Source organism: Sycon ciliatum, chromosome 3 (genome assembly GCF_964019385.1).
Source record: "Sycon ciliatum chromosome 3, ocSycCili1.1, whole genome shotgun sequence".
Taxonomy (NCBI): Eukaryota; Metazoa; Porifera; class Calcarea; order Leucosolenida; family Sycettidae; genus Sycon; species Sycon ciliatum.
In genome coordinates this window covers 36,206,760-36,350,938 of record NC_088645.1, presented here as the reverse complement: position 1 = coordinate 36,350,938, position 144,179 = coordinate 36,206,760, and the positions used below count along the sequence as shown (strand labels likewise).

Sequence of the window (144,179 nt, the reverse complement as noted above, 5' to 3'; positions counted from 1 at the left end):
CTCCCAGCGGAGGTCCGCTCAAGTTCTTCCTTGCATACCTTCCGTAATTCTATTCTTCATTTTTTAGGGTACCCTGTCAAAAGGCCTTAGGCCTGTGGGGATTGCCCTATCAAAACTTTATCAATAATAATAATAATAATAATAATTGGGGCTGGGGCTTGGGGCTCCCCACGTGCTAGTTTGTACCTTTTAAAAGTTATCGAAGTTGACCATCCAAAATCCTTGATATTTGAAATGGATGCTTGTTTCAACTGTACAGCAAGCGCAGTGCATGCATCCAGAACTCGCAAAGGACGTAATACGCCCAACCAAACCGGCTTCTGGATATCTTTAGAATCTGGTTGAAATGATTGTTTTAGCCTCTCGGGAATGCCGTCCATTTCTGATACAGTCAGATCTCTCTTATCCGGATCCCTCGCTATCCGGAAGAAAATAGCTGGTTACTGTAAAAGCCATGTATATAGCGAAGGCAGAACCTGAACCACAGAGCGCGTCGTCTTTTCTATCTATCTATTATTCAATCCTCCCTTGAGTATGCTAGCTCTGCCTACATTAACTGTCTATCTCACCGTTCATACAACCAGCTGATCACAGCCAGCCGTACTAGTCTTAAAAGAATATTTGCCCTTGACCGCAGAACTCCCACTGAGACACTGTACGCTTACACCAAGATCTACACACTAGAGCAACGCTTAAATTTCAAGCAATACGTCTTTGTCTTTCGCTGTCTGCATGGTTTATCTAGCCCACTTCTCAGCCTCCTATTCACTCCCCGCTGCACTGGCCCACATTCTGCTGCCACAACCCGGGGCCAAGCTACAGCTGCTCTTGTCTTGCCTGCCTGCCACTCCCGGTATGGTTTCCATTCAATTGCGTATCTTGGTGCCGACAGGTGGAATGCGCTGCCTCCATCTTGTCGCCTGGCCGAGTCGCCTGCTTTGTTTCGCGCTCACACAAAGTCTCATTTAGGGTTCCCAGTAAAAAGGCAACATTGCCTGTTGGGAAATCCCTAACAAAATAAGAAAAAATAATAATAATAATAATAATAATAATAATAATAATAATAATAATAATAATAATAATAATAATAATAATAATAATAATAATAATAATAATAACGAAGTGCGAGTTAGCGAGGAGAAATTTGTCGTTAAAATAGAAATCGTTAAACAGAAATTTATCCGGATCCCCCGCTATCCCGTAGAAAATAGCTGGTTACTGTAAAAAATATAAAAGGTAAAAGCCATGCATATAGCGAAATGCGAGTTAACGAGGAGAAATCTGTCGTTAAAATATAAATCGTTATACCGAAATCGATACATATACTGTCCTATTGAGCGTTGAGAATAAGTGAGAATCGTTACCTTTGGTACACGTAAACCAGTCAATTTTCGGAAATCGTTATATACTGTATGTGCCTCGTTAGAATAATGGCTTTTACAGTACATATTTACAGCATACGTGATGCATACAACATAAACGGTGTTCGGTTATCCGGTTCCCTCGCCTATCTGGATATTTTTGTGAAAAACGGATGTCTGCAGTTAAGTGAGGTCTGCCCTTATCAGGAAAGTGTACTCTGCTTATAGTGGGACAAGGGGAAATACCCTCGGAATATGCAGCACTCGAGTTTGGTACTTTGAAGTTCTTTAACGAGATGTATACATGGCGTTGTGGCACTCCTCAAGAATTTGCGAATGTGGCTGGACATACACATGTACAAGTATAGTGGTGTTGTCGGGACTGGTACAGGGCACCAGTGTTACACTTTGGGTTGGATTTCAGTGAGCGCAACTGTAACCGCTGGTTTCATTCCTTCCAGAGTTTCTGTGACATAGTAACGGATGTTATGGCTGATTTCTACAGGACGCATTTGTTATACCCCTTCCTCTTCTCAATCTATATGTTATAATTTTGCAGATGTATTCCCAGTAAGCCATGAACGGAGACCCCCTCGAATTAGGCCTCGGCCTTTGGGGAATCCATAAATTAAAAAAAAAACTGTTTTCCAGTCTGTTAATCCAAGCTCGTCTTGTGTTATGCATCCAGGCCATGCGGTTGGTCCTGGCATGGATCGCCTTCTGTGCTATCACTCCTCTGTGCATGGGGCAATCACCGCCAGCAACAGGTAAGCAAATTCATTATCTATTTTCCTTTTAGACCTTCACCTGTTCGTGGCTTTTTGATCGGTTCCAAATCCGCAGGGTCCATTAGATTTGCAATGACTGATCGGTCAAAACCGAATCTAAATGCATTCAGTTCATTATCTCTGGTATCTGCCTAGACCCAAGGGAACACTAAACCAAATATTTCGCAGCTGCATTCTACATTTGAGAAGTATTGATACTTGACCAGTTCACATAGTAGAATATTGGTGAACGTTTATACGAAAAAAATCGATTTGCTTTGTTTCTGATTTCAGGTCCTCTGACTCAGCAACTCTGTTCAAAAACAAAACAAAAGAGATCTGTTTGCTTTGCTCAAACAGGGCAGCCTTATACAACAGAACACAAGCGGCTTGGGGCACCTTGAATTTCTGCACTAAACGAGCATAACAAAAAGCATAGAAAAAAATAAAAACCAATTTGCTCCGCCAAAACACTCAACGCAAAAGAAGGGTTTCGCACCATTTCACGCCACTTCCTGAAAACGATCTCTCAGCTTCATTGTTTTGGGCTGAGGATGGGCCCAGCCCATAAATTTGGACAGAATCTATATTTTATTTTTGGAATTTGTAATCGAGAGGGCAATTTCGAGCATTGGTGTGCAATTTTCTGAAACATGAAGTGGCTACAGTGGAGTCTTCACACATACACACAGGCAAGAGTACAGAACCCCCCAGAGTGTGCAACGCCTGATCCAGCTGTGCATAGGGTCTTGGTCGAGCGGAATCGGATCTTTGCGTCATAATACCGTAAACATCTGAGGGGAACCCGGGGAGTCGCGGGTACTCTTGGATCAAAAACAATGGTGCCCTGCCTCGAGACCGGCCTTGCGCTGGTGGGAAGTGTGCGCATGACATCAGAAGATCCGATTCCGCTCGACCAAGACCCTATGCAGAGCTGGATCTGCGTTGCACACTCTGGGGGGTTATGTACTCTTGATACAGGTCAGCCCCCCCCCCCCCCAAAATGAGGGAAATCAAAAATACTCCCGTGACCCCGGAGATTTCAAGCAAACTCCCAGAAAATTCACATTTTTGTCTGATCTAGGTTGTTCGTGAAAACTCCAGGAACCCCTCCTCCAATGTCCCAGTGTTTTTCACAAATTAATAATACAGCGTGCACTCGCACTTCAAACTGTGTATGGCACTTTCAAGACCTGGCCAGCCTAGCTTGCATAATCTGACCGACAGGCGTGCAGACTGATCAAACTGCACTGTAGGGTCGAACTGTGGTCTATCCAGAGTCTAGAATTGCTGTGCCGTCGAACATTTTTCGGAGGAAAAAGCTCTTTTTCACTTATTTTGTGCAATCCCGTTATTAACGTATGTCCGCACCTTTAAAGCCATGGATGTATATTCGATGATAAAGCCCATCTAAATTATAACGCCATGGGCTCCATAAATGAAATGACATTTGAAGTAGGTTTTTTAAAAATGAAGAAATAAGTACTATACAGGTCCTCCCTCGTTAGTAGATAATCTCTGGGATATCGAAAAAGTTATCTTATAACGAGACTTATCTTGTAGCAGGACTTGCAGCTAAAGGTAAAATAGGCACTACTTTGTACTTACCGGGGCTACCCTCGATACAACATAAATTATCGATGCTTCAACTCGTTATAAGATAATTGAAAATCTCCAAATTACTCCAACATAACTCTTCCTTGAATACAAAGGATCGTCCATATTCACGAATACATAGACATAATACGTTTCCTCTTTCTGCTTTATCCTACACGTTTTGGCCTGCGTCCTGCATGGTCAATATTATCTTATACTGAGGGTTTGGCACTGCAGAAACCTGGGCAAAGGGTCGTTATAACAGATTTTATGTAGTAACGGATTATGTTGTAACCGGACCTGTGAACAGTTGTCTAGACCACGTTTCGCCAGGGGATTTCAGATTTCTATTTACTAACGAGGTTTATGTACTAACCGGACTCGTTATAATGAGGGAGGACCTGTACTTACAAACTTACAGCCCAACAGGAAGGGCGAACAAGTAGATTTAGAACTGGGATGTTGAGCCAATAATAAATGAGCCTGGATCAGCAAAAACCATCACATGTGCAAAATTTTCCAAAAATATTTGGTGCTCCAAATTGATCTACAACCACTGATAACCAGTCTCAAGAAATTTTAGATCAATCACAGCACCGTAAGTGACCAAAAAATGCGGTACTCCTCATCTCTGTACAAATGTTGGAAGTGGCATTTCTGTGTAGGATGCAAGTATGAGCGTTGGTATGTGTCTGATCCTGTTAGGCATTGCCATCACTCAGCCGGCTAACAAGGAGGAATTTTATAGTCCTTGGGGGTGTACTCAGACACTGGCTTGTCGAAGTAAAACACTGGCTTCACTGACTATCGCGCAGCTAACGGCATATGGCCAAGTTCCAGGGGCTGATATCGCATCCACACCATGCTCTGTACTGATGCTCTCCAAGCCCTTCACATCCATGAAAACATATCTGCACGCACGGAGTGCAGTCACAGTAGCTGTGACTACTTAGCACACAGGCTCATGAGCATGAGGTACGTACTAGGTGCAGATACATTCAGATACATTCAACGGTTACCTGACCCTACAGGAACATATTTTTTGGGAGCTGCTGCATGGACCAACAAAATGTTTCAAATTGCTCAGCGTCAAAGCCAACGAAGCAGATCTTGTCTGGCGCTAGCTCTTGTTGCTCTTCCAGTCGTGAATCGAGACGCCTTTGCACTGCATCGTCACTGTCGATATCCGACAAACTTACTAGTGAAGAAGTCGTTCATCGCTCAACAATATCCACTCGCTACATCGTCATTCTCATCAGCGCTGCTTTCTTCTACACGAAGTCTGCAGCCTCGCCGAGTCGCTTTGCGGCAGGAGAGAGTCGTCCTCTGGAGCTCCGCGGCTTTCACCTGACTCCCTTGATGAGCAATCGCCATCCCAGTCATCACCAGAAAATGTCGTGTCGTGATTGGCGTCAATGACGATCGATGCGCGTGCGATGCTCGCGCCCCGCGATCGTACCTTTTCGCCAGCCAAGCTCAGATACGTGGGGTTTCCCAGACGTGTCTCCTCACTTGCCTGGGGCTTGCGTAGCTATCTAGTCACTGACAAACAAACAAACACGGGCTTGTCAGGCAGAAAGAAAGACTAATGACAAGAAAGACAGAAAGGTGATGGGTAGTTGTTAGGTCCGTGACTTTTCGCTCGACTTCAACGTCACTTTTTGATCAACTTTATATCAAACACAAGTGATGGTTTTCGCTGATTCGGGCTCAAGTGTTATTGCACTTTCTGACTGTATAATATCTGGTGACAGTGATGGAGAGTTACTCTTAACTCATATCCATATGTCCTCTTCCTTTCTACTTGGTCCGGCTCATCGCAATTGTCGCTTATCTATCGCCACTAAGAACAGGAGTTTTCTTGCCGCTCTGTGAAATTTTCAATAGGCATAGTGAGGAAGCATGATACATGAATACTCTCCGCCACAAGAAACAAAATTCAGCCATGGAATCAGGTGAAGCGAGTCATAGAAGGGAAGCAAGGTAAGCAAAATGCACGAAATAAATCCGCGAAGAAGCGCGTTCTTGCATTCACCCTCCTACAGGTCCAGACGGTTCCTTCAGCTCTCCGTCACTCGAGCTGCCGCCGTTACATGAGCTTATTAAATTGCTGGTGTCTAGCTGCTGGCGTAGACTGGTAGAGTACATGACTGTATCTCTTGCTTTGTCAGCCTGTCGTATGGCAGCAATGGAAAAGGCACAGTTGTGTCTGTCACTTCGGTGCTTGAAGGAATTGTGGGCAGTGTGACCTATCTGTCCCCACAGTGTGTTTCAACAGAGCCTTCGAATGAGGCATGCAGGCCTCTCCAGACAGCTGTCATACGCTCCACTGGATACGCTGACGACGACTCTTGTAGTGCTGCTGCCAGGTCCACGAAGGAACAAAAGGAACAACCAAAACGTCCCTTGCATGCGCGCATCGCATCGAAAACACCTTTCTTCTTCAGCATGATGCTCATACTCCTCTGCCGTGCACACGTGCCTGTCACGCTCTCCAGGATGTCAGTTGCCCCTGCTACAGTTCCGGTCTTCGGGTCGCTGCGCTTGGCTTCTGGCAACACAGACAATGAATGGCCAGATTTCCACTTCCCAAAAAAAGTCGAACACATCGCGATTCAAAGCGCTAGTCGCGATCATTTTTTCTTTGGTGCCTCATTTGATCTTGCCATCACAACCTCCCAAGCAAAAGTAAGTTACATATCGTGATTGGACTGGGTTTTACCTGTCAAAAAGTGCGTGGGAGATAAGCGACAATTGCAATGAGCCGGACCAAGTACAAGTAGATTTAGATTGAAATTTCTGTGTGGACTTTGACTTTAATGGTATGGCGTAGTGGGTGGGTCGTTTGACATCTAAAATAGCTAAGAAAGCAGTGGTGTTTCGAATATAAGGCCATGGCTTTTAAAGGCGCTGACATACGGTATGAGAGAAACCCAGGGATTCTGCATGTCTTGTCAAGGGATTGAGATTTTGATGGTTGGTCAGTATGTGCGCACCCTGAGAAAAATAATGTGTACTTGATTTACCTGTTTTCTTTCCGCCTCTTGTTCTTCCGTTCTCTTACAGATATTGATGAATGTGTCACTGAAAGCCATGTTTGCCATGCTAACAGTACATGTCAGAATACAATTGGCTCATACAATTGCTCTTGTCATTCTGGATTCACTGGCGATGGAAAAACCTGTACAGGTAGAGTAGTTTTCTCTAACGTTTGTTCCTAATCGACCAGACGCCACAACTGCCGCAAATTCCGTTCCTAGATTTTTGAGACTGCCGTAAAAGTCCGTAAAAAAGCACCTTCCCTAAATGAATACTCTTTTCACCCTTTTGACTCTGTCTCTCGAAGACAAGATCAGCCCCATCAGCATTCAACCCACAAAGATGTACCGGTATGGTTTGAACCTGCAGCGCATAGCATGTACATCGACACACAAATGACTTCTCCATGTTACAAAAGTCAGGTCCAAAAGTTAGTTCGTGCCCGAAAGTTAGTATGTGTGTGGCCACTAAATTCGAAAGTAAGTACTTGGTTCGCGTCAGCAATATTGTCAATATTGTCAAATCTTTCAGCTTTGCTTTTATGTCACCAATGCTCACTTCGCAGCCCATTTTATCCCAGTTTTGGTTAATAACTTAGTTTGCTAGTACAGATTGAATCCTGATAATTTGAACACCAAAATGCCGGGGAAAACCTCTAATTATCCGGACATTCTAATTATCCAAACATGTACCCACAACACCTTATGTATATCAAAATGCTCACATTCACACGCCGAATTGCACTACGCATCATAGACACACATTTACACTGTTTAGTGGACACTAAACTGCCTGCGCATGCAAACCAAACTGATTTGCAGAAAATAAAGTGAACTTCGAATTATGGTTTGTTAACTTCGAGTTATCAGCATAAATCCCACACATTTTCTATGTAGGTGGATACCGTGGGACTTCTAATTAAGGTGGCTCGTACCTAAATTGAAAACTAGTCCTTTGACCATCCTTCTGCGCAGGTTTGGAGTAGAATTATTATGGAATATTATTACTTTTTGCCCCTCGCGGGTTCGAACCTCCCCGGAAAAAAACTTTTTTCTTCTTTTTCGCCAGTGGTTTGATAAAAATAGCTTCTATAATCGACTCAAAAGGTATGTTCAGGTAGCTACAGAAACATGAAACGTGGCAGGCACTTTTTCATCAATCAAAGGAACACCTTTACCTAATTTAAAGGAAATCCATTTAGCATGTTCGATGTACAGTAATATGTCAATTTACCCCCAAATTGATAGCACTTGACAAAGTATGCTTCCGGTAGCTTCAGGGGGCTATACTTTGCAGACTCTTTCCATAACTATCTAAGTATAGCAAAAAATATAAAATTTGAATGAAATCTATCGTGCCATTATGATTGACTATAATGTTTTGGTCAATTGCACACGTCACTCAAAATTGGATTCAGTAAACTGTGCTCCCAGGTACTTCACATTGATTCAATTACAAAAATATAATATAATTAAATGTTAAGCATATGAACCATATAAGCTGGCTGTACGTCTCGAAGAAATGAAGAAAATCTAATGGGCCAATTTCGGGAAGCAGTCCGCGGAGTACCGATATCCACGTTCCAAAACGAATGATATTGTTAGTATGGGCAGACTAGAACCCTGAAAAGAAAGCCCAGCCACCCTATTTGGCTTGGCTTGACTGCCGAAATCACCACTCAGATTCCTGAAAAGAAAATTACAACATTTTGTCTGAACAATACAACAGTAGAGGCAAATCCTGGGATGTGTTTTTGTGCAAAAAGCTCCAAAATACCAGATATTTTAAATCGGGTTTAAACTATGAAGACATGTTTCAATCCTTCCCATTTTTTCGGGTCCGGCAATATTCTGGTAGTATTAAAGTGCTGTGCAATTGTGAACAAAATCGATCGGGCCATTTTTATTTCCGATTTGGGTATGAGCCACCTTAACCAGACATACCCAGTTCGAGGTTCAAATTATCAGAAATTGTTATGTGGAAATCATATTGACAAAAATCGGTCCCGGAAGAAACTTCTAATTAAGCAGTATGTTCTAATTAAGCCACATTCGAATTATCAGGATTTCACCTGTACTTGACAGGTCTGGCTAGATTTTGAGTGCATTTCGAGAGCGACGGATGGGTGATTCTGATTGATACAGCGCCGCATCAAAATAATATATCTTGTCACACTGTGCAGGCAAGAGCAGCGCGACCCACAAGAAAGTAATCGGCTACTCGGAATCCGTTCCATTTTGCAACTGCTGAGATCGCTCACCTCAGGGATCGTTCACAAAGCTAAGATCACAGTTCCCTCACCTCCAGCTCAACGCTTGGAGTATCCAGCGCATCGTGGAGATTTGCAAGTATGCGTACTGTACGCATCGTCGTCTTTCAAAATCAAATCTTACTGGTTTGAACCACACAGGCAGGCGTGCTGCCCACACGGCTAAGTCCTACAGAGTCCTATAGAGAAGGCGACCGTCACAATCGACTTCCCTTTAGAAAATAGCCAGGCAGCGGAGAGGAAGAGAGATGAGCTTGCGACAGCGAGAGAGTTGATCCCGAGCAAAAGTGTTTGTCACCAGCGCCGAGAGCAGCGATGAGGAGGACCAGAAAAATTATGATCCCTTCCTTGGACAATAAATTCCTTATGGCTAGTTGTCATTCTATGCCTTGCCTTCCATCGTACCAAGTTTTATCACCTCAAGTGCACCTTTTGATGTCCAAAGTCAAGGTCAAATAGTCGAAAGATAGCGACAATATTGCTGACGCGGACCAAGTATGTACATTGAATGTGCTACTTAGTAACAGACTTTTATGCCCAAATACCAGTAAGACATACCAACAGGAAAGAGCCGACATGCTGACGCATTCGATAACTACACATGTTGTACAACACTTTCTTTCATCTTCTCATTATTGTTTTTACATGTAGGACAGTTCTGTGCCAATACGTCGGGTGAGAAGACAGATATTGCCCGAGCGTGCCTGCAGTGAACTAAATAAAACAAAACAAAGTTCTTTGCGGTTGTGACTGGTGTTCCGGCGAGTATGTGGACAAATGCAAAGAATAAAACGTATTTGGGCCTTTTTGTAGCTAGCAAGGTCCTGCAGAATGGTATTATATTCATGGAAAAAGGAAAAGTCTGAAGAAAAGGAATGTCTTGTGTTAAAAACATATATTTTTGCCTCCGTCCCCTAGACTGTCCACAGATTTATTTATTTATTTTCCTTTTATTTCACCGTCCAATGGCAGAAGCCAATGCAAAGGAGGGGGCATTAGCCAGCCATGGCAAGAGAAGCAAAAGAAAGAAAGAAGGAAAGAATATGAAAATCGGAAGAAAAGAATGCATCAGCGGGGTGAAATTTATCACTATGTTGACCATGGTGGAAAATGCCTGTGTTAGGATGAAGCCTGTGCAGTTCACAAGAGAGGCAGCACCCATTCCAACTGCAAGGCAGTGGGTCAGGCTAGAGCTAATCAGGCTGGTAGTTGGCTCCTTCTCACATTTTCGTTTGTGTTTGTGCGTGTGTGTGTGTGTGTGTGTGTGTGTGTGTGTGTGTGTGTGTGTGCGTGTGTACGAGCATGTATGTGTGTTATTTTGTGGCAGACATCAATGAGTGTCTTCTGCCCTCACCACCCTGTGACTATAAAAGGTGCATCAATGAGATGGGAAACTATACATGCTGCCAACTCGGGTATAAAGCCAGTAGGACAATTCCAGGGATCGAAGAATGTACAAGTTAGTACTGCTGATCTTCATGTAGCTTTATAGTACTGTCGGGCGCCGATGAACGACCAGGCTAGATTTTCACAAATTTTTAAGACAGGTCTAGGCTGGATGTTTTGCAGATAAGGCCAAGTAAAACGAGAGAGCTTGGAAGCTCAGGGCCCTACGCTATGCTTTGTTACTTAGCTCACCGTGCATGTTGTGGGAACTGATGGAAATGTTTCCTGGGAAGGCGCTGACTCTGCCGAGCACGCGCGTTCTGGAGTCGACGGGATCACTCTGCCGGCGTTTCCTGTGACCGGCGCTGACTCGCCCGTTCACGCCTATTTTGGCGACGACGGGATCTCTCTTCCAAAGTATGTTTTTGCTGACGCATCCTATCACCTATTCGGCAACTAACATCCATTCTATTTTCATTTCCTCCTCGTCTCCCTATTTCTTTCCAGAAAGTCTCTCTATACATCAGGGAGTCGTACTGTATTGGCAGCTACCCTAACGGGTCACGCCGCCCACCACCCAAGCATGGGTATGATGAGAGACAGTGGCAACAGAAACAAAAAAAAACAGCAAGCAGGGAGAGAAAGCAAGAGAAAGACGGCGATAGTAGTACATCCGGTGTGCGACGTATAGAAAAGAGAGATGACAAGAGATGCGCACAAAATAGGAAACAATAATTACGTTTGCAGTTACGAAACAATCAACCAGGTGATGGAGTGTGGGCACCCGAAGTCCCACCTGGACTCCACTGGAAGAACATCCCACGCAGGGATATCAGCGATAGGCCAAGCGTTGAAAAACAGCCATGAGGACACATCGTCTAGAAGTCCACCGCGCTCGAACTGAAATTGCAGGTTCAAACAATTTCCCACGCGGCTTCAGGCAGCGTAACTCTTCTCCCTGCATCACCATCCATCTCCAGCAACCGTCTCCACTCACAGCTCATGCCTATGCATCTGCTGCCTATGCCCCTTTCTTATCGTCTTAACAGGATAAGCGCCTAAATAGTTTGTTCAAACGTGCGGCTCGCTCGGTGTGCAGGGCAGCCCCTCGCACTCACACGGCTCCCTTACTTGAACGCATGAATACCCATACCCTCAGCATATACACCCACATGCACATTCTTGTATTCATTTGGCGTTGCCTGAACAAATCTTCAAGTACTCTGTTTGCAAGCTTTTTCACCCGTAGTCCCTCTCTCCGAACATGAGGAGGGAGCAGCAAGTTACTCATCATTCCTGTCTCACCCACTGCATCCTCAGCTAAGCGCATTAGCCATGCTGGAGCTATCCTGTGGAACCAGCTCCCAGACACAGCACGCCTCGAAATAAAGCACTCCACTGTCAAATCGCTAAGCCTGGCCTTTCTGTTAGGCAGTACCGTCAACTAGGATGAACTCATCTGCTTCACTACCTCTTTCTCTCTCCCTTTCTCTCTCTCTCTCTCTCTCTCTCTCTCTCTCTCTCTCTCTCTCTCTCTCTCTCTCTCTCTCTCTCTCTCTCACTCACTCCTTTCTTCCCGGTTGTCGTGCTTGTGACTTTTTTTCCCCTGCTGCCGTGCTCATATTAGTTATCTAACTACAGCTGTATCCTCTTCTTGGTTCTGTTTGTCCGCTTATTATTACATATTTTTCTTTTCTCTTATTATCAGTGGGACCATTGTCATTAGGTTAAGGCCTGTTTTGGACCTCCACTTTAAATAAAGCCAAACAACAACAACAACAACAACAACAACAACATTCCTCTGCCACAACTGTACACCTCCGAGCTTCGCAGTTTGAAACCATTCGGGGGTCAGCTACACCACCACGAATGGAGTGACGAGGACGACAACGGTCGTGACTGAAAAGACACTGCCTTGGCGACCGCGTCGCGGAACCCTCGCCCCAGCAAATTCAGAAATACGCCAGGGGCAACTCTGGTGGACCCAGAGCCACCCCCTTGGCAAGACTAGTAAGAGGAAAGACTGAAAACTCAGATAAAACGGAGCTACAAAAAGTGCAACCGTCCCCTTCAAGCACAGTTGCAACACACAGGGAGTCGTATACATGTAAATAATATTGTGGCCAGCTGTTTGTAGCCAGCTGTGTTTGATGGTACGGTACGGTAAGGGACAGACACGGGAGCCAGCAAATGGCCAGCTGTGCGATACGGTACGGGACAGATACGGGATAGCACCAGGCGTGACACAAACAAACAAACAAACAAACACCAAGCGCTAGCGCCAGACGTTACTGAAGTAACGTCTTCTGCATAGCTACGGGAATAAAATCCCAGTTTATCGTCCTTTTTTTCACAAAAATCGGGGAGGGAGGGCGGATTTTATTTTTATTTTTTATTTTTTGATGTGCTACAGACTAGTATAGTTCTTGGTAAACAATGACACATCATGTGCAACAATCTGCAACAGAATAGTGGTAGTGTATGGAATACACAATGCTATAACAGTTATATGTACATAAACAATTACATGCAAAATCTTTGGATCGACAGATTGTCACTCCACTCATAAGACACAAACCCCAATACTGTTTGGTTCACACAGACCACCAGATAAATGATAGAAAGCTGCAGAAGGGAAAGAACCAGTCAGGACAGTAACCAATAGTCAGTCATAAAGGGAACATGTTGACGAAGCTGTGTTTTCAAGCCTTAGCCGACGTAAAAAATCAAGCTTTTTGGCAAAATTCTAGATTTAAAAAATAAAAATAAATTCCGGGCGGCCTCGAAAAATAGGGCGCGCGGGGACGATAAACTAGGATTTTTTTTACTTGGCCTAAGAACGGAAACCGTAATGTACACTATTCTGTACACTCAGACGTATAACTCTGCATAATGGACCCATTGCGCAAAGACGTATAAACACCCTTCACAGCCAAATATGGAATGCATGCGTACTGCTTGTGAGCAGGGAGTAGTATATATGGTATTGTACTACTCCCTGCTTGTGAGTATGCATGCTGGGATCAGGAGTGCACTGTTCAACACCCCAGACGAACCCCCCCCCCCTCAGGTGGCTGTGAAGGGGGGTTATGGTACAAATTACGTCATTGCGCAATGGGTCAAGTGTACATGGTGATTTCTTCCCTCGTCGATTTCTTTCCTGCTTTTATACCTCGATATTTAGGTACTTGTTTCCCTTCTTCCCATGCTTCATCTTCCACTCTCCTCTCCCCATTTCCCCATTTTTCTTGCGATATTTATGTGGGAGACTTCCGTGATAAGCATCCATTTGCTTTTGAAGAATCCTTTTAAATAAATACAATACAATACAATACAATGCAATACATGTAAGTCGGTACCATCAAATAAAAACGAAACTGCTGTATTCGCTAAAAGTAAGAATGGGCTAGGCTAGAACCAAGAGTACATAATCCCCAAGAGTGTGCAACTCCACTATGGGCGCTGTCCCGACAGAATTTCGAGCTGACGTCATTTTGATGATGCAATGCGCACTGTACACGGATTATCAGATGAATCCGGAACCTGTGGTTGACCGAAGCCGATCCATCCTGTATTAATTATTGCAAAGAAAAATGTGTGATGCGTTGACACCCGTACACATGTTGTAAATCACTGGTGCAAGGAGCATTGCGTCATAAATAATGACGTCAACTTTCTGTCGGGACAGCAGGGTATGTGGGAGTTGCACACTCTGGGGGGTTATGTACTCTTGCTAGAACTCTGACCAACTAGTTCTTTGGCAATCAATGTATCAAATAGAGAATGAAGTACTGTATGCGTTTGTGGGGGGGGGGGGGTGCTTGCCCCCCCCCCCCCTCGGCGCTGGGTGACAGACCGAATAAAGGGAAATACTACAGCGGATTACAAAGATCAAACAACAAGTCCAGTAGGTCATATCATGCGATTGCACTCAGTCTGTCATAGTCAGAACTAGAGGTGAAACGACTGAGTCGATGTGTCGATAGGCCAGTTGATAAGGTTGAGTCGATAGAAGGAAAACCCCTTATCAACTCGCACATATGTGATGATCACAAGGCAGCGCTACAGTCTCGCTGGCCAGATCTTTCGTTTGGCCCTAACTGCTCCTCCACAATTGGCCCCAACTGCTCCTCCACAATTGGCAGTGGATATGTATCTTCGCTTGGCCAACAACGAGGGCACTGACCGTTTCAGGGGTCGACCTCGGACGACTTTGGAAACGGTCTTGCAGACCAAACTGTCATCATGGCGTGGACTTACCCTCCACCAGCCGCTAGATGCTGCCACAGTCCGCACAATGGCAGCGGACCAACAGGCATGACGTGGAGCCCGCCCCACCTAGCAGGACTGATTCTCGTGATCCACGGGATTCCGCCAGACATATTCTATGCATATTCTATTTTATTCCCGTAGCTATGCCAAAGACATTACTTCAGTAACGTCTGGCGCTAGCCAGGGTCCACACAGCTTTAATTCGGTGTTTGTGTGTTTGTGTGTTTGTGTCACACCTGTCCCGTACCGTACCATCAAACACAGCTGGCCACATACAGCTGGCCGAACTATTCAAATAGGGCTTTCAAACTCAAGATCATAACGTGAACCAACTTGGACGAATGAGTATGAATGCGAAGTGTATGGGGGAATGCATGTAGGGCGATAGTGCGGGTTCGAATCCCAGGTATTAAATTTCTGAAAAAAGTAGGAAAATTGAAAATTTTATAACATCCCTTTTCTTTTTTTGCCGTCATCAAGGCGGTAGATGGTGTCGTATTACCCTGTCCCGTACCGTACCGTGCAATCAAAGACGGCTGTCCACAGTGCGTCTTTGTGGTCCACTTCACAACAATAACACACACAGAAGTCTCTGCTGTGAGCACGGTGGCAATAATATGGGTGCCCAGCAACATACTGCATTGTGAACAATGTAATACAAACTGCACCAACGAAAAGCCACTGCGAAGTGACAGGAATGCGGTCCAGCACAACATTTTTGTGGACGCAAAAAGTTTTGGGGAAATCCCAAAATCGGTGCGATTTTGCATGAGCCCAAATGTTCAGGTTACCTACAAAGACACAAGCTTTCCAACTCTCTTTGGCCGTTGGAAAGCGTACCATATTCAAATAGGGCTTTCAAAAACAAGATTATAACATGAAGCAACTTGGAAGAATTAGTATGTATGCGAAGGGCATCGGGGGGCGATAGTGCGGGTTTGAATCCCAGTAATGTCTAAAAACAAAAGGTAGAAATTTATATCTTTCCCTCAAAACCAGAAGAAATTTATAAGAATTTATAACATCCCTATGCTTTTTTGTCTAGGTCATCAAGGCAAAAAACCATAGCGTAGGGCCCTGAGCTTCCAAGCTCTCTCGTTTTATACTTTGGATGAAGTTTTCCAGAAGGCCTATTTGTATTGTTGCTAACGGCTTTTTTTGACGTCACTTCTGTCATTTCATTGTATCGTATTACTCTTCAGACATCACTCCGGAATGGCATAAGCAAAAGTGGCATCCCGTCACCTACGCGGACATACTTTTTAATAATAATAAATAATATGTGAAAAAGATACCGTGTTTTTAGGAGTATAGCGCGCACCTTTGTATAACGCGCACCCCCAATCTTCATTGGGGGTGCGCACTTCAATCTTCATTGAAGTACATGCATTTCATATTCGGAGCATAGTGCACACCTGCAATTTAGGGCCTAAAATAGCACATCTAAAGTGTGCACTACACTCCGAAAGATACGGTACATAACATGGCCATAAGTACAATGTGGTGCATGCACTTGCCCTGCAAGTGTCCTACTGCACAGTAGACTGGTCACATGAATCCGAGTGCAAGAACCGTTCATAACCGGCACGCTGCATGGGTCTGTTGAACGTTTAAATCTACAATTTGCTCATATTGTGCTTGGGTTCGCTTGTGGACGTGTGTGTGTGTGTGTGTGTGTGTGTGTGTGTGTGTGTGTGTGTGTGTGTGTGTGTGTGTGTGTCCATGCATGTGCATGTATGTATGTATGCGTAATTATGCTATGCTTGCGTTCTTGTGTGAGAGCAATGTCAATCGACAACCAGTCTATTGTCGGTAGATAGCATTGGTTCTAGTCTCAAATAATTTTAATGAAGTGGGGCCTGAGATGCCCCTGGTAGAAGCGCAGCCAGATGAGGGCCAGGAGATTGGAGCAGACAACTTCACTGGTCCGAGTACGAGGATCCCGAAATTCTCTATACGCCGTGAGGCATATGGTCAGAACAGTTTTGTCTAGACAAGCTGACACGAAGTCGGGGTGATGTGTAACGCATGTCAAAGGGCTGCCAATGCTAACAGCTGCAGCGCTCTCTCGACAGCAAAGGTAATCGACTGCCCTCTGCATCACCCCACTTGGCCCTCCCTGGCTTCATATATAGACTTTTGGGGTCTAGTTTTCGCGATTCCCCATTCCTTGGGGGCCATGCAAGTCCCCCATGAAGAGAACACACCGCCGAAATTTATCATGACAATAATAATATTATTGTTTGAAGAAGGGCTGAGGCTTCCTGCAGCTTCATCTGTGAAAAGAATTCGGGTGGACACACCCATTCCCATAGCGCTGCATATCACATCCGAACCAGTTCCGTTATTTCTACAACGTTTCGACACTTGGCCATCGTCAGGTAATAACAATGAATACCGTGGAAGCCACGCAAGAGCAGTATATACGCAGAGTGTAGCGCCAAAAAAGATGCGAATTATGTCACCTAGTATGCAGAAGGGGGGGGGAGGGACGATTATTGTATTTGAACAGGCATCGGGTGACACAAATTTTTAGGATGGCAACAAGAGAGCTTGGAAGCTCCGGGACCTACACTAGGCTTTTTGGCGTAGCGAGAGTTAACTTTTTCTTTGCATTCGAGGGTAATATGATACCGTCTACCACCTTCATGACCTAGGCGAAAAAGCATAGGGATGTTATAAATTTTTCATTTCTACCATTTTTTTTTTTACATAACCTGGGATTCGAACCCGCACTATCGCCTTGCATGCATTCCACCGATACATTTCGCATACATACCGGTACTCATTCTTCCAAGTTACTTCACGTTATGATCTTGAAATGACTACTGATCTTCAGCAACTTGGGTCTCCTATAATACGCATCCTGTCTATGCTTTTGTAATACTAATACAATGCTCGGGATAGCACTCGCTACTGATCATCAGAAACTTGACCTGACTCTCACTCACAATTAGACTGTTGTAATGTTCATCGTTCCCAAACAGTCTCTGGTTTCTCGCACAATTTCATCGTGCTGTTGTACGATATGCTATACGACATCTTTATACCGTGCAACACCGTATTGACGTCTTTGATGGTACGGTACGGAACAGGTGCGGGATAGTGCCAAGCATGCCGATGGCACAAACCCAGAACGAGAGAGCTTGGAAGCTCAGGCCCCAAGCTATGCGTTCTTGCCTTGATGACCTAGACAAAAAAAAGCATACTGATGTTTTTTCTGACATAACCTAGGATTCGAACCCGCACTATCGCCCTGCAAGCATCTCCCGATACACTTCGCATACATACTAATTCTTCCAAGTTGCTTCACGTTATGATCTTGCATTTCAAAGCCCTATTTGAATATTGTGGCCAGCCGTCTTTGATGGTACGGTACGGGACAGGTACGGGCGAAGGTAATACGGCACCGTCTACCGCCTTGATGACCTAGGCAAAAAAAGCATGACGATGTTATAAATTTATCAATTCTCCTATTTTTTTTTAAGGTATCACCTGGGATTCGAACCCGCACTATCACCCTACATGCATTCCCCGTTACACTTCGCATTCATACTCATTCTTCCAAGTTGCTTCACGTTATGATCTTGCGTTTGAACGCCCTATTTGAATGTTGTGGCCAGCTGTCTTTGATGGTACGGTACGGTACGGGACAGATACGGGATATCGCCAGGCGTGACACAAACAAACAAACAAACGAGAGAGCTTGGAAGCTCAGGGCCCTACGCTATGCTTTTATGCTTTTTTGCCTAGCTCATCGTACATGTTATAAGAACCGATGGAAATGTCTTTTTCCGTTGATTGGCCACATCACTGTATTGCAAAAACGTTTCAATCGGTTTGAATATTATGAGTTAGGCAAAAGTATTTGCAGAATTTATCGCGGGTTGTTATTTCTCTAATAATCATCTACTTTTGGTTTGCTCCTTCTTTTCTTTTTATCTCCTTATACTGTAAATCAACAAATTTTGTCCGATGAGAAATAGAAACCTCTCTATTAGAGGGGTTTTAAAAGATGCACGTTTTTTCCGACGTGACGCGCAATTTCACGTCCAATTTGAAATCGATCGGTATTTTTGCTCTCACATGCATCCATTGCTCAATCATGCATCATTTGCCTATATGACAAACTTTGGCCTGCGATTTACTTTGGCCGGTTGGTACCAAGCGGCGAAATCAGAGTAATTAAATCGCCAGCGAAAATTAGTTGATTTTAATACAGTAATCGGATTTTCTGGCCTTTTTGTAGTACAGTCAGACCTCGCTTATCCGGTCCTCGTTTATCCGGATCCATCGCCATCCGGAAGAAAATAGTTGGTTACAAATGTACAGCATACGCCATGCTTACATACAGTATGTGCGTTCGATTATCCGGTTCCCTCGCCTATCCGGATAATTTTGTGGAAAACGGATGTGTGCGGTTATGCGAGGTCTGACTGTAATACATGTACATTGACCTGTTGAGCCAATGACGACGCCGAATGCATGGTTGCCTGTGGAGCACATTACATAACTTTACAGTCTCCTAAAATACGTATCCTGTCCGACGGCAAAAGAGGCTGCAGATTTAGTTTTTCTGCGCGTCGACGGGATGTCTGCGACGCGAAAGTTCAGCTCGCATTATTTGGCTCTCACGTCGAAAAATCAACGCGAGTGACCTGCTGCTCACGTCGAAATTTGGACATTAGATAACTTTACAGTCTCCTAAAATACGTATCCTGTCCGACGGCAAAATAGGCTGCAGATTTAGTTTTTCTGCGCGTCGACGGGATGTCTGTCCTGACGTTTACTGGGACCGGCGCTGACTCTGCCGATCACGGGCGTTCTGGACTCGACGGGATGTCTGTCCTGACGTTTCCTGGGACCGGCTTAGACTCTGCCGATCACGGCCGTTCTGGACTCAACGGGATGTCTGTCCTGACGTTGCCTGGGACCGGCGGACTCTGCCGATCACGGGGGTTCTGGAGTCGATGGGATCTCTCTTCCGACGTTTCCTGTGACCGGCGCTGAATCGCTCGTTCACGCTTGGTTTGGAGACGACGGGATCTCTCTTCCAAAGTATGTTTATGCTGACGCATCCTATCACCTATTCGGCGTCTATTCTAATTTAATTTCCTCCTCGTCTCCCTATTTCTTTCCAAATTTCCCTCTACATCAGGGAGTCGTATACATAATACGACGAATATTGGTACGGTACGGGACAGATACAGGGGCCCGCAAATATTGTGGACAGCTGTTATGTACAATCCTGTAGAGCCTTTGTAGTCACAGATACGGGACAGATACGGGACAGATACGGGATAGCTCCAGCCGTGACACAAACAAACAAACAAACAAACAAACACCAAATTAAAGCTGTGTGGACCCTGGCTAGCGCCAGACGTTACTACTTAGTGGGACCATTGTTATTAGGCTAGGGCCTGTTTTGGACTTCCCACTCTAAATAAAGTTTACATACATACATACATACTGAAGTAACGTCTTCTGCATAGCTACGGGAAAAAAGCACCAAATTAAAGCTGTGTGGACCCTGGCTAGCGCCAGATGTAACTGAAGTAACATCTTCTGCATAGTTTTGGGAATTAAAGCTGTGTGGACCCTGGCTAGCGCCAGACGTTACTGAAGTAACGTCTTTTGCATAGCAACGGGAATAAACAAAATCAGCTGAAGCGTTTTGTTACGAAGGTTTTATTGAGATGTCGCGAAAAAATTCTAGAGAAAGTGGTGATGGAGAAAGAAATAACTTGATGGATATCTAATGTCAAGAACAATATTAGGAACGACAAAGTATAAAAATGCATAGAACTAACTTTCGCACAACGCTCATCAGGAAGCAGCGTTGTACGAAGTGATTTGGCTTTTTTTAAAACATTTGGCATTTTTAACAAATGTGTAAAATTTGCTTTTCTTCTGGCTGTTTCTCTGCTTCGGATGGCTGTATCGAAACATGGGTGGTGACAAAAGAGAGCCAGTTTATCGTAGATCAATATTGACCAGGAAATTTGGTGCATATAATTTAATTCTCCCTGCCACGTCGGTATAACTAGTGGTGGGTGCGTTGCCATTTTGTGTAAAATGTGTAAAATAAGCCCTTGAATGGACGAGGAGGGCAGTGAATTGCTTCCGCAGGGCCTTTGGACGACGCCAGGCCGCCTTGCCATCACTAAACACAACAATGAAGAACAGTAGGTCACGGAATACACTCTGTGAGAACGAAAACCGTAAATTACTTCGATTAGTATTTCGCATGCCCCCTCTGACCTCCTCTCAGACGCTATACATTTTGGCTTCCTCTTCCCCTCTCTCAGAACGCTTTCCCCACTCGGCATGCAAATTCATTCACCGTATTAAGCTTCAACTTGCTCCTCCTCATGCACTTGCGCATTTAAGCTGGTTTAATAATAGCTCGCGTACTAGATGTTCTCTCCATTTCCCACTTGCCAGGTCATCGATCCTTTTAAAATCCCCTCTGTTCAAGTCCTATTCTCATTGGTCTCGGCTTCCGCAGGAGGTAAAGTCTCGTGACACCTTCGCTGCATTTTGTTCCATTCTGCCCGCGCCTGAAGTTGAATTGAATTGAATTCGTTGTTTTCCATTGCTAGCCTAATCTTCATACTGCTCTCTCCAGGTTCCTATAGTACTCCTTTTGTTTTGTTTTGTTTTCTCTTTTTCTCCTCCTTCTTCTTCTCAGTTATCCCCACCATGGCTGGTTAAAATCGCCCGCATCACATGCTTATTGGCACTATGTCATCGTGATTGTGAAATAATAATAAAATAATAATAAAACATGGCTGCGATGCTATGCTACCTATCCGATTCTACCGTATGACACAGCCACTAGTTACAAATACAAAAACACGGCTTTCCGGCAGCATTCAATGCAGTTGACAGATAAATTTTCATCCACTAGCATTCCTCGAAGTGATATCTATCAACTTCAGAACATTGATAACCAAATATCCCAGTTTGTGATGCCATTAATTTTTACAAATTTGTTGAAAAATGACAAACCCAATTATTTGAACCCTGAGAATACTATGAAAGTAGGACATGATTCAAGACACTTTCCAAAGTGGGATCATTCCCATTTTTTGAGACATCGGGCATGAAGGATAGCACTGCCACTTGCAACAATTCATTTGGACGTACCTTGCCTAGAAGTGGCTGAAAAAACGTCATTTTACAACCATGTAAGAAAAAGCCAAATCACCTCGTACTACCTAGCAAATTTCAACACAGACTGTTAGAAAGGATCAACAGTGATACATAACACCAAAACAATGCCAAAAAGTATCACAAGATATTCTGGCAAGATACCATGTGCGCCAAAGATAACAATCAAACACTCCAAGGGGACAAAATTCAAGTTTTAAACAACACTGGTCAAGTATATTGCAATTGTATTGCAAGTACTTTTTGATCTAGGCAATAAGCCAGTACCGCAAGCAGTCCAGAGTTGCAGGTCGCTCATCCGCTCCCTTTGCTGCCTTCATATATCGTTGAATGCTCTCTTTGTTTCTTCTCCTTCAGTACAAGCATGCCCGAATACGAATTTTGAGGGCACCGTCACTGACATAACCAATATTTTGAAGAATTTGACCTGCGGACCAGGATTGGTCTGGCCAGGATTGAAGCCGGGCGTACCTGCACTCCACTACTGCGACGGTCAACGCCACTGGCCTTTATGCGCTGGTAAGAGTTTGATACATGTATCGATCAATGATGTCATACTTTGATCATGTGTACGTAGTTGTGCATTAAGGTAAACCACTTTGGAGGTGAAAAAAACTTTTACAGAAGAAGTGCTATTTTCTTTGTTCTAAGTTGTTCTCTAGCATGCATTGACTGCGGAAATGATATTCCTATGGGGTGCTTATGTACTTTGTGGTACTTATGGGGCCTCGAAGTAACGAAAATTGCGTTTTTCGCATTTTCAAGTGGCCATAAGTACAACAAAATACATAAGTATGCCCCATAGGAATATCATTTCCGCAGTCCATGCATGCTAGAGAACAACTTAGAACAGAGAAAGCAGCACTTCTTCTGTTAAAAGGTTTTTCATGGCGAAAGTGGTTCGAGCTACCTTAACCTAACTGAACAAAAGTGAGATAGGGGGGGGGGGGAGCATCAGACCGCCATTTTGGCAGCTACTTTCACCCACACCAGTAAGCAACCGACCAAACCCAGCTATTATGCACCTCCATACAGCATTGCCGCGTGGTAGTTCCATTCCATGTAGTAATCCATTGAACGCTGAAAATGCCCCCCCCCCCCCACCCCCTTTGCGCGGGATGATGTTTATAGACGTCATTGGATATAATGGGATACCGTATTATCTAGGGGTGAAACGGGTGATCCGGGTACCTGGGTACCCGTTCGTTTAGCTGCTGATCCGTTAGCAAACGAGTACCCGTTAGTCCTGTACGACAGTACGGTACGGTGCTGACTTGCACAGTCGTACAACGCACAGTCGATGTACAGTTTGAGCGTTTAGTTCTTGATCGATTTCGCTCCATGTGACCGTTTTGCATGTAGCGCAGTGCATGCATGCAGTGCTTGTCACTCGTACCTGCATGTCATCCTGGCACGAAATCCGGAAGGTACTAGTAACTGTCGTCTCTAAAAATAGTTTCCAACCGCTGCGTGAACCGTACCGTCGACACTCAACCGGATAAGATTCGTTGTTGTGGGAAATACTCTTCAGTGTTGCCTGTTGGAGCAAGTTTTGAACAAGTCGAGTCATCTCCTTGTTTGTTTGTTTGAACTGAAGTGTTTAGGTTGTCTTTGCAAGTTTGCGATGTCGAACTCTTTGACTCTGTCCCAAGCTCCTTCGAGCGCATCGACTCCGTTCAGTCGCCAGGCACGTTCCGCAGTGTGGAAATTCTTCACTCGCAATGTCGAGGGCCATCAAGCGAAGTGTTTATTGTGTGAGGATGTGCTGAAGTACGATGGCTCCTCGACATCGAACTTGCAGAGGCACCTGAAAAATCCCCACCCCTCTGACTTCGTGGAGCAGACCAGCACTGCCAAGAAAGTGGACTCTCAGCCGACCATCGCGAAGTTCGCTCAGGCGAAAGCGGCCAAAGTGCGGGTTGTGTCGGCTCCTCGTGCAATGGCCATCACCAAGATCCTGGCACGGTGGACCTGGCTAGATGGGCGGCCGCTCAGCCTAGTCACGGACTCTGGCCTAAAGGAGCTGATGGATTTTGTTGAGCCCGGATATGTGCTTCCTTCGAGAACCCATATTGCTAAACTTGTCCGCAAGGATCACGCCGACGGTGTGACTCTTTTGAAGGGGAAGCTGGCCGACGTAAGCTATGTTGCATTGACCACCGACATTTGGACGTCCAAGGCAACGCATGCATTCGCCACGACTACAGCGCATTTCGTGGACGCGAGCTGGAAAATGGCATCATGCACGTTGGAGACAACTGAGTTCCCTGGTTCCCACACAGGTGTTCGCATCAGTGAGCAGATAGAGTCCGCTGTGCGCAAATATGACGTCGATCCAGCCAAAATCTGTGGCATTGTGCATGACCAGGCGGCGAACGTGAAATATGCAGGTAAGCATGGAACTACAACCATTATACTAATTAATTTTATAGAATTGCATTTTGGAGATGAGTGCCAGGTAACTAGAATGATAATTGTGCATTTGACTTGGTGGACAGAGTGTGCAGTTTGAATAAGTCACGCTGCTAAACAGATGGATCCTTTGCACATACATACATACATACATACCAGACACACACACACACACACACACACACACACACACACACACACACACACACACACACACACACACATACCATGCATGCATGCATGTGGCAAGGGAACCAACGAATAAAGTGTTGAAATATGAAAATTCATTCACTTACCGTAGCAAAAATTGAGCTCTTTGTCCTTTGTTTTTGTGCAACTCCAGGCCGTATCTTGTGGGAAGAGTTGAAATGGCCATCCCTTGTCTGTGCTGCTCACCGAATTCAAAATGCATTACTCCCTGGATAAGAAGACCTTAGCAAACCTGTTTGCAAAGTGCCGCCACTTAGTTGGACATTTCAAGCATTCCGCCTTGAAAACTGGCCAGCTTGAAGATAAGCAACGTCTTGTTGGTGCGAAGGAAGTGAAGCACCTGGTTCAGGATTGTGCAACAAGATGGAACAGTGTGTACCTGATGTTACATCGTCTTGTCCAGCTGAAAGTGCCTGTGCAGTTGGTCCTTGCGGATATGCCAGACAAAGATCGCCGCTCCATGGACTTGTCCGCAGACCAGTGGGCCACTGCTGAACATCTCCTCGATTTCCTGAGGTCGGTGGACCAGGTGACGACATCTTTGGGCGGTGAGCAGTACTCAACCCTGTCCAGGCTTCTTCCCCTACTGACGGCACTGAAGTCCCATTGCCAGACCGGAGATGATGACGATCTGCTGGTAGTGGCATGCGTGAAGCAGGCATTTGCGGATAGTATAACTAGGCGCTTTCATTTGGATGGCTTAGATGTCAACAGAGAGGCAGTGCTTGCTGCTGCATTGGACCCTCGGTTTCGGGCTCTAAAGTTCCTCGACTTGGAGCAGCAACATGAAGTGCAGCAAACGCTCATCAGCTACGCAAGTGTCGGCTGCTCGCCCTGCACGGAATCTTCAAGCTATAGCTCCGAGCCACCAGCAAAATGCCGCTGCCTCCTGGATCAGCTGCTTTGCGAGGACGGTGAGGATGAGGATAGCGAGGGATCCATCGAAGCAGAGGTAGCAGCTTATCTGGCTGAAAAGCCAGTCAAGCGCTCTGTTGACCCTCTGTTGTGGTGGAGCACAAATGCTGCCCGATTTCCACGCTTGGCTCCACTAGCACGGAAGTACTTGTGCATTCCAGCAACTTCTGTTGCAGCTGAGCGCGTGTTTTCCTTTGCTGGGCAGATCGTCCACAAGCGCCGGAGCATGTTGTCTGCAGAAATGATCGATGCACAAGTCTTTCTGCACAAGAACGCCCACATCATCGATGTACGAGTTCCTGCGCCACCGAAGCCGGCCATGCCACTTGTCTTGGCTGCAGTCGAAGACGATGATGAACCTTCACTGCGAGATCTTCCTTCACAGCCAATTGAAGTGTAGATAGTTCATGCTCTCTCTCCCTGTGTGTGCGTGTATGTGTGTGTGCCTGCCTCTCTCTCTCTCTCTCTCTCTCTCTCTCTCTCTCTCTCTCTCTCTCTCTCTCTCTCTCTCTCTCTCTCTCTCTCTCTTCCTTTCTTTCTGAAGAAGAAGATTCATTCTGGTGAGAAATATTTCCGGAACGCCCATAAAAGAGGCTTTGTGCTTACGATCATAACCAGTGGCAATGCAGTGGCAATGCAGTTGCAATACAGTGACAATGCAGTGACAATGCAGTGACAGCCGGAGGACCTAACCAACAACAAATGGTCCACCCCCTCCAGGCCGCCACTGATGGCGTTCTGCAGTGGGCTGATTCAGTCGGAGGGTGCTTCAACCCTTCGAAGTCTTGCACCATGCAGTTCTCTCCTAGAAGTCGTACAGAACGTGCCCACCCTACTCATCCGACTCCGCACCTGTGAATGCAGGGAGATGACGTGTCTGATGTAACGACTCACCGACACCTTGGGGTCATCTTGGACTCTAGCCTCGACTTCACCAACCACGTCGCCACCATCACGACAAAGTTTCGCCAGCGAGCAGTCCTGCTGATCCACATGACCAAGCGTATCACCCCAGCCATAGCCAGCCGCTTGTACACTAGATATGTTCGACATGTGGTTGAATACGCCTCATCCCTCTGGCAATTTCAACTCTCCAGTGCTCAGGCTACTACCCTTGAACGGCTACAGGCAAGAGTGGCACGTGTGATCCTGCGGAAGTATGGCGTGTACCCTCCTCAAACGGAGCCCAAAGCCTCACTTTTCGCGCACCTTCAGTGGCCCAGCCTCCCATGGCGAAGACACATTCAGTGCCTTCTTGAGCTCCACCACCTTATCAATAGCCAGATGACGACCCTGGAGGACCTAGGCTACTCAGTGTCAAACAGCGCCAGGCGCCCCCAACATCTACTCCCACCTGCTAGAGCCAACACACACACCCGTGCCACCTTTCTCTTTGTCACCACTGCCACATGGAACTCCCTCCCGGCTGCCATTTGTACTGTATCCAGCCCAAAATGTTTTACCGCTCTTGTCCGCACACACTTTGCTATCACCCGTTATGAGCCCTCTGGTTTCATTCCACGTAGAGTAGCGATGTCATAGAGCACTGTGTTATATTACTACCACCCCGCATCATTCTATTTCCTATTTTTATTTTCTCCTCAGCTTCTTCTTCATAAGCTGTTGACGGAGACTCCCTCGATTTAGGCTAAGGCCTGTGGAGAATCCATAAATTCAAATACAAGTACAAATACAATGCAGTGACAATGCAGTGACAATGCAGTGACAATGCAGTGACAATGCAGTGACAATGCAGTGACAATGCAGTGACAATGCAGTGACAATGCAGTGACAATGCAGTGACAATGCAGTGGCAATGCAGTGACAAAGCAGTGACAATGCAGTGGCAATGCAGTGGCATTCCCGCACCAGGCAATGTTCTTGTAAAACGTGTATGGCTTGCTAAAGGGTACCGGATAACCCGCCCGTTAAGCCAGGTACACGTGTGTTAGCTTAAAGGGTTACCGTTTCACCACTAGACTATCATCTCTAATACAAGCACAGTCTCCAATAAAATCACGTCTCCAATAATAGAACACCTTGGAGCGGCATTCAAAAAAATAGAGGGCTCAGTTTCCATTATAAGCACACTGTGTAAATTCATTATCTGTACCGGCGAAAAAACCCTGAAATGTGTGTGTTTAACATGAATTTGACATGGCAACATGCCTCTGAAATGAGGTTGAAATAATAATGGAACAGTCTCCAATAAAGGAACGTCTCCATTAATAGCACGGGGAGGAGGTACATTTAAAAAATAATGGGCAGTGCTTATATTAGAGATAATACGGCATAGTGATTTCTGGCACTGTCTGGGGTGTAAAAACACTGTTAGTCGGTTGGATCATGATCCTGCCTCTTGTATGATAGGTCGCGAGTACGGATCCTGCTTGGAAACACTATGCGTCTTTTTTCTTCTCTTTTCAGCGATCTTTCAGCTGCAATTGCACGCATATCGCGTATTTCACAGAATTTGAGCAAACTTGCATCCCCTATTGTGGTGCGCTATTCGTTTTGGGGACTGTATCGATTCTGTCACCCTGTGGTTGATAGTCTTGGCAATCACTTCCAAAATATTTGAGGACTCCAGTTGCCAGAACCCTGGAGTTTTAGAACTTGCCATTGGCCCTGTTTTTAGCATCTATATGCAGAGTACCATATGCAAGGCCCAGTAGCGCTGAATGGGTTAACTCACTAGCCACAGCAACCCGCCATTGACATAGTTTTGAGAGTTTTTGTCAGCTGCACCCCGCTTTTTGGGCTCAAATGTCGTATCTTATTTTAACATTCGGAGTATAAGATTTGGACTATGTAGCCATTCAAACTTGATGGGTACTAGTCAATACATAAAACACAGTCATAGGACAACATACATGCATATTGTGCATGGCACGCTGCATCAGGAATTGCGCACTCTTGGGAGCTTATCATTATACTCTTGATAACGAGACGCATCCATTGTTTTGCTTTTCTTGATGTAATAATTTTAAAAGTGCTGTGACTGTAGGGACCATAAGCAAGCCGTGAAACGGCAACGTGAAGGGGGAGCTGGGTTAGAGTCCCGTCCGGACCAAGTGAAACATGCTCGTGTTTGACGAGTTCAGAACGAGTGAGTTTTACTCAAGCACCGTATTCACGCCTCTTTTTGTCTTTGCGATTTTTCTCAAATTTCTAGAATATCTCACCCATTCTTGTTAGAATAAATATGATGGCGAAATCTACCAAACAACCAGTAGGACCATTGATTTTTGCAAACCATTACTAACATGACACAGAGCAGGATCGAGGGTAACCAAAGTGCCAAGAATTAGGCTTGTTCAAGACAACCTTCAGCTTGCTTGCTTATTTTTGTCTGCTGCTCCGAAACGTAATATTAACTGACTGGCTCCGTTGTAAAGTCTTTCGGAGACTGTTTTGGCATGGACCTCGTGAACACAATCCTTTGCTGCACCCATCCATCGGTGATGTGGCTGTCATGGAGTTCCTTTCACTTTCCTTCGGGTAAAAGTCAGGCAGGCTGAAAATTGTTCTCAAGGAAAAGTTCGCAAAAATTATATCAGAAAACTGTTCGAAACTGGAAAGCAGCCGACTCATGTAGACCGGTTGTTAACGCGCGCAGCTAATCCTAAATCACGCCGTGTTTCATGTGCGTTCCGATGAACTCGTTCCCGGTGACGTTTCACGGCATGCTAATGGTCCTTTGTGAAGTTGTGCTGTGCCGCAGTTTCCTGTACCAAATCTGTGATATGTCCTATTCAATGTCTGAACGTACTAGTAAGGTTGACAAGGTCTCTGCTGGTACACTATTGCAGGAAGGTCTGTACTGGGATGACAGGTACACTATTGCAGGAAGGTCTCTACTGGGATGACATGTACACCATTGCTGGAAGGTCTCTAATGGGATGACAGGTACACCATTGCTGGAAGGTCTCTGGTTTTAGTCATGGTGGTGACCAGCAGTTGTTGTTTTTCTTCTTCTTCAGACTCCCCCCCCCCCCCCACCCCTTTTCAACACCCACAGCTGTTGAACATCCAAGGCTTGAACTTGTATTTTGAACAGATGCTGATGAATGTAACTTGAACATTCATAAATGCAATGGAATGGCCATGTGTGTAAACACATACCGATCATACCAGTGCACATGCCCATCAGCGTTTCTCAGTAATGGAACTGACTGTGAAGGTAAACACTATAGATTCATATTTCTCTCTAGACTCGTCAGCCGCGGTTGGCTTTCACCCCCTCCCTTTGGATTCACAACTACACGCCATATAGGATGTGGAATAAGTAAATAATAAATATATGAGGCATCGGCAGCAAGAACCGGGGTCCTGGCGATTTTTCAATGGGCGAAAAACCGAATCGATGTCGTTTTATAATCACCGCGATCAAAGCGGAAAGACTTCTTGCGCTATCGCTTTGAAAGTGCTTTCCTCTTGGTGGCTTCACTATAAGTTGTTGTCATAACCTTTGCAGTTTATCTGCCAGGCACTTGGGGCGTCCAGGGAAATGTTTTCGCCTCCATGGAGGCGCTTGCGCTCTGGGTAGCGCCTGCAAAATCATGCGCTCGAAAGAGAGCGAAACAAAATTTAATAAATTCTTGACGAAAGATTCCGTTACAAATTCTTGATGGGGCACGAGCGACTAGAATATTTGGCAGCTGGATCTCCAGAAGTACTCCGCTGCCTGCAATAGTCCATAGCAAGAAGAATCAGGTGAACGGGACGAAGTTTCGCTCAGATGACAAGCCATCAGCGGATCAGCGGAGGCAGCGCAGATGATGAGTTGGAGACCTCGAGAACACGAAATGGTGACGCGGACAGCATGTGCTAAGAGTGCAGAATGAGACACGAGCTGCTGTGCGTAGAAGAGGAACACATGTTTGGTGGATGTATCTGGTTTGGACCAGCATGCATGTCTAGTCTTGTAGGTTCTTCCCAGTCATGAGAAACGTCAGTTGCTTGGCTTCTTTTTGTCTGACAAGTCTGCCTATAACACCGTACCTGCACATGACAGGGATCGAGTTTTCAAGTTCATAGCAGCAAGTGCATGCAACAATGTTACTATATTATCAACTAGATTACTCTGTGTTTCCCTGAATACCTATACATATGCTAAAATATCCTCAACCACTCAATCACAGCCAACTGTAACTGTCACCTAACCCTGTTTGTGCTGCCCATGTCTCATTAGAGAGTTGTGATGGTGGTCCCTGGTGTAAATTTCTCCCTGCTGCTGTCGGGCGCATTGAACAGGAAGCAGTAGTTACACTTTGCCTGAAGGGAAATCCCCAACACACTTTTCCTGAAGGGAAAGTAATGCTCTTCAGGCACAATCTTCCTAGACCTACTCAGGTTCAACTGATGAGGGGAAATCCACAACACACTTTGCCTCAAGGGAAAGTAATGCTCTTCAGGGACAATCTTCCTAGACCTACTCAGGTTCAACTGATGAGGGGAAATCCCAACACACTTTGCCTTAAGGGAAAGTAATGCTCTTCAGGGACAATCTTTCTAGACCCACTAAGGTTCAACTGATGAGGGGAAATCCCCAACACACTTTGCCTGAAGGGAAATTAATGCTCTTCCGGCACAATCTTCCTAGACCTACTCAGGTTCAACTGATGAGGGGAAATCCCCAAAACACGTTAAGTAGCACAATTATTTCAAGGAATGCACTGCATATGCGAGCCCAGTTACTTATCTGCTCATAACTTTGGTGTCCTTTGACCGTGTTCGGTGATCTTCGGCGGTCTCGAGAGCTTCTGGCCAGAGGAACACAGCAACAGCCAGCAACCCATCCATCAGTGGATCCAGATGATTAGCGCCACAGCGCAATGTGGCGCTCCAAAGCCAGAGTTATGAGCGTCTAACTCAAATTAAAATGGCAATAAATAAGATAAATTGTGCACTCATAACAACAGCAAAAATGAAGAAAGTCAAGTTCCATAACGTTTTCTTGTGACTGTCATCAGTGGAACGCCGTCACATAAAAATGTAATAACTAAAACACACACTTATATACATGTAGCTAATATGGTTTCAGGTAGAAATATAGCAGCTAACAAGTACAAAAAGCGAAGTTTGCACCTTTGCAATGTGTGAATATAGTGTATGTGAGAAAGGCAGTGGCAGATGAATGTGATACTGTGTGAATGAATGTAATGGTGCGTGTGTATCACTTGAAGAGTGTGAGTGATACAACGTTTTCTTTCTGTTTACATAGCATAGGGTCACGAGTACGAATAATCCGTCGAATATACACAGCTTCCAACACCTGCAATTGCTTGAAGAAACGTGCGCAACGAATAACACTAAACCAGGAATCGTCAAACACCTTATGACATTCTGGACTGGACACTAAATGCTTGTACACTGCGGACTTCCTCTTGTCAACATCAAACTCCTCCTCATCACTACTCTCATCCTCCACCTCCATTCCAATGCCGCCGTCCATCCCGTCCTACTCGTATCCGTCGTCATCAGTCTCCATCTCCTTACTTGTTAGCTGCTGTATTTCTACCTGAAACCATATTAGCTACATGTATATAAGTGTGTGTTTTAGTTATTACATTTTTATCTGACGGCGTTTCACTGATGACAGTCACAAGAAAACGTTATGGAACTTGACTTTCTTCATTTTTGCTGTTGTTATGAGTGCACAATAATATTTATTAGTGCAATTAGGAGTATAATCGATGCAGACATGGCCAGACAACAACGAGTTCATGGAATTTTTAAGGATTTTTATGTTATTCAAAATCGATTCTCGTGTTCCGCTAATCAGTGAATAGTATCGGAACTGAGGGTACTGTGTACAACAATAGAACATTTTATAACAGCATAATTAATTAAAAGTGTGAACAACAAAGGAAGTGCTACAGCATTACATAATAGGTGTCAAACATAGTGCTAACGTATATAACTGAGTGCAGCCACAAAGCAAGAAGTGATACAGTGCAACATGACACAACATTTACATCTGATAACCAGCTACGAGAACAACTTTAGCGCGACTACATGCTTCTTTTGTTTACAAAGAACAGGATTATGCACACGAATACATACAGCTTCCTTTGTTGTTCACACTTTTAATTAATTATGCTGTTATAAAATGTTCTATTGTTGTACACAGTACCCTCAGTTCCGATACTATTCACTGATGAGCGGAACACGAAAATCGATTTTGAATAACATAAAAATCCTTAAAAATTCCATGAACTCGTTGTTGTCTGGCCATGTCTGCATCGATTATACTCCTAATTGCACTAATAAAATTGCTTTCTCCACGCCGACTCTTTAAATAATATTTATCTTATTTATTGCCATTTTACGACTATTGTCTCCTCGTCGATTGTTTAACTCAAATTATCTTGTATTTTTTTTTAAATCATCCCAGATCGCTCAAAGCTTTTGGACATAAGAAATTTTCTGGCCCGAGGAACACAGTAAAAGCCAGTAGATCCACATGACCAGCGCCACAGTGTAATTTGGCGCTCCAAATCAACCGTTACGAGCGTCCAACTCATATTATCTGCTATTTCCAAAAAATCTTGACAGATCGCTCAAAGCTTTTTGATATTTTAATACCTATATTTTACCTTTCAATCGTCCGGTCTTGCAAAGGGACAGGCGACTTGTGCGAGGACAAAGCAAGCACTGTACACTGGTACACATATATCTGTACCATGGCTGTCAAAGGGTTAATTAAGCAGCAATTGGTGTTTCCGTCAGGTGCTCAGTCAAAGATCCGGTGGACTTCTCGTGAGCTCATCTTTATTAATTTTATTTTTAAAGAAGAGAAGAAACATGAGAACGAGCAACTATTCACGACCATAACAAGATGATAACAGTCAGAAAGTGCGATAATAGAGACCAAAACTGAGACATTCAGTGACCCGAGACCCAGCTCCAACACATCTCCAGTGCACAAAACCAAGAGCCTTCCAATTTGGAAGGTTCATGGTTACGTAGGACCGAAGAGGGGTCAGTTTTGTGCCCTATTATCGCACTTTCTTAACGGTTATCATTTTTTCGTGGATAGTTGCTGCACAACTCGTTCTCATGTGTTCCATTCACGTGTTTCTTCTTTTTTTTTTAATTCGATTTTATTACTGGCTCAGTATCCGAGTTAATCTTTATTTTGTTAATAGTTCGTGTCTTTTTAGACCTGTTCAAAACCTGATACTGATATGATGATTTCACCATAGTTTAATGCACATCTCCACTTTAGTAATAATTACACGTGTGTGAGCCTTGCTAAGGAAAACCGGAATGTCTCATTACTCCTAATCCAGGATGTCTCATTACTCCTAATATGGGATGTCTCATTACTCCTAATCCGGGATGTCTCATTACTCCTAGTCCGGGATGTCTCATTACTCCTAATTCGTTTTGTGCTGAATCATGCCGGTCCAAAATCTGGTTTATTCCCGTGGCTATGCAGAAGACGTTACTTCAGTAACGTCTGGCGCTAGCCTGGGTCCACACAGCTTTAATTTGGTATTTGTGTGTTTGTTTGTTTGTTTGTTTGTGTGTTTGTGTCTTGCCTGGCGCTATCCCGTATCTGTCACGTACCGTACCGTACCATCAAACACAGCTGACCACAATGCATATTCAAATTGGGTCCGCACAGCTTAATGTGGTGTTTGTTTGTTTGTGTGTTTGTGTCACGCCTGGCGCTATCCCGTATCTGTCCAGTACCGTACCGTACCATCAAACATACCTGGCCACAAACAGCTGGCCACAATATTTGCTGGCTCCCGTATCTGTCCCGTACCGTACCATCAAACACAGGTGGCCACAATATTCGTCGTATTATGTATACGACTCCCCGATGTATAGGGAGACGAGGAGGAAATGCAATTAGAATGGACGTTAATTGCCGAATACTTGATAAGATGAGTCAGCAAAAACATACTTTGGAAGAGAGATCCCGTCGTCTCCAAAACAAGCATAACGGGCGAGTCAGCGCCGGTCACAGGAAACGTCGGAAGAGAGATCCCGTCGACTCCAGAACGCCCGTGATCGTCAGAGTCAGCGCCGGTCCCAGGAAATATTTCCATCAGTTCTAACAACATGCACGATGAGCATAGCAACAAAGCATAGCGTAGGGCCCTGAGCTTCCAAGCTCTCTCGTTTGTAGAGGAGACGGTTTCAAATAGAAAATAGGTTGCAAACCGGAACGGACTCAATATTCACTTTCTCTCTTGTTATTTTGATTAGAAAACATTTGTCACAGTGCGACTACGATGTGATTTACTCTGAGCCAACATTTCATGGCTCTGCGATGACCAGAAGCGCCATACTTAGCAAGCGAGTTTTTGACGTGTTGCTTCGCTATGCAACTTGAGTTTTGACGTCGTTCGAAAATAAACTTCTTTTCGCAGGTAAACAGCAGCTCACCTCTCGCCAATAAAGCACCATGTACCAATGAAAACTAATGGAAGCACACCCAAGGCTTATAGTTTCTCTGAACAGGCCATCGTGGAGCCACCTCTGATTTGAAACGAACAATAGGGCAACTTGGCGGCAATAGGCCAACACAAAGGAGTGGCTCAGTTCGATCGACTCTGGCCTCAGAGCAAACTTCAACATGCCATATTTCGAGTGAACAATCCATGCTGATGATCGGTTTGGGTCAACACAATTTTGCTGTCAAACCGTTCCTATTCAAACCGTCACCTCTGCCCACCCCCCCCCCCCCCCCACTCTTTTTCTGTTGAGCAAGGTTGACTTGTTTCAACGCCAAGTTTCATGTAACCCTCAAGCATGTGCTTAATGTAACAAATCAAGGATTGTATTCGCATTTGTATTCATATTTGTATTGGAACAGATGTTAATGAATGTAGCTTGAAGCTTCATCGTTGCACTGGTCTGGCAACATGTGAAAACATGGTTGGTTCTTTCCTCTGCAAATGCCCACCGGGGCTAAGGCGCAATGACACTGGCTGTCGAGGTAAATATTCAATCCATCTTTCTATCTCTCTATATCTGTCTCTCTCTTACTCTCTTTCCAGCTCTCTTTATCTATCTCTATCTAATTCCTCCGTTAACAAAAACTTCGTGATGGATTTTTGAGGGGCTGGTTTGCGCACAAACTGCCATGAAATGAGTCACAATCACTTCCTTGGCCTTGCCTAGCGGGCCATGAAAGAGGTACGATTCAAGGAAAGCGACCTTTCACAGCAAGCCGAGCGGAATCGTTGGTTGTGCTTTGGAAACATAGGTGATGACAGTCATGGCGAGCGAAACTAAAATACCACTTCTCCAAGGGAATATTGCGCTGCTAAGCCTCTCTACTACTCTAGCACTGAGTAAGTTGGAGAGTGATAAGCGAGTGCACACAATGAGCGAGTGAACAAGGAGCTGCTCCGATCGCACGGCTCAATGAAAATAATTCTGAACTCAAGTTCTTGTTCAACCTGCGCAAAGCCAAGATTCGAATGCTGATGACCATGTATTCTTTCAGAAGTCTGCAGTCCGATGCAAGTCGACTGGACTTGCTAGCCGCTGCCGTTCAGTGCTGGCAGGGGCATCCATCAGAGAAAATAGAATCAGTTTGGCTGTGCCTTTACTCCTCGTTTTGCTGAGTTCTGGAGAGCGAAGATGAAACCAGGGAGTCGTAAAATATTTTTACGACTCCCTGGTGGAGACTAGGAATCGCCATCGCGGCGGATCACGCAGCTTGAAAGCCAACTTACTTGAACGACAGCGACATCAAAGTCAGCCGAGTGTGATCAAAGAAGCCGAGGCAAGGCTGAAAGGAGCTGATCAACGACTCGAGAGAGATGACGAGTCGCGTGCAGCAGATGACGACAGTGACGTGGGGGCAAATATGAGTCGAGCGAAAGCGACGCAAACTGAACTCTCTGCTCATTCCGCCAACAGTTTCTCTTGTAAAGGTGCTGTACATAGGCTAAATCACCTTCATCCAGTGATTTGCAGTCGATTATGGATACAAACATTTATTGACCTGTTCTAAGCGTTTTCATATCCATCAAAAAGATTCAAAATCTATCACGAAGTGTTTGTTAATGGAGGAAGTACCTCTCTCTCTCTCTATCTATCTCTATATCTGTCTATCTATCTATCTACCTATCTCTATATCTATCTATCTATCTATCTATCTCTATATCTGTCTATATATCTATCTATCTATCTACCTATCTCTATATCTGTCTATCTGTCTATCACTCTATCTCTCTCTCTCTCTGTACAGTAAGACATTGCTGTTCATTCCTTCGTGTTTACCCCTGTACAGAACTGAACGAATGCGAAAAACGGAATTTTACATGTAGCAGTGATGCTCACTGTACTAATGAGAGTGGGACATTCTCATGTGTTTGCAAGCCTGGATTTACTGGAGATGGATTTTCCTGTACAGGTACGTTCTTTCCACACATGCCCTGGCCACGTCTTCAGTCCCAACTAGGCACCTGCGGATAATGCTAGTTATATGAGGAAATTGTGCTACTAGCACTGCTAGTTATTTGGAGCGATTATGCTAGTTATAATGCTAGCAGTCCCGATAGTGCTACGAAAATGTCAATCCATGCGGTGGGAAATATTGACTTCCCTATGCAGTCACTCGGAATATGGCAGTATCACAGGACAACTCCAGACCACCCAGACTCTTTGTAAGTACATGGAAGCGAACAAATCTCTGATGAATCTTGAAGTCCGCATCCACATACCGCAGAACCACTGCAAGTGCCTCTCCCAGGCGGGAAGTTCCATCAAATATGACAGCCACATACGGTGCACCTGATATCTCCTTCTTTAATTTATCTTCCTCCTTGCAGTGCAGGAATGGAATCAGCTGAGCCATGTGAGTGCTATATGTTAAACGTCCGTAACCACTCTCCAGGAGAGGGCGCAGGTGATCCACCTTACTGAGCGGAATTCCAGCCTTTAGGAAAGCCTCAACAACGTCGGCCCGCCGAACAACAACATCTTCGGACACAGCTTGTGACAGACCGCTTCCCGCCACGTCAGACGTGCTTTCACTTGAAAACTTTTTCCACGAAATAGTTATTGCCTGTTGGTGAAGTTTCGCCCGTTTCTTACTCTCCTTTCCTTGCACATGTCGTTGGCTATTCACATGCGCTTTCACAATGCTGTGCTTGATACTGATCGTCAAGTTACAAGCTGTGCAGTAGAGTTTCCCCGCAGAAACTGAGAGGTACTCGCCTGGGAATTCTGCTATCCGATCGTGGGTGCTGCGTCGAGGAGCTGCGGTGGATTTCCCAGCTGACACTCTCACGCGCTTTGCTTCCGAATTCTGGCTCAAGTCGCTTGACTTTCCACTTCTTGCAAACGACCTTTTGCGGGCAATAGCAGCTGGTTGTGCTGCTGGAAGACTGTCGGCTGCCGCGTTCTTTTCCAAGTCAGAGCTTCCCTCTTCGCAAACAAAGCCATCACTCTCACTGCTCTCATCTTCTGTTTCAAAACCAGAGCCTCCGTCACCCGTAGCTGCCATCGGGCCAACAAATTACGACAAGCTACGACAGTACAACTAGTTTGCTCACTTATAGCGAAGGACTCACCACTTTTATAATTAATTTCACTGTCAACAACGACTCAACATGCTAAATTTGAAGGCCAAAATAATTACAAACTACCGTTCGTACTTGGAAAAGACTCGCCGTATCATTGACATTGAACTTCAAGACAAGCATTGCAAATTTGGAAATCAAATTTGCGAAAAGTGTGCACAATGCTATATTTAGCTCCAAGTACAAGTCAGTGCAGTTTGAACAACTCCGTAAACGCAGTAAACAGTGCCAAACACGCTTCTGGCAACGGTGGCATCCAGCATACACTTTCATCTGGACGTAGTGCTAGTTTCACACATCGATTGTGCTAGACAAGGTCACATTTGGAGGTTTTATGCTAGGGCAGTGCCGGTCTTCCCCACATGGGTCATTATGCTAGTTATTATGCTAGCATTATCCGCCGGTGCCTAGTCCCAACTTTTGTCTTTTCTATATTGAATTTGACAGTGGACTCATGAAACTAGGAAGGTGCCGGAAATGACTAACTGCCAAAAAATGTGAATTCCATCAGGAATGTTTATAGAAAGGAGAAACAAATTGTTTACAAAATTCCAAACTCTAAACCAAAACTCTATTAAAACACAGTTGTCCCAGAAAGGCAACACCATCATTCTTAAAGGGGAAGTTAAGGCAAAAATTAAAATTTCACCAGTTGTAGGCTTCGGGGTGCTGAGTCGAATGGTCTTGGTCCGAGAAAGCTGAGACGCTCCCTTCCTACTTGAATCCCAATCGAACTTGCACACTTCCACCGAAACCGGGTGACTGCACCCTACTAGATGGGGATTTGTATGCAAAATGTTACTAAAAGCGCCATTTCGTTCTTATAAAAGCACGGATGACCGCGATTGGCCCACATCTTGTAGTCTTTTGGGCGCTGAGTCGACTGGTTTTGGTCCGAAAAGGCTGCGATACAGTGTTCCTTCTTTATTCCCAATCGAACATGGTTGCACAAGCGGTTACGTGCTCCTGCGTACACCAGTCACCTGGTCACCATGCCTGCTGGGTACAACATACTAGCCTGTTTGACCTTTTTTGGGTGCAGTCCTCTCACTCGAGTTGAGCTCGAGTTGAACCTTGGTGTGAAAGTTGTCGCCTGCTGGCGTGGTGACCAGGTGATTTGGGCAACCAGGAGCACGTGACAGGATATTGTAAACCTGTGCTCTAGGGAGCGCACGGCGGTCGCTTACGAAACGCACCGAGCACTTAGAGCTCCTACTCCTGCTGCCAGCAAGGCTACGAATGTCCCCCATTTGCAACGACACAGTGTCTTGGTAAGTTGGTGGAGAATCTCTGTGACTCGAAATAATTGTGAGCTGTTGCATCTCTGCCGCCAGTGCGAACGTGTTGTCGTCTCCGTAATCCCGATCATCGCGCTCGCTGTCGTCGTAACCAAACACATAGCTCTTTGGTGAACTGTTCGTGCTGTGGTCTGCAAGCGTCGTGTGGTCTCGTCGGGTTAAGTGAAAAACCTATTACAAACACATAGCAGTGGAACGAAAAATTCAAGATCGACTTTGTCTTTGACTTCATTGCCTTCACGATCGATCGCGATCGTGTTTTCTTTGAGTACCGTTGACGTTACATCTTGATGAAAGTTGAAATTAGGTCCTAAGGTACATATGCGCCTCATATCTTTTCTCTTCTTTTTGAACTCAATCTCGTAGCACGAGCACGCATTGCTTATGTGGGGAGTAACTCAACTGAAGAGATGAGGGCGATTCACAGCCATGGCAAACGAGAAAAGCTCAGTGCCCTGTGCTCTTATTGTGCCACCCCCCCCCCCTCCCCCCCTCCCACACACACACATAGCACACACATAGCCCCTTGAGGACTATGTGTGTGCTATGTGGAGAGAGTAGAGTACAGTAAAACTTGGTGTAAGCGACCTCTGTGTTTAGCGACCACCTGCTCTTAACGACCGTTTTTCCATGCACTGACAGTTATACACAGACACTGTGGGACCTGGTTCTAAAGACCATCTGGCTTTAACGACCGCTTTTACTTGCACCGTGGGGTGGGCGCTTAAATTAAACCAGGTTTTTTCTGTACCTGTTTTTAGGGTAATCTGAAGCATAATAGAGAGGTTCATAAGGGCGAAGGCACCCATTCCAACTGCATTCTTGGTATACTATCGCCGAAGTCGCACCAACCTCTTCTTCACATTGTTGGTATAATCAAGTATCGTATTACTGTTCAGACATCAATCCTGATTGGCATAAGCGAAAGTGGCACCCCCGCCACCTACGCGGACATGCTTTCAATAATAATAATAATAATAATCCCCCAAAGAGTGAGCAACTCCTGAAACCCTTTCCATGGGGTGTGCCGACGGTGAAAGTTCACATCACGTGGTGTGGTGTCGCAGTTGTACGTTTCCAGCCCGTTTTTAGCGAGCAGCGGAGTAATAAAAAAGCACTCTCTGACAGAAACTACAGCTGACCTCCGTCATGGATGCTGCAGGAGGGCCTGAGTTGTTTAAAGAGCTGTAGGCCGATGATGCCCCTGTAGAAGAAGAATCAGAAGACGACGATGGTGAATAATCTGACACGCTTTTCTTTGACGAAAACCTGCCGTCATCAGATGAGGAAGACCGACTCAACGATGATTTGGTTTTCGGTGAATTTCTTGAGAATGGCAGCTCTTCAGATGAGGACAAAATTTCCGACGATGAGCTTCAAGAAGCTGTAGGGCGAGGGCAAGCGCAGCCAGTTCGTGGACGTGCTCCACTCGCGCTGCGCGGAGGAATTGCTCGCGGCACTGGTCGAGCTCAGCCAGCTGATGGAACAGCTGATCGTGGCGTGCGTGGCGCGTGTGGTGGAGGCTGTGTCGGAGGCCATGGACGAGGTAGTGGATTCGGCGTGCTGAGTGGTGTTGGCGACCAAGATGTTCTTGGACCAGCGCAGTACCCTGACCCTATTGTAGATTTTTCTGACTTGAAAATTCAAAAATCGAATTTTGCTGTGTGTTGCCATTCAGAATACATACTTTTGTTGCTACATCATCTAAACGGTTGCGGAGATATAGGCTTTCCAAAAAATTGAGCCAAAACTACGAAAAATCTAAAATTCAGTCAGGCACCAAAGGGTTAAATAATGATAATATGAATAGGTCGCATATTGCCCGCATAAACAAATCATACGGGGTCATGCATCTGTCAAAGGTCGTTAACCAGAATTGCTTGTTGGTGGGGAGGTTGACCCATCTTTTGTGGGGTCGTCCAAGGGGTCGCTTGATGTCCGAAGTATTGACTGCTCGCTGCAGTGTCTTGTAACAGGTCACGTTTGGTCCTTCCCGCATGCAACGCGCCCCAGCCACAGGAGGCGGCGCTTTTTACATGTTTGCGAGATCGGGGCTTGGTTGGTCTTTCCGTAAATCTTCTTGTTGGATATGTGGTGGTGGTGGTGGGGGGGGGGGGTTGATACTCTTGGTAAAAAGTGTAGGTCACTGAAACACTCTCGCAGGAACGTATTGATTGCGTACCGTATTTTCCGAAGTATAGTGCGCACTTTAGATGTGCTATTTTTGGCCCTAAATCGCAGGTGCGCACTATGCTCCGAATATGAAATGGATGTACTTCAATGAGGATAGAAGTGCGCACCCCCAATGAAGATTTGGGGTGCGCGTTATACTAAAGGTTTGTTTGTTTGTTCCTTTTATTTGAATTCGTTTAGAGCACAGGCAAGTCTGCCTTCTCACCAGAGGAAAAACTTCCGGTTCCTGCTAAGAACGAATATAATATTATGAGAGAAGGAAATATTTAAAAGAATCATAACATGATAATTCCAAAGCACAAAGTTTGTATATAATTCAAATGGGTGTGTGTATGTGTAAGCATGCAGTGAAGAAAACACCGAGAAAACATGCAGTAATGTTTAGGGATGCCGAGCAAGGTGGTAACAAATTACAATTAATTCTGTTCAGATCCAGTTTAAAGGCAACCGCCGCATTGTGGAGGCGAATATCGCTGGGAAGGGCATTCCAAAGAGTGCTTCCCACAAATGTCAATGACTGACGACCGGAAGGTCCAGGAAGGAAAGGCACTTGCAGTAGCCGCTGCTCCTGTCCTCGAGTAATTCGGCGATCATCCCGGGATGCTTGACCTGTGTTAGCCATCAACTGAAAGTAGGTGCAGAAAAGAGGACTTGCAAGATCATGTAGGCAACGGAAAACAAAAAACAAAAACCTTGTAGTTAAAAATGTGAGTTAGGGATCGAATAGATAAGCGCACGAGGAGGGGGGCTGTGGTTGCACGGCTGGAGAGTCGGAAAATTGCACGAATTCCGGATTTGCTGGATTTGATTAAACGACTCTGCAGCTGCTGTGTCAGCGACGGGAAGAATGCATTGGATGCGTACGTTAGTCGTGCTTGCACAATGCCAATGTACCAAAGTCTGCGGGCTCTTATGGGCAGAGATCGCCCATGGCGCCATAGCTGGCTGATGGCGACTGACGCCTTCTGCACAACACTGGAGACATGTGGCTGCCAGGATAGCTGGTCATCAATGGTTACGCAAAGGTATTTGGCAGTGGAGGTATGATCCTTACATTTCACGACTGGTATGTCGCCAGTGAGTCCCCGAGGTTGAATTACCATGACTTGGGTTTTGCGGGTGTTCAGCAGAAGCCCAATTTCGGAGAGCCAGTCAGACAGACGTGTCACAGCTGTTGTCAACGTCTTGCAAACAGTGTCCAGATCTGAATCAGAATAATCTAGGATGATGTCGTCCGCGAACTCCTGATGAACAACAGTGCAAGGTGTGACGTCGGAAATGTCACTCGTGTAAAGGACAAAGAGAAGCGGCCCCAGAACACTGCCTTGGGGCACACCTCTTGAGCATGGGACTGCATCAGAGAGAGCCTCACACACCTTGACACGCTGAGTACGACCAGACAGATAGCTAGCCAACCACAACAATACTCTGCCATTGACTCCCAGGGTGAATAGTTTATCAATCAGACGTTGATGTTGGACACGGTCAAACGCTTTTGACATGTCAACCACCACTATACCTGTGTATTTTCGCTCTTGTTTGGCCAACAGCCAACGGTTGGCGGCTAGAACTAATGCATCTTCGGTAGAGTGCATTTTCCTGTAGGCAAACTGACTGCTAGGTAATATGCTATGTTGCGTGAGGTATGCTGTGAGTTGCTTCTTTACAAAGAACTCCAAAATCCGGGACAGAATAGGGAGCAATGACACTGGTCTATAGTTAGTAGGGGATGTTGCATCGCCACTCTTGAACAGTGGACTAATGTGTGATGTTTTAAAACACACTGGCACAGTACCTGTTGTCAAGGATGCATTGAGTAGGGTGGTAAATGGAGGTGCCAGGACATCTGAACACTGCTGCAGTACAATTCCAGGAATGTTGTCACTCCCAGATGCTTTGTGAGGACTCACAGTTTGCAAGCATTGTGCAACATCAGACACGCTTACCGGCTGAAATGTTGAGAAGCTAGATGCAGAGGCTGGACCATGTGGTATATGCAGCTCAGGTGGCCGCATAGGGTCATGCACAATGTCTCCAAACAATTTATTGAGTGACTCAAGCGGCGCTTCAGGTTCTTTCCGTGTCTTCTGTCAGCCTGTGACATCGTTCATGACAGCCCAAAAAAAAGGTGCGCACTATACTCCGAAAAATACGGTATGTTACGAAATTCCGCTCGAGTATTATTTGCGCCCTTCTTGTCTTGTAGAGTCCGATGTCTGATGTGGTAATTATATGGTCTAAGTGTATATGCGAGTATGGTGTGATGTGTGACGCTTATGGTATGTAGTGCATGTAAGAGTACGTGCTGTCAGAGTGTGAGAATCTGCTTTCGTCTGTGTGAGGGGGACTGTCAAGTGAATGTCATGCATGCGCAGCGCTAGTTTTGGTCTGGGAGTGAGAGTCATGTGTGATTCGTCCGTGGTCTGGTTGTCTTGGTCTTAGTCATGTACTCTGTATGCATTGGTCGCTGAATGGTCATCCTGATTTGGCGTAACTTTATCACTGCTTGTTCTTTGTTGTTTCTTCGTGTCTTCTCCCTTCGCCTTTTTGTTTGGGTCTTGCATTTCCTTTCTCCTCCTGCGCCCTCGTCGTTTATTGTCAATAAGAAATGATATGGAATGAGACACACAATCAAGAGTTTGCGTTGCTGTACGGTGGGGGCCTGGGGGAGAAGGTAACAACACACCAGTAGTGGTTCACCTATGCTTATACTGCAGATATTAATGAATGCGCTAGGCCCACGAGCGGCAACTGCAGCCTGGCATCAACGTCATGCTTCAACACTCCCGGCTCCTTCGCGTGCTGTAGTCCTGGCTACCAACCATTCCAATCAGCTTGTGCCAGTAAGTAGCTACAGTCCATTCATTGGAAACTGGCACCCTAACTTTTTGGTGTCTCTCTCACGTAGTTGTAGACATCGTGAAAACAACAGTACATCCTGCATTGTGTGACCCGTGCAATTACTCCTTGCCACATTTGAGGCCAGAAAAGTCCAAGAACAGGGAAATAGAAATTCAGCCAGGTTTTACAAAATTAGGACAGGTATGCCATGGCAAAATGTATGGTGAGCATCCCCCCACCTCACAACAGTGCAACCGAGTTTTTGCATTAAGCTGGGAGTGCCGATTCGAACAACTGGTATAATGGCTCTGCTTGGAGCCGCTAGATGGCTGGCAGCTGAGCCAGCAAATGACTCCGCTTGAAGCAGGCGAATGACTCCGCATGGAGCCGGCGAATGTCCCCGCATGGAGCCGGCAAATGACTCCGCATGGAGCAGGCGAATGACTCCGCATGGAGCCGACAAATGACTCCGCATGGAGCCGGCGAATGACTCCGTATGGAGCCGGCGAATGACTCCGCATGGAGCAGGCGAATGACTCCGCTTGGAGCCGGCAAATGTTGAAGCAGATAAACGTGCAAAAATATTCAGCACGCAATTTCGAGCATTTTGACATACATGTCAGTACATGGGACTGCATTTGGATAATTAAAAGTTCCGGATAATTCGAATTTAGGGCCTGGCAATTTCAGGTTCGAATTAGAGGGAGTCTACCTGCACATGTACGCTAAAATTGATGTTCCTAATCGATTTTCTTGAGACTATTATCAGCATCCAAGTATTCTCATTGATCATTTCGTAATGTTCGCTTCGCTTATACTGTTTATCTTATAACGAGTAGTATCTACTGCCCAGACGTGAATGTGCATGTCTCAGGTGTCAGTGGATTTTGACCATTGTCTGCCAGTGAGTTTGGTCTTGTAACCAATGTCGTACTAACAAGGGTAGAGCTGTAGCAACAAATGTTGCTACTCGCTCCATTGCTCACTCTTGCGGTCTTGTTCTTACACACTAGCACGCCGTAGATAGAATCCTGTAGAGTTTGTATATTTTTAGTACATTGCCAATGTTCTTCTCTATATCATAACATCCTATCTACTTGCTCTAGAAACGAAGTCTGGCGCCCGTGGAGAGCTTTCGCTACAGTCCATTCATAGGAAAGTGGTACCCTATTCTTTTGGTGGGACTCCAGTTACACCACATAATTCTGTCAAGTGAGAAACATTCGCTAGAGATAAAATTTCACTATTTTCGCGACCATCACACATTGGTGAATATAAATCGCCGTAAACTGCTCTGTACATTGATTGTAGACTGTAACAGATCCAAATGAAGAGATAAAATCGAAAAGGTTTCTCATCATGAACCAGCCCAATTCATGAAAACGGAAACTTTGCGCCCCGCGAAAGTTAATCGCTTTACAGTGCATGCACTTATAGCTATCATGAAAACAACAGTTCATCCTGCATTGCGTGGAACGTGCAATTATTCCTAACCGAATCTGATACCAGAAAAGTCAAAGGACACAGGGAATTAGAAAATCAGCCTGGTTTTACCAAAATTTGGACAGGTACTCCATAGCAAAATGTGTGGAGAAGCGGATTCAAAACTCGGATTTTGTGCCTCAATTCTGTCAAAATTGGGCTTTCAAGAGCCAACGAGACTGGCTCAGGTGAATGGACTGTTGCGTCGTTGATCCCGAGAGCAGATCTGATGTACATTTCACCTAATACTTGTCCAAGTGAATGTGTGGTACTCTTTAACCTAAGCATCAACCATCTTCAAGTTTACTCATGGCTTTACCAAAGATGTCATGGCTTAACCAACGATGTGCACATTCTACTGTTTGTGTGCTGTCGTTCTGCAGAAGAGTACGGAGGCAATCTTCTGATACTTGATCCAGTCAATTATCCGGCAATGAATTTTTCCAGGGCCGCTTCATTATGTTATCAGCTAGGGTTAGCGATACCAAGTAGAACCGAGGAAAAATATTGGATTGGCCAGGCAGCAAGAGATTTGATAATCAGTGACTTTGTGTGGTTCCGGATGTTTGCCGAGCCATTCGGGCTGGGAAAGGTATTCGTTGCCCAGTCTACTGCGTCCCACGAAGATTTGCATAATGTTGCCTGTGCAAGTAAGTATGGCGTGCTGTGCTCCAACGCTATGTGTTATATGCTACATGTGTGCCGGCAGGCGATGTAACCATGTTCGGATAGAGCTCAGGCGTATAGCTCCTGCAGAGCCAGCACAATCCGGTCAAAGCACCAGCAAATGGCCGTCATCCAGTGCTGCTCAATGAAATGCAGTCTGGTAACTCAAATTTGCGCCTTCTTTTGCAGCCCAGTGTTGTCAGGTGTAGGGCTGGGCAACGCGCCGGCGCGTACCTGAGTACCGCGGCTGGATTTCATTCAGCAGTGCCGTAGCACAGCAGTCAGACCTCGCTTATCCGGTCCTCTTTTATCCGCACCCCTCGCCATCCGGAAGAAAATCGTTGGTTACCGATTTACAGCATATACCATGCATGTATACATACAGCATGTGTGTTCGAATATCCGCTTCCGTCGCCTATCCAGATATTTTTTTGTGGAAACGGATACCGTATTTCCTCGATTATTAGACCCGGTCTTCTGTTTTTTTGAAGAGGGTTGGACCCCCGGTCTCTTATTTGGGCATGGTCCATTATTTGAGCACGGTCTACTATATTTTCATCGGCACATCGCTGGAAATGGTGGATTTTTAACACGTCATAAATTGACATAATATAGAAGTTCTATATTAAGACGGTATAAAAAGTCCACCATTTCCAGCAATGTGCCGATGAAAATATAGTGGACTGTGCTCAAATAATGAAAGAAAGCACTAGCCACTAAAAAATTGTAGTTACGCACCCTAAAACCGAGTCCTTTAACCGAGTCCTTTTTTGATCCACCACGTGCTTTCTTAGTGCGCATGCGCAAAGTGATGAACTCAAATAAGAGACCGGGTCTCTTATTCGGGTATGGTCTACTATTTTTCCGTGAGGCCTCTAGGAGGGTCTACTATTTGAGCATGGTCTATTATTTGAGCATGGTCCATTAATCGAGGAAATACGGTACATGTGCGTTTATGCGAGGTCTGACTATATTATAGTCAAAATAGGTGAAATGGCAGGTATGGGGTTGCCGATGGCACAAAGTTCTCAAACTGCAGATCTATGAGTAGGCAAACATTTGGTAGCCATGTGTTAGGAAAAGATGAAACCGCAGACTTCTATGGTAATGCATATACCATGTATGAGCGAGTACTCTGATATATTCCGAGCACGATTATATTTGAAAAATCCAGACGAGTATTCGAATATTCTGTATAATTGTTTCACCCCTACTAGAAACACTCCACAATTGCAAGTAGTTCCTGTCATCCTTTGGAACAAAGCGAGACTTGACAGGAGTAAAACAAGATTTATGGAGCCCGGTCGGTGAACTGTCTTTGTCTTCTGCAAGCGTCATTTGGTGGTTTTGGGTGAAATGAAAACGCTATTACTCCTACTGTATACTATAGTGTAAATATACACAGACCGTACAAAGATGTCAGCAACGATTTAACAAATACAATATCAACACCATTCTCACGTTGACAGTCATAGGAGAACAGACACTTAGCATCATAATTATGTGTGTTGGATTCTGTTCCGCTGGGATGCTATGACTTTCCCCTGGGCGTTCGTGAAAAACAGTGAGCAGCTGCAACTTACCCCCCCCCCCCCTCCTCCCATGAGTCTGTTTGCCACCCAGGTCTAGTGTGAAACACAGGTACACAGATGTGCTGCGTGCCGTGCGTTTCAAGTCAATAAATAATGACCTCCAAAGTACAAATACCACACAGAGAGTAGTAGGAATATGAACCTTGCCCTGCATGGTATCAAGAGTACATAACCCCCAAGAGTGTGCAACTCCCACTTACCCTGCTGTCCCGACAGAATTTCAAGTTAACGTCATTATTTACATGTATGACGCAATGCTCCTTGCATCAGTGATTTACAACAAGTGTACGGGTGTCAACGCATCACACGTTGTTCTTAGTAATAATTTGTACAGGATCGATCGGCTTCGGTCAACCATAGGTTCCGGATTCGTCTGATAATCCGTGTACAGTGCGCATTGCATCGGACAGCACCCATCTGTCGGGACAGCACCCATAGTCGAGTTGCACACTCTTGGGGGGTTATGTACTCTTGATGGTATCATCCGGGACATTTGCATTGAAACAAGCTAATCACAGCCATAAACGGTCCACTCTTGCCTGCACAGCTGTAGAACTGCACCAATACAGTTGTCCTTCTTTAATCCATCACTTTACAAACCAGCACCCTCTATGAACCAGCACATTTTTCAGTAGCCAAAAAATGGCAAAATAAATTCGCCCAAAATGGCTTCTTCATGCAAATTGCAGCAGTAAATCAGATTTGTTTATCCTGCACACTCGCTAATCCAGCACAATTTCTGAAGCACAAATGGTGCCGGATTATAAGGGACCAGTATCGTTCAAACACATAATAAAGTACGTCGCCGACAGTGTTCCGTCTGGCTAGAGTCTCCCACCTTGGTTTTACACTCAGGGGATGGAAAGCGGTATGGCTGAGCTCAACTAACTGTGTTTTGTGCAATGTGAGAACCCTTGTATTTTAAGGTCACACCGTGTGTGTGTGTGTGTGTGTGTGTGTGTGTGTGTGTGTGAGTTTGCGTGTGTGTGTGCGTGTGTGGGGGGGGGGGGTGTGCGCGCACGCGCGTGTATGTGTGTGTGTGTGGGGGGGGGGGGGGGTGGGGGGTGTGTGTGCGCGCGCGTGTGTGTGTATGTGTGTGCATGTGTGCGCGTGCGTGTGTTCGCAAGGTATGTGTTCTTTGACCAATAGACGGTATGCAATTGCACCATCAGTTAACATGCTGTGCTGTGGCAAAGTCACGGACTCGCTGCACATCACTGCACCCCCCCCCCCCTCTCCCCCCCCCCTTCCCCTGGCACTACCTATTCACATTGTATATTTTGCACCCAGTAGACATTCACTTGGCCCCCAATAAAAAATCCGCCGTGAAATCATCAGAATTTAACCGCTATAGGGAGGACACCACCTCCGGTAAACGGACACAAAACGACGACGTGGTGGGACGCTCTCGCGGCACTTCAAGGCGCGGGTCGAACTAAACTCTGCTGCCCTCTCTCTCTCTGCTCTCCTGTTGCAGGATATACTGGATGCGCATTTGGTTGTGGCCAGAATGAACACTGCTCCAAGGACGGGTCGTGTGAATGTACTTTGCCCTACTATAGAGCTGGCGACGGGTTGTGCCAACGTAAGGTTTAGTCCTTCCCTGCCTCGATGACATTTTGCCAGAGCATATTAAAATTTAATATCTTATCATCGCTTGTGTTATCATACTGGTGTTGTTACATGCTCTTGTTCTTTCCGACATACAGTAAAACCTGTAACTAAAGACCACCGTGACTAGCGACCAGCCTGGTACTACAGGCCACTTCGCCAGGCACGGACGGCCTCACATTCATAATTATACAGCAACATTATGGTTGCGTGGTGCAAACCTCTAACTAAGGACCACCTGCCACTAAAGACCGCTTTCTCTGGCCCCAAGGTTTTATTGTACATTGAAAAGCCGGAAAATTTTGGTGGAGATTTATTATCGGTATTAAACTTCGGTAAAGGTAATGTTTACCTAAAATACACCGCGACCTAAGAATTCAACAACGCCATACCACACAGTGTGCAAATACATTTTTGTACAGTAAAACCTGGTGTAAGCGGCCTCTGTGTTTAGCGACCACCTTCTGTTAACGACCGTTTCTCCATGCACCCACAGTTCTTCACTGACACTGTGGGACCTGGTTCTAAAGACCACCTGCCTTTAACAACCTCTTTTGCTTGCACCGTGGGGTGGTCGCTTAAACCAGGTTTTACTTTATCTGGAAAACTGATTTGCTGAAAATGTCACGCCACCCAACCGTTGATTTTGGGAAATGCCAATAATATTACACCACCGAAAACTTCGGGTTTCACAGTACCGTTATTTTCTCTGAATATTAGTCTACCTTTTCACACTAGCTGCCAAGTGCAAGGAACTTACAGTTGAGCATGACTTTCTACTTGTGTGCATATCATTGGAACATAATTAGCTCTAACAATATTGAGATGCCTTTTGTTGGTTCTTCTGCCTGGATTTCATTGACAGATGCGATCCTTCCATGAGTGACATGCGAACTGTAACCATTATTAATAATCTACATGGAACTCGGGTATAAAGCCAATAATAAAAGTAGAAAGGAAAAGGACATATGGAAACGAGTTAAGAGTAACTCTCCACCACCGTAACTAGATACTATAATATACAGTCAGAAAGTGCAACAATTAGGCACAAAACTGACAGAGTACTGAGACATTCGATGTTCTGACACTTAGCTTCAACACATCTCCGTAGCGCTAACCGACAGCCTTCCAACTTGGAAAGTTCTAGGTTATGGAAAGACCAAAGAGGGGAAGGCAAGCGCAACGAAAACGAGCACAAGCTACAGTCCCAACGGAACAAAGAATGTCCATTGTTACTGGACGGTGACGAGACGAGTAGGCGATTTGACAAAGCGGTCTAACTACAATTCGATGCAGCAAAGCAGCACATCACGCCACCTTGGGTGGGTTAATATCAAAGATAAGTAAAGAAGGGGAAAGCTTTGCGAGAACGAATTGTTCAAGACGAAAGCCAAACTCCTACAGTACTCTTGTTGTTGTTGTTGTTGTTTGGCTTTATCTCTTCATGCATGACATAGTGATTGACTAGTTGACTACAAAACAAATTGTTTCACACGACGCACGTTTCGCCGTATGGTTCATGACGGCTCATCAGGTGTGCAATTTGAAACTCGGGTATTGAGCCAATAATAAAAGTAGAAAGGAAAAGGACATAATTATGGAAACGAGTTAAGAGTAACTCTCCACCACCGTAACTAGATACTATAATGTACAGTCAGAAAGTACAACAACTAGGCATAAAACTGACCGAGTACTGGGACATTCGACGTCCTGACACCTAGCTTCAACACATCTCCGTAGCGCTAACCGACAGCCTTCGAACATGGAAGGTTCAAGGTTATGGAAAGACCAAACAGAGGAAGGCAAGCACAACGAAAACGAGCAATAAATAAATAAATCAGGAAAATACGACATGCGTATACCTGTACTACTTGTTTTATCCGGAAATATAAAAAATATGAAAAGGCGACGAGGTGACAAGAGGTTAGGGATTGCAGTAAGCAGATTACAGCTGAAGCGTCATTGCACGAAGAATTTTGTCAGTGGCCACTTTCTCTAGAATTTCTTCGTGCCACCTCAATGTAACGTTCGTGAAATGACGCTTCAGCTAGTTCTGTTTATTGCAATGTCTTACTCTACTCGCGTGATACCCCTGGGGTACTATTTTGTAATGTTCACCACAGATGGGGCACTATTTGAGAGAGTACGGTGTATTGTTGACATCATGTGTAGGATACAGTGCTGAGTGGGATAGAGAGAAAAACCTGGATAAGAATCGAGGCGCAGCCTATTAAAACCAGGCTGAGGCATTTACGGTAATGCATTAGATCAACTGTGCACTCCTTACAACAATAATAGCAATAATGGCGTTCAGAATGTTTTCTCATGACATCTTCAGTCGAAACTCGTTACTTAGTGTGCAGTGTCTAAAACAAACAATTAGCCCCTGAGACCTGCTGCATTCTTTGCTCTACTACACTCATCCAGTGCACAGTAGACCAGCAGTCTACAGTCACACATTATCATTCTGGTCTGCCACTGTAACAATAGGTCCTGATAGGACCCACACTTTCCACATGGGCACCTGTATTTTAAAAGCCCGATATATTCATCATAGCCTAGGAGCAGTGGCATCATTATTTTATATTCTACAGCAAGAAGGCAGCAATGCCTCTACCTATGCGAAGTAAAATAAAGGTAACATAACATATGCTGTGCTGTAGGCCCGCTGTAGAATTCTGCCTGATGATTGCGTAAGGCATGAAACTCCGAGCTGCAAATGAGATCTTGGTAGTTTTGTGTTGGAACTGATTTGGTAGTAATAGCTCTATCGATAGAGCATTTTTATGCAGTGGATCGCCACCTGCTTTTGTTAAAACAAGCAATTATGCAGTCAGAATAGTTGTACCCCAACACAGCTGGAAATATGGCAGCATGCAAGTGTGAATAGTGTCTTGACAACATTGGCGTGTGTTTCGGAAGTGACTGTGAGGAAGCTAGTGGCAAATGAATGGATAATGCGAAAGCGTGTAAGGGGACTGCGTGTGTGAAAATCATGATGCGTGCAGTGTATTATTTGAAGAATGTGAGTGCTACATTTTCTTTCATCTTCTTTCTGTTTGCATAAAAGATGGCCACGTGCATCCACGTAGACAGCTCCCAAACTTGCAAATGCTTTTTTAAGCAAAAAGGAATGTGCGCAACGGATAACACTAAACCAGGAATCATCAAATACCGTACGACACTCGGGAACATATACGATCACAGTACCATTGAGAACCATGGCACAATCTGGTGTCTCTGGTACCTTAGATTCATTCATTGCCACTAATGATTGGAATAGGAAAATCGATCAATGGAATACACACACCTTTTAACTCCAAACATAGACATGTTGCATGATCATGCACGCAGCCCATATACAGTCTGTTGCTGCAGACAAACGTCATCTCCATGTAGAAACACTTCAGCCTTAAAGACCCTTAACACTTTACCGACTGAGCTAAATGTCCGTGGAGAATTGTGCCCTCAAATTCTTTACCTTAAATCAGACGTGACTGTGGTTTTCCTTGGGACAGCTTTCCGAATGATCACCTTGGGCATCTTGGAAAGCCCCTGACGAGAGGAACATTATCAACTCAACCTCTCAGCTGAGATCATTTTAAAGAGAAATCCTTAGAAAGATTGGCAGCTGTGGCGCTTGTGTGCCCTGACCTGTGTGCCTTGCTTCTCCTGTTACGCTACAGGTTCATTCCACGATGCAGAGCACTGTGTGAACACCACGCTACGCATTCCACCGGGCTATTTCTTTGAGCCGGTGACGTTATCGGACGCCCAGAACATGTGCCGGGCGTCCGGAATGGAATTGCCCACGACAAGAATGCTATTTGGAAACCATGTTGTGGCTGTTTGCCTCTACCACATGGTGCAGAAATACAACTTTGCACTTTCCAGCGAGCCCTCCGCCACATCGACCGGTGTTTTCATACACACCACGCACGCCTTCTCCGTTGACATTTTTACTAGTTACTACTTGTCCGGCCAATGGAACTTGCTTAACACACGATCTTCACACCACCGTGTTATCTGCGCAGGTGAGATTAAGCCTTGCATATCTTTTTACCACTTCTGATGCTATGTCAATAAAGCTGGCAGAGGAATATTACCAGTAACAATACTTGACATACCCGTAACCCCTTCGTTGTTTCAAATTGTTGGTGTGCGCAACGGCTACTGTGGGTAGCCACGTGTCAACTCAGAGCGCATGGGAGAGAAGAGGAGCAGAGATTGCTGAACTACTGATGGATACCGTGTCACATGTGCTTTTGAAGCGCTCGCAACCTCAACTTCAGCATCACCCTTCTTCTGTCTTCCTGTCATTTATTTCCTTTCCTCCTTTTCTTTCATTCCATATTCGCCATATGTGTCCGGGTCCCGTTTAATGTGCGAAGTAAAATGAAGTCGAACACTCGTTGTATTATTATGTATGCTATCCTATATGCACCCACCCGCGTGCATCTGTCTTATTGTACGCAGCTTACATCAGCTTACGTCATGCACTGGTATTTGGCATGCACGCATGACTACACATTGAGCATGCTGATTCCGTTGTGCTGTTCTTTGTTTTGTTGTTCTTTTCCACTCGCTCCTCGGTGGAGACTACTAGTATTTTGTAAGAATAAACCAATATGTTTATCACAAACACAAACAAACAAACCCTTGGGCTCCAAAAGAGACCTCCACTCGACAAACAGCCTCTCCGGTGCACTGCACAAGTAAACACGCGCCCAGTATACTGCAGCACAGCTCTCTGCTCTCTACACAGTGCTTTTGTGGAGCTTAATGCTGTTGGTAGATCACTAACTCTCTATTGGTCTGAAGGCCCCGGATCCAAATGTACAGAGATGATCCACAAGCAACACTGACCTAGAAGAGAATTGCGCACTTGGGCCTGCAGGCACCTCCGGGCAAAGCTTCACATTCAATATCCGACCAGAACATTTTCAAACCTGCTACCCAAATTCGTATTTGGATTCCAACCGCACAGAATTATAATGAATCCTTTTTTGGCCGTCATCCAAAAAGTGATGAAAATTATTTAGCAGGTTTTGCATTCCGGCTCTTCACCCGTAGACTGTGCAGAGTGTGGGTGCTATGTGCTGTGTGTAGAGTGCTGTGTGCAGTGTGCAGTGTGTAGAGTGTGCAGTGTGCCGCGTGCAGTGTGCTGGTTGCAGTGTGCTGTGTGCAGTGTGCTGTGTGCAGTGTGCGGTGTGCAGAGTGGCAAATCATGAGCATCCACTGGGGCGTTTGTACTGAACCGGCATACTCGCTTGATCTGATCTGTGTGCGCTGTTGTTCCCGTTTTCTTTTTTCTTCCTTTGCAGAGTATACGTATTGTGACCCGCCGGCTCCAGAGTCAAACAAGCGAAATTTCGCGTACGTCAATGGTAGTTACTCTCGCGGCACAGCAGAATGCATCAGTGGTTACAGTTTACAAGGCGACTTGCCAATGAAGTGTCAGGGTGGCAACCGATGGAGTACAGCGTGTGAAGGTAAGACAGTGCAGAATGAACGATGGGCTAAACTTGGTCTTTTCACATGTGGACATTAAAGCTGTGTTGACCGAGGCTAGTGCTATTGCGTCCCTGAAGGTAACGTCTTTTGCATACGGCTGCGGGAATAAAATCATTTGTGACTCTACTCAATCTGTCAGTGATGGGGAATTCAGCTGTTTTGGGGAATTAAGCGAAGGTGAGTCTTGGCAATTCTGAGTTTGACTCAAGCCGTGTCCGTTCTATTTTATACGGACGCAGAACAGGTCAAGAACAGTAAATACTGTTTGTATCAACTGCGAATCACTGGACGAAGGTAGTTCAGCCTATGTACAGCGTCTTCACAAGAGAAACTGCTGGCGGAATGAGCAGAGAGTTCAGTTTGCGTCGCTTTCGCTCGACTTACTTTTGACCCTGCGTCGCTGTCGTCATCTGCTGCACGCGAGTCGTCATCTCTCTCGAGTCGTTTTTCTGCTTGTTTCGGCCTTGCCTCGGCTTCTTTGATCACACTCCGCTGAACTTGATGTCGCCGTCGTTCAAGTAAGTTGTTTTTTCAAGTTGCGTGATCAGCCGCGGTGGCGACTACTGGTGAACACCAGGGAGACGTAACAATATTGTACGACTCCCTAGTTTCATCTTCGCTCTCCAGAGCTCCGCGAAACCAGGAGTACAGGCACAGCCAAACTGTCTGAGATGGGTCAAGCTCCCCGCCCGTCGAGGCGGAGGCGCGCATGCGTACATCTACACTGGACGCAGGCAAAGGCGTTCCAGTATCGGACTGCACAGCACATTTTGGAGGACGGCCACGACGAGGACGAGTACCACGAGCGTCAACAGGGACAAGAGCTAACGGCACATGTTTTATTGCATATGTTATCGCCTATGTTGAAGTGTTGACTTTTTCTCTACTTTCTATATAGTTATGTGTTTTTTCCAAATTTCCAACATTCCCTGTACTATCCTGAAGAGAAGGGAAAGAAAACGTTTGATAGAAAAGAAGTGTCTACTGAATTGTGTGGATTTGCGTCGTTGCATGCGAATACTTATTACGAAATAATAATAATAATAATATATTCCCGTAGCTATGCAGAAGACGTTACTTCAGTAACGTCTGGCACTAGCCAGGGTCCACACAGCTTTAATTTGGTGTTTGTTTCTTTGTTTGTTTGTGTCACGCCTGGAGCTATCCCGTATCTATCCCCTATCTGTCCGTATCTGTGACTACAAAGGCTCTACAGGATTGTACATAATAGCTGGCCACAATATTTTGCTGGCTCCGGTATCTGTCCCGTACCATCCCGTACAAACAGCTGGCCACAATATTCGTCGTATTATGTATACGACTCCCTGATGTAGAGGGAGATTTGGAAAGAAATAGGGAGACGAGGAGGAAATGAATTTAGAATGGGCGTCAGTTGCCGAATAGATGATAGGATGCGTCAGCAAAAACATACTTTGGAAGAGAGATCCCGTCGTCTCCAAAATAAGCTTGAACGAGCGATTCAGCGCCGGTCACAGGACATGTCGGAAGAGAAATCCCATCGACTCAAGAACGCCCGTGATCGTCAGAGTCCGCGCCGGTCCCAGGAAACGTCAGGACAGACACCCCGTCGAGTCCAGAACGCCCGTGATCGGCAGAGTCAGCGTCCGTCTCAGGAAACGTCAAGACAGATATCCCGCCTAGTACAGAACGCCCGTGATCGGCAGAGTCAACGCCGGTCCAAGGAAACGTGAGGACAGACATCCCGTCGACGCGCAGAAAAACTAAATATGCAGCATCTTTGCAGGGCGATGCGACACAGCCAGCGCATGTAGCCCTGTCAGGGCCCAAAAGGTCGAGAAATGTAGAAAACTGTTTCTCCCCTGCCCCCCCCCCCCTCACACACATACATACTGTACACGCACATACATACTGTGCACACACATACATACACACACATACATTTAATTGAGCAACACTGTACCAGGCCACCAAGCCGCTGCATTTAACACTACAATAATACTAGCAAGAGTATATAACCCCCCAAGAGTGTGCAACACATGATACCCTTTCTATGGGGTTCGCCGACTCCAAAAACTCACATGACGTGGTGTAGTGTCGCAGTTGTACGTTTCCAGCCCGTTTAAGCGAGCAGCGGAGTAATAAAAAAAAGCACTCTCTGACAGAACCTCACTGCGCGTATGCAAATCCCCAGCATGATCCTGGTAGATATTCGGATTGCGCGCACGCCATCCTTCCTTTGTACGTAGAACGAACACGTCATGTGAGTTTTCGCCGTCGAAGACCCCATATGCAGAGTTGCACACTCTTGGGGGTTATATACTCTTGATAATAGGATGCAGCAGCTTCAACTTTGTTCCAACTCGATTGTGTGGCACTTCAACTTTGCGATGCCTCGACTGTGTCGTGCTTCAAGCTATGTCCGATGATTTTCATGCTTTATTCTTCTCCCGTTCAGAGAACTCGTGCCCCCCTCCGGCCCCGATTCCCAATGCCGTTACCACCGGCAACAGCACTGTGGAGAAGAATGTTTCCTGCCTACCTGGCTACACCCTGGCCCCTGGTTCACCACCAGTGATTTACTGCCAACCTAACCAGAAATGGACATTTTCTGTCTGCGAGCGTAAGTCCCACCGTTTGAACCAGGGTACAGTATTGCACACCTGGTTAAAAAAAGAGCCCGCTATGAAGAGTGTGTTGTGGGTTTTGTTATGATGGACTGATAAGGTACAATAAGTACATGTATGTGAAGTAGAATTCAGAAACGTTTTTCTTCGATGATCATCAGTGAACCTACATATTTTATTCCCGTAGCTATGCAGAAGACGCTTCGTCAGTAACGTCTGGCGCTAGCCAGGATCCACACAGCTTTAATTTGGTGTTTGTTTGTTTGTTTGTTTGTGTCACGCCTGGAGCTATCCCGTATCTGTCCCGTATCTGTGACTACAAAGGCTCTACAGGATTGTACATAACAGCTGGCCACAATATTTTGCTGGCTCTGGTATCTGTCCCGTACCGTCCCGTACAAACAGCTGGCCACAATATTCGTCGTATTGTGTCTAACGATTCCCTGATGTTGTTGTATACTTTATTTATAGTGGAAATCAAAACAGGCAAAACGCCTAATAACATTGGACCCACTGTGAATAACATGTTAAAGGATATTGTGGAAAAAAAAAAAAAAAAAAAAGTAGATACAAGAGAAAAAGAGAAAGGAAAAATGACGGAAGGTTGGTTGCAACGAACAGATATCAATCCAGTAAGCATTGGAAAACCTATGTCGCTGATAATATATACTGCAAGGCTTGAGATTTAAAATCCAAATACCTATTTGAACATTTTGCTGCTGGTGGCAATCTATTCCACATAATGGCTCCAGCGTGCGTTAGGCGCTTAGCAGAACGAGCAGTGCTAGCAGGTGGGACCACAAGCAAGTTGCTTTGGCCTCCCCGAGTGCGAGTTGAGGGCACGACAGCAAAAAAGGACTCAAACAGGGTGCTACATGCATCATGCAAACATCGCCAGATGAAACAAAACATATTCAAGTGCACAGAAACCTGTAGATCACATACATGCATTCGATTTAGCAGGGGAGCAGTACTGGTCCACGGTGGCGACTTGCAGACTGCCCGAGCGGCACGTTTGAACAGCCTATGTAGCCGTTGTTCCTGGGCAACTGTCAAATACGGGTAGTAACTAATAGAAGCATACAAAAATTCAGGCAAAACGATAGATCTGAAGTAGGTGAGTCGGCATGGATACGGCAGCGAGGAAGCATGTCGCAGCAGGACAGCAATTTTGCCGGCAACACGACGAGCAACATGGCCCACCATTGTGGTCCAACTCATGTCCGAGTCAAAATGCAGGCCAAGGTATTTGGCAGATGTGACTACTGGTAGGACTTGTGAATTGCATACAACATTGATGTCGAGGGCTGCAGCTCTATGGTGTGGTATGGCGAGTATCTGCGTCTTGGTCTCGTTAAGGATCAGTCCACGTTTCTTCAACCAAGTGGCCAGGTACTGAACTGCTGCAGTGAGGCGCTGGGAGACAACTTCTGGCTGTGGACTGCTCGCACGCAGCGAGATGTCATCAGCAAACTGAATAGTGGTGACGTCATGAGGGGCAAGGTCGCCGGCAATATCCCTCACATACAGAACGAAGAGCAAAGGTCCGAGAACTGACCCTTGAGGAACCCCTGACTGGCTGTCATAAGTTGTACTTCTGGTTTTTCCTGTCTCCACGTATTGCCGGCGATACATCAAGTAGTCTGAAAACCATTGCAAAGCAGTGCTAGTGAGACCCAGTTCAAAGAGGTCCTCAACCAGAATGCTATGCTTTACCTTGTCGAAGGCTTTAGACATGTCGACAAATGCTACTCCTGTGTGCTGCCCAGCGGCTTGTGCTTCATTGATGTTCTCTACAGCTAGCGCTAAGGCATCTGCTGTGGAATGCTGGTGTCTGTAACCAAACTGACTAGTAGGCAAGAAATTGTTCGTGTTGAGGTACTGCAGAAGCTGCTTATGAACAATACGCTCAAGCACTTTCGACACTATCGGCAATAGGGAGACTGGTCGGTAATTCTTGGGTTGGCTGGGGTCTCCAGCCTTGAACAGAGGCCGTATCTTACCCACCTTCATTGCCGCAGGAAACTGTCCTTCTCTCAATGACTTATTAAATAGTAGCGTGAGTGACGGTGCCAGGATGTCAGCATGCATCTGGAGGAGACTTGCTGGAATATCATCACTCCCAGTGGCTTTTCTGGTGTCCAACTGTTCCAACATTTTCCGAGTAGTTGCAATGGAGACTGGCAAGAATTCCGAGAAGTGCACCGCAGGTGGAGGCCCAAGGGGTAGGCGTAGCTGTGCAGGGCGAGCTGGATCTTCCACAACTTTCGAAAAAGTGTCTCGAATCGCATCCACCGTGCACTGTGGATCCCTGTACGTCGACTGTTTGCCTGTCAACTCCTTGATTATTTTCCAAGTCTCTCTGGCATTTCCAGTACATTGCTGAAATTTGGAGTTGTAGAATTCCTGTTTCCGGGTCCTGTTGTAGCTAGTTGCCGCACGTCTGGCTGTACTAAATTCATCATAAGTCTCCTGTGTCTTAGCAGAGAGCCACTTTCGGTGCAACCTATTCCGCTTGTGTAGTAAGTACAACAATTGCCGGTCAATCCATGGCACTGAAGGCTTCTTCGTTCTGTGATTACTTTGAAGTGGGGCATGGACATCCAAAACCTCAATAAACCGGCTAGACCACTCGGTCCACATGGCGCTTGGGTTGCCGGTAATACTACACAAGTTCTTCTGGGTTAAGTCACGCCGGAAGTGATCGTGGTTTATCCGGTGATAGTTGCGGTATAAACGTGTGGTGTCAGATCCACGAGGCACAATGAGGTGAAAGTCACTGGCCACGGCAGCATGGTCACTGAAAGCGACCGGGATGATCTTCGCTGTAGTGGAAGGATCAAAATTGTTCAGTATCAAATCGAGGGTGCTGTCTTGTCCTGTTGAGCTAAATCGCGTAGACTTGTTGACACCGTGATGCAGAGCATAGCTGTTCAGCAAGTCAGATAAGTAGTGATACTGAGGGTCCCTGGCACTTAGGTCAATATTCACATTAAAGTCACCACAAACGATAGCATTTGGCTGTGGCCTTAGAGCAGCGCAAAGATGTTCGTCTAGCTTGTCCCAGTAACCCACAGGTTCAGATGGAGGGCGGTAGATCGTTCCAACAAGACAACTGCGGGGTTTGCAAGCGACTTCACACCAGCAACTTTCCACACCATCAGTTGTTATGTCGTCTCTTGGTTTTACCGGAAGACATGACTTCCAGTATATGCAAACTCCTCCTCCTACTCGACCACTACGGTCTCTGCGTGTTACACTATATCCAGTCAGGGCTATTTCTTGGTCCGAAACAGTGGCGTCGAGCCAGGTTTCGTTGACACAGACTATATCCGGGGCGTTGAGTTGTTGTGTGAGCAGTAGGATGTCATTGAGTTTGTTACGCAGGCTCCTGATGTTGAGAAATAGAACGCGAAGTGCACTTGGGTGGGTAGGAGAAGGTAGTGGAACTGACGGACTAAATGAGTCAGCAAGGGGGTTAAGTGAAGACATGGCTGTTCTTGTAAAAGTGGGTTGGAGTCTGGCAGTTGGGTTTGACTCTGTCATAGATTATGTAAAAGAAGATCAAATCAGTACTCAAAGGTTATCCCACCGATTGTAACATTCGCCAGGCTGCTGTCTGCATCCTCTTGTGAATCTGCATTTCCAACTGGCAGTTCATTACTTTCAGAAAATCCTTCAGTGCTGTGCAGTGCAGTCCTGGACTTTGCTGGGAAGGTGTGTTTCCCAGAAGCCAGGGTGAAGCCCTCAGCGTCAGGTGACTGGTGAGCTGTCTTTCCTCTGCAGAATTTGTTCATATCCTGCATTGGGGTTCTGCTCGGACTGGTGGTCTCATTGCGAGCCTGCTGCAACAGTTCCGATATTTAGAAAAGCGATCCTGTCAGCTTTTCTATTATTGTGTTCACATGGCAAGAAAAACGACACCGCTATGCTACGTAAGTTTCTACGTAAGGTGCTCGGTATTTCACTTAGGCTACGTAAGTCTCTACGTAAGGTGCTCGGTATAGATCTACCAACGGTTGGTAGCCGCGTGCTGTGCACGTGCACGGCAGACATTGTGTTGCATGCAGTGCATGCAGTCCGTGTTCGGATGTGCATGCGCGAGAAACTTCCTCCTTTGGAACTGCTTCTTGTATGAGCTGTTTCGGATATTTCGTCTCCTAGATCCTGGCCTGGCTTATTTCGTTTCGGCGCTGCTGAGACCTCCTTTCGCGGAATATTACTCAATATCGACAGGTGAGTTGACCAGTTACCTTTGATTCTTTTGCTTGTGTTGACTCTTTCATTTACTAAAAGTGTGCTCATTTTGGGCGGAATGCAATAAATAATGGAAAAGCTGGCAGGATCTCTTTTCTAAATTTAGCTTTTCCGCTGCCGAGGCCCCCTTTTACGGAATACTCGATGACAGGTGATCTCTGAGTTGACCGGTTTCCTTCGATTCATTTGTTATGCTCACCCTTTCATTTACGGAAACGTGTGCTGATTTTATTCGGATTTAGATCCATTTTTATCTCTTTGCCCTTGTCTACAGTGTGCGAAGAACGCGAGTTCACCTTCTTGACGGTAAGGCTTATGTTAGATGTGTTGTCGAAATACTCATATTCATTGTACATTGGTACGTTACAAGTAAGGCACTGGTCAGTGGCATACTATCGTTGGCAGTTCCCAATCTGGAGGGAAAGGTTCAAGGACCCATTGACCGAGTTTGCAAAATAAATTCGCATATCAGGGAAAATCTCCATTGTGGAGAGGTTCAGTAAACTTGTATGATTAGATTTGTTTACTCGAGTCTGGGCTGTTTGATTTATTATTTGTGAGTTCCGCCGAGATTGCACTGCCCTAAATGATGTTTCGTGCCGCCAAGGCAAGAATTACGATCTGCAATCTGCAGTACCTGCAAGAATGTGCTGTACATGTATCGTACTTTCTCTGTTGCTGTTTCAGTTGCCGTCATGTTGCTAAAGAAACGTTCAGTAGAGAGGTTCTGCAAAACGAAAATTCGAACGAAGTTTCGCGACAGTCATTGCGAAAGTGTGTACGAATTTTTGCACAAACTTTGCGTTCTGCACGTTTTCGTAGTTTGCGCGGGCCAAGTGCACGTACGCCATGACCCGATCTCACGAAAGTGTGTACGACTGTTCATTTCGCGTTCCCTGCAAGTTTCGCGTCCAAAGTTGCGAAAGTTCGTGCGAAGTTTCGCACTTCAGGACGTGGAACGACTGTTTGTACTCATTTTCGTTTTGCAGAACCTCTCTAGTGACTCATTTGTTTCATACGAGACGAGTCAATAGACACCCTTAGCAAAAAACGTTATGTTGTAACGGTATTATCGTAAGGGGGAGAATACCGTGATTTGGGTTCGACCTTTAGCAAGATGCACGCTATTTTTAGTACGCTGTTGCCACGAGAATAGAGAGGTTAAGTTTCACGTAAAAGTCTTACGTCCGTGAACTTTTACGTCAAAAAGTGAAAAAAACTCACGTAAAATTTGACGTGTTTTACGTGAGTTGACTGTCCCGCACGTAAGTTCATGACGTGAGTTTTTGGAAGTTTCGCTTGGTTATCCCGAACGAATTTGTGTGAGTTTCCGGAATTTTATCGAAATTTATCGAGTTTGTTGGAAGATTTGATATTTGTGGGAACTAAACCCGAATCCTGCCAGGCAAAATTTCACGTCACGTCGCACGTGTAACTTAACCTCTAAAAATTACACGTAACGTGAGATTTGCACCGCGTTTTGAAAAAGGGCAAAAAACGTGTAACTTAACCTCTCTAATAGCTTTGATTTCGCGCGGTACAACCATTTTTGTCACCATATACGCGATACAAGGTGAAATGCGTACGGACTATGCAATATTTGGCCAAAACACGTACCGTTGGTCACAACGATAAATCAGCCTCCATAACGTTTATACGCTGCAGCTTCAACGCTATTTGGGTGATCAAGGTACGAGTACCGTAAAAAATAGCGTTACCGTTGTTTGCTAAGGGTGTCTAGTGAGTTGGTGTGGCTTAGAATCTTTCGCTGTAGAAGAAATCTATTCGTATGTCTATTGGAGAAATAATTGTGTTCACTGGTTATAAAATAGGTTAAGACAAACTCACAGAATAAATACCATCGGTCCCTTGGTGTTCGTCCTAAAGAGGTTCGACTGGATATCATTCATACTCACCAAAAATGTGTACGATTCTATTATTATGGAGTGCCTTGTTTATCTCTCAGTACCTCCAACCATAGCCTTGCCCCTTTTATCCTCAGGATCAGTGTAGTTGTTGGAACGAGGTGTCGGACTCAGCAATGTATTTGTTTACATTTTAATACATGTTTATTGTTCCTCCTTTGCTGTGTTGTTTTAGAAAATCGTGGACTAACAGTTCGAAGTCATTGAACTACTTCCAAAAGTTGTATCGACATCAACAGGGTTACGATTTCAGTGCAATATGGTGCAGGATGACCTTATCACGATAACCCATGATTATAAACCATTATAAACACAGAATCAACAAAAACATCTGCGACACGCACCTGGTTACATTTCTCAAATAAATCTGATCGAGGGTGGGGAAATCTGAAATATCTGAAAGGCAAGACAATTTTATGACAGAGTCGTGAAATTCTGCTACAGCAACATGCACAGAATGACCTCCGTATAAAAAAGGTATCACCACGGTCCACCACTACTCACATGTATCCCCGCAGAAGAACATGCTAGTCCCATTTTCTGCAAGAAAAGGCTTGCACATCAATGCGTATAATACGGTATTGATATGATGTGAAGGCCATCATTTACATATTGATAGGGCATTTCATTGATTGGTGACAGAAAAAACAGAAGAAATTATAGCAATAAAAACTGCTTTATGGCAGTTTTCTAAAAAAAGTTATTGTGTTCTAGTCCATGGACCCCGTCTAAAAAGTAAGAAATTAACGAAATGTGATAGCTGAAAATTAAAATTTCACACAAAACCTCACAATAATCACACACAGAATGAAAAGCAACATGTACTCGTAGAAGACCTTTTCTCCTCGTGATCCTCTTTCCTATGCATGCATGTTGCCAATTGTTGGTGGAGTACAAGTTTAGTGTTGAAAGCAGCATTTCAAGTGTTGTGATTATTGTGAGGTTTTGTGTGAAATTTTAATTTTCAGCTATCACATTTCGTTAATTTCTTACTTTTTAGACGGGGTCCATGGACTAGAACACAATAACTTTTTTTAGAAAACTGCCATAAAGCAGTTTTTATTGCTATAATATTCCTAGTGCTCTGCTTGTCCTTTGGATCCGCGTGGGGTTGTGCTGGGTCCGTACAAGGTTCACGAGGTCGAGATGAGATCTCTGACTCTGCATCCGTAGATGAACTCGAGGCGCCAAGTACTGGAGGTGGTGGCTGGGGTTCAGAGCTGTGGTGCACAGAGTTGTTGGCTTGACCTGCGCTTGACCCTACCATACTGGAGTACAGCGTACCAGATGCAGAGTTCTTGCCCCATTGCATCTGCTGAGTGCAATTTCTGGACACGTGGCCGCTTGACCCACACTTATAGCATGTTGGGGTCTGACCCTTGTGCCATACACGGATTCTCTGGTGTGTGCCAGGCAAGACAATCACAGAGGGGACAGCTACGGTCGGTACTATACTGACGTACACCGTTCCAGTGGTGAAGGTACAGGCTTCAATGGTTTTCACCTCCCGCTTTGGTTTGCCGATCACAGTGCCGAATTTCTCGATTGCAGAGACAATGGAGGGGAGGGAAACGTCTTCAGCCACGCCAAAAGCATGGACTGACACTACAGCACCATCTCCAACCACCAAGGTCAAAGGCGTTCCGTTAGCCTGCAGGCCTTTCGTCACAACATCGTCCCTTACTTCAGTGCTACAAAATGTAATTCTGCAGAATCCACGTCGGCCATTTAGATCTACTTGCTTCACATCTCCTGGTTTTACTCCAGCAGACAGCAACAGCTTTACGTAGAACGCATGATCGTTCCTTGGATGGTCCTCCCCTAACTGTATCGAACACACTCTCGACATTTTAGAAACAAACCCAAAAATCCCACGGATTCTCGGAGGTCAAAAACTTGCTGCCTACTCTACCAGGTCAAATTTCAAAGATGTAGAGGAAGATTTGGAAAGAAATAGGGAGACGAGGAGGAATAGAATTTAGAATGGGCGTTAGTTGCCGAATAGATGATAGAGGATGCGTCAGCAAAAGCATACTTTGGAAGAGAGATCCCGTCGTCTCCAAAATAAGAGTGAACGAGCAATTCAGCGCCGGTCACAGGAAACGTCGGAAGAGAAATCCCGTCGACTCCAGAACGCCCGTGATCGCCAGAGTCCGCGCCGGTCCCAGGAAACGTCAGGACAGACATCCCGTCGAGTCCAGAACGCCCTTGATCAGGAGAGTCAGCGCCATTCTCAGGAAACGTCAAGACAGACATCCCGCCGAGTACAGAACGCCCGTGAAGGGCAGAGTCAGCGCCGGTCCCAGGAAACGTAAGGACAGACATCCCGTCGACGCGCAGAAAAACTAAATAATGCAGCCTCTCTGGAGGGCGATGCGACACAGCTAGCGCATGTAGCCCTGTCCGGGCCCAAAAGGTCGAGAAATATAGAAAACTGTTTCTCGCCTGCCCCCCCCCCCCCCCCACACACACATACATACTGTACACACACACATACATACACACACATACATTTAATTGAGCAACACTGTACCAGGCCACCAAGCCGCTGCATTTACCACAACAATAATAGCAAGAGTACATAACCCCCCAAGAGTGTGCAACACATGATACACTTTCTATGGGGTTTAGCCGACGACAAAACTCACATCACGAGGTGTAGTGTCGCAGTTGTACGTTTCCAGCCCGTTTTAGCGAGCAACGGAGTAATAAAAAAAGCACTCTCTGACAGAAACTCACTGCGCGTATGCAAATCCCCAGCATGATCCTGGTAGATATTCGGATTGCGCGCACGATATCCTTCCTTTGTACGTAGCACGAAACACGTCATGTGAGTTTTGGCCGTCGAAGACCCCATATGCAGAGCTGCACACTCTTGGGGGTTATATATGTTGGACTCAGTAGAGCGTCCAGCCCCTCTATGATGTCCAACCCCTATATAGAGTCCATTGGTCCAAAATCCACTGTACAGAGTCCAAACTTGGAATCAACTGTGAGCTCAAAGTTTAGATGAACATCACTCCCTGTATAGAGTCCAGCCAATTGGCTTCACCCCTTTATAATGTCCATTGGTCCAAAATCAACTGTACGGAGTCCAAACTTTGAAATCAACTATAAAGAGTCTTTATGTGGACAACACTTCCTGTATAAAGTCCAGCGAATTAGACATTCCCTATCCAGAGTTAGAAATTAGACATAGGATCTGCTGTAAGCAGTGAATATTAACCAGAAAACGGCCTCTCCCTTTAATCCTTTACATCATTCACTTCTCAAGATAAAAAATAAGTATTGAGGCGCCACTGCAGCCACTTCATTACATGAAAAACCCTACAAACACAATCCTCAAATCAAGTGGTCTCTTCGCAGACGCTGCAAATTACAATATCTCAATCATGTAGTGTTGCCAAATTATTGTTCACGCACACACACACATGCACACACTCACACAACGCCAAGAAAATACCTAGAAAAAACCAAGAATCGAAAGATAATAATGGAGAGCCAAGGATTAATTAGTTGTTTTCAAATTATTGTGCGGGAGCGCGCGCACACACACACACACACACACACACACACACACACACACACAAACTTTTACAACGCCAAGAAAACACCAAGAAAAGAGTAGAGACACAATACACACGCAACTCCAACAGCCATGCAAACATCCACCCAGTTACACGTAAAGTCAAGAGAGATAACAAATGATTATACGAAACGAATGCATACGTGTACGTGGGCGGATGCACGCACGTTTACATACATGTACATGTAGTAGTGTAAGAGAGTAACATAGTGCAGTAGTCAGCATAAGACTAGCACGTGCTGAGACTGAAATAGCAAGCTTCACCATTGCTCATGGCCATGCAGATGTTCAGCAGATGTTCAGCAGCACTCAGTTCCGCAAGCTTCTGAAGATCAGCACACCTGCAACAAATAGATAGCACAAGGATACGCTTATTACCGTAATGATGCATGGGAGCACACAACTACCAAGTCCTCAACGAATGTGATGCTCAATGAAAATCCATCCACTCAAAGACATGTGAACAGGTGACGGTGGGGACAATAATCTATTTGTAATACGAGGAAAAAGATCGTTTGTGCACACTCAAGACGCACAGACACACCACCATACATGTAGTGTACACAGTGTTTCACTTCACTGCAACTAAATTGAAATGAGATGATTTGAACAATCTGTACAGCGTTGCCGTCAGTCAGTCTTCCCTGAGATGGAAATGCAATGATTTGTTGTCACGAGGCAGTTTCACTGACACAGTGTCATGTTTGTCACATCAAAACGGTTACTTCATGGAATACGAGTACATGTATTAGCTCGAGAAGCTTTTTCTTGTCATCGGCATACAAGAAATCCTCCTCCTACTACTACTAGTACACTGGCACTGCGTTTGTAGATCCCATTGTATTTGACATCATACTAGAGCCTAGTAGAGGAAGAGCGTCGTGGAGTTCACATAATTATCATAGGGATAAAAATACATTTCTCATGAAATATAATAATAATTGATGATAGCTAGACGATCGTATACGATTGATGCAAAGTCCTTGCAATCCTTGAGGACTATTACGACGTGGTTGGTTACTTTAAGGGCATTCATTCAAGCAACATCAAACAAACGCGATACGCTCCTTGAAAAATGGAAAAAAATTCAAGCATATAACGACAGAACAGCAGACCAATCGAAACGAGTAAAAGTTTCCTTACCTCAGTCATCGTCCTGCCATGTAGTTGGACAGCCTTTTGACACGGTGGAACGGGCAGCTCTTGTCCAGACAAACAGGATATCCTTGTGGCGTCGAACGAAAGAGAGTGTCAGTGTATCTGACTCGTCAGATTGGTACTGTGCTGAACTTTTCTCGTTCTCCACTTTCTGCTTTCATCCCTCGCTCTGATGAAACCGTTCAAACGTCTTACTGGCAGCAATGGCCAGCCAAACAGGGGATCCTTGTGGCGTCGAACGAAAGAGAGTGTCGGTGTACCTGACTCGTCAGATTTGAACTGTGCTGAACTTTTCTCGTTCTGCAATTTCTGCTTTCATCCCGCGCACTGATGAAACGTCTTCCGAGAACCACAAGACGCTTTCCAGATTTGATTTTGAACGTCTCCTTATCCTCCTTGGTTACCTCGAGACAGATTACTGTCAGCAACTGCACAGCAGACCTGGCAGACATAGCTGAAGTGAAGAAAGGAATGCGCTGCCACGAGGCAAGCAAAACTGAAAAGGTGTTTGTTCTCTTTTGGGCACAACTCACAGGACGGCGTGACTGGATAAACTGGACTCCTGGACCGTGAATAGTGGACTTGTAGAAAAAGTGTACTCCTTATAGGGGATTGCGCGGCAGGATGAAGCTGATCAAAACTGAGTGGACTCCTGGACTCTGTATAGTGGATTTTGGACCAATGGACTATATATAGGGTGCTGGACATCATATAGTGCATGGACTCTATACTGAGTCCTACATATATTATGCTCTTGATAATAGGATGCAGCAGCTTCAACTTTGTGGCAACTCAATTGTGTGGCACTTCAACTTTGCGATGCCTCGACTGTGTCGTGCTTCAAGCTATGTCCGATGATTTTCATGCTTTATTCTTCTCCCGTTCAGAGAACTCGTGCCCCCCTCCGGCCCCGCTTCCCAATGCCGTTACCACCGGCAACAGCACTGTGGAGAAGAATGTTTCCTGCTTGCCTGGCTACACCCTGGCCCCTGGTTCACCACCAGTGATTTACTGCCAAACTAACCAGAAATGGACATTCTCTGCCTGCGAGGGTAAGTCCCACCGTTTGAACCAGAGTACAGTATTGCACAACTGGTTAAAAAAAAGAGCCCCGGCTATGAAGAGTGTGTTGTGGGTTTTGTTATGATAGACTGATAAGGTACAATAAGTACATGTATGTGAAGTAGAATTCAGAAACGTTTTTCTTCGATGATTTGCCCTTCTCCGTGCCGGCGTGGCTTGCCTGCGTGGTGCACAACGGCTGTATTCGCACCGGGAGGTGGCTGAGTCATCCGCTCGACTCGCTGTCTCTGAAGCTGCCATGCAGCACTAGACACTTGTTTATGCCTCGTCATCATTGCTTTTTCTCGTATGGTCCATGTATGTAACTACTGGTACTTGTTTTTATTGTATCATTGTGTTACTTAATTCTGCCCGTACAAGAGGCCGGTTTACCAAGTTAAAAAAATTTTCTTCGATGATCATCAGTGAACCTACATATTTTATTCCCCTAGCTATGCAGAAAACGTTACTTCAGTAACGTCTGGCGCTAGCCAGGGTCCACACAGCTTTTATTCCCGTAGCTATGCAGAAGACGTTACTTCAGTAACGTCTGGCGCTAGCCAGGGTCCACACAGCTTTAATTCCCGTAGCTATGCAGAAGACGTTACTTCAGTAACGTCTGGCGCTAGCCAGGGTCCACACAGCTTTAATTTGGTATTTGTTTGTTTGTGTGTTTGTTTGTTTGTTTGTGTCACGCCTGGCGCTATCCCGTATCTGTCCCTATCTGTCCCGTATCTGTGACTACAAAGGCTCTACAAGATTGTACATAACAGCTGTCCACAACATTTGCGGGCTCCTGTATCTGCCCCGTACCGTACCAATATTCGTGGTATTATGTATACGACTCCCGTTGTAGAGGGAGATTTGGAAAGAAATAGGGAGACGAGGAGGAAATAATTAAATTAGAATAGACGCCGAATAGGTGATAGGATGCGTCAGCATAAACATACATGTACTTTGGAAGAGAGATCCCGTCGTCTCCAAAATAAGCGTGAACGAGCGATTCAGCGCCGGTCACAGGAAACGTCGGAAGAGAGATCCCGTCGACTCCAGAACCCCCGTGATCGACAGAGTCCGTCGGTCCCAGGCAACGTCAGGACAGACATCCCGTTGAGTCCAGAACGCCCGTGATCGGCAGAGTCTAAGCCGGTCCCAGGAAACGTCAGGACAGACATCCCGTCGAGTCCAGAACGCCCGTGATCGGCAGAGTTAGCGCCGGTCCCAGTGAACGTCAGGACAGACATCCCGTCGACGCGCAGAAAAACTAAATCTGCAGCCTCTTTTGCCGTCGGACAGGATACGTATTATAGGAGACTGTAAAGTTATGTAATGTCCAAATTTCCACGTGAGCAGCAGGTCACTCGCGTTGATTTTTCGACGTGCGAGCCAAATAACGCGAGCTGAACTTTCGCGTCGCAGACATCCGGTCGACGCGCAGAAAAATTAAATCTGCAGACTCTTTTGCCGTCGGACAGGATACGTATTTTAGGAGACTGCTAATTTATGTAATGTGCTCCACAGGCAACCATGCATTCGGCGTCGTCATTGGCTCAACAGGTCAATGTACATGTATTACTACAAAAAGGCCAGAAAATCCGATTACTGTATTAAAATCAACAAATTTTCGCTGGCGATTTAATTTCGCTAATTTCGCCGCTTGGTACCAACCGGCCAAAGTAAATCGCAGGCCAAAGTTCGTCATAATTATAGGCAAATGATGCATGATTGAGCAATGGATGCATGTGAGAGCAAAAATACCTATCGATTTCAAATTTGACGTGAAATTGCGCGTCACGTCGGAAATAACGTGCATCTTAACATCTCTAATAGGGAGGTTTCTATTTCTCATCGGCCAAAATTTGTTGATTTACAGTATAAGGAGATAAAAAGAAAAGAAGGAGCAAACCAAAAGTAGATGATTATTAGAGAAATAACAATGCGCAATAAATTCTGCAAATATTTTTGCCTCAGTTCTTATAACATGTACGATGAGCTAGGCAAAAAAGCATAAAAGCATAGCGTAGGGCCCTGAGCTTCCAAGCTCTCTCGTTTGGTATTTGTTTGTTTGTGTGTTTGTTTATTTGTTTGTGTCACGCCTGGCGCTATCCGTATCTGACGGCAAAAAAGCATAGGATGTTATAAATTTTTCAATTCTCCTATTTTTTAAGGCATATCCTGGGATTCGAACCCGCACTATCGCCCTACATGCATTCCCCCATACACTTCGCATTCATACCCATTCTTCCAAGTTGCTTCACGTTATTATCTTGCGTTTGAAAGCCCTATTTGAATATTGCGGGCAGCTGTATGTGGCCAGCTGTGTTTGATGGTACGGTACGGTGCGGGAGACGGTATCGTATTACCCTCGATCGTACCTGTCCCGTACCTATCCCCTACCGTACCGTGCCATCAAAGACGGCTGGCCACAATGCATATTCAAATAGGGCTTTCAAATGCAAGATCACAATGTGAAACAACTTGGAAGAATTAGCATGTGTGCGAAGTTTATCGGGGGATGCATGCAGGGCGCGCAATAGTGCGGGTTCGAATCCCAGGTTATGTCTTAAAAAAAAAGGATTTTTTTAAAGAATTGATAACATCCCTATGATTGTTTCGTCAAGGTCATCAAGGCAAAAAAGCATAGCGTAGGGCCCTGAGCTTTCAAGCTCTCTCGTTTGGTGTTTGTGTGTTTGTGTGTTTGTGTCACGCCTGGAACTATCCCGTATCTGTCCCGTATCTGTGACTACAAAGGCTCTACAGGATTGTACATAACAGCTGGCCACAATATTTTGCTGGCTCCGGTATCTGTCCCGTACCATCCCGTACAAACAGCTGGCCACAATATTCGTCGTATTATGTATACGACTCCCTGATGTAGAGGGGGATTTGGAAAGAAATAGCGAGGCGAGGAGGAATAGAATTTAGAATGGGCGTTAGTTGCCGAATAGATGATAGGATGCATCAGCAAAAACATACTTTGGAAGAGAGATCCCGCCGCCTCCCAAATAAGCGTGAACGAGCGATTCAGCGCCTGTCACAGGAAACGTCGGAAGAGACATCAGGACAGACATCCCGTCGACTCGCAGAAAAACTAAATCTGCAGACTCTTTTGCCGTCGGACAGGATACGTATTTTAGGAGTCTGTAAAGCTATGTAATGTGCTCCACAGGCAACCATGCATTTGGCCGTCCTCATTGGCTCAACAGGTCAATGTATTACTACAAAAAGGCCAGAAAATCCGATTACTGTATTAAAATCAACTAAATTTCGCTGGCGATTTGATTTCGCTGATTTCACCACTTGGTACCAACCGGCCAAAGTAAATCGCAAGCCAAAGTTTGTCATAAAGGCAAATGATGCATGATTGAGCAATAGATGCATGTGAGAGCAAAAATACCGATCGATTTCTTTTTGAAAACTCCAATCGGCCAAAAGTTTAATGACGGCGAAAAGTTTTGTTTCGAGATCGTCCAAAGTTTCGAGATCAGCCAAAATTTGTTGATTTACAGTATAAGGAGATAACAAGAAAAGAAGGAGCAAACCAAAAGTGGATGAAATTAGAGAAATAACAATCCGCAATAAATTCTGCAAATACTTTTGCCTAACTCATAATATTCAAACTGATTGAAACGTTTTTGCAATACCATGATGTTGCCAATCAACGGAAAAAACATTTCCATCAGTTCTAATAACATGTACGATGAGCTAGGCAAGAAAGCATAAAAGCATAGCGTAGGGCCCTGAGCTTCCAAGCTCTCTCGTTTATTTTTTTCATTTTGTCCTCTCACCATCCTTTCAAATACATTCTAAGCTATGTGTGCATTTGAGCTGGGATGTTAAGCCAACGTCATCATGGCTAAATACAGGAAGGACAAAATGTTACGAGTTATGACCAATGCGGTTGCCAATGTAACCGAAATGCATGCAGGTAAGTATGCCCTTATTTGATAATCGTCTCTGGGGTGGTCTGTTAATCGTCTCTGGGGTGGTCTGTTTATGACCTGGGACAATCTATACCAGAGAAAACCACATCTCCTTTGCAAACGTGTTCATGTCCCGACTTGGTCTGTACGCCCTACACTCTGCCCTTGCCTTCATGCTATGTACGGAATTCTGAATTCTGTTTTCCTGCAGACAATTGCAACTACTTTAACGTCACGTGTCCTCAGGCTGAGCAATGCTTAAGCACCTCAGGGTCCTACACATGCTGCAAGCTCGGCTATGGACTCGATGCACAGGGGAAATGCGCTCGTAAGTTCCTCTGTGTGACTCTGTTACTCAATCGAATGCACCATGACATGTGCAGTGGCTACAACTGATATCCGACACATGATTAGCGTGGTCAATATTTTCGAGTGTCTGCTCTGAACGTCGGAGCTCGCGCTTCCTGCCGACTGGCTTGACACTTGACTGACTTACGACTGCGTCTGGAGAACACAAGGAGCACGTCGAACCTTCCATTCTGCAAATCTGCAAGAAAGCACCACTCCCTGCTCGAATACACAGTTTTCATATTATTGCAAAAGGAACAGTAGGGGAAGCAAACTGGCTGAAAAGAGAAAAAATACCATACTCGCCAAGACTCGAACCCGGGACCTTGCTTGTCATGAGCAATACTCTAACCATCTGAGCCACGGGGCTAGGCCGAACCTAGAAGGCACAGACAATGCGTTCACTCCAAAGGCTGCTCAGAAAACGTGCCGCGCATAATGATGGCACCTGGGTCTCTGCATCAGCGCTGAGATTTGTATTTATGAATTCTCCACAGGCCTTAGCCTAAATCGAGGGAGTCTACGTCAAAAGCTTATGAAGAAGAAGAAGCTGAGGAGAGAAATAAAAATAAAAGATAGAAAAACGCGGGGTGTTAGTAATTTAACACAGTGCTCTATAGCCTAGTTCACATTCGACGGAACGCTGACGATACGGGACGTAAGTGCTGGGGTGACACGACATACTGCAGTCGTTGCGTCATTTAACAGCAAACGCCGACAGTCATAAGGCACGGTCCGTGACAGGGTGACTTTAGGACCTAATTTCTTGTTTTTCGGGACTTCTTTTCAATTATTTCTCCATGAATGAAGCGGAATCAAGTTCACAATACCAGTTTTTCATGACCACCAAAAAAGTAGCTTCGAAAGGTGTGCCTTTCAAATAATAGCTACAGGAAATGATAAAACAGTTCGTCTGTCACGCTCCTGAACTATCCCTAAATACCATAAGTGACATCAGACCTAATCTTGCTAAAATTCAACTCAAGTCATGTTATCCATTCTACGAGTTATCATGGGAAGCGCAGTGTTCGAAATGCTAAAAATTTCAAAGTACGAATCGGGAGTAGTCGGCGCACGACGCCGTCTCCTGTTCACACTCAAAATGCAGCTTTTTTGTACGCTTGCGTCCCCGTCTATGCCCGTCTACGGTATGAAAATTTCGATCGATCCAACTCTTCCCGTCGCTTCCCGATCCGTGTGGCAGTACGGTTGCTTTCTCGTTCCTGGTGTTCACATTAGACGCCGTCAGACTGTCCAGTCGCTTCCCGTCGATCCTTGCGTCGTGTACCGTCGTGCCCCGGGCTGTCGAATGTGAACTAGGCTTACAATATCGCTAGTCTATGTGGAGTGAAACCAGAGGGCTCATAACAGGTGATAGCAAAGTGGGTGCAGACAAGAGCGGTAAAACATTTTGGGCTGGATACAGCACGAATGGCAACCGAGAGAGAGTTCCATGTGGCAGTGGTGACAAAGAGAAAGGTGGTACGGATGTGTGTGCTTGCTCTAGCAGGCGAATCGCGTGTCGTGTCGCAGAAAGTTGTATTGTGAATCGGCCTTTATTCATACCTCGTAACATTTTATCTTTCTTTTTTACCATAATTAAATTGGCCCACCATCCGAGTTCAACTTCGGTACAGGTAATGTTTTACCTGAAATAAAACGTGACTTAAAATTCAACCATGCCAAGCCACACAGTGTGCAGAATGCATTTTTGGATCTGGAAAAACCACTGCCGTTTCCGTGCTGCCTTCTCGATACATACGTATGCACACTGTATATCATGTGCACATTCACATGTCTGAAGGTTTGTGGTTTTTCACTAAAAATCAATAAAAAAACTGGTTTCGCGAAATTTTCGCGCTACCGAACCGTTGATTTCGGAAAATATCGAAAATACTAAACCAGCGAAAATTCCCAGTTTTACAGTTTATAACATACCGTAAAGTCTTGTACAAAAGTCGCGGCTTCTATGACTTTTTTACTGAAATTTTGCGGGCTTCTATATGAGACAGGCTTCTATACAAGACAGGTATTTCTATGTATGTCAACACTAAAACCAGGCTTATGTGTGATTTGATTGTCCCAAAATTGCGGCTTCTATTCAAGTGCGGCTTTTATACAAGACTTTATGGTAGTCTACTGGCAAGGCGGTGATGCTGTGCCAAGCGTTATCTGACCGAGCAGTTCGCAAAATCCACGCCTTTCCATCGACGACTTTTAACAAGCTGCAATAAGGCAGCAGCGGCGCCAGCAGTACAAGCAGGGAGACACGACCCGTGAGCGGAAAGCAGCGCTAAGGCCGCTGTGGCCCTTGCGCGCCTCGGATGGGTTTTGGACCGTGCTAGATGTCATTGAAACTGAAACGTGGCACAAATCTCTGGCTCGCGGGTCGAGTATCTTTGGCCACGACTGCAGTATTGGTGGCACCACAAGGGCAGAAAGGGTGTGGGGAGAATCAGCCACGGCGATCTTAACCAGTCCTTGTTACGTTTGAATGCGTTGGGTTCTTCTGCCATTGCTGTTTCTACATTCTGCGGATTGCAATAGTTATATTTTGTGTTGAGTAGCTGTACATTTGGTTGAGCTTGAATTATTCTTTTGTGGCCATTAGCGAGAGTAAATAAGCTCCAAAGAGTGTGCGACTGTCAATATGGTGTCTCCGACAGCGAAAACTCGCACCAAACGTTTCAGGTTCCCTTTGTACTACGTACAATGAAGGAAAATGAAAACGTCACATAAATTTCTACATCAGATTGCTAAGTTGAAGGGCTGTAGGCCGTGTAGACAAACGGATAGTGCTACCACATTCACGCCTCGTGTGTCCCTCTTGTTGCTGGTCTGTAATGTCCTGCATCTGATTGTCAGCTTCTAGTATGCTGCAGTACTGTCAAGTCTTATAACGAAGTGCTAAATCTAACGAGTTAACGAGGAACACACGCTTCCTACCGACCTTGACACTCGCCTGCTCCGTCAAGTGTCAAGTTCGGCAGGAAGCGTGTGTTCCTCGTTGCAAGAATCAACTTCATGACTTATACCGCCGAAGTCGCAACTTCTAAGAGGAGACCTTTGCTGTTAAAAAAATATATATGTTGGACTCAGTAGAGCGTCCAGCCCCTATATGATGTCCAACCCCTATATAGAGTCCATTGGTCCAAAATCCACTGTACAGAGTCCAAACTTGGAATCAACTGTGAGCTCAAAGTTTCGATGGACATCACTCCCTGTATAGAGTCCAGCCAATTGGCTTCACCCCTATATAGAGTCCATTGGTCCAAAATCAACTGTACGGAGTCCAATCTTTGAAATCAACTATAAAGAGTCTTTATGTGGACAACACCCCCTGTATAAAGTCCAGCCAATTAGGCATCCCCTATCGAGCTCGAAAATAGACATAGGATCTGCTGTAAGCAGTGAATATTAACCAGAAAACGGCCTCTCCCTTTAATCCTTTACATCATTCACTTCTCAAGATAAAAAATATATATTGAGGCGCCACTGCAGCCACGTCATTACATGAAAAACCCTACAAACACCATCCTCAAATCAAGTGGTCTCTTCGCAGACGCTGCAAATTACAATATCTCAATCATGTAGTGTTGCCAACTTATTGTGCACGCACACACACATGCACACACCCACACAACGCCAAGAAAATAACTAGAAAAAAACCAAGAATCGAAAGAGAATAATGGAGAGCCCAGGATTAATTATTTGTTTTCAAATTATTGTGTGCGCGCGCGCGCACACACACACACACACTTATACAACGCCAAGAAAACACCAAGAAAAGAGTAGAACGTCCACCCATTTACATGTAAAGTCAAGAGGGATAACAAATAATTATACGAAACGAATGCGTACGGGGAAGGGTACACGCACGTTTACATACACGTAGTAGTGTAAGAGAGTAACATAGTGCAGTGGTCAGCATAATACTAGCACATGCTGAGAGTGCAATAGCAAGCTTCACCATTGCTCATGGCCATGCAAATGTTCAGCAGCACTCAGTTCCGCAAGCTTCTGAAGATCAGCACACCTGCAACAAATAGATAGCACAAGGATACGCTTATTACCGTAATGATGCATGGGAGCACACAAATACCAAGTTCTCAACGAATGTGATGCTCAATGAAAATCAATCCACTCAAAGAAATGTGAACAGGTGATGGTGGGTACAATAATCTATTAGTAATACGAGGAATAAGATGGTTTGTGCACACTCAAAACGCACAGACACACCAACATACATGTGGTGTACACAGTGTTTCACTTCACTGCAACTAAATTGAAATGAGATGATTTGAACAATCTGTACAGCGTTGCTGTCAGTCAGTCTTCCCCAAGATGGAAATGCAATGATTTGTTGTCACGAGGCAGTTTCACTGACACAATGTCATGTTCGTGACATCAAAACGGTTACTTCAGGGAATACGAGTATTAGCTTGAGAAGCTTTTTCTTGTCATTGGCATACAAGCAATCCTCCTAGTCCTACTACTACTAGTACACTGGCACTGCGTTTGTGGATCCCATTGTATTCGACATCATACTACAGGAAGAGTGTCGTGGAGTTCACATAATTATCACAGGGATAAAAATACATTTCTCATGAAATAAAAATTGATGATAGCTAGACGATCATATACGATTGATGCAAAGTCCTAGCAGTCCTTGAGGACTATTACGAAGTGGTTGATTACTTTTAGGGCATTCATTCAAGCAACATCAAACAAACGCGATACGCTCCTTGAAAATGGAAAAAAATTCAAGCATAACGACAGAACAGCAGACCAATCGAAACGAGTAAAAGCTTCCTTACCTAAGTCATCGTCCTGCCATGTAGTTGGACAGCCTTTTGACACGGTGGTACAGGCAGCTCTTGTCCAGTCAAACAGGGGTATCCTTGTGGCGTCGAACGAAAGAGAGTGTCAGTGTATCTGACTCGTCAGATTGCAACTGTGCTGAACTTTTCTCTTTCTCCGCTTTCTGCTTTCATCCCTCGCTCTGATGAAACCGTTCAAACGTCTTACTGGCAGCCATGGCCAGCCAAACAGGGGATCCTTGTGGCGTCGAACGAAAGAGAGCGTCAGTGTACCTGACTCGTCAGATTTGAACTATGCTGAACTTTTCTCGTTCTGCAATTTCTGCTTTCATCCCGCGCACTGATGAAACGTCTTAAGAGAACCACAAGACGCTTTCCAGATTTGATTTTGAACGTCTCCTTATCCTCCTTGGTTAGCTCGAGACAGATTACTGTCAGCAACTGCACAGCAGAATTGGCAGCCATGGCTGAAGTGAAGAAAGGAATGCGCTGCCACTGCGCTGCCACGAGGCAAGCAAAAGTGAATTTTTTTTAAAAATGTGTTCACTTTCGGGGCACAACACACAGGACGGCGTGACTGGATAAACTGGACTCCTGGACCGTGAATAGGGGACTTGTAGAAAAAGTGTACTCCTTATAGCGGATTGCGCGGCAGGATGAAGCTGATCAAAACTGAGTGGACTCCTGGACTATGTATAGTGGATTTTGGACCAATGGACTCTATATAGGGTGCTGGACATCATATAGTGCATGGACTCTATACTGAGTCCTACATATATCTATTCTACAGAAATCGATGCTTATACTGTTGTTATTGAGCGTTGAGAATGAGTGAGAATCGTTACCTTTGAAAGTACACGTAAACCGGTCAATTTTAGGAAAGTGTTATAATTCTGCCTCGTGTAATAGAATAATGGCTTTTTACAGCATTTTTTAATCACACTTGTTAGTGCCTCACTTGCAAATTTTGTTGTTGCCACCTTTTCCATCGCTACTGTTGTGCTCCCGATTTGTATTACTTACATAGTTCTTGTGCATACCTCTAGGCATTATTCTAAGCTGTTTTCCTTTCTCAAGGTGGGGAAGCTCCACTGCAGCCGCTTCGTTGCACTGAACACACTACGTATGCCATCCTTAAAGCTGCAAATCGCTATGGTCACAATCAGGTTTTCGACCAGGAACCTCCAGCAGGATATCCTTTCTATCTGTTTGAGTTGTTCATGGAATCGCCTAGGGAAGAAGAGCAGTGGTTAACACAGAGAAGGGCTGCAGCTCTCTTTTGGCCGCTGCTTTCATGCACTGAGCAACGTTCTTTCCTTGCGTTTCAGAAAACGTTTGCGGTGCATTCAAAGGACAACCTAATACCGTCTACACCAGGGTCAGCAACGTGGCCAAGAATGTGTCTTGCCCCCCGGGCTTTCGTCTTGCGCCTCACAGCCCATCAACCATCTACTGTGATGGCACTAACTGGACATACTCTTACTGCACAGGTTAGTCCAACTCGGGTATACTAGTAGTTATTATTTCCATTAATGTAGTGTCTTGTATTAAAGCCTATCTCGAATAGAAAAAGCCTGCTTTGAATGCAAGCCTGACTTTCACAGGGGCGTCGGAAGGAGGTATAAAGTGGTACGGCTCGACAGTCAGAGGGGGTCCGGGGCAACTTCCCCCGGGAATGTTTTTTTCAAAAAACACTGTTATCTAAACCTTCCCAGGCACTCAGTCATGCACCCCGTGCACACCGTCACACAAAAGATCACAGCCTTTTCAGATAAGGAACAAATTGTGCATGGTTGAAAGGAGAGAGAAAATGAGAGAGGAGCAAGAGAGAACTGGCTGCGCCAAGAAGAGCGAATGCAAAACCGCTGTCCCTGGCAAAACGTGCGCGTACAAGTGCAGCACAAACGAGACCAGCGTACTACACGCAACAAATAAGGGTAGCGGGACGCAACCTAAAACGATACCAGTCTCCCCAGAAAGGTGCGCTGCTGCGCACAGCCCGCGTATCCATGGAAAACATGGTGCGAAACAAATGCAGAGATGCAGAAGCAAAATAAATCAGAAATTCGAACGACAAACAGTAGTGAGCAAGACGAAGACAGAAAGATCAAAGATAAGGAAAGAAAAGTGTTTGATCTGTCAGTGGGTGCTTGCACCCAATACGGGGTGACAGTAAACCCTGTCAGATAGTGACACATCGTAGAGTTACTCTGCAGAGGGACTTCACTGAGCAAGAATATAACAAACCACGTAAGTAACTCTAGCAAATCGTGAATAATAATAATGCATACACAATGTTATCTTAAAAGTATTCGAACACCATAGTTCCCTTTCAACACTCAAAATACCCCTCTAAGAGGGTCTCCAAAGGTACAAAGTCATTAAGGATAACAAAGAGACCGACTAGATCTACGAGTCACGACGCATACATGCCATGCAGTTCCGTAGTCGACAGTCTAGTCACGCGTTACACGGTGCAGTGACCTGACTGGTGCACCAGTGACGGATCGCGGCTCACGATCACGCTTGGTGATGTACAAACTTGATACCCCCATTTTTTACACCGGATTTGGACGTTCCGCGTGGACCAGCTGGAGCCAAAAGTGGTACGGCTCGAGCGTACCAGTCGTAATGCTTCCGACGCCCTTGTTTCAAGATACACAGTCGGCGCACTGGTCTGGTTTTAGTGTTGATACATATAGAACTACCTGGTTTGAATAGAAGCCTGATGTGAATAGAAGCCTAGCCCTTACATCGGCTTCTACTGGAATAGGCCCGACTTCAATACGTGGCATTACAGTATTTATAATAACAAGAGTGCATGAAATCCAGAGGGTGCAGCTCGCATGGGTTGCTCTCACGGCGGAATTCCGTGATTACCTTATTTTGGTGATGTGTGCAGCTCGGATGGGTTGCTGTCACGGCGGAATTCCGTGATTACATTATTTTAGTGATGTGTGCAGCTCAGATGGGTAGGGAAGGCCTCTTTTACGGGCAAAGCAAAGCACAATCATCACCATGTATCAGTACAGTGAGTAGTTAAACCCAACACGAATGAAAAATGTGAAATGGAATAAAACAATATTTGTAAACAAAAATAAATAAATCAAAATTCAATATCGAACACGAATAAAATAAAATAAAAATATGTAAAAAATAAAAAATAAACAATATCGAACACGGAATTAATTCCGGAACTATCTACCCAACCAATTCATAAGGCAATACCCGCACACTGTGTCAGTGATGGAACTCCGTTACCCGATCAACATGCATAGACCACTCAATCACATGCTTAGAAGCCGCTCTCCACAATGGCCAACTCCCTCATCGCATTAACTGGACGATGCAGCTCAGATGGGTTGGGGTCACGGCGGAATTCCGTGATTACATTATTTTGGTGATGTGTGCAGCTCGGATGGGTTGCTGTCACGGCGGAATTCCGTGATTACCTTATTTAAGTGATGTAGCGCATACAAGCTTTGAAGCAGTATCCAAGCGCGTCTCTTGGTGTACAACTGCAGCTCAGTTGTACGCCCTACGCCATTTCCCGCCTCAGATCTGCGCCAAATATGATGTAAAAAATGCCATTTTCCGTGGTTGGATTCACCCTCCCTTTCTTGTATCGGCTATGTATTATTATGTGCCATGAAGTGGAGACGATAAATAAATAAAATAGATAAATAAACACGGAATTCCCCCGTAGAAAAGGCTGCACACTCTGGTTTTCATGTACTCTTGATAATAATTATCCTATCCACGATGGCAATTAACCACATTGCGTTACAGATCCTTTCAATGTTCTTATCTTTCCTTTTCCTTCTCCACCTGTACTTCTCCTTAGTTTCCTCTTTTCTCTTTAGCTCTTCTCTTGTACCTTCTTGCTATCATTCACTGATGTGGGCGTTGAATAAATCATGGATTACACAACTCGGGGTACTGAGCCAATAGCCAAAATTTAATGTAAAAAATAAGCAAGCACACACACGGGTTACTACGAGTTATGAGTAACTGTCCACTGCTGTAACGAGATCATTGGTCTTACCATAACCTTGAACTTCCCTAGCTTGAAGGTTGTTGATTTGCACACTGGAGGTGTGTGAGAGCTAGGTCTCAGGTCGCTAAATGGCACAGTAACGTGTCAGTTTTGTGCCCGGTTATTGCACTTTCTGACTGCTTATTACCTTGTTACAGTCGTGGATAGTTGCTTCATAACTCGTTTCCATGTGATTTCTTCTATTTTTTTATTATAATCATTTATTGGCTCAGTATCCAAGATAATACGCAGTCAGAAAGTGCGATAACCGGGCACAAAACTGACACGTTACTGTGCCATTCAGCGACCTGAGACCTAGCTCTCACTCACCGCCAGTGCTCAAACCTCTTTTACAATGTCATTTACGTTTGGCTCAGTACCCGAGTTCAATTTTGCATTTGATAGTACGAAATTTGAAGGGCCTTAACCTAGCTCGAACACATCTCCATTGCGCAAACCAACAGCCTTCCAGCTCCAGGTTCAAGGTTATGGTAGGACCTATGAGGGGATGGCGAGCGCAGCAAAAATGTGCATAAACTATGTCCCAAGGCAAACTAAGAATGTCGACTATTACGGTATTCTGTCATTTTTGGGCTGACCAGAGTTCCCCGAATATACCGTAAAGTCTTGTATAAAAGCCGCACTTGAATAGAAGCCCCATCAAATCACACATAAGCCTGGTGTTAGTGTTGACATACATAGAAATACCTGTCTTGTGTAGAAACCTGCCTCATATAGAAGCCTGCAACATTTCACCAAGAAAGTTATAGAAGCCGCGGCTTTTATAATAATAATAAATAATATTCGCGGGATCCGCGTCGGCATCGCTTGAATGTTCAGAAACAAACAAACTAGCCTTCGCATCCGCAGGCCACCACTATGCCCATTACCCTTAGTGGCGAATGCAGACCTCACAAGTGAGTCAGGGGAGAGGAGGTTAGTCTCTCAACCAATCGGGCGTGTAACGGCCCATAACCCTGTAAACTGCATCCTTGTTATTCTCACTCCGAGCTGTGAGTACCCAGTTGACCGTGGGTGTCGGCGCAGTTCAGCACGCTTTTACACGCTCCCTGCTACCAGCGCGGGTCTTGAACTCGGGACCTCATGATTCGCAGGCAGGCCTGCAAACCAATCGGCCATATGCCAGACTTTACGGTAAGCATCTGCCGCTAGGGTTTATCGGGTGTTAGCGGCCGTCGTGAGTTCCTTTCGGGAACGGACACGATAATTTACTTTTTTTACGGTAAGTCACACTTTTTACACAAAATTTCACTGAGGGTAAAAAAGGGGTGCGACTTGCAATCGAGCATGACTTACTACTGAAATCAATATATCGAAACAACATGGCTCCTGCCTAACATAGCACTGCTAGCCCCGAAACCTATAGACTCGAGCCCCCACATTCTCACACAGCTTTTCATGCAGCGCTACAAGACCCATGCCCACCCTCTCCTGGCATAATATTATTATTATACACCAGCATGGTCGGCACCCCATCCTCATGTTGCCTGATGATGACACAACTCTGAACCAATTAGAAGTCCACCATAGATTTATACTTAAAATTCTTTACAACAAGGATCGATGTTTTCCTTCGGATGCCCTTTATCGACTTGCACACACTTCTCCTCTCTCCGTTCGTCATAAGCACCATCTCTGTACACTGGTTCATAAAATATTTCTTCATAAAACCCCTTCACACGTGATGAAGTACAATTGGTTTTCGACAAGCTCAACCCGTAACGCGCTCATCCTGCCTCTTGTTAAGTCAGCCCAGTATCTAAAGTCCCTTTGTTTTCCGGCTACTCTCATTGGTTATCATTACCATACGGTCTAAAAACTTGTTCTTCTATTGGTCAGTTTAAAAATCTACTATCACAAATGAATTAGACGCAATAATTATCATCGAAGAACATTCTCGAATACCTGGGTGATGCACGAATTTTGATAGTGCTCACTTCCGTTAATCGTTTTTCTTTGCAATTTTCCAATCATTTTCTGCTTTAATTCATATTTGCTTTGTTTTCCGAGCTTACTATTGCCGTGGCTGGCTCAACGCCCTTGTCTCAGGGGATTCTGTCCCTGCATTAGCTATGCTTGTCACATGCTATGAGATTGTGTCTAATAATAATAATAATAATAATAATAATACGAAGTAGTGGTTGCGACTTCGGCGATGATTTGTAAGAAATGGTTTGCTCCCCACACCGGAGCTCGCGCTATTCCGCCGACTTTACTTGACACTTGACTGACTCACGACTGCCATCCAGAGCACACGAGAAGTCCATCGAACCTTCGACTCGGCAAACCTGCAAGAAAGCACCACTCCCTGCTCAATACACAGTGTTTCGGGGAATTCACCCCTCATCAGTTGAGCTTGAGTAGGCTGAGGAAGATTGTGCCTGAAGAGCACCACTTATATAGTGCTCTCCAGGCACAAACATCACCAGGGATACAAACTTACAGAGACGCTCCGTTTCAAGCGCGACAAACACCTCCTGAACACCAGATACACTGACTCACGCTGCTATCTGGTGTTCACGAGGTGTTTGTCGCGCTTGAAACGGAGCGTCTCTGTAAGTTTGTATCCCTGGTGATGTTTGTGCCTGGAGAGCACTATATAAGTGGTGCTCTTCAGGCACAATCTTCCTCAGCCTACTCAAGCTCAACTGATGAGGGGTGAATTCCCCGAAACACTGTGTATTGAGCAGGGAGTGGTGCTTTCTTGCAGGTTTGCCGAGTCGAAGGTTCGATGGACTTCTCGTGTGCTCTGGATGGCAGTCGTGAGTCAGTCAAGTGTCAAGTAAAGTCGGCGGAATAGCGCGAGCTCCGGTGTGGGGAGCAAACCATTTCTTACAAATAATAATAATAATAATAATAATAATGTAGAAGAGAAAAGGACAATCATATGGATACGAGTTAAGAGTAACTCTCCATCACTGTAACATGATACTTTATACAGTCAGAAAGTGCAATAACTAGCCCCCCGAGTTTAATAATAATAATAATAATAATAATAATTTGCAGAAAATAATAATATTATGATCGTAATATTAATCACTTGCCAATAACAAAGACAACAATAATACCATCAGCCCCCATTCACCGGTTTTGACGGTGCTTCACTGATGTTCAATGAGAAGAATTATATTGCTGCCTTCAGTGCTATTGTGTCGCTGAAGGGCTCGATTTCAGATTTGATGACGGTTACTTTTCAACGGATTTTGTTTTCTGATTTAGCTCTCTTGCTATTACTGTACCTGCTTGTGTTAAGTCTCATTCTCGCAGATTAGTTGTATAATAGATTGTACATGCATCATTGTAGATTTGCTGTTCACAGTATTTCTCTCTTTTTTCTTTCTTTTTTCTCAGTCTTCCTTATTACATTTTCTTCACATACAACAGCAGTACTCCCCATGGTCTTAAATGACCCGGGATGCTGCATAATACAAACACAAAACCAATAAAGCCACCCCCATAATAATAATAATAATGATTGCGAGAGCATGAAACTTGAAGAAGTTGAAGCAAACAAGCCTTGATTGTCCTTAATGTTTTGTGTCACAGATATAGATGAATGCGATGTACAACCACTCCCCTGTGAGCTGAGTAGATGTGTCAATGACGTGGGAACGTACCAATGCTGCCCTCTCGGCTATCGCAAGAATATATCTCTGCCGACACGCTGTGGAGGTTAGTCACTTGCTCAAGCCCTGCGTGTCTTCGGGCAAGAACATGTTCTAATGTGTCCTGTGGATCTTTACTGTATATGTGGGTGTGTGAGCCTGACAATGCGCCTGAGCCTCCGCCCCGAGTGGTATGTACGGTATGCGGACGGGATTTTGCATGGAATGGAGACATGGCTCGGCATAAGTGTCTGGAGGTGCGTGCGCGGCCTGTGTCTGAGCAGCGGGGCGCCAGTCAGTGCGGGCGGTGTGGGCAGTAGCTGAGAAGCCGCTGTGGCTTGGTCCGGCATGTGTGTGCCTCAACGGTGGATGCCACAGTGCTACCTGGAGCTACCGGAACGTCGGCACCGGCGGAGGGATGTTGTGCCGCGCATTGTGACAGGTGTGGTCGCTGCTTTCGCGGTGTCCGGGGACGGGGCAGGCATCTCTGTTCAAGGGGGCGAATAGACCAACAGCAGAGGAGCGCTCAGCCTTCCAGCACGTGTGCATATGCGGCAAGCGGATGCGACTACCCGTGCACCTGGAGCGTCATCGAGCGTCGTGACCTCTCTCTCTCTCTCTTCTCAAGTTTCCCAGTGATGGGATCACGTGACCCCTTTGCGGCAGTGACTCTACAGGACAGGACAGGAACGGTGTGTGTGTGTGTGTGTGTGTGTGTGTGTGTGTGTGTGTGTGTGTGTATGTGTGTGTATGTGTATGTGTATGTGTGTGTGTGTGTGTGTGCGTGTGTGTGTGTGTGTGTGTGTGTGTGTGTGTGTGTTTGCAGCACAGCTACGGCACTACTACATGCTGTACGTGTGGCGGCCATGTTCCTCTATCCATTCTTTAAATTTGAAACTTGGATGTTGAGCCAATAATAAATGTAGAAAGTAAAGGACATAATTATGGATACTAGTTAGGAGTAACTGTCCACCCCTGTAACTAGATACTATAATTATAAAGTCAGAAAGACGTCGAATGTCTCAGTACTCTGTCAGTTTTGTGCCTGGTTTATGGACATTCTGACTGTATATACAGTCCATTTCAAAACCATAGACCCGTAGTGTTTTGCAAAATTCGATGGGATTCATTTTAAAAAATGGTTTTTTTCTCCAGATTCCGTCTCTGCATCGCTTCACAATTCTGGCTATACACTTTGTTTTCGCTACAATTGAAGTTTATTTTTAGGCCAGGTTTCCCGGTTTTACATGTAATTCCTGTTTTGAAGGGTTTGACCAGTTTGTTTCGGATTTTTTGCTCCTGGTGAGACAGTGCTGCGCCCAGACCATCGCCGGTGCATTTTTGTACGGGTCCTGGTAGCCACGTGGTTTCGATCCGTGATTTCCAGTACAAGTGTGGGGCATTCGAATCCCATCACGACTCCTGCCTTTTTTTCTCTTCTTTTCTGCATGTTTTGGATCTTGTTGGGTGAAATACAGTAGGGATGATAATTATATTTTCTCTTTTTGATATGATTTGAGCCTCTCTGTTCCCTTCGCCTGACACAACGAGTGACAGTGGTTTCATTCATGCCAGTTGCAGGGGGAGTTCAATGACGAGGATTTCGGATACTCAAGCTTAGATCAAAATCCAGCTCTTGTTCGAAGGAACAATGAACACGACTAATCATATCTTTCTCGGCATCGCTGAGATTCTTACGGGCCTTGGAAGCCGTTACAGTCAGCCACTCAAAAAATGCAAACAAGAAGAAGATTCATTTGAGACTTTCATTTCTTTGGAGACTTTCCTCACACCTTTTCATTTTGGGACTTTGCGTGTTTTGCATCTTTTGTATTTCCTGCGGCGACGAAGAAAAACCTGAAAAACACATCTGAAAACCAGAAAACATTCAGGCAAAACTCACGGCTGTCGCGCGCTACAGTACGTACGACTCATACGTATGAATTCACTCGTCTATAGTTTTTGAAATGGACTGTAGTATCTAGTTACAGTGGTGGACAGTTACTCTTAACTCGTATCCATATGTCCTTTTCCTTTCTACATTCTTAGAATGTCGTTTGATGACTCCACACCAGCCATAAACATACCAATAAGATGTTCTCGCCCTCTAAATAAGTTCTTTCAATTTGATTTTAGAAAGGGTTAGGAGAACTGCTTCAAACTCAAGGATCAGTCGGGGAAACGAACTGTCTGAAAAGAGAAAAAATGCCAGACCCACCAGGACTCGAACCCAGGACCTTGCTTGTCATGAGCAATGCTCCAACCAACTGAGCTATGGGACCAGGCCGAACCTAGAACGCGCTGGCAGGTGTTTCACTCCAAAGGCAGCTCACAACACGTGCCACAGCCCACAGGGACACACACTGATGGCACTTGGGTCTCTTCCCTCCCCAGAGGACCAACCATGTGCACGGTCAGTTTCCGTTTCCGCAGGGCGATGCGACACAGCTAGCGCATGTAGCCCTGTCAGGGCCCAAAGGGTTGAGAAATATAGAAAACTGTTTCTCCCCTGCCCCCCCCCCCCCTCCACACACATACATACTGTACACACACATACATACACACACATACATTTCATTGAGCAACACTGTACCAGGCCACCAAGCCGCTGCATTTAACACTACAATAATAGCAAGAGTATAATTATAACCCCCCCAAGAGTGTGCAACACATGATACCCTTTCTATGGGGTTCGCCGACTCCAAAAACTCACATGACGTGGTGTAGTGTCGTAGTTGTACGTTTCCAGCCCGTTTTAGCGAGCAGCGGAGTAATAAAAAAGCACACTCTGACAGAAACTCACTGCGCGTATGCAAATCCCCAGCATGTTTGTGGTAGATACTCGGATTGCGCGCCCGCTATCCTTCCTTTGTACGTAGAACGAACACGTTATGTGAGTTTTCGCCGTCGAAGACACCATAATGCAGAGTTGCACACTCTTGGGGGTTATATACTCTTGATAGTAGGATGCAGCAGCTTCAACTTTGTGGCAACTCGATTGTGTGGCACTTCAACTTTGCGATGCCTCGACTGTATCGTGCTTCAAGCTATGTCCGATGATTTTCATGCTTTATTCTTCTCCCGCTCAGAGAACTCGTGCCCCCCTCCGGCCCCAATTCCCAATGCCGTTACCACCGGCAACAGCACTGTGGAGAAGAATGTTTCCTGCTTGCCTGGCTACACCCTGGCCCCCGGTTCACCACCGGTGATTTACTGCCAAACTAACCAGAAATGGATATTCTCTGCCTGTGAGGGTAAGTCCCACCGTTTGAACCAGAGTACAGTATTGCACACCTGGTTAAAAAAAGAGCCCGCTATGAAGAGTGTGTTGTGGGTTTTGTTATGATGGACTGATAAGGTTAAATAAGTACATGTATGTGAAGTAGAATTCAGAAACGTTTTTCTTTGATGGTCATCGGTGAACCTACATATTTTATTTTATTAGTCCATCATGGAATTATGTTGGCTTTAATTGTTTTAGTCATTGTATTGCTGAAGTTTCTTTCTCCAAAACGGCTTTTTTCTTCTTCTTTTTTTCAGTGTTTTACTGAACTCCACAACCCAACAATCTTCAGGAAGACGATACGGTGGACATTGAAGGGCCTATAAATATAGGAGTGATGAAGGGATTTTATGTGATTAGTCAACAGGTGTCTCGGCACCACAACACCCCTCAGTATTATAGTGAAGGGTAACGAAGCGCCATCCTAAGGATCCGCTTTTTAAGAACACATTAGCTTGCAGTAACAAAGTTCCCGGGTTGCGTCCAGCTAACATGCTCCATAGTGGATGGGATGATGTTGAGATAGCAGGAGTGCTGGCCGCAGTATGATTCGGAGATAACTTGTTAGCAACAAGTGCTGGATGGTATGGTATTCTAAAAGATAGCAGGAGTGCTGAGGTCGGGTAGACGGATGCTGTCGTGCCCACCTGGTATGCGCTGAGCTCGCTGTTGACATGCAAAGTAACTCACCCTAAGTGCTGCTTGCATTGCTGGTCGACCAGCCCTTCTGGATACTAGTAACACCACGAGATCATAAGCTTATTAAATTAAAAGTTGAAAAATAAATTCACTGTTCGCGTGAGACTCGGCTGGAAGCCGAGTTTTCCGTATTCTGTATCGCATCGCAGTTTGCGATGCAAAATCAATCTACTGCTACTCAAAAGTCACCATGACTCGCAGAAAACTGCGATACATACAGACTATCCATGCCGAGCCTGCGCTATAGGGCTCTCCAGGCACAAACATCAAAAGGGATACAAACTTACAGAGACGATCCGTTTCCAGCGCGACAAACACCTCGTGAACACCAGATAGCAGCGTGAGTCAGTGTCGCTCCTGGACGGTGAGAACAGACGTCGAGGACCCTCGGTCATTCGCAACGCTGTCACCTCCAAACCAACTACAGCACACTGTAGTCGCAAGCCCGCGCTGGGCACAACAGTACGAAGTAGTTGTTGGGACTTCGGCGATGATTTGTAAGAAAGGGTTTGCTCCCCACACTAGAGCAGAAACTTTTCTGCAAAAATATGACAAGAAATTCATCCTTGAATTGGTATAATCGTTTCAGCCCTAATAACCCATAACTCCCAGCAGATATGTCCAACAATTGTGTGCGTGTGTTATCTGGCCTGCAGATGTGAAGTCACCTGGCGGACTGAACTCGACGAACTTGGTGGCTCCCATTGCCGGATCTATCGCTGCCGCTGTAATTGTACTTATTGTGGTGGCCTTCGTAGTACTTCGACGTCGCTCGCGGAGATCTGGCAACGCGCAGTTGAGGAAACCGGTCACGCCGCTGACGGGAATGCTCAGCACGTCCATGCTCCTAACCAACACAATGTCTCGCACGCAGAACGAGCGGTCGCGCGCAACTTCCGACACTAGAACCATCGTAGAGCGGCCGCCCTGTCAGGAGACAGCCTGCTCCCCGACCAGCGAATGTGCCAGCGGATACGCCAGCAAAAACGCCTGGGACCGGGGATCATCGTGCGGCGATGATGAGTCCAGCTCCGAGACCAGCAGGTACGCCGGCAAAGCCGCCCAAGAAAAGAAATCATGCAAGGAGGAGGAGTACTTCGACGAGACCAACAGATACGCCAGCCCCAAACTGATTAGAAAAGAATACTCGTGTTAGAATTCCATGTTACTTGCAGAATGTACGTAGAGAATAGACAAAAATGATTTCACCCCCCCCCCCCCCCCACACACACACACACAAGCAGACGCACTCCCTCGGTCCGTGTATGCACATGCTTGTTGGCCGCGCCATTGCATTCACCTGAACACAATCCATGACGTCACGCAAGCGCCTACTTACTACTGGTCATTAGCCAGTAGCTAGTGGCCAGTGAGTTTGGCTGAATACTGTCCAGACCTGCAGCACTGCTTTGCTCTGATAATTTGTATGCCGAGTCGACCTCTGCTGATGGCCTTCTACATACCAAAATGATCTATCATAATAATAGCAAGCCATAACCATTTTTTATTTCTTTATGTACCCTTGATAAGTATGAGAAGTCTCCGTCTTTTTTAAATCCCTTTCGTGTTGCAGCTCTGTTTTAGTCTGATACGTTGTATGCCTACGGTCTCTGCCTGTGGCTCTCTACACATATTGTCCCATAAGGTTAATTGTTGGTTGGTTGGTATATTTTATTTTACTTCGCCAGAATGAACAGGCATTGCTGCCTTCTTGCCTGGACAAGTGGATTGTCCAAGCTCTCACAAAAAGACGAAGAAAGGAAAGAAATATTACATGAGAGTGTGAAGCATGCAATCTTATAAAAAAATTTAAAAAATTCCATGAGAGTGTGACGCAAGCATGATGAGAGAGGAGAGATAGATTCGAGATAGAGATAGATAGATGGAGAGAGAAATAGAGAGAGAGAGAGAGAGAGAGAGAGAGAGAGAGAGAGAGAGAGAGAGAGAGAGAGAGAGAGAGAGAGAGAGAGAGAGAGAGAGAGAGAGAGAGAGAGAGAGAGAGAGAGAGACTGCGTTATTGCCTGGACAAGTGAACTGTGAACTCTCTTACAAAATGACCAACAACAACAGCAACGGCAACAACAACAGCGACAGCGACAACAACAACAGACCAACAACAACAGCAACGGCAACACCACAGCAGCAGCAACAACAACAAGAGAGAGAGAGAGAGAGAGAGAGAGAGAGAGAGAGAGAGAGAGAGAGAGAGAGAGAGAGAGAGAGAGAGAGAGAGAGAGAGAGAGAGAGAGAGAGAGAGAGAGAGAGAGAGAGAGAGAGAGAGAGAGAGAGAGAGAGAGAGACGGCTTTACTACCTGGACAGGGAATTGTACAAGCTGTCACAAAATGACCAACAGCAACAACAACGACAGCAGCAGCAGCAGCAGCAGCAGCAGCAGCAGCAGCAGCAGCAGCAGCAGCAGCAGCAGCAGCAGCAGCAGCAGCAGCAGCAGCAGCAGCAGCAGCAGCAGCAGCAGCAGCAGCAACAACAACAACAACAACAACAACAACAACAACAACAACAACAACAACAACAACAACAACAACAACAACAACAACAACAACAACAACAACAACAACAACAACAACAACAACAACAACAACAACAACAACAACAACAACAACAACAACAACAACAACAACAACAACAACAACAACAACAACAACAACAACAACAACAACAACAACAACAACAACTAGCTCACCAGGAGTAAGAAGCAAGTTTTGAAGCTCTGAGTGTCGTGACCACGTCCCCACCCTAGAAGCATATATGCACTGCTATTCTAACTAGTATTACCTATCTAGCATGGATGACTCCCCAGCGCCAGGCAGCCCAAAGCCTGAGCCCCCAGAGCCACTGTGGAGGTCGATGTCGCCGGCCGAATTGAAGGCCAATACCGTAATATTTGTCGACGGCCTCGCAGGCCAGAAGATAGTAGAAATTGCGGACACCCTCATCGACCAGGGTTATGCTGACGTCGCCTCCGTCCAAATTACCGGATCAGCCTGTAAGGTAACGTTCTGCAGCCAATCTACAACTAAGTCCATTGCAGAACACGGTTTCTTTCTTGGCGAAACACATATTTCTGTCCGCCATTCTCTCTCCTTGCAAGTGCACATCTTTGACGTCCCGATTTGGATCTCCGATGCCGCCATCATACATGCACTCACAAAATACGGTACGGTGCAAGGCACCATTCGCCACGGCCGTACCCGCACAAAGTCGGGCGCATTTGTCGGAACAGGCGTACGCTTCGCAACTGTTCGCCTGAACAACGGCTGCAGGCAGGTGCCATCTTTCGTGCGGACAGCCGAAGGCAATACCTTCCGCGTGAAGCATGAGGGCCAGGCGCCAACTTGCCGCCTCTGCAACTCAGAAAATCACCTTGCCGGCTCCTGCCCTAAATCGAACAAGCTACAAAACAAACGGACCCGCACTTCAACCAACACGCGGCAGAACCAAAACGAAGACGCAGCACCAAATCCAACACTGGCGACAGCCCTGCCAGGCCAGGCCAGCTTACCGTACGCACAGGCAGCGACCCCGGCCCCTGCCAGCACACTCGTACAGGAAATCACCGAAACAAGCAACACACAGACCCAAAACGACGATCCAGCACCAGATCCGCCTCCACAGGCCAGGTCAGCTTACTGTACGCACAGGTAGCGTCCCCTGTGACCTCTGCCAGCTCACCCGCACAGGAAGTCACTGAACACAGCCAGCCCAGCAAAAGTGCAGACCAGCATGGACACACTGCCAGTGCCTCTGATGAGCACCAAACTCGTACTCGTAGAACTAGTACAGATATCGATCGAGCCGACGAGAGCGCAGTCCGCGCACTATCACCCAGCGCAAGCATGTACTGCCACTCACCAGGCTCACCTCGCACGGCAGCGGAAGACGACAGCAACGACGAGAGCCTATTTGAGGAAGATGGAAACCGCGCCGAACAACTCCTGCAGAAGCTCAATGCAGCGGAGGAAGAATGGAAACTCTACACCGGACGTCGCAGACGCAGACGCCACCAGCTAGAGCAGACGCCCCCAGGCGCACAACATCCACATGCCTCTAAAAAACAAAAACAAAATAAGCTAGCTGACCAGAGTCCTACAGGAGTCACCATGGACCATGCACGCCTGAACTGGAATCATCATCAACACCAGGTCCCACCAGTGAAAAAAAAAAAAAAAATTATGAAAAACGGAAATGAACAAAATAGCATCTCTTTCTTCTCCTTCAACGCTCGCAGTCTCTACCCCAAAATGGACGAACTGTCAGCAATAGCATCGTCAACAACGCCACCTTATGATGTCATTGCTGTCTCTGAAACATGGTGTACCCAGCACGACCCAGACTCCCTGTTTGCCCTCAGTGGATACACACTACACCGTGCAGACCGCCCAGACCGCCAAGGTGGAGGAGTGATTCTCTACGTGAACGACACTATACCTCATGAACTCGTCCCTACAACAACCCCAGACAGCGTTGACCTATTATCGCTGAAACTGTCAGCCAACGACAGCACCATCAACACAACATGCGTCTACCGACCACCCCGTTGCGACCATCGGCTATTCTGCCAGCACCTTGAGGAACTGATACGAGCCATACCAACAACAACGCAAAAGATTATCCTCGGTGATTTTAATGCAAAGAACGCCGCTTGGTGCCACTCTGACACGACAGATGCTGTTGGCGAGGATCTAGCAGTGCTGTTCCAAACTTACTCTCTACACCAACATGTCACATTCCCCACTCTTGTGCAGAATGGGCACCCTAAATCCTGCCTAGATCTCGTCGTCACGGATGTAGACAGCGACTATGTCCTTATCTCTAGTCTCCCGCAGATCGGCAACTCGGACCACCTATCCATCAGGGGTTTAATCAAGCCAGTCGCTGCACCCCCTCGAGCCGTACCACCTCCCACCCATAACACCACCCATTGGAAATGGTCAAACCCAAGCATCAGCAGTCTGAAAGCCGAAATTGAACGCACACAACTGCTACCGGAAGGTGACACCCTGAACACTACCAACATAGACAACCTGTGGCACTCATGGAAGGACAAAGTCCTCACTTGCGCCCGCAAACACTGTGCAGTACCTCACTCCCCGAGGCATACTAGCCACCCCGCAAAGCCATGGCTGAACCCAGAGCTCACTAACGCCATCAGAGAAAAACACCGGCTCTACCGTGCCTACTTGCGCACCCGGACGCCCTGCAACTGGACAGCATACACCACCCAACGCAACAAAGTTACTCACCTTCTCCGAATCGCTAAGTCTACATATGTCAGTAATGGCACTGGGACGAGCCACTCCACACCAAACCTACACAAACTGATGCGCGGCCTCCAGTCCTCACAACGGCCTACTCTGCCAGACATGCTCTCCCAGGGCCAGACTCTCTCAACCCCCGCTGAAAAAGCAACCGCCCTGAACGCTTTCTTCATCTCGCAGAGCCAACAGTCAGTCACAGGATGCCACGAGGAACTTCCCTCCATTCATTCCCCCACACCCAATACACCTGGCCTAACTACACTTGAAACAACAGCCCAAGAGGTCTCAAAGTTACTGTCTAACCTGGACCCGTCAAAGAGCGCGGGCTGTGATGGCATACCAACCCGCCTACTGAAAGAGGCAGCCAGTTCACTTGCGCCGTCCCTAGCAACCCTTTTTAACATCTCCTTCGAACGTTGCACTATCCCGCAAGAGTGGAGGGACGCAACAGTCACCCCCATCCACAAGAAGGGCAGCAAAACCGAGCCCTCCAACTATCGACCCATATCGCTACTCAGCGTGACGTCGAAAGTACAAGAGAGGATAGTTGCTGACCGCATCTCAAAGCACATCCAACCTCACCTCCCCAACGGCCAATCAGGCTTTCGGCCAAACGATGGCACCACACAGCAGCTATCTCGGTTAATCCATCAGATCACCGAGAAAAGAGACGCCGGGCAAACAGTAATTGCTTGCTTCTTCGACCTCTCTAAGGCGATTGACCGGGTGTGGCACCAAGGACTGCTTGTAAAATTGGCCCACCTCGGACTCGATGGCAAATGCCTCCAGTGGCTTGCCTCCTATCTCACCAATAGACGACAACGTGTGCAAGTGGAGAGCAGCAAATCAACATGGCTAAACATTCCAGCGGGGGTCCCCCAAGGCTCTGTCTTGGGGCCGCTTTTGTTCACGGCCTACACAGTTGATCTGCCAACCGCCTGCATAAATGCCAACACTGAGTGCAGCCAGTTTGCCGACGACACTGCCATCATTGCCGCTCACGAGAATTTTATAGCCGCAGAAGAGCACCTCCAGTCAGCTGTGACAACCGCGGCACAGTGACTGAAGGATTGGCATCTCCTGGTCAACGAAAGTAAGACCACTGTCATCCACTTTCACCACACCAACGGGCCACCTCCCAGACCACCATCAATCACACTTAACGATACCAACCTCACTGTGGCCTCAAGGCATCGCCACCTTGGCCTCCTCATACAGCAGAATCTATGCTGGAACTCGCATGTTGACTACATCATCACTAAAGCGACCAGGAAGATGTTCCTTCTCCTGCGACTACGCAATTCCTTAAACACTTCTGCTCTCTCCTCCATCTATCTAACCTACATCCGCCCTATTCTTGAGTATGCTTGCACTGTCCTCTCACCCCTCCCCGCAACCCTGAACGACCGGCTTGAGCGCATCCAACGGCGCGCTGCTCGCCTCTGTTTGCATCTCCCCCTCTTTGAACACAGAACCCACTCCGTGCTGCTGCACCGACTCAAATGGCCATCACTCAGCAGCCGCCGTACCCTCTCCCATATCCTTCTTGCACACAGCCTGCACCATAGATATGCACCACCACACCTTCTTGCAATTCACCTACCCCGAATACAACCCATTCGCACGCTCAGGTTCCCCCGAACCTTTGGGCTACCCACAACACGTACAAACCGGCTAAGAGACTCCCCCATCTATGCTTCTCTTGATCTCTTTAATAGCATCCCACCCAGCATCCGGCAAATCAACCCCAGACGAGATTTCAAAGCAAACATCCTACCACTTGTCATCTCTTCCGTATGTACTTGCTCACATTGCTCAGCACATCTATAGCTCCATTGCGCCCAGCCTACGTGATTAACTCCCAATTAGTATTGCCATCGCTACTGCCTCAGCAAGCAGCTAAACTTTGATCTCTCTGTATCTGATCCCCGTGCCTGTAATTATTTTTCTCTTATTGGCCACAGGCCATCGTGAGAATAAAAGAATTCAAACAACAACAACAACAACAACAACAACAACAACAACAACAACAACAACAACAACAACAGAGAGAGATAGATAGATAGATAGAAGGGGAGAGAGAGAGAGAGAGAGAGAGAAAAAAGAAAATGATGTAATGATAGAGAAAAGTGTATCCTCCGTCTGTAATAGGGGCAGCCCGATGTAGGGGCGTGAGCCCGCCTTTCGGCACCGGGACTGTCTCAAAGTGCACCACTAGGGGTGCTGGCAAGCAGGGAGTGTTACCAAGAGTACTTACCCCCCCCCCCCCCCCCCCGGGTTATGTACTCTTGATAGTACAATAGAGAGGTTCCGAGGTACGATTTTCCGTGCCAAAATCCATATGGGCGCTACGGATTTTTTTCCAGGCGTGCTCCACACGATTTTTCGGCACGGAAAATCCGTGTGGACTTGCTTTCATACGAACCTTGTTTGTATTGTATTGTATTGTATTTATTTAAAAGGATTCTCCAAAAGCAAATGGATACTTATCACGGAAGTCTCCCACATAAATATCGCAAGAAAAATGGGGAAATGGGGGAGAGGAGAGTGGAAGATGAAGCATGGGAAGAAGGGAAACAAGTACCTAAATATCGAGGTATAAAAGCAGGAAAGAAATCGACGAGGGAAGAAAGCACCTCTGCAGATAATAGCGGGACATTTAAATGAAAAAAAAAACAGCAAGGATTAATTTCAAGGAAAAAAATTTCTCAAACGGAAAAGTTCGGAATTCCAGTCAGAGAATATCTATGCTGTGAGTAATGAGCCTTTAGAGCAATGCGAAAATTGACAGAGGACTGAACGCAGCGGATGTGTTCTGGAAGTTTGTTCCATTCCACAGATAAACTGAAGAGAGGGGATTTAAGGAAATGGGCGCCAGAACGAGGTAAAACTAGAGAGGACGGGTGACGACAACTAAGGGATACATTGAATTTGAAACGAATTAGCAAAGACGGAAACTGGAAAAAAGAAATGATGAACCAACCAGGTTTCAGATGACGACGCCATTTCAGGGATGACCAGTCACAAGTACGATTAAGAGAGAGAGCATGTCTGAGAATACCAAAGTATGTGTGCAAGTGGATCTCTTCGATTTCGCTCAAAATCTGCAGGTAGGTTCCCTTTGGGGTGTGGATCGATTGTGCAAAGCCCTTGAAAAGGTTTCTGAAGGGAACCTTGAAATTTGCAAACCCCTCAAAAATGGCCGAAATATCACATTATTTATGGGTCTAGAAACGAGTCACGCCACAGCGTATACGAACAAGCTATGAACAAAACTCCATCAAGCCAACATTGCCTCACCTTAGAAGAGTTCCTGGAGCAGTACCGCTTAGCCACGCCAGCATCCCAGAAGACGAGGTCCATCACCCCCTGACGCCACAAATGATCGTCTTGAAAATAGCCAATTTACAAGCGCTGGCAAAACAGCCAGCTACGTCCTCAATTGGCCAGAACTAAACACCGGCAGATAGTAGAACACCTCTTCTAGCGCTGAGGACATGTCCCCCATCTTCCTTTTGGGGTTTTCTTGAAATAAACTTTTTTGAATTTTTCCACTCGACCATGCTGAAATACGGCCAAAGTCATACCTGCGCAGGAAAGCTCGCCACTCCGCGACGTCTCCTCAGCAATTTCTACTCCAACACTACTCCCAAGGCCGCAGAACAAAGTGTAGTGTTGACTCTGACAAGGAAAAGCAGCGGTGATCACTTGTCACTCCAAACGACAAGCTTCTCCTTGCGCCACCAATAATTTTTTGTGCGACTGTTGATGCAAAAGTGACTGAAGGCCTGAGCTGAGCGCAGTTTTTGAATTTTATTGCAAGATGCACGGTGAAATCACGTGCCTTGTGACGCAAGAATGCCAAGTCGCGTGACCCACGGCTAACGAGATTTCAGAGTCACCTTTGTCAAGTGCGCTTGTTACTCGCCTCGAACGCCAGTTGGTCTGGAAGTGATCACACTTGTGTTGTTACGGCGCTCAAGAACACGCTGACCGTGTTGTAGGCCTACGAACCGGGACTTTCCCTGATCATGTAGGTCGAAGACCAGTGAAATGATGATGAAATCACATTCTTTATGACGTAAGAAATCTCTCATGCAGTTCACGCGACAAGTGCGTGCAGCCAGTGCTGCTCGCGTGCCAGTCAACACAAAGGGACCGAGCTAGTCGCTTTTGTCGAGCATCGACATGAAAACAAGGGACTTTTACTGTTGGACTATGTTCGGGTTTTGCAGGAGGTAAGTGTGAAAGACGAATAACTCTCCATGCTGTACGGGGCATATTTCAACGGCTTGCTGCCATTGCAACACTCCTAGGACAGTTTGTGGGGGTTCTCAGCAGTTCAAGCAGGAAATGAAGCTCATCTTACCTCTGCCATCATAGTCTGTTCCGAGTAGCGTTCCAGGCACATTCGCGAACGATGGCCGCGTAACGTGATGCAGGAAGCGTCATCCTACGTCACAGAGCACGCGATCTCACCGTGCATCTTGCAATAAAATTCAAAAACTGCGCTCAGGCCTTCAGTCACTTTTGCATCAACAGTCGCACAAAAAATTATTGGTGGCGCAAGGAGAAGCTTGTCGTTTGGAGTGACAAGTGATCACCGCTGCTTTTCCTTGTCAGAGTCAACACTACACTTTGTTCTGCGGCCTTGGGAGTAGTGTTGGAGTAGAAATTGCTGAGGAGACGTCGCGGAGTAGCGAGCTTTCCTGCACAGGTATGACTTTGGCCGTATTTCAGCATGGTCGAGTGGAAAAATTCAAAAAAGTTTATTTCAAGAAAACCCCAAAAGGAAGATGGGGGACATGTCCTCAGCGCTAGAAGAGGTGTTCTACTATCTGCCGGTGTATAGTTCTGGCCAATTGAGGACGTAGCTGGCTGTTTTGCCAGCGCTTGTAAATTGGCTATTTTCAAGACGATCATTTGTGGCGTCAGGGGGTGATGGACCTCGTCTTCTGGGATGCTGGCGTGGCTAAGCGGTACTGCTCCAGGAACTCTTCTAAGGTGAGGCAATGTTGGCTTGATGGAGTTTTGTTCATAGCTTGTTCGTATACATTGTACGCTGTGGCGTGACTCGTTTCTAGACCCATAAATAATGTGATATTTCGGCCATTTTTGAGGGGTATGCAAATTTCAAGGTTCCCTTCAGAAACTTTTTCAAGGGCTTTGCATAATCGATCCACACCCCAAAGGGAACCTACCTGCAAATTTTGAGCGAAATCGGAGAGATCCACTTGCACACATACTTTGGTATTCTCAGACATGCTCTCTTAAGAATCTGCTTCGGGGTTACCCACTCAGGAGGGTGCCGGGTCTTACAAAGCAGATATGAACGAGCAGCAACGGCTTGCAGTCGGTCTAACGTAAGCGAATCTGAATGGGATACGGCGAATGATCAGACAGGGACTGCGTATTCTAACAGTGGCCGTACGTAACACTTTAAAAAGAGCAAATTCACGGTTGAAGCAGAAAGGAAATGGGCCATATGGCGCAACAGAAAAACACGACTGCGAAACCTATGGGTGATAGGTTTTATATGGTCAGAAAAATTTAGTGAAGGAGTGATAGTCACGCCGAGATGACAGTGGCTATCACCTTTCTGATTAGTCACACCGTTCATTGTCAAGGGGGATGACGGGCCGGGGGCTAATGCATATTTTTGAAAGGGTAGGTGGACGCATTTACTGGTGTTAAACGTCATGGCAGTAGCTGATGACCATTGACAACACTTATCAATGTCAGTCTGGAGCAGTGCATGATGGATAGGAAGTGAGGTGTTTGCTGGAGAAACAAGAATTAAATTAGAGTCATCAGCAAAAAGGGATAGGGTACTAGAAGCAGGGCCATCAGGAAAGGAGTTGATGCACAGGTTAAAAAGAAGCGGGCCGAGATGGGAACCTTGGGGTACGCCAGCGGTGATGGGCAAAGGGTCAGAAAGAGTTTGGCCAATGCGAACGCAAATACTACGATCACTGATGAAGTCTTTCACCCAAGAACAGGCAGAAAGAGAACACCAACCTGAAACAGATTGAATAACTAAATGATGACTAACTCTGTCAAAGGCCTTAGAAAAATCAAGGAACAGCTGGTCACAAGAAGACTTAGAGTCGAATGCACGCGAAACAATTGAGGTAAGCTGTACCAAATGGTCAACTGTTGACCTCTTTCGACAAAAGCCAAACTGGCTGGAACTGATAATTTTATGGCTCTCAACAAACGAGTAAAACTGACGGCTAATCATAGACTCATACAATTTGGCAACTGCATTTATCAGCGATATAGGACGGTAATTGACTGGGTGAGAAGGATTACCTTTTCCCTTGAACACAGGTACAACAACGGCAGATTTCCACTCCCTGGCCTGAGTACTGGACAGCAAGCAGCGGTTGAAAAGGGCGGAAAAAGACTGTGACGTGACCTCAGCTGTTTCACGGAGGATGCGATTGTTCAGCAGTCCAGCGGTTTTACGTTGAATGGGAAGTCTGGATAGCGTGTCAAATACGGACTGCACAGATAATGGTTGTATGGAGAACTTCACAGTGGACGTGGGTGTTAAAATACCAGCTGAGTGCAGGTCAGGTGTTAGCAGTGGCGCCTGGCTGTAGCTCGCAAACACTTTGGCTAGGAGATTCGTCTTTTCCGTATTACTCGTGGCTGGGTAGGCTTGGTTGCCATGGTAGAGGTCAGGGATAACCGGAGACGGGCGATTCACATTACAAAGGATCTTTGCTTTGCGCCACCATGTACGGGGTCCATGATGCTGAGCCATGTCTCTCGCCATCCTCTCGTGATAATGGCGTTTCGCCTTCCGGAGCAAGGAAGTAAGACAGTTACGTGAGAGTCTATACGCTATCCAACTATCTGTAGATCCGAGACGTTTGGCCTTGGCGAAGAGGCGATCCCGAAGCCGCCTCTGACGATGGTGAACAGCAGAGTACCCAGGCTTGTTCGATGGAAATGTGCTTCTCCGGACAACGGGAACAAACAACAATACAGAGTCTTCCAGCGCTGTGCGCCACAATGACCAGGCCTCATCAACTGTTTGCGCATTTTGGACGGCATCTAGCAAGGGTAGTTGCCACACGTGGTTGTTAAATGCTTGCCAGTCCGTGTGGGCAAAGTCGAGCCAGGTGTTTTGTGCAGAAGATAGTTGGGCTGTGGAGCCTGCTGATCGGTTGTGGACGACATCGAAAACTACAGGACAGTGATCAGATACCGGTGGGAGGATGGTGAGATGGGAGACTGCTATTGGAGCATTAGTGATAACTAGGTCGAGTAGTGATGAACTCTTACCACTTGCGGAGTAGCGGGTAGGCTGTTGATCCACAAGTTGCGATAAGCCCAGATCATCCAGGGTGTCATACATGCATGTACCAGCAGGTGTATCAGGATCGGATGCAAGCCATTTCGAGAGGCGAGCGTTAAAGTCGCCAATGACAAATATGGAAGCTTGAGGACAAGATATTGATTGAATGCAGGTCCGGAGTGCGCTGCAGAACTGATCAGGTGGCTGCCAAGGAGGACGGTAACAACAGAACACAAACGTGGAGTTGGGGCGATGCTCTAGTTCTATGCACAAAATTTCAATGGTTGGATCAGCAGGCTGAAGATCTGGACGATGTTTGGTAGTATGGGAAATGGAAGGGTGGAGGAGGAATGCCACTCCACCTCCACGTCGCACGGTATTGTTGTGACGGTCATGCCGGATAATTTTGTATTCAGCTGACGGTGTTAATATTGAACTTGTGATATCAGGAGTCAACCAGGTTTCAGTTATGCCCAAGATATCTAGTTGAGATGTGCAGAATAAGTTTTTAATCTCATCAGCCCGCTTCAGCCAGCTGCATGCGTTAACTGTGCAGATCCTGATACTCGACGGAGACTTCATATCAGGAATACAAGGTGAAAAGTTGAAAGTCAAAGGGGACGGTTGGAATGGTGGAGCAAGAGGGTTCAGTGCGGTCACTTGCGATTGTCGGCCGGGAGAGAACGGGGCTGCATTTGGGTTAAGAGTAAAAGCGTGTGGTGATGTGGGAAAGAAGATGGGTGCGTGTGGATTCAACATCACAGTTTATGATTTCTTGGGGAGGGGTAGGTTCTTGAACTTCCATTCTCGTGCTGTTACATGCTCCGGCCAGAAATCGTTTTCCAGAACATTTCTTTCGTCATGCTCAGCAACTGTCAGATGTGCGTACAACGTGCCGTACACTGTTCTGGAGGGAATCAGTCTACAGCCAGTAACTTCCACATTCTTCTTTCTACAGTACGCAACAAGATCATCAGCACTGCAGTTGATATTGATGCCCCCAACGAATACAACTCTGCGTGCTATTTTCTTACCTCCACGCAGATCTGCGGGCTTCCTGTGGCGGTTGGCGGCTTCACGTACGATCGACCAGTCGTACTTGGTACTGACAGGCTTGTCAGTAGTACGACTGGCGTTGCTTGTTCGTGGTGTAGAGAGGGTACGACTAGCGTACGTCTCGCCCGGAGCTGCGGATTCAAGCCCTGTTGGTGCAGATGCGGGTACTGGTACACCCGTGGCGGGAATGTTTGTAGCTGCTCGGTACGAGTACTCATCCTGGAGGCTGTCGAGGGCGCGATTAGAGACATCGATGGGCTGGTGGTGTTGTGTCAGGGCGCGAAACTCCTCCCTGAGTTCTGCAATGGCGGCATCTTTTCCTTTCTCCTTTTCGAGAGAGATTTTTCGTAGGTCGGAAACTTCTGCTACCAGGTTTCGGACCGTCTCCATCAGGTCAACCATCATCCTTAAAGCGGGATTCACAGAAGCATTTTTGCGATGCGACACGCGATGCGACAGACGCGAAACCGGGAAAACCCCAAATCGCAGCCATGTCGCACCCCACGCAACTGCCGCAACTGGGCCATCGCAGGCCATCGCAGAAGTTGAGCTTGGCTCAACTTTTGCGATGCGATGCGATGCGACAAGCGATTTGGTGCACGATTTTGACCTTTTCTACAGCAAAGTTGTACAAAGGTGCAAGAGTTGCCGATAAATTTTTACAAGTTGTGTCAAACCGCGCGAATATCATGGTGACGTACCCAAATCAGCAAAACTTTGTCGCATCGCTGACTTCTTCTGTGAATGGTATTTCGCGAGTTCGCATCGCACGCATCCATCGCAGATCGCGTCGCATCGCGTGTCGCATCGCAAAAAGGCTTCTGTGAATCCCGCTTAAGCTTCTGTGAATCCCGCTTTAATCCCGCTTTAAGCGGGATTCACAGAAGCTCTTTTGCGATGCGACACGCGATGCGACAGCCGCGAAACCGGGAAAACCCCAAATCGCAGCCATGTCGCACCCCACGCAACTGCCGCAACTGGGCCATCGCAGGCCATCGCAGAAGTTGAGCTTGGCTCAACTTTTGCGATGCGATGCGATGCGACAAGCGATTTGGTGTACGATTTTGACCTTTTCTGCAGCAAAGTTGTACAAAGGTTCAAGAGTTGCCTATAAATTTTTACAAGTTGTGTCAAACCGCGCGAATATCATGATGATGTACCCAAATCAGCAAAACTTTGTCGCATCGCTGACTTCTTCTGTGAATGGTATTTCGCGAGTTCGCATCGCACGAATCCATAGCGGATCGCGTCGCATCGCGTGTCGCATCGCAAAAAAGCTTCTGTGAATCCCGCTTTACCGTCAAGAAGGTGAACACTGGCTCGCGTTCTTCGCACACTGTTGACAAGGGCAAAGAGATATGAATGGATCTAAATCCGAATAAAATCAGCACACGTTTCCGTAAATGAAAGGGTGAGCATAAGCAAATGAATCGAAGGAAACTGGTCAACTCAGAGATCACCTGTCATTGAGTATTCCGTAAAAGGAGGCCTCGACAGCAGAAAAGCTAAATTTAGAAAAGAGATCCTGAAGCTGTCAGCTTTTCCATTATTAATTTTATTGTATTCCATAATTAAGAAAGGGTTTGCTCCCCACACCGGAGCTCGCGCTATTCCGCCGACTTTACTTGACACTTGACTGACTCACGACTGCCATCCAGAGCACACGAGAAGTCCATCCAACCTTCGACTCGGCAAACCTGCAAGAAAGCACCACTCCCTGCTCAATACACAGTGTTTCGGGGAATTCACCCCTCATCAGTTGAGCTTGAGTAGGCTGAGGAAGATTGTGCCTGAAGAGCACCACTTATATAGTGCTCTCCAGGCACAAACATCACCAGGGATACAAACTTACAGAGACGCTCCGCTTCCAGCGCGATAAACACCTCGTGAACACCAGATAGCAGCGTGAGTCAGTGTCGCTCCTGGACGGTGAGACAGACGTCGAGGACCCTCGGTCATTCGCAACGCTGTCACCTCCAAACCAACTAGTCGCAAGCCCGCGCTGGGCACAACAGTACGACAGTACGAAGTAGTGGTTGCGACTTCGGCGATGATTTGTAAGAAAGGGTTTGCTCCCCACACCGGAGCTCGCGCTATTCCGCCGACTTTACTTGACACTTGACTGATTCACGACTGCCATCCAGAGCACACGAGAAGTCCATCGAACCTTCGACTCGGCAAACCTGCAAGAAAGCACCACTCCCTGCTCAATACACAGTGTTTCGGGGAATTCACCCCTCATCAGTTGAGCTTGAGTAGGCTGAGGAAGATTGTGCCTGAAGAGCACCACTTATATAGTGCTCTCCAGGCACAAACATCACCAGGGATACAAACTTACAGAGACGCTCCGCTTCCAGCGCGATAAACACCTCGTGAACACCAGATAGCAGCGTGAGTCAGTGTCGCTCCTGGACGGTGAGACAGACGTCGAGGACCCTCGGAAGCGGAGCGTCTCTGTAAGTTTGTATCCCTGATGATGTTTGTGCCTGGAGAGCACTATATAAGTGGTGCTCTTCAGGCACAATCTTCCTCAGCCTACTCAAGCTCAACTGATGAGGGGTGAATTCCCCGAAACACTGTGTATTGAGCAGGGAGTGGTGCTTTCTTGCAGGTTTGCCGAGTCGAAGGTTCGATGGACTTCTCGTGTGCTCTGGATGGCAGTCGTGAGTCAGTCAAGTGTCAAGTAAAGTCGGCGGAATAGCGCGAGCTCCGGTGTGGGGAGCAAACCCTTTCTTACAAATCATCGCCGAAGTCGCAACCACTACTTCGTATTCCATAATTCCACCAAAAAACAGCACACTTTTCGTAAATGAAAGAGTCAACACAAGCAGATGAATCAAATTGCAAAGGGAACTGGTCAACTCACCTGTCATTGAGTAATACTCCGTGAAAGGAGGTCTCAGCAGAGCCGAAGCGAAATACGCCACGACACGAAATATCCGAAACAGCTCATGCAAGAAGCAGTTCTAAAGAAGGAAGTATTAGTTCCTCGCGCATGCACATCCGAAAACGGACTGCACTGCAACACAGTGTATGCCGTGCACGTGCACAGCACGCGGCTACCAAGCGTTGGCAGATCTAATACCGCGCAACTTACGTAGAAACTTACGTAGCCTAAGTGAAATACCGAGCACCTTACGTAGAAACTTACGTAGCATAGCGATGTCGTTTTTTCTGCCATGTGAACACAATAATAGAAAAGCTGGCAGGATCGCTTTAATGTAATTGTGATCACAGTACCGATCCCGTACAGTTTTGAGCAAACTTGCGGCTGGTACATTGTGTACTAGTACTACCGTAAAGTACCGCCAGAGCGCCCCGTCTCGCGAGAGCGCCTCACCTTGATTTTACAGCCAAGGGAAGAAAATCGTATGGCAGAATGCTACTTAGTTTGTACGATTTGAGAACCTTCGTGTACGTAGGTCACACTTGGTATTCATTTATGTCAAGCTCGAGGGTAAACTGGGCACGGATTGACTACACAATGTGTGTACAAGGTCCGTGTCGTATGACCTACAGACAGGAATCCACCTCCACAAGGCGGCCACGAAAGGACGAGATGGTGGGGCGCTCTGGCATGCGCGCTGGGAAAAAGGGAAAATCCCTTGTCAGTGCCGCCGGATTCGAGGGTGGGGAAATCTGAAATATCTGAAAGGCAAGACAAATTTATGACAGAGTCATGAAATTCTGCAACAGCAACATGCACAGAATGACCTCCGTATAAAAAAAGTATCACCACCGCTACTCACATGTTTCCCCGCAGAAGAACATGCATTATGCTACAGTTGAACATCGATTATCCGCACATCGACTATCCGACCATTCGATTATCCGTAACAGTTTTTTTGGGCGCACGTGCCGTAGAGTAGTAGTAGTAGTAGTAGTAGAATTCATTATTTTGATAGGGAAGGCCATACAGACGTTGCCGTCTTGTTACAGGGAACCCTAAGTGCTCTTTACAGAGCGAAACAAAAACGGATAGATGCTCAACCTGACGACACGAGACAGGCAGAGAATTCCACCTATCAGCGCCAAGGAAAGAAATGGAGAACATATCATATCTAGTGGTAGCAGCGGGCAAAGAAAGTGAAGAGAATGATTGCCCTCTAGTGCGCCTCTCGGTGCAAGTAGCAGCCGACTGGAGGGCGAACATTGAGGAAAGAAGAGGACTTGTAAGCTGATGAATACAGCGGAAAACAAAAATAAAAAGCCTCAAGTTGAGACGAGATTCGAGGGAGTATAACTTAGCGTGCCGCAAAACAAAGACAGTCGGGGTACGGCGAGGGAGACTAAAAACCTGTTTTATGCTGATATGACTTAAAGTAACAAGGCGAGAGTATAAAGATGGTGTAAGACAGTGAGCATACGAGTTGCTGGCGTATTCAATAGTGGATTGGATGAGGGATAAATAAAAATATTCGCTTAGTTGTGTGGTCTACTGTACGGCGGCAGCGGCGGAATGCTCCTATCTTCTTATAAATAGATGTACAAACATGGTTGACTTGATCCTCAAAGGTGAGGTGTTGGTCAATAATGAGGCCAAGATAACGCGCTGTGGCAGAAGGTCGAATATCGACACCACCGCATGCAATGGTAAGATCCGGCGGAAGAGGCAGAGCCTTCTTCCGAAGCACCATGAACTTCGTTTTCTGGGCATTCAAGATGAGACCAATGCTTCCAAGGTACGTATTTAGTCTGTTCAACTCACTTGTCAACTTGTGCTGAAGTTCTCCAGTAGACTGACAGTGTATATAAAAGACGATATCGTCAGCATACTGTTGGGACTCAGCGTGGCGAAGTACTCCAGGGACATGTCGCACGTGCAAAGAGAATAACAGAGGCCCTAGCACCGACCCTTGCGGAACGCCTCGTGTACAATGTGTCTCGTCTCCTTTGTTATTTCCAATTTTCACCTGTTGTCGTCGACCCTGGAGATAGCTGGAGAACCACTGTAGTGCTACTCCGCTTATGCCAATAGCTTGAAGCTCGTTAAGTAGTAGTTCATGGCGTACCCGATCGAAGGCCTTGCTCATGTCCACGAGTACAACCCCGCAATACTCGCCCTTGTCCACACTCATCATCCAGCGGTTTACTGCGAGAGTTAACGCATCCTCACAGGAGTGCCCTCTGCGGTAGGCGAATTGCTCGTCTGGGAGAATACGAAGCTCAGCGTGATCTTGAAGGAACCTTATCATTTGCCGATGTACTACCTTCTCGAGGATCTTAGAAACAATCGGCAAAAGTGAAACGGGGCGATAATTCGACGCTTCCGATTTGTCCCCTGACTTGTGGACAGGACACACTGTAGCCAATTTGTACACATCTGGCACCATTCCAGTACTCAAGGACTCGTTAATGATCTGCGCTATGGGACCTGCAGCGGCAGGCTCACAGAGGCGTAGGAGCAGAGGAGGAATGTCATCCGATCCAGCTGCCTTGGCACAGTTCAAATGCTTCAACAGGTCGCTTATCTCCAGAGCTGAAACGGCACGAAATTCTTTAAAAGATGGGGCGTCTGCGTCAGCTGTTGTGGAGATGTCAGGTATTAGGTTGCTCAAGGGTGGGCAAGGATTAGGATCAGTGACAATGGACGCAAATGTGGCACTCAGATCGCCTAACGTAGCTTTTGGTTGTTCACGGACAAAGTTGCGCCCTGTGAGCGAGTTTAGAAGCGCCCACTGTTGCCTTGGCTTATTCTTCACATCTCGAAACTCCCTGTTGTAATACTCTCGTCTCAGCTTTCTATTTAACAGTGTGCCTTCCCTCCTTGTTGCCCTTTACTGTTGTTTCACAGATTCATTTCCGGGATGTTTCAAAACCTTCGCGTGGAGGTGCTTGCGCCTTTCTAACAACCGTCGGAGTTGATCGCTTACCCAAGGCTGTGGTTTACGCTTAGCCCTAGCACTGATGGTAATTTGTTTCACAGGCGACTTTTCGTTCAGAACACTTTTGCATAGAATAGAGAAGCTAGTTGCCATTGTGTTAACGTCTGGTGAGCCATCTGGGGGTACTCTGCGGAAGGCGGAATCAGTGAGTGCATCAAGCATGGAATCGGTGCATTCGTCTGAAGGCAGTTTCCACAATGGCGGCTTCCGTAACTGCCGCACAACTCTCGTAGGTTTAGTCATAGGCAAGACAGTCTTTACTAAGACCAGCTGATGGTCAGTAATGCCGTGCAGGGCAATGGCATGACATGCGGAAGTTTTAAGGTCGTCAGAGCATAGCGCTATATCGAGGCAGGTACCCGAGGGCAGCCTGGTCGGTTGGGTCACGACATTCCGCAGACAAAATTCTTGGCAGTGTTGACGTAGGTGTCCGTATTGCGGTGATGTCTTCTTTAGGACATCAACATTAAAATCTCCTAGAATGATGGTCTTGTCATTCCGCGCTATAACGTGGTCTACAGCGGAGGAGAAGGTCTCCCAAAATGCGACAGGCTGTCCTGGTGGTCTGTAAGCGGTACCAACAGTGATCAGTTGGTCTCGTTTTGCATGTGGCACATTACGCACTGTAGTGAGCCATTCAAAAAATACGAAAATTTTGAAAAGTAGCACTCTATTCTATTTACAATGTACATGTACATGTATTTACAGTGTGTTTTCTTATCCGGAACATTTGCCTTATCTGAACACCGCCTGACAGTTGTCTGCCCAGAGGTGGTCGGATAATCGATGTTCAACTGTAGTGCCATTTTCTGCAAGAAAAGGCTTGCACATCAATGCGTATAATACGGTATTGATATGATGTGAAGGCCATCATTTACATATTGATATAGGGCATTCCATTGATTGGTGACAGAAAAAAACAAAAGAAATTATAGCAATAAAAACTGAAAAAAATCCAAGATGTCGCGAGTAGTTCGGAATTTACTTAGTCGTGTTACCTCCCCTCCTCACGCTGGTCGTGGGGAAGGTAACACTCCAGAGCTTTTAGGGGATCCCGACATAGTGCCACCGACACCAGTGAGGAAAGTCGGAGAAAATCCAAGGTGCAGGATCGGTCCGACAGCCCCACCGAAATTCCGGCCCCCAAGCGCCAGACAACTGGAAACCTACCATCGCCTTCGGCCCCGTCTCTACCATCCGGAGAACTCAATATGGACATGGTGAGCCTAATAAATGGCCTGAGGTCGGACCTGCGTTCCGACCTCAGTAATGTTGTGGCAGACTGACTGGCACCAGTCCATGAGAATTTGCAAAACATGACAAATTTGTTGCGAAAACAGGCCCGTGACATAGACATACTCATGAAGAGAGTGGACAGCCTGGAACGGGAGAACACTGGCCTACGCAGAGAGGTCAGCGAGTGGCGCCAAGACGGTGGTAAACCAGCCATTCTTGACAGGATGTCCCGATTGGAGGTACACATGCGGAACCAGCCTCACAACCAAACCGAACCCGGCCTGAACCGAGAGACCGTGAATGGCACTACTCAAGATCTGGTCGAGGAACTCCTGAACCAGAAGGGAAGGGAAAACAACGTACTATTGCACGGCGTGGCGGAATGTCAGGGAGAGGACCTCCCCTCACTCGCACGAGCCCTTGTCCCGTCAAACACTCTGATCCAAGAGGTGCTACGTATTGGAAGGCCAAGAGAGGACACAAACGTACGCCCCAGACCAGTCCTCATTAAAGCAAACAAATCTGGAAAAGCCTCTCTCCTAAGAAATAAAATGACGCTCCGCCACAACGGTCAACCGGTTTACGTTAGCCACGACCTAACTACCTCTCAACAGGCACGAAGGAGACAGGTACTCCCCACATTTAAACAATTGCGAGGGCTTGGCACTGCTTGTTCCCTTCCCTACGACAAAATATTGGTACAAGGGAAACCACTGGATGACGCTGAATTGGCGAGGTTACTTCAGGACAAGCCTGCACAATGACGAGTCCCCGCACAACAGAATACTATTGTCACCAACGCATGCAGCACTCCCAGAGCATCTCTACCTCTACGCCACAGATAAGTATCACTCATTCAAATGCATGCAATACATTATTACTCTTTAATCTTACTATAGCACATATTAATATCTGCAGCCTATTGAATAAGCTTAGGGACATTCACTATCTTCTGCACAAACACAACATTGATATCCTTGCTGTTACGGAGACATGGCTGACAGCCATCTCGACAAACAGTGCCATCTTTCTACCAGGCTACGACGTCCACAGATTTGACAGGACAAGCAAAAAAGGAGGCGGCGTTTGCTTGTACATCAGAAATAAGTTTAAGTACCGTCAACTAAGAACAATATTTGACATTGAAACTGCAGCAATTCACCTGCGGTTGGATGGAAATCCACTGAATATCATCTGTACATATCGACCACCCTCAACACCAGTGTCATTTTGGCAACAACTCACCAACACTGTTGATGACATCGCAGCACAGACACCAAAATCGTCTCACACCATTGTTCTTGGTGACTTCAATGTGAACATACGAGACACTCAGCATCCTCACCACAAGCACCTGCAGACATTCTGCCACACAACCAGTCGCCATAACAATAGTGACATCGCCGACTAGACTTCCTACTGAATCCATCTTAGACCTAGTACTAGTACCCAAGACATTCGACAACACCCACCTATCTCAGGCCACACAAGGCAGACACTTCACCCTGAACAGCTGCACAGTCGAGCCATGCGATGCATCGGACCACCAGCTTGTCCTAGTTGACATGACAGTAACCCTCCGTTCCCTCCCAAAGGAGCAGTGGGTCCAGACAAGAAAGCCGCCCATTAGATCGATTGATATGAGTAGCTTTAGAGACCAACTGGCATCCGCATTGCTCGACACATCCACTGACACCACGACTACTACATGCCAACGAATTCGACTATTCCAACACAACGTATCTGAGGTCCTGGACAAGCACTGTCCAATGACAACCGTCAAACTACGTGGCAAATACAAACCTGCCCCTTGGGTAGATGACGAGCTCCGAAAATTGTTGTTCAGGAGGAAGCGTTCGCACAGGAAAATGAGAAAGAACCCAGCTGACCCGCAACTAGTCCAGAACTTCCGGACACTGCGGCGGCAATGCAAACTTCTCACGCGTCGCAAGCAAGCCACATTCTTTCAGAACGAATTTATTAACAATAGGAAGAACCCCAGAGGCCAATGGAATGTTCTAAACACTCTGCTTGGTCGAATCAAGATCCACCGTGAACCAGGTGCAGTGGTCAAAGACATCACAGCTACATTCTCCGAAATAGTATCACCGGGTTCGCCAACTACACCAACCGCTACAACGCACACTACACTGCCACTAGGTCCGATGCCTGAACACAACTATTGCACTTTCGACCGCATCCCGACAAGCCTCGTAGAATTCTACCTAAAGTGGTTGGACTGCGTAAAGCGTGCGGCCCCGACAACGTACCCGCAGCAATCTACAAGTCTGCAGCTGACGGGATTGCCCCTGTTCTCGCTCCGCTATTTTCAGACTCACTACAATCTGGAACTTTCCCAACTCCGTACAAACAGGCTAACGTTCGGCCAATACATAAGCGAGGTGATCACAGCGATCCTACTAATAACAGGCCAATATCGCTCCTTCCGCAAATGTCAAAGCTGTTAGAACGCTGCGCCCTTGACCAGCTAATGGAATTCGTGCGTGACGCTCCACAAGCAAACCAAGCACTGCCGCCTGAACAGTTCGCCTACAGAAGACAACACTCCTGCGATAACTTGCTAGCCTTGGTGGCGAATGACTGGCAGCAAAGTCTGGATGCCGGTAAATTTGTGGTGGCAGCGTTTCTTGATATGTCGAAAGCATTTGACACGGTCAATCACAACATGCTCCTGCAGGAGCTTTTCGAGATCAGCGTCGGAGATAGCGCCCTGCAATGGTTTGCGAGCTACCTACGAGGCAGGCGGCAGCGAGTGGTAACACGTACGTCCAGAGGTGAACTGTACGAAGCTCACAGGGGAGTTCCTCAGGGATCCACCCTCGGACCTGTGCTCTTTAACCTGTCTGTACGCAAATTGCCCACGGCAGCATCTTCCAGCATGGTGCGCCAGTACGCTGACGATGTCGCCCTGTACCTAGCAGGCCACAACCTACAACAAACTACCGAAGAACTGGCCCGAGATGTGTGCCGTATCAGGGACTTCCTCAGTGAACGAGGACTAATCCTGAATGCCAGCAAGACCCAGTTCATTGTGTTCCACTCCAGATCGAAAAAAGTATGCTCCTCCCTCCGACTAACCATTGACAATGTCTCAATTCCACCAGCGACCACCATCAAGTACCTTGGTATGACCTTTGACCAGCACCTGACATTCGCTGACCACATCAGTGCCCTTGAGCGAAAGGTAGGCGACAAGCTAGCTGTGTTTCGTAGAATCCGTGACCGTCTAACAATTGATGCAAAGATAACCTTCTACTGCTCGTTCATACAGGCTCAACTGGAGTACGGTTCCAATGCTTTTTTTATCACAGTCTGCAGGCTGGGCAACAAGATCGCTTGACTTGCCTCAGCAACCGTGCAGTTAGAACTGTTTTTGGTTATCCAAGGTTCTGTGACATTTCCACTATTCTAGCCAGATACCAGCTAGCTTCTATCTCCTTACGTTTGAGATTCAAATTGTTTGTACTTATTTACAGATCATTACATAGGTGTGCAGCCCGCTCTTAACAGACTGTTTTGTGACTAGAGTCAATGCCACACACACAGCGTCAATCACCCGCTCGCAGGTTACTCTGTCTCTTGCTCTTCCCCCGGCTAATAACCGCTATGGCTTGTACGCATTAAGCTTCTTAGGTGCAGATCGCTGGAATTCGCTCCCTGCTTCTGTTCGTATTTCCTCCACGCTATCAGACTTCCGCTCATCTATACAAAAACGTATAGGGTACCCCGTAAGAAGGCCTTAGGCCTGTGGGAATGCCCTATTAAAAATTTAATAAATAATAATAATAATGGCTAGGCCTTGACGGATTATGCTAGCATAATTTTGCGCATAATTCCTACCAAAATCGAATAATCGCATAATTCGAGGCAAATTGCATACGAATCGCATAAAATTGGAATAATCCGCCTGTTCGCATCAAATTCCATACAGTTGTACATGTTCTACAAGTACAAGTAGATGCACTAGGAAGTTGAAGGTTTACGACTCCCTTGATAACATGTCCAGTCCACTACAATCAGTGATGGTCGTAGCTAGGTCGGACGGTGCGTTGACCCCGTTGAACTTTTGCTGCTACAGTACAACGCCCTCTACAAAAAATTCCCCTGTTATTTTGCACAGAACCATTATGCATTGGCAGCATATGTGAGCATTATGCGGCAAAATAATTATGAAAACTTTTAAGTTTAGCATAAAAATAGCATAATTCTGCAATTTTCCAGCAATGCGAAAAGCATAATTTCACGAAAATATTAGCATAATCCGTCAAGGCCTATTTCTGGCAGTTTTCTAAAAACAGTTTTTGTGTTCTAGTCCATGGACCTCGTCTAAAAAGTAAGAAATTAACGAAATGTGATAGCTGAAAATTAAAATTTCACACAAAACCTCACAACAATCACACACAGAATTAAAAGCTACATGTAGAAGACCGTTTCCCCTCGCGATCCTCTTTCCTATGCATGCATGTTGCCAATTGTTGGTGCAGTACAAGTTAAAGTTGAAAGCAGCATTTCAAGTGTTGTGATTATTGTCAGATGGAATAGTGCTCCATCTGATATCCGCACTGCTGCATCGCCATCCCTATTTCGCCATGCATTACTTTCATTCTTAGGGTGCGTTCTTAAATCCTCTCGGAAAAGTTGGAGACTCTCCGAAAAGTTCGAGAGCTGTTCTTATATCCTCTCCGACTTTTAGGAGGCTCTCCAAAGCTCTCCAAGCTCTCCAAGCTTCAGAGGTGGTTGAAACCAGGGAGTAGTACATGGTATTGTACTACTCCCTGGTTGAAACTTGGAGATTCCCGCGGTTTGGGATCAGCGCATGCGAACTACGGCCGGCTAAAAGCCACATGTTCATCATGAGTGTACGCATTTCCCTTTTCGCATACGCACATACATTCATCACTCAAGATCGCGGCCTCTTTGACGCTTCATTTTGCTTGACATGTGCAAAAATCTCCGAATTCTTCGAGGCCCGTTCTTCAGTAATCCCAGTTTCTTCGACTTCTCTTTCCTTCTTCTTCTAGAAGCTAGAGAATATAAGAACGCACCCTTAGGGTACCCCGTAAGAAGACCTTGAGTCTGTGGGGATTGCCCTATCAAAATAATAAAATAATAAATAAATAATAGTTGTAGAAGAGAAAAGGACATATGGATACGAGTTAAGAGTAACTCTCCATCACTGTAACATGATACTATATACAGTCAGAAAGTGCAATAACTAGGCACAAAACTGACAGAGTGCTGAGACATTCGACGTCCTGACACCTAGCTTCAACACATCTCCGTAGCGCTAACCGACAGCCTTCCAACTTGGAAGGTTCAAGGTTATGGAAAGACCAAAGAGGGGAAGGCAAGCGCAACTAAAACGAGCAAAAGCTTTCTCTTCTACATTAAATTTTATTTATGGCTCAACATCCGAGTTTTAAATAATAGTTGTGAGGTTTTGTGTGAAATTTTACTTTTCAGCTATCACATTTCGTTAATTTCTTACTTTTTAGACGAGGTCCATGGACTAGAACACAATAACCTTTTTTAGAAAACCGCCATAAAGCAGTTTTTATTGCTATAATAATCGGTAGTGTGAATGTCCTTCACGGTTTATCGGCATTCACGGTTTGACGGGGTTCACGGTAGTCTGAACGCGCCCTACTTACGTGGTGTATGCTCGCACGGAATCAAGAGTCCATGAACTAAAAAAAAAAAAAAATGAACTCCGGGGTCGGTGGACTTTTGATGATCAAGAGTACATAACATATGTACTCTTGATGATATCTGTGAAGGTTCAAGCCAGGGAGTAGTACAATACCGTAGTGTACTACTCCCTGGTTCAAGCTGGAGTTCAAGGGTTGAAGACTTGGTTGATGCGCCTTGGCGCGAATTTATTAAACTCGGTTGCCGATTGTCCACTACAAGCTTGGTTGTCTGAACCTTCGAAATTGGTCAGTTGACGGTTTCCTAATTCCACGCTGCGGTTTGTCTATTGGAGCAAAGAGCTCTTATCTTTCTCCACGCAGCGTGGTTCTTCCGAGACCACTTCTTAATCGGACGTCTTCGACTTACTTATCTCTCCCCGATAGCTCTCTCGCATGATCATCTGGAAATTAGAAGTAAGTTCTGTTGTGTTTGTTTGTTTGTCTTCGCCAGAGTCACAGGTAATGCTGACCGTTTTGATGTTCAAAATAATAATAGATTGAGTAATAATAATTATTATTATAAAGTTGGTTGCTCCAACGAGGAGCACACGCTTCTTGCCGAACTTGACACTTGACTGACTCACGACTGGCCTCCAACAACTAGTCGGACGTCCGCTTGAGGGACAACACTACGACTAGTTGTTGGAGATGACAGCATTGTGAATAGCTATACTGGCTCTCAACGTTTGTTTAGCACCACTCCATGAGCGACTCTGACTCACGCTGCTACCTGGGGCTTCACGAGGTGTTTGTCGCGCTGGAAACAAAGCGTCTCTGTAAGTTTGTATCCCTGGTGATGGTTTGGCCTGGAGAGCAGTATATAAGTGGTGCTTTTCAGGCACAATCTTCCTCAGCCTACTCAAGCTCAACTGATGAGGGGTGAATTCCCCGAAACACTGTGTATTGAGCAGGGAGTGGTGCTTTCTTTCAGGTTTGCCGAGCGGAAGGTTCGACGTGCTCCTCGTGTGCTCCGGATGCCAGTCGTGAGTCAGTCTAGTGTCAAGTTCGGCAAGAAGAGCGTGCTCCTCGTTGGAGCAACCAACTTCATGACTATTACCGCCGAAGTCGCAACTTCTAAGTTAATAATATGGGCCGCGATCAGCTAAAACATGTCTTTGGGGTTTCGTAAAAAAGTTGGGAAATGACGAAATGAAAAAAATGTTTTTTTGGAGCGCGTTCACTCTGCACTTCATTCTAATGATTCATGATGTGGCGATCATCTTCTCAAATTTTGTTCAAACACTTGTTTGGCGTTCTACTTCAAGTAGCTGGCGAGCAAAGACTGACAATGTCCGCATCTAGTGATACTAGAGCAGCTCGCAGGGCCAGACGATCGCTGTGCATGGCCCAGGTTTGTTCAAGTGTCTGCAAGTCCGTGGCGGCGGGTCTGCAGAGCGACGCTGACAATTTGTTGGGATCTCATTGATGTTGATGTCAACAGCGAAGCTGAATCGTTCCCGTCGTCTCCAGTAGCGAAGAGGCACAAGTTGTGGGCTAGTACATAATCATTTAGGCGGCGAACCGGCTGCCTTACGACGTTACTTGCGTTCAGCTCTCATGAGGCGTCTGACGCAGTCTCGGAAACGCAGGCGACGATCGAAAGTGTCACTGCCAGAATCGAAAGAGTATGCAAGTGCAACGCCGCCCAGCGCATCGTGTTGCTTTCCAGGAAGAACTTGGGCCATGCCTTTGAACTGATGTCGTTGACATGCTCAAGTCGGCGTCAACATTTTTAGTTCCGTTGTATTGTGCTCCGCCACAAAAGCCACTAAGTAATAGGTTGTCTCTTTGTGTCAGACTGTGCGAAAACTGTCATTTTCTATTTCAAAGTACATATTTTGAAAGCGGTGTTTGGGGCACTTGTAGACTACTTTTCTGCCCTGTATCACCTTCAAGAGGTCAAATAAGGTCCCAAGAACTGTTTTCTGGAGGAAAACAAAATTTGAAAATTTTCACCCTAAGACATGTTTTAGCTGGTTGTGGCCCATATTATAATAATCTTTTATTCCCGTAGCTATGCAGAAGACGTTACTTCAGTAACGTCTGACGCTAGCTAGGGTCCACACAGCTTTAATTTGGTATTTGTGTGTTTGTTTGTTTGTGTCACGCCTAGCGCTATCCGTATCTGACGGCAAGAAAAGCATAGGATGTTATAAATTTTTCAATTCTCCTATTTTTTCAGGCATATCCTGGGATTCGAACCCGCACTATCGCCCTACATGCATTCCCCCATACACTTCGCATTCATACCCATTCTTCCAAGTTGCTTCACGTTATGATCTTGCATTTGAAAGCCCTATTTGAATATTGCGGGCAGCTGTATGTGGCCAGCTGTGTTTGATGGTACGGTACGGGAGACGGTGTCGTATTACCCTCGATCGTACCTGTCCCGTACCTATCCCCTACCGTACCGTACCATCATAGACGGCTGGCCACAATGCATATTCAAATAGGGCTTTCAAATGCAAGATCACAATGTGAAACAACTTGGAAGAATTGGTATGTATGTGAAGTGTATCGGGGGATGCATGCAGGGCGCGCGATAGTGCGGGTTCGAATCCCAGGTTATGTCTTAAAAAATGGAATTTGTAAAGAATTTATATCATCCCTATGCTTTTTTTTTGTCTAGGTCATCAAGGCAAAAAGCATAGCGTAGGGCCCTGAGCTTCCAAGCTCTCTCGTTAAGAAAGGGTTTGCTCCCCACACTGGAGCTCGCAAACCCTGGAGCAAACCCTTTCTTACAAATCATCGCCGAAGCCGCAACCACTACTTCGTATTATTATTATTATTATTATTTTGGTGGTGACAGTCAATTTTTTCTTCAGACTTTTCCCGTTTGTGTCTTTCCCTCGAACTAGAGAAGATTATTATTTTATTATTATTATTATTTTTTTAGTTTTTTCTGTTATTACCTTAGTGCTAGGACTATTTGAATATTGCTGGCAGCTGTATGTGGCCAGCTGTGTTTGATGGTACGGTACGGGAGACGGTGTCGTATTACCGTCGATCGTACCTGTCCCGTACCTATCCCCTACCGTACCGTACCATCATAGACGGCTGGCCACAATGCATATTCAAATAGGGCTTTCAAATGCAAGATCACATTGTGAAACAACTTGGAAGAATTAGTATGTATGCGAAGTGTATCGGGGGATGCATGCAGGGCGCGCGATAGTGCGGGTTCGAATCCCAGGTTATGTCTTAAAAAAAGGATTTTTGAAAAGAATTTATAACATCCCTATGCTCTTTTTTTGTCTAGGTCATCAAGGCCAAAAAGCAAAGCGTAGGGCCCTGAGCTTCCAAGCTCTCTCGTTCATCATAAGCAATGTTACAGTGCCTCAATTGTAAGCTGCGGTGCAAAAATGTTTATAACTGCTAACCAAACCTGGTCTGTACTAGAACATAGCGAAGATCCCTTCTCATCGCTCTAATTCTACCTGCACTAGTTCTCGCATCCGCTTTCAAGCGTCCTCTTCCCTTGCTCTTCCGACAGCCAAACGTCGCTATGGTTTAATTTCTGTCACTTTCCTTGGCTCTGACCGCTGGAATGCCCTCCCAGCGGAGGTCCGCTCAAGTTCTTCCTTGCATACCTTCCGTAATTCTGTTCTTTATTTTTTAGGGTACCCTGTCAAAAGGCCTTAGGCCTGTGGGGATTGCCCTATCAAAAATTTAACAATAATAATAATAATTGGGGCTGGGGCTTGGGGCTCCCCGTGTGCTAGTTTGTACGTGAAGTGTGTGGGTTACAGTGAGGGCTGCGTCCCACCCGCCTGTGTGGATTCACAGGAAGTGTGAGTTACGAAGTCTGAAGAAAATGTTGAACAGCCTCTGCTGGGATGGCAACTACACCATAGCTCAGTGGTTGGAGCATCGCTGGCTACAAGCGAGGGTCCCTGGTTCGAGTCCTGGTGGTGACAGTCAATTTTTCTTCAGACTTTTCCCGTTTGTCTCTTTCCCTCAAACCAGTTAATAATAATCTTTTATTTTAGAAATAAAGGGAAAGGAGAAGGGCGAAAAATGTTACGAGTTATGACTAACTGCAACTCGTAACAATCATGTTTTGCCCTCCTCCTTTCTCCATAATTAAATTCGCTCATCATCCGAGTTCAAATTATTTATTTTCTTCGAACAATTTCCATAGTCAACACCCTCAACGGTAAAAACAAGGGTAATACGATATTTGCAAAGTAAAATTATGATAGCAAAATCAATTAGTGATCAAAGCGAAGTCATGAACATTATCCATCGAATCTGACAGATAAAGGTTGCAAGGTCAGACCAGGCATGTTGCAGATCTAAAGCTGTTTACGAAGGCGTGAATGCAGTTGTGTTCGTTGTGTTAAGCTGTGTTCACAACTGGCGCGTGTACGCGTGAAACCACACGTTTGTGCATATTTTTGCTGGCTTTTGGGGCGCCATGCGTACGGAAACACGCCGAAATGGAACTTCCAACATGTTGGAATTTTCAGCGCGTATCAGGCGCGTATCAGCAAACATGCTAGTCACTTTGACTGGTGGGGTCAACAAATTAGTACTCGAAGGTGTCGCACGCGCTAAATACGACTCGGATTGCTGTTTTTTGTGAAAGGCTGAGCGCGCGTTTGGCGGCGCATGAACCGCAAGCGTACCGCGTCCACGCGCCAGTTGTGAACACAGCTTAACTCCGTAATGTGATTATCAATAGTACCACGTAACACATGTATGTTGTTAGCCCACTTTGCGCTGACCTACCTAAGGTCAGACCAGGCATGTTGCAGATCTAAAGCTGTTTACGAAGGCGTGAATGCAGTTGTGTTCGTTGTGTTAAGCTGTGTTCACAACTGGCGCGTGTAGGCGTGAAACCACACGTTTGTGCATATTTTTGCTGGCTTTTGGGGCGCCATGCGTACGGAAACACGCCGAAATGGAACTTCCAACATGTTGGAATTTTCAGCGCGTATCAGGCGCGTATCAGCGTACATGCTAGTCACTTTGACTGGTGGGGTCAACAAATTAGTACTCGAAGGTGTCGCACGCGCTAAATACGACTCGGATTGCTGTTTTTTGTGAAAGGCTGAGCGCGCGTTTGGCGGCGCATGAACCGCAAGCGTACCGCGTCCACGCGCCAGTTGTGAACACAGCTTAACTCCGTAATGTGATTATCAATAGTACCACGTAACACATGTATGTTGTTAGCCCACTTTGCGCTGACCTACCTATTGCGCTTGCACCTGTAACTGACCACAGACCGCGCCACCACTCCCCTTATTCATGGCTCACACATGACGGGTTTACGTGGCTCTAGTTTAAAAAAAATAAAAAATAAAACTGTCCCAATTGATGTGGTGTTGACCACTTCGCTTTGATTACACTTTTCACGTATCATTGACGAGATGTGACTTGTACATCTACAGAAGAGGTTGGCCAAAAATGCCAGGGCACCCACAACACATTTTGGATATCTAAATGCTTGCATTGTCATGTAGAGTTGTGCTATGCACCTTACGACGTATTTCTGATCAGTACTGTGCATAAATACATACATACATACATACATACTCAATCTGCGGAAAGCATGCTGCATACATACATACATACATAGCAGACTCAGCGGAGGACGTTCAGGTTGGTTGTAACTCTGAGTTTCATGCCGCTAGGCAATCATCAGACAACTGATACTCGGGTCTACCCAACAGTATGCTTATAAACACATAGGGCCGCAAGCATAAACAAATCTGGTAGCAGGAGGGTGGCGGGCAACAGGCAGGTGTGTGCATGAAAGCGCGGAAAGAGGCGATGGGGAGGCAGTGTACAGCAGATGGGTGGGGGGTGCCAGGAGGGTGGCGGGCAATGGGCCAGTGAGATCGCTACAAGTAGGGAGTCGTTTGGTGACGGGCAGGCGTGAGCAGAGTGACATCGCCAACAACAGGCCAAGGGATTGTGTTATTAATAATAATGGGTGCTCAGGCAAAGTGCAGTACAGTACTTGGTCAGTTTATTTGATAGGTGTGAAATTTGCGAGGCGGAACTTATTCTCATGCCTGCATTTCGAGACCATCATCATCATTTCGAGTCGAGAACAGACGCACCCACTGCCTCTCGCCGCTGAATAGCAGGGATCTTCTCGAGTGCATGATAGCGTCTTCCTCCTGCTGGTCTATGTTAGCGTACTGCTTCGCGAATGATAGGGCACGGGTCAACAGCTCCTCAGTGATTGTTGGGTAAAACTCCACTTGGTTTGTTCTGGCTCTCGCAGGTTGCTCTTGTCGTGGCTGCTGATGATCGCACCCATGTTGGGCATGCAACTGTAGCTCACTTTCAGAGTGTAACGGTTGAAAATCTTTCCGAGCTTGGATGTTTTCGGGAAGTGCCTGGAGACAAGGCTCAGGAACCTACTAGCGACGTTTGTGCTAACGTTTTTGGAGTAGGGAGGGTTGAACCATATGACCTTCCGGCTGTGGTTCTACCTGCCCCTGTGCTCATGTGCCCCGGGCTGAAAGCTCAGCACTTCGGTGTATCCACTGGCCTTTAATGCGGTCTGGTACAAAACAAACCAAGGCATGCAACTGCAGAATCAAGGAATCCTGCCCACTGTGCGGAGAGTGCCAGACGAAGGAGATTGTGTATGAGGCAACTGCAGAATCTACCTGCAAGATCGGCCTATCAGAGACACCTTTCAAAGCCCGTCACGCCAACCACCTGACCTCCATGCGTCATGAAAAATACAAAAACAGCACTGAGCTCGCAAAACAAGTATGGGAGCTGAAGAACGAGGGGAAGCCGTTGACCATTACATGGAAGGTGCGGGAGAAGAGCCGATCATACAGATGTGAGTCAAAAAAATGCAATCTTTGTACCGCGGAAATTTCCATATCCTGACTACACCCAAGAAGCTCCTACTCAACAAGCGGTCTGAGATCGTCTCGAAATGCAGGAATGAGAATAAGTGCCTCCCCATCGCCTCTTTCCGCGCTTTCATGCTCACACCTGCCTGTTACCCGCCACCCTCCTGGCACTTCCACTGTCGCGCCTCGGCCCGCGCCAGCTTTCTCCCCATACCTCACACCAGATTTAGCGCTAAATTTGTTTATGCTTGTGGCCCTATGTGTTTATAAGCACACTGTTGGGTGGACCCGAGTATCAGTTGTCTGATGATTGCCTAGCGGCATGAAACTCAGAGTTACAACCAACCTGAACGTCCTCCACTGAGTCTGCTATGTACATGCATACATACATACATACATACTAACATACAAACATACATACATACATACATACATACATACATGCATACATACATACATACATACTGTGCACAGTGGAAGGTCAAATTATGCTTTGCTTACTTAGAATTTTCAGAACCACCCCACACATTTCTTATCCAGTGGATTTTGCTGGACTTCTAATTAGTACTATCCGTATATTCCCAGTTATAGACTTGAATTACCAGACATTGTTATGCGGAAATCGTATGATAAAGCCCTATCCTGGAAGAGACTTCTAATTCAGTTGTTAAACTGCAGCACTTGAAAAAGGGAATTTGTCACCTTACACATACAGGATGGTGTGTGTGTGTAAACTGGCAGAAAAGCAAAGACCTTTAGAGCATTGATTGTGGTAAGACGTGGCAAGCACTTCCACAGCTTATCGCGATACGTGTTGTGAACTGCCTGTGCAGTGAAGCAGATCTGGGCACCTCCTTGGTTTATTTTTATCCGAGAGATCACGTATACGGTACCTTGAGCCTGGTTGATGACAAGCAAGGTCCACGTGTACCCATATCTGCTAATAAATAGTTTTTGGTGGATTTCCTTTTCCTCATTTTTCTAATTTCTACCTTTTAAAAGTTATCAAAGTTGACCATCCCAAATCCTTGATATTTGAAATGGATGCTTGTTTCAACTGTACAGCAAGCGCAGTGCATGCATCCAGAACTCGCAAAGGACGAAATACGCCCAACCAAACCAGCTTCTGGATATCTTTAGAATCTGGTTGAAATGATTGTTTTAGCCTCTTGGGAATGCCGTCCATTTCTGATACTGTCAGACCTCTCTTATCCCGATCCCTCGCTATCTGGAAGAAAATAGCTGGTTTACTGTAAACGCCGTGTATATAAGGAAATGCGAGTTAACGAGGAGAAATCTGTCTTTAAAATAGAAATCGTTATACAGAAATCGATACATATACTGTCCTATTGAGCGTTGAGAATAAGTGAGAATCGTTACCTTACAGTGCATTTCAAAACTATAGACGCGCAGGGTTTTTGAAATATTTCAAATTTGGCTGGAACTTTTTGTGAATAGTTTTCGGAATATTGCTCAGGATCGCTCCACAATTACTCTCATAATAGTTTCTAAAGGATTGGATAACAGACGCCCAATTTGGAAAAAATCATGCACAAAGTGATCACAGATTTTATGTGGTATAGATGCTGGCATAACGGTTTTTGCCTAGGTACGCGTCTATAGTTTTGAAATGGACTGTAGGTACACGTAAACCAGTCAATTTTGGGAAATCGTTATATATGTGCCTCGTTAGAATAATGGCTTTTACAGTACATATTTACAGCATACGTGATGCATACAACATAAACGGTGTTCGGTTATCCGGTTCCCTCGCCTATCTGGATATTTTTTTTGTGAAAAACGGATGTCTGCAGTTGAGTGAGGTCTGACCTTATCAGGAAAGTGTACTCTGCTTATAGTGGGACAAGGGGAAATACCCTCGGAATATGCGGCACTCGAGTTTGGTACTTTGAAGTTCTTTAACGAGATGTATAGATGGCGTTGTGGCACTCCTCAAGAATTTGTATTGTACAGTTGTGCTGGAATTGGTGCGAATGTGGCTGGACATACACATGTACAAGTATAGTGGTGTTGTCGGGACTGGTACAGGGCACCAGTGTTGCACTTTGGGTTGGATTTCAGTGAGCGCAACTGTAACCGCTGGTTTCATTCCTTCCAGAGTTTCTGTGACATAGTAACGGATGTTATGGCTGATTTCTACAGTACGCATTTGTTATAACCCTTCCTCTTCTCAATCTGTATGTTATAATTTTGCAGATATATTCCCAATAAACCATGAACGGAGACCCCCTCGAATTAGGCCTCGGCCTTTGGGGAATCCATAAATTTAAAAAAAACTGTTTTCCAGTCTGTTAATCCAAGATGGGTCTTGTGTTATGCATCCAGGTCATGCGGTTGGTCCTGGCATGGATCGCCTTCTGTGCTATCACTCCTCTGTGCATGGGGCAATCACCGACAGTGACAGGTAAGCAAATTCATTATCTATTTTTACTTTTAGACCTTCACCTGTCATATGCATGCAGTTCGTGGCTTTTTGATCGGTTCCAAATCCGCAGGGTCCATTCGATTTGCAATGACTGATCGGTCAAAACCGAATCTAAATGCATTCAGTTCATTATCTCTGGTATCTGCCTAGACCCAAGGGAACACTAAACGAAATATTTTGCAGCTGCATTCTACATTTGAGAAGTATCGATACTTGACCAGTTCACATAGTAGAATATTGGAGAACTTTTATACGAAAAAAATCGTTAACACAAGCATCTGCATGCCGCACTCACACAACGAGCAACCAGTTTGGGGAATAGGAGGGTTTGTCAATTGCTTTGCCAGGCTCAGAGTGAGTGACAGCTTAGAGCTGTGTGAATGTGTGTGTATGGCAGCTGGGCAGGGCCCTGCTGCGGAGGCTGAGTGAGCCGTATGGAGGCAGCCGGGCAGGGCCCGGCTGCGGAGGCTGAGTGAGCCGTATTGAGAGGCTGAGTGAGCCGTCTGAGTGTGAGAGGCTGAATGAGCCGTATGAGGAGCCTGGTAAGCAAGGTTGACTCCCCTCCGTGTATTTACAGAGTTTCGCCGGTAGACGGCATCGGTGTAGTTATTGTAGGCCGGTATGATAATGGATACCGACAGGAGAGAACTAGAATAGGAAACATGATGATGACAATAGTGGAGTGGGTGGGTGGGTTGAGAAAGAAATCCACTGCCAATGCGGACAAAGCAAGAACTGAAGTCAGGAACAGTGGACTTCAGAGAACAATGAGCGTGTGAGAGTTTGTTGGGAACAGAGCATGCGCCTTCTGTGTTAACATATTTTTGCGCGTGCGCAAAAAAATCATTTAACACAAGCATCTGCATGCCGCACTCACACAACGAGCAACCAGTTTGGGGAATAGGAGGGTTTGTCAATTGCTTTGCCAGGCTCCGAGTGAGTGACAGCTTAGAGCTGAGTGAATGTGTGTGTATAGCAGCTGGGCAGGGCCCTGCTGCGGAGGCTGAGTGAGCCGTATGGAGGCAGCCGGGCAGGGCCCGGCTGCGGAGGCTGAGTGAGGCGTATTGAGAGGCTGAGTGAGCCGAGGCTGAGTGAGCCGTCTGAGTGTGAGAGGCTGAATGAGCCGTATGAGGAGCCTGGTAAGCAAGGTCGACTCCCCAAATAGAGAACCTCCTATTCACTGTTAACTGTAGAGGGGGTGCCACAGATTGTGGACAATAGTAGAGTGATATTGAGTTACTGAGTGTACAGTCGGTACATAGGTGACATTCAGTTATGCTCTGGAACCCACAATAAGTGGGCTCAGTCTGTCTGATCAGCGCTTACCCAGGACCGGTGCTGCCAGCTGTCATGGCAGTTTGCATGTGGGCTTCAGTCACTCGGCTGTGCAAGGCACGGCCGAAGTCTCCCCAGGAATGGACGGAAGAGCACGCACGGGAGTGGGCATGTGAGCGGCGGTAGGGTGGCACGAATAGCATCGCTTGAAATCTTGCCCGGAGAGAGCGTCAGCAAGGATGTTGGTAGTTCCCGGTATGTGACGGGCGGTGACCATAAAGTTACCCTTGGCGCAGATGAAGAAAAGCTGCCGTAGGAGTGACATCACATTAGGGCAGCGACTGGTGCCAGACTTGAGAACAGCTGCGACAGCTTCGTTGTCGGTATGGAAGCGGATACGCTTGCGACACCACTGGTGGCCCCACGTAGCACATGCAATGCAGATGGGGTACAGCTCCTTGAACGTAATGCAGAGCGGAGTGTGTTGTGGTGACCAGGTGTCGGCGAACCAATGCGTGCCGTAAACTGCGCCATGCCCAATGGCGCCAGATGCGTCAGTTTCTATCAGGATGTCGCTGGCCAGCGTCTCCTGGAGATCGAGGAAGAATGACTTGCCATTCCAGCCATCGAGTAGGTGAGACCACCAAAGAAGGTCCAGATGACATTCTGGAGAGAGACGGATGCGGTGGTAGGGCTTGGAAACGTTGCGCGTGGCATCATACAGTCGGCGCATGAATGTATGGCCCGGCGTGATGACGCGGCTGGCAAAAGTTCAACTTGCCCAACAGCTGTTCAAGCTCCCGTAGACGGCAGAATTGGCGTTGGCGAAAGGCCAATAGTCTGGAGCGGATGTCGTCAACCTTGTCCTGTGGGTGACGAGCCACTTTCTGGAAGGAGTCCAGTTTGATGCCCAGGAAGGTGAGACAGGAGGTTGGGCCGACTGTCTTTTCGTCGGCAATGGGAGCTCCCAGGTAGCGGAATACGGAGAGGACTACGTTCAGACGCTGCGCACATAGCGTTGAGTTTGTGGGACCACAGAGCCAGAAGTTGTCCAGAAGGTGCAGGAGGTGGGGAACCTGGAACAGTTCACAGCTGATCTGGCAAAGTGCGTCCGCAATGCAGTTAAACAAGCAGGGTGTGGACCTCAGCCCGAATGGCAGTACTTTGTCATAGTAGAATTGGCCCTGCCACTGGAAACCCAACAAATGGTATGCTTTGGGTGCGACCGGGACCAGTCGAAATGCATTGCGTATGTCGAGCTTCGCCATCAAGGCACCGGTACCTTGACGTTGCAGACGCTCAATGGCATCGTCCACTGTGACAAAATGTAGGGAGAACGAATCCTTGTTTATTCTATCATTGACAGACATACGGTCAGGGTAAGACAGGTGGTGAATGAGGCGGAATTTCCCCTTGTTCTTGGGCACTAAGCCGAGCGGAGAGCATACAAACGGGTGGAAAGGCTGGACCGAGAAAGGACCGGCCGATTCGTCATGCTGGACCCGGTCAGCAATTTCAGGGCTGGTATTTGGGATCACAAAACGGGAGCACGTCAGAGGCCATCTTGAATCACGCTACGTCATCAGATACCCGCACGTGATGCGGGGCCGCGAGGTCGCGACTGCGCAAAAGTGTACTTGCCAGTACAGATCTTTGACCTAGCTGCAAGAGCAAGTGCTAGTTTTTATTTTTTGGTGGTGCTTGAACTAGTTCGAACTGCTTCCCTTCGACTTTCTTTGACAGAGCGGGTGCTGTTAGGGTTTCCTGTGGTCAGTTTGTATCCACCACCGGTCTTGTATGTCAGTGCTTGTACAAGGAGGTGTTCAGTAGTTATTTTCAGTCCGCACCATGGATCGCATCCAGGGTAGGAAATCGCACTCTGACCGGCTTGATTATCCCGAGTCGAGAAAGAAGCGAATTAGTGGCCAGTTCGGCTCAGTATCATGGCCAGCTGGACGTAGATCAGATCGCCCCGAGGTCGAACAAACCGACAGTAGTCCTGAAATCCTTACCTCGCAGAAACATTGACGATGTGGTGGAGCGCGGTGTTCAAGAACAAGGAACCATGGTAATAATTGGATTCGCTCCAGAAAAATTATTCTCGTGGTTCCCGGTTCCTTTCCCAATATTTCCTATGGTCTGGAATACGTGCATCACCAGGGCCTGCTCTAGACATTCAACACAGCCCGGTCAGAGTGTACCTGGCGCATGCAGGCCAGCCGGGTCAAGCCGGGTCAGATCATCCGGCAGAAAAACAACCAAAAAGCCTGCTCAAAACGCAGGAAAACAGAAAGGCGAATTTATTACCGGAAATCGGAAATTTTAGAGAACAAGGCAAACTATAGACTGGCATGGTCGTAGTCCAGCCAGGGTCGACCTTTCTTCCAAGAGTCTTGGAAAGCGTCAGTTTTTTTTCTCTTCGCTGCGGGCTCCATCGTCCAAATCACCAGTCGGCTGAAAACTTGCAACTGTGTCAAAAGCTGTAGCCAAAAGTAACGCTTTTGACTGCCTGCCCCATGCCATGGCCCATATGGCCATCGACGTCTTTGAATGTCCTGACTTCCTGCTCGCCGCTGGCCAAATCGCGCTCGAACCAGTTGACCCCAGTTGACCTGGTTGACCCTTGTAGCCGAGTTTCTGTCTTCTCTACCACCGGAGGCATGGGAAAGCATGGTGCTTTGCTCTACAAACGCATCGCCTCTCTCCTCGCTGCCAAGACTGGGGAGCCATACAGCATCACCCTAGCTGCCATCCGCTGCCAGATTGGCTTTGCACTGGTCCGTTCAGCGCTGATGTGCTTGCGTGGTGCACGCAAGGCATTCTTACCAGCAATGGCCTCAGACTCGGCAGCGCTTGTTGTTGCTGAAGCAAGAATCTCAGCTTGAGGCTTACATTATTATTATTATTATCTGTCAAGTGTCATTAATGACATTGTACATGATCATCACCACGTGCACTCGATCTAATCATTGATTGTCTTTATTTTATGTTTTGCCCGTAGTTTCTGTCGCTTGTAGACTGTAGTGTGTAGATCTACGGTTGTGCTAGATTTGCAACAGATGGGGTCCGCGAGTCGTAAAATACCGGTATTTTAGGAATCCATTGTCAGTTTGAGCAAGAGTCCATAATTATGGACTCTTGGTTTGAGACATTTTTCAGCCGGGTCAGACTGGACCCGGTGTTATCTGTTCAGCCAGGTCGTGCAGTTCCCCAGCCGGGCGCGTGACCCGGCTGACCCGGCTCTCCAGCAGGCCCTGATCACGCTGAAGCCTAGATGAATAAGATTGTAAGTCAGTCTTCTCTCTAGCTCAAGATTTTGCGAACATGGTATCAGTGAACAATAAAAGCAAAGGACACAGTGCAACAAATGGAAAATGCACGTCTCCTTCTTTTCCTTGCCGTGCGCACTGCACTGACTCTGTCACAGTCTGCAGTTCTGACTGGTGTCTTCCGTTTGTGAAAGAACCAGCGCAAGTCGCGTGGCGCGGCGTCCTTCAAAACGACACAAGTGAGCTCCACATCAGCCGATTTTGACAATCGATGGCTCAAAATTTTCAGTAGAAGATGCTCCATACTTTCACCGAAGCGAATTTCGCCAAAACGATCCTAGAGGTGGGACACGTTTACCGAGTTTGAGGGTGTTATTTGAAGTCTAAATTGCGAAAATCAAAAAATCCTTCGGTGAATCCCTTTGCCCACATCTGAACTCGGTGCCTGCAAAATCTCAGCCTGCTAGAGAGAACTGTGGCTCACTTGCGTGGATTTGAACAGGCCAGAGTCGACGCGAAGTACGGCAAGATTCCCTGTACACAGCATGGTGTGACACATGTCACGTGAACCAAGATGGCGCCCACATGTTTCTGTACAAGTACTAGCCCTGAATTTGTTGTTGTACAAACTGAGCATGTTCAATGGCAGTTGGGAGGTTGCCAGAGATGATAGATACAGAAGCACCAGAGTGGCCAATGGGGAACCCGTGTTGCAAGCCATTAAGGATAAAGTCAGAGAGGACACGATTAGAAATACGAGGCAAAAGAGTCATTAGGCGGGCTATGTACAGAGGCGTGGGGAGACTACTTCGCTGCGACGGGCTTGTCCGTCTGGCGGGGTTCCCGGCGACCGTCGTTGGTGCAGCGAGTGGCGGGATGACCTCGGTCGCCGCAGGTTGAGCAGATGTGCAAGCGTTCACAGGGCTGGTGTTGGCATGGGCGGCCACGGTTGAAGTTGAGGCAGATCTGGCGGGTGCTGCCCGCCCCGGCCAGAAATGGCTGCGTAAGACGGCTGGTGTTGGTGCCAGCTGGAGCATGTGGCGCTGCCAAATACTGTGGGCAATGGTCACGGCTGTGGTGCGTTGTGCAGCGCGGACATGATGGTCGGGGTGCCCGGATCAGGTGCAGGCTCCAGAGGCTTTGGTCGATTGTGTCCCAACGAGCCGAGGTTGTTGCCACCGCTGCACGGAAGGCACGGTCATACCCCAGTACAGCTGGGGTCACAAACTGCTGGTTGGCAGTACAGATAATGTGCTGGTACGCCACCAGCTCCAGTGCTCGGAATGGCACATGTTTCAGTGCGCAGGCCATGTAGATTGTGTAGGCTTCCAGCCAGGCAGTGAAGTCGACAATGGAGCGCTTCTTGGTCACACATAAATTGAGGGACACACGCCGGCCCTCTCCGTTGGCGGTACTGAGCTCCAAGGGCTCGGACCCTGCGCCCACATTCTCTGGGGGGAGATCCTCCAGCTCAATATATTCGCCGCGTGTGATTTTGTCAAGCAACTTACGCGGGACCGTGGGAACAATAGAGCTGGACTCACGAGTGTTCGCCATGGGCGCTGCGATCGGAGGCAGCGCGGGTTGCATGAGGGAAATGTCCATGGGGCCGGAGTCGACCTGCGGCGGGTGATGGGTGACGGTGTTGGACGCGGTTTGGACCACATCTGCCACTGAGGGGACTGCCGCCTGAGCATGGCCGTCCGGATCCTGGCGAGCTAAAATTTGCTCCTCAAGGCGCTCGACTCGCGCCAGCAGGGGGTGCAGGGCCGTCGACACGGCCGCCGTAACGGAACGTGGATTTAGGCCAGTTGTGAGTAAGCTGGCTGGTTACGTGCACGGGGCATCTCTGTGAGCTGTGGTAAACCTTGAGATTGAGGTTGAGAAAGAAATCCACTGCCAATGCGGACAAAGCAAGAACTGAAGTCAGGAACAGTGGACTTCAGAGAGCAATGAGCGTGTGAGAGTTTGTTGGGAACAGAGCATGTGCCTTCTGTGTTAACATATTTTTGCGCGTGCGCAAAAAATCATATTTGCTTTGTTTCTGATCTCAGGTCCTCTGACTCGTCAACTCTGTTCAAAACCAATATAAAAGAGATCTGTTTGCTTTGCTCAAACAGGGCAGCCTTATACAACAAAACACAAGCGGCTTGGGGCACCTTCAATTTCTGCACTAAACGAGCATAACAAAAAGCATAGAAAAAAATAAAAACCAATTTGCTCTGCCAAAACACTCAACGCAAAAGAAGGGTTTCGCACCATTTCACACCACTTCCTGAAAACGATCTCTCAGCTTCATTGTTTTTGGCTGAGGATGGGCCCAGCCGAAAAAAATTGGACAGAATTTCTATTTTTTTATTTGGAATTTGTAATCGAGAGGGCAATTTTGGGCAACGGTGTGCAATTTTCTGAAACATGAAGTGGCTACAGTGGAGTCTGCACACATACATACAGGTCAGCCCCCCCCCCCCCAAAAAAATCCCGGGAAATCAAAAATACTCCCGTGACCCCGGAGATTTCAAGCAAACTCCCGGAAAAGTCACATTTTTGTCTGATCTAGGTTGTTCCTGAAAACTCCAGGAACTCACCTCCAATGTCCCAGTGTTTTTTTTTACAAATATGAACAGTGTGCACTCGCACTTCAAACTGTGCATGGCACTTTCAAGACCTGGCCAGCCTAGCCTGAATAATCTGCACCGGCATGCGTGCAGACTGATCAAACTGCACTGTAGGGTTGAACTGTGGTCTATCCAGAGTCTAGAATTGCTGTGCCGTCGAACATTTTTCGGGAGAAAAAGCTCTTTTTCACTTGTTTTTGTGCCACTCCCGTTATTAACGTATGTCTGCACCTTTAAAGCCATGGAGGTATATTCGATGATAAAGCCCATCTCAATTATAACGCCATGGGCTCCATAAATGAAATGACATTTGAAGTAGGTTTTATAAAAATGAAGAAATAAGTACTATACTAACAAACTTACAGCCCAACAGGAAGGGTGAACAAGTGGATTTAGAACTCGGATGTTGAGCCAGTAATAAATGTTGTTGCACTTTCTGACTGTATAATATCTGGTTACAGTGATGGAGAGTTACTCTTAACTCATATCCATATGTCCTCTTCCTTTCTACAAGTAGATTTAGATTGAAATTTCTGTGTTGACTTTGACTTTAATAGTATGGCATAGTGGGTGGGTCATTTGACATCTAAAATAGCTAGGAAAGCAGTGGTGTTTCGAATATAAGGCCATGGCTTTTAAAGGCGCTAACATACGGTATGAGAGAAACCCAGGGTTTCTTCATGTCTTGTCAAGGGGGTTAGATTTTGATGGTTGGTCAGTATGTGCGCACCCTGAGAAAAATGATGTGTACTTGATTTACCTGTCTTCTTTCCGCCTCTTGTTCTTCCGTTCTCTTACAGATATTGATGAATGTGCCACTGGAAGCCATGTTTGCCATGCCAACAGTACATGTCAGAACACAATTGGCTCATACAATTGCTCTTGTCATTCTGGATTCACTGGCAATGGAAAAAACTGTACAGGTAGAGTAGTTTTCTCTAACGTTTGTTCCTAATCGACTAGTCGCAACAACTGCCACAAATTCCATTCCTAGATTTTTGAGACGGCCGTAAAAGTCCGTAAATAAGTACCTTCCCTAAATGAATACTCTTTAACCCTTTTGACTCTGTCTCTCAAAGACAAGATCAGCCCCATCAGCATTCAACCCACAAAGATGTATCGGTATGTTTTGCACATGCAGCGCATAGCATGTACATCGACACACAAATGACTTCTCCATGTTACAAATGTCAGGTCCAAAAGTTAGTTCGTGCCCGAAAGTTAGTATGTGTGTGGCCACTATATTCGAAAGTAAGTACTTGGTTCGCGTCAGCAATATTGTCCCTTATCTTTCAGCTTTGTTTTTATGTCGCCAATACTCACTTCGCAGCCCATTTCATCCCAATTTTGGTTATTAACTTAGTTTGCTAGTACAGATTGAATCCTGATAATTTGAACACCAAAATGCCGGGGAAAGCCTCTATTTATCCGGACATTCTAATTATCCAAACATGTACCCACAACACCTTATGTATGTCAAAATGCTCATATTCACACGCCGAATTGCACTACGCATCATAGACACACATTTACACTGTTTAGTGGACACTAAACTGCCTGCTCACGCAAACCAAACTGATTTGCAGAAAATAAAGTGAATTTTGAATTATGGTTTGCTAACTTCGAGTTATCAGCAAAAAGCCCACACATTTTCTTTGTAGGTGGATACCGTGGGACTTCTAATTACGGTGGCTCGTACCTAAATCGAAAACTAGTCCTTTGACCATCCTTCTGCGCAGGTTTGGAGTAGAATTATTATGGAATATTATTACTTTTTGCCCCTTGCGGGTTCCAACCTCCCCGGTAAAAACTTTTTTTCTTCTTTTTCGGCAGTGGTGTGACAAGAATAGCTTCTATAATCGACTCAAAGGGTATGTTCAGGTGGCTACAGAAACATGAAACATGGCAGGCACTTTTTCATCAATCAAAGCAAATCCATTTTGCAGATTCGATGTACTTGATGGCAGTAATTTTTAAATTTACCCCCAAATTGATAGCACTTGACAAAGTATGCTTCCGGTAGCTTCAGGGGGCTATAACTTTGCAGACTCTTCCCATCACTATCTAAGTATACCAAAAATATAGAAAATTTGAATGAAATCTATCGTGCCATTATGATTGACTATAATGTTTTGGTCGATTGCACACGTCAGTCAAAATTGGATTCAGTAAACTGTGCTCCTAGGTACTTCACATTGATTCCATTACAAAAATAGATTGTTTAGCATATGAACCATATAGTTTGGCTGTACTTCTTGAAGAAATGAAGACAATCTAATGGGCCAATTTCCGGAAGCAGTCCGCGGAGTACCGATATCCGCGTTCCAAACCAAATGGTATTGTTAGTATGGGCAGCCAAGAACCCTGAAAAGAAAAATGTCTTTATCTCTATACATTTCCTCATATAATTTCAAGAGTCGGCATGGAGAAAGCAATTTTATTAGTGCAATTACACTCAGACGTCTCTTATCCGGGCACCTTGGGACCGGGCACTGCCCGTATCTCAGATTTGCCCGTATCTCAGGATAACTCATCTACCATGTATCATTATCATTTTTGAAGACGTTTTCTTGGCGCATATTGCACCTGTTCAGGTTACAAAAATAATCCATGGATAAAAATGTGTGGATTACACCGGTTGGGAGTGACAAATAAGCACTTGTGCATTCGGAAGAAAAGTTGAACCCCCCAAATTCGAAGCATTTTTGCCATAGGAACTCAAGCTGAGGGTGGCCGGTAGAGAGACGTGCCCGTATCTGAGGCGTCCGGATAAGAGGCGTTTGAGTGTAGGAGTACAATAGATGCAGACATGGCCAGACAACAACGAGTTCATGAAATGTTTTAAGAGAGCATGTCTGAGAATACCAAAGTATGTGTGCAAGTGGATCTCTCCGATTTCGCTCAAAATTTGCAGGTAGGTTCCCTTTGGGGTGTGGATCGATTGGGCAAATCCCTTGAAAAAGTTTCTGAAGGGAACCTTGAAATTTGCATACCCCTCAAAAATGGCCGAAATATCACATTATTTATGGGTCTAGAAACGAGTCATGCCACAGCGTATACGAACAAGCTATGAACAAAACTCCATCAAGCCAACATTGCCTCACCTTAGAAGAGTTCCTGGAGCAGTACCGCTTAGCCACGCCAGCATCCCAGAAGACGAGGTCCATCACCCCCTGACGCCACAAATGATCGTCTTGAAAATAGCCAATTTACAAGCGCTGGCAAAACAGCCAGCTACGTCCTCAATTGGCCAGAACTATACACCGGCAGATAGTAGAACACCTCTTCTAGCGCTGAGGACATGTCCCCCATCTTCCTTTTGGGGTTTTCTTGAAATAAACTTTTTTGAATTTTTCCACTCGACCATGCTGAAATACGGCCAAAGTCATACCTGCGCAGGAAAGCTCGCCCCTCCGCGACGTCTCCTCAGCAATTTCTACTCCAACACTACTGCCAAGGCCGCAGAACAAAGTGTAGTGTTGACTCTGACAAGGAAAAGCAGCGGTGATCACTTGTCACTCCAAACGACAAGCTTCTCCTTGCGCCACCAATAATTTTTTGTGCGACTGTTGATGCAAAAGTGACTGAAGGCCTAGCGCAGTTTTTGAATTTTATTGCAAGATGCACGGTGAGATCGCGTGCTCTGTGACGTAGGATGACGCTTCCTGCATCACGATACGCAGCCATCGATCGCGAACGTGTCTGGAACGCTACTCGGAACACACCATGATGGCAGAGGTGAGATGAGCTGCATTTCCTGCTTGATCTGCTGAGAACCCCCACAAACTGTCCTAGGAGTGTTGCAATGGCAGCAAGCCGTTGAAATATGCCCCGTACAGCATGGAGAGTTATTCGTCTTTCACACTTACCTCCTGCAATCCCGAACATAGTCCAACAGTAAACGTCCCTAGTTTTCATGTCGATGCTCAACAAAAGCGGCTAGATCGGTCCCTTTGTGTTGACTGGCACGCGAGCAGCACAGGCTGCACGCACTTGTCGCGTGAACTGCATGAGAGATTTCTTACGTCATAAAGAATGTGATTTCATCATCATTTGCCTGGTCTTCGTCCTACATGGTCAGGGAAAGTCCCGGTTCGTAGGCCTACAACACGGTCAGCGTGCTCTTGAGCGCAGTCTCAACACAAGTGTGATCACTTCCAGACCAACGCCACAGCCACGGGCGTTCAAGGCGAGTAACAAGCGCACTTGACAAAGGTCACTCTGAAAATTTCGTGAGCCGTGGGCCACGCGACTTGGCATTCTTGCGTCACAAGGCACGTGATTTCACCGTGCATCTTGCAATAAAATTCAAAAACTGCGCTCAGGCCTTCAGTCACTTTTGCATCAACAGTCGCACAAAAAATTATTGGTGGCGCAAGGAGAAGCTTGTCGTTTGGAGTGACAAGTGATCACCGCTGCTTTTCCTTGTCAGAGTCAACACTACACTTTGTTCTGCGGCCTTGGGAGTAGTGTTGGAGTAGAAATTGCTGAGGAGACGTCGCGGAGGGGCGAGCTTTTCTGCGCAGGTATGACTTTGGCCGTATTTCAGCATGGTCGAGTGGAAAAATTCAAAAAAGTTTATTTCAAGAAAACCCCAAAAGGAAGATGGGGGACATGTCCTCAGCGCTAGAAGAGGTGTTCTACTATCTGCCGGTGTATAGTTCTGGCCAATTGAGGACGTAGCTGGCTGTTTTGCCAGCGCTTGTAAATTGGCTATTTTCAAGACGATCATTTGTGGCGTCAGGGGGTGATGGACCTCGTCTTCTGGGATGCTGGCGTGGCTAAGCGGTACTGCTCCAGGAACTCTTCTAAGGTGAGGCAATGTTGGCTTGATGGAGTTTTGTTCATAGCTTGTTCGTATACGCTGTGGCGTGACTCGTTTCTAGACCCATAAATAATGTGATATTTCGGCCATTTTTGAGGGGTATGCAAATTTCAAGGTTCCCTTCAGAAACTTTTTCAAGGGATTTGCCCAATCGATCCACACCCCAAAGGGAACCTACCTGCAAATTTTGAGCGAAATCGGAGAGATCCACTTGCACACATACTTTGGTATTCTCAGACATGCTCTCTTAAGGATTTTGCTCTTGCTCTCTCTTTCTTTCTCCCTCTCCATATCTCTCTATCTCTCTCTCTCTCTCTCTCTCTCTCTCCCTCTCTCTCTCTCTCTTTCTCTCTCGCTCCCTCTCCCTTGCTACCTCTCTCTCTCTCTCGCTCCCTCTTTCTCTCTCACTCTCTCTCTCACACTCGTTCTCTCTCTCTCTCTCTCTCTCTCTCTCTCTCTCTCTCTCTCTCTCTCTCTCTCTCTCTCTTGCTCTCTCTCTCTCAATTCAGGATATCATTTTTTCCTACTACGAAAGTCTTTGCGCTTTCGTCGTACAACCACACACTCTCACCTTTAATTACAACATTGGTGTTTCCAGGGGTGCCCCTTTTCCCCCGTCCTTTTCAATACTTCCTCCGCGTCATCGAAATTGTCGCAGTTCGACTAGTGACTTGTCACTTGTTACTGACAACTCCATAAGCTAAGCCATTCGAAACTTATTAAACAGTATGAAAGTCTGAAGACTAGAGTAACGTTCCAGGACAGTTGGACAGGGAGTTTTCACGCAGAGATGAAGGCCTCGTCATCGCTGATGTCAATGGACGCAAAAATATCGTTCCGAAATATTTCAAGGAAGGTTGAAAGTTGGTCGCGCCTCATCTCAAACGCTTTGACTTTCTCCACAGGACAAGAGCTGCTATGCTTGTCGTCTGCTAGCTCTGGATGATTTCTACTTCACCACCAACGAAGCCTAGTAAGAATACACGATCGTTGCGAGGTCGATTGATTACCGTCGGCGGAATCACATCGATCTTGAAATGAACTTTTTTTAGCCGTGGCATGCCCATTTATTTTGGCTGTGTGGTCACAGCTCATGTAGGTAAGTGTACTATCACATCCAGCGCGCCCTCTTTTTCAGCATCACTGGTATACCATGGTACGGCACCTGCGCGTGCTTCACTAGCACTACGTGTAGAGTCTACACGGCTCTTGCAGGTACAATCATGTACTGAGTGTCTCAGCCAGAGCGACAAATTTTATCGCTGTTGCAGGCATTTAGTTTGCTGACCCCTCGATGTTTCTCAAAGCGCTGCCACTTGTTCCACGAAGTCATTCTCACCCCAGCTAAGGTAAAACAGTAATGAGGCTTGAGTGAATGGCCATAAACACGAGAAATGTGCAGGCTAGAACGCCTGACTGATCTCAGCGAGTCGAAATTACCATCGCAGCGACATCAGCGAAGAAATAGCGTCTAGTACAAAAATCCCAGCTTCCAATAACAGACAATAGAACTTTGCCGTCACCCTATACTGATGATTATCGCCTATGTCCGATTCCTTGCCTCTGGTACGAGTGCTGGTGAGTGAATACCCCGTCTTATATCAAAAGTCAAACTGCGACAATTTCGATGACGCGGAGGAAGTATTTGTTTCCAGCTTCTGCTGGACTCACTTGCAACCCCTGAATTAAGTTGCCTCTCCTACGATTTTAAATCTGCCCCTTTGCGAGTGTCCCAAACAGCTTTTGCTGATGACTAAGGCCTCTATAGCACATCTAGTGCAGGTTGTCAAAAACTCATTGCGGTCACGGAGGACTTTCTCTCGTGGACCAAATGTATGCAGGCGACGCCGCACAAATGCAAAAGCAGTGCAGCAAAGCTTGTAGATGGCCGGTACAAACCTTGCGATCCCTGCCTGACGATGTCAGGGAGGAAGATCGCTTTCATTGACACTGCAGAGTTCAAGTTCCTGGGGCAAAGGCTGCATGCTGATTGCTCTGAGCAGACCCAGCGGGAAGACATCCGTCAACTCACTGTATCTCTCATGCAAAAAGTAGATGGCCCTTGGCTTCAAGACCACCACAAGCTATGGCTTTACCACCATCTTGTAGTGCCCAAGCTTTCTTGGTCTTTCCAGGTTCTTGAACTCACACAAGGTTTTGTACATGAACTGCACTTTATGTGTTAACCAGTTCTGAAGAAATGGTCAGGCCTACCTCGATGCGCAAACTCTGCCATTCTTTCTATTGGCAGTCGCAAACGCTTTGGCTTACGCCTCCACTACCTTCCTACGGTGTGGAAAAGTGCCAGTCCATCAAATGGCACATTCTTCGATCGAGTGGGGACGCGCGCATGAGGGCGCTGTACACTCTGCGTCAGAGTAAGGATGCGAAGCTGGCAAAGCAATATCCGGCGACAATAGAGCTGGAGTGTGCAGAGGCATCAGTAGGTTCAGGGACTCTCCATCCACCGTCATCTTCAAGACATCGTGCAGGGTTGGGTGCTCGTGCTCCGAAGCAGCATTCTAAACCGCCGAGGAAGGATCTCCTTCAAACATTTGAGGAGATCAACATGCAGGAGCAGATTTTTAGGCTGAAGACTCTTCAGGTGCAAGGCAAGTGGTTGGAGTGGACATCGGTGATGTGGCAGGACCTCTCGTGGAAATCCCTTTTGTACGGTGGTACTGATAAGGATTTGAAATTTCTTCTCGCATCAACCCTCGACGTGCTACCTTCTCCGACGAACCTACGCCGTTGGGGAAACACCGTAGTGGATCCGTACTGTAGTTTGTGCCGTGCCTGGGCCTGTACTACGCGCCATGTGCTTCGTGCTTGTCGCATAGCGCTGGACCAGGGACGTTACACCTGGAGGCACGACAACGTACTCGGGGTCATCGTCAAGAACATGCGTGAGGAGATTCGAATCAACACTGCTGCAAACACCGTACAAACCGAAAATTCACGTGTTACGATTGATCTCCTGTCAGCGGCCTCAGACTGGAAGCTTCTTGTCGACTCAGTTAGTGCAAAGATTTCTTTCCCTAGCTGTGTAGCACTTACCACCGACCATACGTAGTTCTGTACTCTACGAGTCGTAGGATTGTATTCTGGATGGAGTTGACAGTTTGTGCTGAGGACAGATTCAGTGTCAGTAACTCGCGGAAGGACAGGCGGTATGCAGATCTGGCCGATCAATGCCGAGCAAACGGGTGGCAGGTCGTTTCTTTTTTCGGTTGAGGTAGGTGTGCGTGGTTTCATCTCGGACTCTCTTCGGAGGGCTCTGGGTTTTCTAATCGAAGAATAACATTTATGTGTAATTTGTGCAGTAAGACGTCTCTGCGAAGCAGCTACATCATCTGGTTGCGACGTCAACAAAAACACTGGTCGGAATACCCACTTTTCTGAGGCACTGTATGTGGGGCTCCGTTTATTGAGGTGCGTTGAAATTTATTCTCTTCATCTTATTAATTTTTTTCTATAATTTCCCCATGTGAGTTCCTATAAGTTGCTGTGAACACCTTGAGTGGAGAGCGCTTGCTCGAGCGTTGAACCGGGTTCTTAATCCACCATACCCAGTTCGCAAGGCTGGGCGGGGTTATGAGCAGGCTTTCATTTCATCTTTTCTTATTATTTCTGCTTTTCATCTCATTACAAAAATTCTGCGCATTTTTTCTCCATCATGTGTTAGACTTACCTGTCTTTATAAATGTAAATTACTCTCTCTCTCTCTCTCTCTCTCTCTCTCTCTCTCTCTCTCTCTCTCTCTCTCTCTCTCTCTCTCTCTCTCTCTCTCTCTCTCTCTCTCGCGCTCTTTCTCTCTTTGTCCACAATAAGACATTGTTGTTTATGCCTTGGTGTTTACCCCTGTCCAGAGTTTGATGAATGCGAAGAACGTAATTTGACATGCAGCATTGATGCTGACTGTACTAATGAGAATGGGACATTCTCATGTGTGTGCGAGCCTGGATTTACTGGAGATGGATTTTCCTGTACAGGTACGTTCTTTCCACACATGCCCTGGCCACGTCTTCAGTCCCAACTTCTTCTTTTTTTAATATTGAATTTGGCAGGCGGCTCGTATTGTTTGTGAAACGAGGAATGTACCGAAAATGACATATACCCAAGATGACTGCCTGCAGTGCACCGGTGATCATTTACGCATTATTAAAGGGGCACTCCGGGAATTTTTTCGGTTCTGTGTTCTCTTCATGGGGGCCTTATAAGGCCCCCAAGAAATAGGAAATCGCGAAAACTAGACCCAAAAAGTCGATACACATGTATGAAGCCAAGGAGGGCCAAGTTTGTCTCATCTTTTTTAATGGTTTTGATGACGTCACTTGTGATTAGTATTCAAATTATCTGCATTTGAAGATCTTAGTTGTTTGAATTTTCTGGTGAGGAAGAACGATGTTTCGTCAACATTCCCAGGCTTCACAACTGCGACCATACCAGGAACTTGAAGGACCCCCTGAGGTGCCACTGGTAGAAGCGCAGCCTGGTGAGGGCCAGACAATTGGAGCAGATCACACGTGACATCATCAAAACCATCAACCCCAGAACCCGCAGCAAGCTCGGTAGTGTCAGTGGCCATGACCACCAGCTTCAACACCAGCTGCCTGCATCTGCCCCGCTGGCGCTGAAGCGCTCGTTCCCACACTGCAGCATCAGCGATTGGAACTCCCTCCCTGCCGCTCTCCTGTCCAGCCTCCCCACAGCAAGAGAATGCAATCATTCAAAACGAACTTTTATCGCCATCTTCGCAGCACAAACTGGCTCTGGGCAGTCGATTCCCTATGAATAGTATGATGCTATGATAGTTTCTCCCCACACTCACTCGTGTTAAGCCTTGGGTTTTTTGCATCTTTCTGACCTGTACAGCTCTATCTCCTTTTTTTCTTTGTTTTGGTGCGTGTTTTTGGCCGTGATGCCGAGACCTCAGGTCGGCAGAGTCATCAATGCCCCACCATCACTGCTGCGTCTCGGCACAGCGCCTGCTCATTACTTGTCAGTTTGTCCTAGTCTCCGTACCATTGTCTTTCCTTATTCTTTTCGAGCTCGTTATGTGAACATAGTGTTGAATTCGAAACAGGAAGACTGACGACATATCCAGACATTACAACGGGAACAGGTTAGTGGGAACGACATTTATTATACTAGTAGACGACGAGACAAGAGACCAAGACGAACGAAACGACTACATTGAAGAGTGAGAAAAGAGAGAAAGAGATCAAGTCTAAACGGCAAGATAAAGGGCCTGGGTAGCTATGGCAAATATGGGTGCGCAAGTAGCTACCCAGGCCAACGGAGCAAAAGGAGACAAAAGGTGCGTACGCAAGTGCATGCAGGCCAGCTAGAAAAGGTACGGGAGGAGGTACCTAACATACCACCCCTCCATGAAAAAAAATCCCGCGTCCTCGCGGAGAGAAAAAAAGAGAGAAAAAGATTTAAAAAAAAATGACTGATGGAGAAACACACACACACACACACACACACACACACAACGCACGGGCCTCACAAAAGTGTGGACTAAAAAATGCACTACAGATCATTACAACCGTCAACGTTCCTGTACTACTCATACTATAGTGTGTACATTGCCAATAACAACGGGCCCAAACGCCCTTTCAAAACATGGCCCAAAAAATAACTATTGGAGTTCGACGAGGGACTTGAATTGTATTCTGATGACTAGTATTTTGCACGGCTAATAGAGCCTAGTTACACTTTAATATACGACATAAATAAGAGAGCGTGGCTCACCATGATCGGACCCCTAATTTTAATGAAGGACACCCGCGCGCACACACACTACAAAAAAAATTCACGAAAATAAATTTGACGAAGAAGGAACGCATACAAAAAAAAAGAAAGAGAGAAAGGTAGCTGACCTGCATGGCTTGAACGACACGAGGTTGATGAGACGATGTTGGCGTAGGAGAGACGAGGTTGATAGAGACGAGACGAGGTTGGC

The 144,179-nt window shown here is 46.2% G+C and overlaps 1 protein-coding gene and 2 long non-coding RNA genes across 3 annotated transcripts; all 3 read left to right on the top strand.

Moving 5' to 3' along the window:
* The first annotated feature begins 46,333 nt into the window (after positions 1-46,333).
* Positions 46,334-91,700, top strand: LOC135813032 (sushi, von Willebrand factor type A, EGF and pentraxin domain-containing protein 1-like). Its single transcript, XM_065326251.1, has 11 exons — positions 46,334-46,421; positions 49,507-49,614; positions 53,327-53,674; positions 54,965-55,132; positions 57,592-57,756; positions 69,574-69,738; positions 73,883-73,999; positions 80,168-80,329; positions 86,443-86,568; positions 89,591-89,755; positions 91,140-91,700. The coding sequence occupies exons 1-11, from the start codon at positions 46,334-46,336 to the stop codon at positions 91,637-91,639; spliced, it is 2,112 nt and encodes a 703-aa protein (XP_065182323.1). The 3' UTR covers positions 91,640-91,700.
* Positions 61,892-64,354, top strand: LOC135812729 (uncharacterized). Its single transcript, XR_010552939.1, has 3 exons — positions 61,892-61,996; positions 62,292-62,323; positions 64,118-64,354. It is a non-coding gene; the product is annotated as an uncharacterized LOC135812729 (long non-coding RNA).
* Positions 91,701-117,252: 25,552 nt separating the features above from the next.
* Positions 117,253-134,303, top strand: LOC135812728 (uncharacterized). The gene is made up of 3 exons (XR_010552938.1): positions 117,253-117,368; positions 126,125-126,203; positions 134,187-134,303. It is a non-coding gene; the product is annotated as an uncharacterized LOC135812728 (long non-coding RNA).
* The last annotated feature ends 9,876 nt before the right edge of the window (positions 134,304-144,179 follow it).

What these genes read in the sequence shown, in the direction of transcription:
- LOC135813032 (XM_065326251.1), top strand. Translation starts at nt 46,334, where the DNA reads ATGTTTGCCGAGCCATTCGGGCTGGGAAAGGTATTCGTTGCCCAGTCT. An exon ending in ATGGAGTACAGCGTGTGAAG is followed by an intron (nt 55,133 to 57,591) that starts GTAAGACAGTGC and finishes TCTCCCGTTCAG; the next exon opens with AGAACTCGTGCCCCCCTCCG. An exon ending in TGCACAGGGGAAATGCGCTC is followed by an intron (nt 74,000 to 80,167) that starts GTAAGTTCCTCT and finishes CTTGCGTTTCAG; the next exon opens with AAAACGTTTGCGGTGCATTC.